Raw genomic sequence first — 122,500 nt, 5'->3', positions numbered from 1 at the left:
CATGCATTATTTGGTGTTTTACGTTGTACACAGAGGATATTTTTGCAGAATTCTGCATGCAGAGTTTCAATTTGGTGTTTGTCCCAATTTGTGAATCCCTGGTTGGTGAGCGGACCCCAGACCTCACAACCATAAAGGGTAATGAGTTCTATAACTGATTCCAGTATTTTTAGCCAGATCCTAATTTGTATGTCAAATTTGATGTTTCTTTTTTGATGGCAATAGAAGGCCCTTCTTGCCTTGTCTCAGCTCGTTCACAGCTTTGTGGAAGTTACCTGTGGCACTGATGTTATAGTTTTTTGTTTGCTCTAGGGCAAAGGTGTCTAGATGGAATTTGTATTTGTGGTCCTGGCAACTGGACCCTTTTAGATCACCATTATTTTTGTCTATCTGAGATTTACTGTCAGGGCCCAGGTCTGACAGAATTTGTGCAGAAGATCTAGGTGCTGCTGTATGCCCTCCTTAGCAACAGATCATCAGCAAACAGTAGACATTTGACTTCAGGTTCTAGTAGTGAGAGGCCATGTGGTGCAGACTTTTCTAGTGCCCTCACCAATTCGTTGATATATATGTTGAACAGGGTGGGGCTTAAACTGCATCTCCGTCTCACCCTATGGCCCTGTGGAAAGAAATGTGTGTGTTTTCTGACAATGTTAACAACCCACTTGTTTGTGTACATGGATTTTATCATGTCATATGTTTTTCCCCCAACATTACTTTCCATCAATTTGTATAGTAGACCCTAATGACAAATTGAGTCAAAGGCTTTTTTGAAATCAACAAAGTATGATAAGACTTTGCCATTGTTTTTTGGTTTGTTTGTTTGTCAATTAGGGTGTGCAGGGTGAATATGTGGTCTGTCGTACGGTAGTTTGCTCAGTACATTTTTTTCACTGAGGAAATGTTTGAGTCTGCTGTTAATAATAATTCAGAGTATTTTCCCAAGGTTGCTGTTGATGCATATCCCATGCTAGTTATTGTGGTCTATTTTGTCTCCACTTTTGTGCATTGGAGTGATCAGTCCTTGGTTCTAAATATTGGGGAAGATACCATAGCTAAGGATGATGTTAGAGAGTTTAAGTATAGCCAATTGGAATTTGTTGTCTGTATATTTTATCATTTCACTGAGGATACCATCAACACCACAGGCCTTTTTGGGTTGGAGGGTTTGTATTTTGTCCTGTAGTTCATTGAATGTAGTTGGAGAATCCAGTGTGTTCTGGTAGTCTTTAATAGTTGATTATAAGATTTGTATTTGATCATGTATATATTTTTGCTGTTTGTTCTTTGTTATAGGGCCAAATGGATTGGTGAAGTGGTTTACCCATACATTTCCATTTTGGATAGATAATTCTTTGTGTTTGTCACACTGTATAATGATAGGAGACTGGCGCAGGAATACAAAATATACATATTTTTATTTCACTACCCAAAATAGTATATGTCATGAACAAGATGGGGACGGAGCCCAAGACAAACACCTATATACAGTTTATAACACAGGGCTGTAACCCAAACAAAGAGCGAGGTGTAAACCTTATGAGGATGAGACCCGTAATAACAACACACGGGATGAGACTCGTAAGAACAAGTGCACACGAACAAGCAAGCCGATACAACAGAGCACAGACCAAGACCAAGGGACATGGAACAATAATCAGCAAGGACAACAGAGGGCACATATATTCACATACTAATCAGGGGGAATGGGAACCAGGTGTGTGTAATGAGACAAGACAGTCCAGGGTTGGTGGTAATGTAACAGTTCAGCGACGCCTAGAAGGTCGGTGACGTAGACCTCCGGAGCTGGTGAATGGAATGAGCAGCAGTACCGGGGGAATAAGTTACCCTGTTGTTTAGTGTTTTCCAATTGTCCCAGAAGTGGTTAGAGTCTATGGATTCTTCAATTACATTGAACTGATTTCTGACGTGCTGTTCCTTCTTTTTCCGTAGTGTATGTCTGTATTGTTTTAGTGATTCACCATAGTGAAGGCGTAGACACAGATTTTCTCGGTCTTTATGTTTTTGGTTGGATCGGTTTCTCAATTTCTTTCTTATGTTTTTGTATTCTTCATCAAACCATTTGTCATTGTTGTAAATTTTCTTCAGTTTTCTGTTTGAAATTTTGGGATTTGATAGGGAAGCTGAGAGGTCAAATATACTGTTTAGTTTTTCTACTGCCAAGTTTACACCTTCACTATTACAGTGAAACATTTTGTCCAGGAAGTTGTCTAAAAGGGATTGAATTTATTTGTTGTTGCCTAATTGCTTTTTTCCACACTACATTCCTTCCATCTATAGCATCTCTTAATATTCTTCAGATACTTTGGATTTGATGCCTCATGATTGAGTATTGCTTTGTTCAAGTAGACAATGATTTTGCTGTGATCTGATAGAGGTGTCAGTGGGCTGACTGAGAATGCTCTGAGAGACTCAGGGTTGAGGTCAGTGTTAAAGCAGTCTATGGTACTACTGCCAAGAGATGAGCTATAGGTGTACCTACCATTGGAGTCCCCTCGAAGCCTACCATTGACTATGTACATACCCAGCGTGTGATAGAGCTGCAGGAGTTATAACACATTTTTGTTGGTTATGTTGTCATAGTTGTGCCTAGGGGTGCTATGGGGGAGGGAATGCTGTCACCTCCGGGCAGGTGTTAGTCGCCCTGTGTGCTGAGGGTGTCAGGTTCTTGTCCGGTTCTTCCTCCTGTTGTCACTCTCTACCTCTGAATCACTTGCTACCTGTTGTTTTCGAACAGCCTCTTCTCCTCTGTATTTCTCTCAAGTGCTGTCCTCTCTTTGTTGTAGTGTCTCTAGTACCAATTTAGTCATTTTCTTCCTTTCCCTTGCTCTGTGAATTGCCTTCATCCCACCCACTCTCTTTGAAAGGATTGTCATCTAGGAATGAGTCACAAGATCGTCATCCTCCGGTTTTTCTTTCTCTTTGTTTCTATCTCTCTCTGGCCCTCACTCGTGAGTCATGAGGAGTGTAAGTAGGGAGGACCTCAGTGTAGCTGATGGATCGTGGGTTTTTCTCACATCCCTCACACACACACACACACACTGAGTGACTCATTGTGAGTAAGACGTTTCAGTGTGACATCGACATGTACCACACTCAACCACACTCACACACAAGGCAGAGACTAGGGTCCTTGCGAACTGTAAGGCATAGCAGGGTCAAATTGGGGAGATGTTTTGACTGCTCAGGGCCAGAGCTGTACACTGACAGCTGTCTCTACAGAAATCACTCCAGACGTGTCTCCCAGTGGGTCTGTGTGTGTGGGTCGGTGGGTTTACATTGTGTAATTATCTTGTGTGTTTTTACTGTTTATTGTGTGTGTGTCTGTACCGTGTGTGTTTGTTTAGTGTGTATGCATGTGTGCGTGCGGTTTGTGTCTTTATACTGTGTCTGTTTTCATACTGTGTGTGTTTGTACAGTGTAGGTGTTTGCACTGCATGTATTGTTTTATAGCTGTGTGTTTGTACAGGTCTCCTCATTATTCATAGTCCTTGGTGTGACCTGATATGAGAGAGAGACTAGTGCCTATCTGACGGCTGACAATCTTCTCTCCTGTCTCTGTTGCTTGCTGATGAACTTTGATAGAACAGGATTTGGGATTTAACCTTCATTCATCACTCATGCAGTAATAACATCGAGTGACAGGCAGCTGGGAATGACTTGACACTCTATCGCTCTCTTTCTCTCTCTTCCGTTCTCTCTCTCTCCCTATCTCTGCTGTCAGGACAGACACTTCAATCACACAGGATCGTCTTAAAGAGATGGTTTGGTATTTTGGCAATGAATCCCTTTATCTACTTCCCTATAGTAAGATGAACTTGTGGATAACATATTTGTGTTCAGTTTGAAGGAAGTTGCCAACTAACGTTAACACAATTGCTTAATAGCGTTATCACAATGATTGGAACAGCTAGCATGGGAACAGTTATAATTCTTGTTAACATTGGCTCGTGAAGCTACCTCCAACTTCCTTCACACTGAATGTGTTCATCTGACTCTTGTAGACAATTAGTACATCATTTATTGGAGATTATATTGCCAAAATCGCAAACAATCCTTTAATAATTATAATTCAAAGTAAACAACCGAAAAAAGATAGCAGCTCTGGATGTGGACAGGTGCTGACTGCTGCTGATAAACACTACTTTTCTACTGTTTGAGTACTGGTACCTCTAATAGAAATAACCCCTATATCAAATCCACAACAGTACCAACACCTTTTTAAACCCACCTCAAGCCCTGACGTACATACTTGTGAAATATTCAGAACTAGCCTTGCATATAGAAAAGACTTCCAATTTTAAAGTTGAAGTCGGAAGATTACATACACCTTAGCCAAATACATTTAAATTCAGTTTTTCACAATTCCTGACATTTAATCCTAAAAAATCTCTGTCTTTATTTTTATTTTAAGAATGTGAAATGTCAGAATAATAGTAGAGAGAATGATTTATTTAAGCTTTTATTTATTTCATCACATTCCCAGTGGGTCAGAAGTTTACATACACTCAATTAGTATTTGGTAGCATTGCCTTTAAATTGTTTAACTTGGGTCAAACATTTTGGGTAGCCTTCCACAAGCTTCCTACAAAAAGTTGGGTAAATTTTGGCCCATTCCTCCTGACAGAGCTGGTGTAACTGAGTCAGGTTTGTAGGCCTCCTTGCTTTCACATGCTTTTTCAGTTCTATAGGATTGAGTTCAGGGCTTTGTGATGGCCACTCCTTGACTTTGTTGTCCTTAAGCCATTTTGCAAGTATGTGTCACACCCTGACCATAGTTTGCTTTGTATGTTTCTATGTTTTGGTTGGTCAGGGTGTGATCTGAGTGGGCATTCTATGTTGGATGTCTTGTTTGTCTATTTCTATGTCTGGCCTGATATGGTTCTCAATCAGAGGCAGGTGTTAGTCATTGTCTCTGATTGGGAACCATATTTAGGTAGCCTGGGTTTCACTGTGTGTTTGTGGGTGATTGTTCTAGTCTTTGTGTTTTGTACCAGATAGGGCTGTTTTTGGTTTTCCACGGTTATTGTTTTTGTTAGTTTATTCATGTCTAGTGTCTTTATTAAAAAACATGAATAACCACCACGCTGCGTTTTGGTCCGCCTCTCCTTCACCTAAGGAAAACCGTTACAGTATGCTTGGGGTAATTGTCCATTTGGAAGACCCATTTGCGACCAAGCTTTAACTTCCTGACTGATGTCTTGAGATGTTGCTTCAATATATCCATGTAATTTTCCTTCCTCATGAGCCATCTATTTTGTGAAGTGCACCAGTCTCTCTTGCAGCAAAGCACCCACACAACATGATGCTGTCACCCCCGTGCTTCACGATTAAGATGTTGTTCTTCGGCTTTCAAGCCTCCCCCTTTTTCCTCCAAACATAGCAATGGTCATTATGGCCAAACAGTTCTATTTTTGTTTCATCAGACCAGAGGACATTTCTCCAAAAAGTACGATCTTTGTCCCCATGTGCAGTTGCAAACTGTTGTCTATCTTTTTTTATGGCGGATTTGGAGCAGTGGCTTCTTTCTTGCTGAGCGGCTTTTCAGGTTGTGTCGATATAGGACTTGTTTTACTGTGGATATAGATACTTTTGTACCTGTTTCCTCCAGCATCTTCACAAGGTCCTTTGTTGTTGTTCTGGGATTGATTTGCACTATTCGCACCAAAGTATGTTCATCTCTAGGAGACAGAACCTGTCTCCTTCCTGAGCGGTATGACAGCTGCGTGGTCCCATGGTGTTTATACTTGCGTACAATTGTTTGTACAAATGAACATGATACCTTCAGGCGTTTGGAAATTGCTCCCAAGGATGAACCAGACTTGTGGAGGTCTACGATTTTTTTTCTGAGGTCTTGGCTGATTTCATTTGATTTTACCATGATATTAAGCACAGAGGCACTGAATTTGAAGATATGCTTTTACAGTTTTTCTCAATTGCTAAAAGACCACTTCTGAAACCTTGCTCCATTTCCTGAAAACATTAAACACAAAACCTCATCTTCAAGCACTATTTACATAACCTCTGACTCCTCTCACAAAATGAAACATTCGCTTCAAAACAGTTTTACCTGTGTTCAAAATCAAACACTGCTCTCAAATCGTAAAACAAAGTGATCAAAATGATATACACTCTCAAGCAGTTTCAGTAAACAATACACCGAAAAATGGAAATCACATTGTTAAAAAAAAAATATTCATATTTTTCCGTCATTGTCTTTTGATGAACAAAAACATGTTCTATCATAGTAGCTCAAAATTGATCAGAAATTACTACTCTGCTTTGCACTTTGCAATTTTGTTTTTTGTTCTTCCTCCTCCTTGTACCCCTATTTTTACAGTACTGTACCCTGCATCTCACAAACTTGTGCTTTGTCTCTGTGATACTGTAATTCTTGTTCTTTGTTGATATGAACCTGCAACCAGGTTATGTGCAGTTACAAAACATATTCATGCAGTACAATACATACAGGGATTAACTTTATAAATGTCTATTGAAACAGCTGCATGTAGTGTAGTACAGTAAATTTACAATTACAAAAATACAGTAGTACACTGTACCTGTTCTCTTCTCTGAATGTCCTTACTATGGTGGACACAGAAAATCAGCTCAAATTGGGTTGTACTCTAAGTCCTGCTGTCAGTCCATGGACAAGAACATGGTCTATAACTGTTGCTCGAATTTCATCAGATCTTTCCACTCTTTGTCTTCCTCTTCCTCTTCGTCCTCCTCTTCATCTTTCTTGCCCTCCTCCTCCTCTTCCTCCTCATCGCCCACCTCACATACGCACTCGTCCTCGTCCTCTCACATAGTTTCTTCTATCCATTCTCAGACTTTCTCCTTCCCACCTTCAACAACCTGTTTGCTCTCTGAACTGACTTATATTGGTTGTGTCGCATCATTTGAAACAGGTTAAATCAATTTTGAGTGGTTGTGTTCAATCAATGACATATGTTCTCTATTTGTATTTGATTGTTGCCACTTGTGCTTACCAGTATGGATGACATGTGCATTAGAGTGCAGGATGTGTTTTGAGAATGAGAATGTGTTTAGAAGTGACATCTGCAAATTGTGTTTTACCATGTGAAATGGTTTAAGGTATTGACAACAGACTGCATAATTAGCTGAATGAGTCCAGGCAACTGAGAACTTTGTTCAGCCAATGGGTTTTAGTTTTTTAGCAATTGAGAAAAACTGTAAATACATCCACAGGCATGCCTCCAATTGACTCAAATGATGTCAATTAGCCTCTAGCTTCTAAAGCCATGACATCATTTTCTGGAATTTTCCAAGCTGTTTAAAGGCACAGGCAACTTACTGTATGTAAACTTCTGACCCACTGGAATTGTGATACAGTGAATTGTACGTCTGTACGTCTGTAAACAGTTGTTGGAAAAATGACTTGTGTCATGCACAAAGTAGATGTCCTAACCGACTTGGCAAAACTATAGTTTGTTAACAAGACATTTGTGGAGTGGTTAAAAATGAGCTTAATGACTCTAAAATAAGTGTATGTAAACTTCCGACATCAACTGTGTGTATTAACCCTAGATGACAGACAGGAGGCGCTGTTTTGTAGCCGCTGCACAGCCATTTTTGTGCATTTTAGCAGAGTTAGTCAAATTTACATTCCAACACCATTCTCAACATGAGAATATACTGAAGTGGGTAAAACAGTATGTAAACACAGTTAAAGTGATCAGTATTCAATGACTGTGTACATAGGCGGCAAGTACCGGGTGGTAGCCAGCTAGTTACAGTGACTAAATTCAGGGTTGGGTACTGGGTGGAGCCTGGCTAGTGGTGACTGTTTAATGGTCTGATGTTCTGGAGCTAAATTCTCTTTTTCAGTCTCTTTTTCCCATCTTTGATGCAACTGTACTGTCTCCGCCTTCTAGATGGTTAGGGGGTGAACGGGCCATGGCTCGAGTAGCTGAGGTCCTTGATAATCTTCTTGACCTTCCTGTGACACCGGGTGCTGTAGAGGGTCTATATGCGGGGCAGGGTGCTAAGGGTGTCAACCTCATCACCGTAAATGCTGCTGCTGAGTGCTTTTTTCCTGCACCATTTCAGGTCTGATGAAGGCCATTTAAGCTGAAACTGTTGTGGTGCAACAGCTTGTAACTGAGTGACAGTGCTACTGTGCTAAGACACAGAGAGTGCTGTAGGGAGGTGGCGAGAGGGAGAGGGGTTAAGGGGTTTATAGCCTGTTGCTATGGTAGCCGGTGGAACAGATCAGCTGTGTGAACTCATCCCCAGCTCTGTGTGTGCGTGTGTGTGTGTGTGTGTGTGTGTGTGTGTGTGTGTGTGTGTGTGTGTGTGTGTGTGTGTGTGGATTGATCCGTTGGAACTGTGGTTAATCAGTGTATAATCATGGTGTATCCATCCCTGTGAGACCTCTCCTCTAATCTCTCTGTATTTCTCTCCTCATCTATCCATCTTCCTCATTACTGTACATCACTATGACCTCTGCACTGTAGATTCATAACAGCTGTTCCAGGCCATAAAATACACACACGCATGCACACACACACACACACACACACACGCACGCACGTGTCTGTGTGTCTGTGTGTGTGTGTGTGTGTTTGTGTGAGGGATATGAGAAAAACCCATGATCCATCAGCTGCACTGAGGTCCTCCCCACTTACACTCCTCAAGACTCACGAGTGAGGGACAGAGAGATATAGAGACAAAGAGAAAGAAAACCGGAGCATTCCTTGATGGAGGTAGAGTGACAGGAGAGCAAGAGAGAGCGAGAGAGAGCGAGAGAGAATGGGGGGGTTCTACTAAGCTATATGGTATCAACATAAAAATAAATGATCAGATGAAACATATTTTGGGCCTTACTGCTATTAGCCCGTACAAACGCATTGAATAACAGATTCACTACATGGAACAACAGACAGTCACAAAAAAATAAATCTAAAGGAAGTTTGTTCTTAAGTGACTGTCCTATATCTGAGCGTTATTAGAAAGATGCCTTAGTTATTTTTTTAACATGTATTTAGACCCTTATTTTTGGCACTAAACAGTCTCCATAAAATCTTCTAATGATGTTTGGACCCGGGGAACCTTCAGACAAGTGTTTCGAGGTCCGTGAAATTTTGTAAGAAGACAGACTTTTGTGATGTCTCAAGGTCTGACACTGCTTTATCTCTCTCACCTTTCACCAGATGTGGAAGTGCTGCAGACAGATGTTTTATTATGCTCATTCAGTTTCCGCATCAGCGCTGGCATCGACTCCAGGGGGGTTAAATAAAGGTCGGGCCGTGGATCAAAAAAACTGTCAGTATCTGGTGTGAACACCATTTGCCTCATGCAGCGCTACACATCTCCTTCGCATAGAGTTGATCAGGCTGTTGATTGTGGCCTGTGAAATGTTGTCCCACTCCTCTTCAATGGCTGTGCGAAGTTGCTGGATATTGAAACTGGAACACGCGGTCATACACGTCGATCCAGAGCATTCCAAACATGCTCAATTGATGACGCGTCTGGTGGGTTTGCAGGCCATGGAAGAACTGAGACATTTTCAGCTTCCGGGAATTGTGTGCAGATCATTGCAACATGGGGCAGTGCATTATCATGCTGAAACATGAAGTGATGATGGCTGATGAATGGCACGACAATGGGCCTCAGCATCTTGTCACGGTATCTCTGTGCATTCAAATTGCCATTGATAAAATGCGGTTGTATTTGTTGTCTGTAGCTTATGCCTGCCCATACCATAATTCCACCGCCACCATAGGGTTTCTGTTCACACCAGTAAACCGTTCGCCCACACGACACCATACAGTACATCTGCCAGTTATTTAACTAGGCAAGTCAGTTAAGAACAAATTCTTCTTTACAAAGATGGCCTACCAGGGAACAGTGGGTTAACTGCCTTGTTCAGGGGCAGAACGACAGATTTTTACCTTGTTCGCTCAGGGATTCAATCCAGCAACCTTTCAGTTACTGGCCCTACGATCTAACCACAAGGGTTCCTGCCCAGTACATTTGAAACCGGGAATCATCCATGAAGAGCACACTTTTCCAGCGTGCCAGTGGCCATCAAAGTTGAAAATTTGGACGCTGAAGCCGGTTACAACGTTGAACTGCAGTCAGGTCAAGAACCTGGTGAGGGTAACGGGCACGTGGATGAGCTTACCTGAGACGGTTTCTGACAGTTTGTGCAGAAAGTATTCGGTTGTGAAAACCCACAGTTTCCTTAGCTGTCCGGGAGGCTCGTCTCGTCTTGTGAGGCTGGTTTGACGTAGTGCCAAATTCTCTAAAACAATGTTGGATGCAGTCTATGGTAGAGAAATTAACATTAAAGTCTCTGTTAACAGCTCTGGTGGACATTCCTGCAGTCAGCATGCCAATTGCACACTCCATTAAAACTTGAGACATCTGTAGGATTGTGTTGTGTGGCAAACTTGCACATTTTAGAGTTGCCTTTTATTGTCCACAGCACAAGGTGCACCTATGTAATGACAATGCTGTCTAATCAGCTTCTTGATATGCCACACCTGTCAGGTGGATGGATTATCTTGGCAAAGGAGAAATCCTCACTAACAGTGATGTAAACAAATTTATGCACAACATTTGAGAGTATTAAGATTTTTGTTCGTATGGACCATTTCTGGAATCTTTTATTTCAGGTTATGAAACATGGGACCAACACTTTAATGTTGTATTTATATTTTGTTCATTATTAAAACTCAGAGAACATTCAGGATGATGATGACTGGGGGAATAATGTGATTTAAAGACTTCAAAAAAGACTCCATATAAAAGAGGGATTGTAATGGAAACCTGATAAATGTTATGCTGTCAGAATATAAAACGGTTGATTTCCTCCAATAGGTTTGAATATTCATGAGACAGGCTCCTCTGTCTAGCCAATGACATGCTTGGATGGTCACTGTGGCGTTCTTCCTTATTTGGGAGGGAAAATATGGCGACGTCGATTGTCTTCTGCTATGGTTATTATGAACCCCCATCTGTAGCATCATTACTGACAGCAGAGAGAGAGAGCGAGAGAGAGAGAGAGAGAGAGAGAGAGAGAGAGAGAGAGAGAAATAGACAGCTGATATGAATACTAATCAACCAACTCTATAACTACCAGTTGATTGTAGTTCACATTTAAGTTGGCCATTTATTGAAGAGAAAATGCATCTGTTGAGATACACTGTGGATATAATTAGATTTCTAATGGCCCAGATCAAGTATCTATAACTTTTATTGAGGGGTACGTCTATAAAATTTTATATAATCCCTCTTCCATCATCAATAGTACATTATGAAAACTATTATTGTTGTTTTCAAATGTTAAGTTCCGTGGTATTTATTATGGATGCTATTCTCGGAACCGCAGACACAGTTTTGCGTTACTGTAATCATTCAATGATGTCAAATCATCTCGATCTCCTCAATCTCCGACAAGTCACTACCAAACTAACTGACAAAGTATAGTAGGAAATACTTGCGTACATCATCAACTTTACCAACTATACAGTAAAACAATAATAGAGTACAATGTCCAGTTTAATTAACCAGTTCTAAACCACTACTAAACTCAAAGCAAAAAAAGAATGTGTTTACCGTAACGTTGTGTATTTTCTAACCAGTGGTTTTGAACGCGAGCAGCTCAAGTGTATCTCTAGAAACATTTTATTTCTGAGGAATCGGTTTGAATGTTCTCTATCTGTGGGTTCAGCTGGGATGGCTATGAATCTTCTGTACTATGTCCGTTCAGAGAAGCTGTCAGCACTGTGGTCTTAAGGCCACGTTGTTATAAATAGTTCAACTGTTCTATGTGCCTTCCCTCTGACGGACACTCAGCACTAGTGGCAAAGATTACAGCAGAAACAAGGAAAGGTAAAAACACAATATAACATAACATGTAATATGGTTATAAGAAGGAAGAAGACGTTACGGTAAAGTCTAAAAAAAGAAAGTGTCATGTTTTTAGCTTAGTCTGGAAGTAGTATTCTCTACAACAACAAAAAACTGGCCCATTGTGTGTGTGTGGTTGTTCTATCCTCTCTCTCCCTCCTCTCAGGTGTCCATGGTGTGTCTGGGGGTTCTGTGAGGCTCTCCCCTCCCCCTTGCCCTCCTCTCTCCTCTTCCCAGTGGCTGGGTGTATCTAAGTTTGGTCTTCCTGCGTCTTTTCTCTGAGCACCAGACCCTCTCACAGTACTCCTCGAGCCGCTGTGTATCTCGATATCCTATAAGCTGGAGGAACTCCTTGTACCACAGCCGAGAGGTAGGGCCTGGAGCTGGAGCGGGGGCTAGGGAGGACCCTGGTAGGGCTCCTGGTAGTCTGGAAGTGGGGTCAGAGTTGGAACCAGTGTGGAGGTCTGGAGGGGAATCTATGGGAACGTGACAGGAGGTTGCTGTGGTCTCCCCTTCTTCCTCTCCTTCCTCCCCTGTCCTGTGTATCAGGGCACTGACCCTCTCCCCTCCCAGCACATGAAGCGTTACCCTCAGTAGGGTGTGGACATAGCCGTGTTCTACCGTCTGACACACGTACATGCCAGCGTCCCCAATCCGCACAATCAGGAACAACAGCCCGTGGGTCGTTATGACTACACTCTCATCACCTCTGACCTGGGGGAGGGAGAGAAGAGGGAGGGGAGGGGAGGTAAGGAGAGATGGAAAAGGAAGGAAGAAAGGAGGAAAGTGGTGTATATGTATATACAGTATGTATATATGTCTGTCTCACCTTCTCTCTGTCTGGACCTCTCTGTATGTACCACAGAACTCTGGCCTGTAGAGAACGAGGGGTACACTCCAGTAGAGTACTGTTATTCTCTACCCCATACACCTGCCTCTCCTCCGCACCCTGGTACTTCTCCCCTACACACACACACACACACAATTCAGCAGTGACCATTCTGTTACCTCAGCAGGCCAAAGGCCATTGGCCAAGGAGTAATTACTTTCTACCCCCCCCCCCCCCCCACACACACACACACACACTCCCAAACACACACACAAACTGACCATCAATCTGCAGCCCATTGCATAGCTGTACAGCGTTGCCATGGCGAACATCCTGTCGTCTGAATCGTCTGCTGAGAGAGAGAGGGGGAGTGGTGGAGGCTGTTAAATGGGCATTTGGGAAAGTGAGATAAGGACATAGTGGCATCAAAGGGAAGAACGGGAAGGGATGATGAGAAAGAAGGAGGGGATTAGGCAGGATAGCGGTGCTAATGATTGCTATGTGATGCCTCTGCACCGCTGTGCACATGTTCATATGTCTGTGTGTGACTGTACATGCCTGTGTGTCTTTGTGTATGAGGTTTGTGTTTCTGTCTCACCTCTTGGTGTAGACCCCAACAGGGTAGTATCGTGAGCAGGTGAGTCCATCCCAGGCACAGTAAGGATCCCTGGCTAGGCAACAGTCGGCACACTCTGACCCGTACAGTTCACATTGATGGAGCCTCACCTGAGCCACACCCACCTCAGAACCCACATAGAGCTGTTGCTATGAAAACAACAACACAGGGACCAAAATTAACAGAGGTACACATTTTTGTAAATATCAACATCATAAAACGCTTTGCCTACTGTCATTACATTTCCGGACATTCGGATAATCAATACACTGTCATCTTGTGGCTAGATGAAGATACTGCAGTTTTAAACAACCATGCTTCAAAACAATGTTAGTAACTATGATTTTAACATGATAAATAATTGTCATACTCGTTTTGCAGATATGATGATCTCAGTTATTGGCACAGGGACCTAGAAAGAAATAACATGAAAACATTTTGATCTTCCATAAACAAATCAAATTGTCGAGTGCCAAGAATGTGTAATTGATGCAATGGCCATCTTTTGCCATATGGTGGCGCTAAATAACAGCAGTACCTTGAACACCTGCAGTTCCTCCAGAAGTACTTCCTCTATGGTGTCTGTGTCTTTGTTGTAGATGCTGATAACCTTCAACACAACAGAGTCGTCTACGGGAGAGAGTATTTAAGTGATGTAAATATCACACCTTCACCAATACAACCACCCAGGACATCCAAATAGTAGAGAGTCAAAGGCTTTGTTTTGGGATGTCAGTGCCTGTCTATCTGGTAGGCCTATCTTACCTTCCTGTAGATTGTGATTGTAATTCTGCATGTGATCAGTGGAGGGAGCTATAACCTTGGTGATACACAGCACTGGATGATCATAGTGTAATGTCAGTATGCATACCTCTGCCTATGTAGAGGACGTGGTAGTGTCCATCCTGGGCCTGGACGCGGTCCACAGCAATCTGGGTTAGTCTCCTCCCTCCTGGCTCCGTCTGCAGTAGGACAGGTTTCTTGTGGAGGGGCAGGACCGGGCTGGACATGACGGGGTGGGAACGCACAAAACGCAGAACCTCATCAGGGAACTCCTTAGAACCTGAGAACCCACCACCGTTCACCTTACTGGCACACTGGAGAGAGAGAAGAAGGGGAAGAGATAGAGAGGGAAAAGGGATAGAGAGGGGAAAAGAGAGAGAGAGGAAGAGAGTAGAAGAGATGGAGAGGGAAAAGGGATAGAGAGGGTAAAAAGAGAGAGAGAGAGAGAGAGAGGAAGAGAGTAGAAGAGATGGAGAGGGAAAAGGGATAGAGAGGGGGAAAAGAGAGAGAGAGGAAGAGAGTGGAAGAGATGGAGAGGGAAAAGGGATAGAGAGGGTAAAAAGAGAGAGAGAGAGGAAGAGAGTAGAAAGAGAGAGGGAAAAGGGATAGAGAGGGGGAAAAGAGAGAGAGAGGAAGAGAGTGGAAGAGATGGAGAGGGAAAGGGATAGAGAGGGGAAAAAAGAGAGAGAGAGGAAGAGAGTGGAAGAGATGGAGAGGGAAAAGGGATAGAGAGGGGGAAAAGAGAGAGAGAGGAAGAGAGTGGAAGAGATGGAGAGGGAAAGGGATAGAGAGGGGGAAAAGAGAGAGAGAGGAAGAGAGTGGAAGAGATGGAGAGGGAAAAGGGATAGAGAGGGAAAAAGAGAGAGAGAGGAGAGAGTAGAAGAGATGGAGAGGAAAAGGGATAGAGAGGGGGAAAAGAGAGAGAGAGGAAGAGAGTGGAAGAGATGGAGAGGGAAAGGGATAGAGAGGGGGAAAAGAGAGAGAGAGAGGAAGAGAGTGGAAGAGATGGAGAGGGAAAAGGGATAGAGAGGGAAAAGAGAGAGAGAGAGAGGAAGAGAGTAGAAGAGATAGAGAGGGAAAGGGATAGAGAGGGGGAAAAGAGAGAGAGAGGAAGAGAGTGGAAGAGATGGGGGAGAAGCAACATATGAATAAGAAAAAAGCATTACACTGTCAATGACTCGAATGGCTACTATTGAAGCTGTATGCTGCAGTATAATGATAGCACTGATGTGACCTGCAGAGACAGCTACAGTTGCTCTGACATTCACAGGAAATGTTGTATAACAACCTGTAACACTCTTTCTCTGCAAAGGGCAGCTGCCACAGACACAGGCATAAGGGGAGTGCTGTGAATCTCCAATGCTGCTGCTGGAATATCACATTTTTGAAAGACATTATTGAAAGTATATTGTTTGGATATACCGTGTGGAGTTTGCTGTAATGGACCAAACTATGCAGTGCATGTATCCTTACTTATCGGGTATGGAGAGCCAATCAGGTAATGTAAAGCCTATTGATAAGTCAGTATATGTTGTAGCTGTAGGTTGTAACTCACAGATCCGGGGCGTGGGTAGGGGACCCGGCCTTTGTATGGGGTCCAGTGGTGCTCTGGTCTCTCCCGGTGTGCAAATTGGCCGTTGAATGCTGCTCGCACAACATCCATGTGGTACACACACACTGCATAGCCCTGGAACACAGCACTGAGGAGGGGAGGGGTGTAGATTGAGAGAGAGAGAGAGAGAGAGAGAAGATATTCAATACAATATATCAGTACTTTAAAAAAAAAAAACACACGGGACTCTCTCAGCAGACCTTGTAGTACTGAAGAGGCCAAATATCTCTGGATTCTTCTCATCCTTGTTCTTCAACACAAATACATCCTCTGAAATGAAACACACATGGGAGAGAGAAAGAGAGAGAGATTTAGGGCTCCATTAAGTGAAAGTACTATAGGTGCATCCCCTTCTCTAGGAAACACACACGAACACACAGCCATACCCAGCTCATCGAAGTGTGTGTCGATGCCGTTGGGTCCAGCCACAGAGCAGATGAGACGAGTCTTTAGGAAGGAGCTCCAACGATTCACTAACATCCTCTGACCTCCCTGGTCATTCTGAAAGGAGGGGATGGAGGAACTGGATTAGAATTGGAAGGAGGTGAAGGAAGGGAGGACATGATACAGTATATAGATATGCTGGCATGCAGGATAGAACAGAGCATTTGTGCAATTCTCACCGCACAGACCCGTCCCACCCGGGTGTAAACAGCCTTGTTAACCCCCTCTGCGTCCATCCCTCTCTCCGTGAAGAAGAAGTAGACCTTGTCATCATCCCTGTCATCGTTATCAGGAATCACCACCGACCCAATGAACTTAGGCTCTAGAGGAAACATGACAGTTTCAGAAAGAGAATGTGACCGCAGCATTACAAAGTTCACTTTGCCTCCAGGAAAATATAACATACTTCTACATTTATGTAGAGCGCTTATACAATATACCATGTGAAAAGGCCCTGTTATTAATATGCAAATACTTGTGTTACTTTAAAAGGATACTTTGCATCACCACCTGGTACGGCAACTGCTCGGCATCTGACCGTAAGTCGCTACAGAGGGTAGTGCGAACGGCCCAGTACATCACTGGGGTCAAGCTTCCTGACATCCAGGACCTATATAACAGGTGGTGTCAGAGGAAAGCCCATACAACTGTCAGAGACTCCAGTCACCCAAGTTATAGAATATTTTCTCTGCTACCGCATGGCAAGAGGTTCTGGAGCGCCAAGTTTAGGACCAAAAGGCTCCTTAACAGCTTCTAACCCCAATCCATTAGACTGCTGAACAATTCAGAAAAATCGCCACCAGACAATTTACATTGACACCCCCCCCTCTTGTATACTGCTGCTCCTCGCTGTTTGTTTGTTACCTATGGATAGTCACTTCGCCCCCACCTACAGATAACCTCAACAAGCCTGTACCCCTGCTCACTGACTCAGTACCGGTGCCCCCTGTATATAGCCTCGTCATTGTTTTTCTTATTGTGTTACTTTTTATTATTACTTTTTATTTTAGTCTACTTGGTAAATTGTTTTTTCTTTTTGAACTGCACTGTTGGTTAAGGGCTTGTAAGTAAGCATTTCACGGTAAAGTCTACACTTGTTGTATTCGGCGCAAGTGGCAAATAATGTTTGATTTGATTTGAGACACATGGTATCCATGAGTTCATCTGACGCTGGGGAAGTAGATAAAGGACCTAATTGTCAAAATCCTAATGTATCCCTTTAGAGGGGATATGCGAGATTCTGGCAATTAAGCTATTTTCTCTACCTACCCAGAGTCAGATGAAGTCGTATGGATACCATTTTTATGTCTCTGTGTGCAGAATGATGGAAGTTAGAGGTAGTTTTGTGAGCCAATGCTAACTAGTGTTAGGCCAGGGTAAAGAATGATTATTCATGGGCACTGCAACTTAAGATATTACTCAAGGTTTAATTATTAGAGCAACCAAACAACTTCAGGGGACAAATTACATGAAGGATAAATTATATGAGCTGAGAGCTGGCACCAAACTCTAAACTAGAGCAACCCCAGCAACCCCTGATCTTTATACCCCAGAGCCCCATCATCTGGTATAAAAATGAAAGTCCTCCAATTATGGTCCCACAGTACTTCCTTTGCAACAGAAACGTAGAGTCTCTCGAAATGCCACATGCAACATAAAACAATATCACTACAACATTTAGATGACATGCAGGCCTGACTAGAATATTAACAGAATGTAACACAACAGCACAGTACGAAATGATCTTCTTTCTTTTTTTAAGCAAATGTGTGTGTTCCTTCAGGTCCATGCTCACTCAATAAGTGAATGATGACTAGTAGGTCAGGTGGCCTGGATGTTGTTGGTAGGCCCATGTTGTAGTGTGCTACCATCGCCGTAGTTCTCTAGGCACCTCTTGTTCCACAGCAGTCATCCCCAGTCACTGGCCAAGCCTGCAATGCCTCGGCCCCACAGGTACACCACCGAATATCTCCTCTTCGATCTCTTCGTTTCCCCAAATGACACCATCCACAGTTAGCTAGTCCACAATGTGCCTGAGTCACCCACAGCCTCAGCAGCACAACATTGGGGGGGAAAGTATGTACATGTACGCAGGCAGAGATGACAGAGAGAGGAAAACGTTTTCTCTGCACGTACGAACTCCTCCTGTCCAGAACTTGTGAGGTAAAGCTAGCTACTATCTAGCCAGCTAGATAACTAACACACAGCGATGGTCATCTAGCTAGCAAAAATAGTATGTGGACAATGGGCAAAACAACGTCCAATATGATACTTTTCAATAAAAACATTGGCAGACAAAATACAGGCACAGAGGTCGTCTCATGTTGCTTGAAGTAGTCACAGTAACCAAGGTTGAAGTCCTGCTGTCATAAGCATTGCTGATTTCACTCACAATGAAACTCTTTAGCACAGAACCACTAACCAGGTCGGGAAACTCCAGTACATCGACAAGCTAGATAGGGAGAAGCTCCGAATCAACTCCAAATGCAGTTAGGAAAGTCCAAAACCCGGGGAGTTCATTAGCTTCCAGTCTTGAAAGAACCACCGTTGTCACCAGATCTAAGGCTGGGGTAAAGAATGGTTATCCATATCCGTGGGCTTCAGATACTCAAATTTAATTACTAGATTAACCAAATGCCTAAAAACATCTTTTCACTATGTCGTTATGGGGTTGTGTGTAGATGGGTGAGATTTTTTTATATTTTTAACTCTTTTGAATTCAGGCTGTAATACAACAAAATGTGAAATAAGTCAAGGGGTATGAATACTTTCTGAAGGGACTGTAAGTGTGGGTGAGTACCAGAGATCAAATAGAAAGTAGTAATGAGAAATGCCTGGACACTGACCATTGAGCTGTTGTCTGTTGTCTCTCTCAGTGCGTGTGTAGCTTTGGTTATTCAGTCGACACAGAGCTGCATCATTTTCCCAGTAGTCTGTATACAGGCCAATATATAGCTCTCCTCCTAACACACACACACACACACACACACACACACACACACACACACACAGAAAAAAAATCATAAAAAAACATAATAAACCAGATGTTTCATCAGTTAACACCGAATTTTCCACACATTAAATTAAATTAAGAACAAAATTACAATCAATTGCAAATTATGTTTGCTAATTTTTTGTTTGGTTATTTATCGCAATCTGAAAATAACGGATTTATAATGAGTTATTTCCACACGGTGGCAGCATTGTGCTAAAACTAAACCTGCCTCTAAGCCAGCGTTTCCCAAACACGTTTTTGCCCTAGTACACAGTTGTTCAAATAATCAAAGCTTGATGATGAGTTCATTATTTGAATCCGCTGGGTAGTGCTAGGGCAAAAGCTGAAGCGTGCACCCCATGGGGCCCCCAGGACCGAGTTTGGGAAACACTGCTCTAAGCACTGTGCAATATACTCAATAACAGCAATTCTACTAGAGTATCAGTCTTCTAATAGGGTTAGGGCTAAGTGTGCCTGAGACAGAGAGTTATTGAGAAAATAATATGTTATGAAACATACAAGAAGGTAGAAAGTGAAACAACAGAAGTGATAATGTCTTGTAGAGTGTGGTCTTCTTACTGTCCAGGGTGGAGGTTACGGGGCTGTTGTGGTCATAGGGACATCTCCCTCTTCCACTCTCTACACTCTGCTCCTCCAGCTCAAACTGTCTGGCCTGGGGACCAAAACGTATCAGTGAGAACACACATACTCATGCTCGCTCGCACATGCACACACACTTCGTAAAATGGCCTGTTTCCGAGTACGTATTGATGTGATCAAATGTAAAAAATATATTAATCATAGTGTCACATATAAACAAGTAAATGAACAGTATATAAAGCAGGGACAATGAAGAGCGTGGGGGGCTTTGACAATGGTGAGGTGTGAGTGTCACGATATGTTCCAACATCTAGCAACCGTTATTAGAAGCACCTCTCAGCAAACAGGGGGGATGTCTCAGGCTGGACACAGTGGCAGTCAGAATTGCTAGTCTCTATTAACTATTGACACCCCTGTGTTACCATTATCAAACAGTAATTCGATAAAGCTGCTTTTTCATCACAGATACAAGTCTTTAGATACTCTGAATGGCAAGGAAGTGACAAGAGTCTTCAGATAATTAGCAGTACGAAACAGGGGTATTTGGTGTAGTGACACATTGACATCCCTGAGCTTGACCTTAGCCATAGCATGTTCCGTTCTTCATTCTGACTGAAGTCTTGTGGGAGACTGGTTTGTTGTCCCTGCTGGTGCTGTTGTCACAGGTCCTCTCAGACAGACAGGGGATGATATAAATTAAACTCATTTACAATCCAGACAAACACATTCCCTCGCTCTCTCAGAGGACACAAACTAACTATCAGTACCAACTTCCTCTTTCTCTTCTCCTCCCCCTCTCTCCTCTCTCCCTTTCTCTCTCAAAGGACACACAAACGTCAATAATGTCACAACTTGTGTCTCTGTGTGTATCTCCTTCAGATGAATAAACAAACTCCCTGTCTCTCACTGAGGAAACATAAATTGACCATTGGGCGTGTTGAGGTTTTTACAGCTCATTCAGGAAAGACTGCCGGTGTCTAAAGAACAGATGACGAGACTGAGCCAAAACAGCAGCATGTCCTTCTATATTTTTGCATATCAACCTTATTTGCAATAACTACAAGGAAAAAAATCCCATCCCTGCTCACCTGTCCTGCGTGTCCCACCCTGATGGTGGCACAGAGAGGGTTAAATGCTCCTGTTCCACAGGCCAACAGGTGTGTTGTGTTAAACTGCTGCAACACCTTGATGTAGTTAGCACACTCTGGCTGTAGGGGAGGGGGGAGAGGGAGACAGAGGGGAGGTTAGGTTAGGTAGGTAACTTGAAGTGTATGGCATGTCTGAATATCTGTACTTGCATTTTAAATTGTAGGCTGATTAGGTATGCGAAAATAGAACATTTTATAGTACAGTATGTCATTATATATATATTTGTTATGAGTATGCTTTAAATGTCAAGATATCATACTAAATTCGGGATTTTATGTGGTACAAATTCCTTTCACGCTATTGAGGAAGATAATTGTCTTTTCAGAACCATGTGTTTAACACAGCTGATAATCAGCTGATAATCATGAGGCTGTGCTGTACCAAAATGCTCAAATGGCGGGAAACAACGCACATGCTCATTAGATGTTGCATTCTCAGTATGGGTGAGCCTAGTATTTTGATATTTATTGTTACGGCATACATTTTTGCAAAACAGTATGTTCTAAATAGTATGTTGTATGAATAGCACACAGTATGTAGTTTCAGTAAGTAGTAGTCAAGACAGATATCGAACACACTGCATATATGTAGGGTAAACTATGACAGATGTGGATGTACATCAGATTCTGTTACCTTCTCTTTACCCTTCATCATACAATCTTCTACCTGTGACTCAGAGCTGGCCCAGTCAATCTGATGAGAGATGACAATAAATAAGACACTAACACATGCATACGGACATTCAAACACACACTCACACATGCACACTTTCTGTCTGAGTGTTCAGCATAACATCCTGTAATTAACGTTTGTTTATGGGTGGACTGAACCACAAAAGGTCTCCATAACCATCATAACCATCCTGAAGTGTCTGAACTACACTCTTAGAATTAAAGCTACCCTGCCTTTAGGGTTCTAAAAACTGCTCAAAAAGGTTCCTCAAGGAACCCTTCTGAAAAGAGTCTTCAAGGAACTCTTTGAGGAAGCTTTATGGGATGGGAGGGGTTCAATTTAGTACCTTTTTAATAATATATTGCAGAGGTGGCAGCTTGGCTTACTGGAGGCGGGGTTTTCAGATAGTTATTTTTGGGCACCCGTTAGAGTAAATGTCATTCTTGTTCATCATGATAAGTTCATACACTGCAAATGTCAATTTTCCGATATAAACAATGCTGATTACATATAGTAATACAGTGGTAACAATTCCAACTTTGGGATTTGCAATAGGCTCTTGAGGAACTCCTTCTCCTCTGTAAGCCTCAGTGAAGCTACACAACTATCAGTGTTCAACCTTAACATGTGATGACAATAGAACAGAACAGATGAACAGGAATGACATTTACTTGAAAGGGTGGCACAAAAAAATCTATCTAAAAGCCAGGCCCCTACTAAGCCATGCCTCCAGTCCAATATTCCTCCAGGAACCCGTTACTACATTAAAGGAAATCTAACTTTTGGTATTTGTTTCATTTGTCCATTGTTGATTTGATTTGAATTATTAGGATCCCCATTAGCCAATGCCAATGGCGACAGCTAACGAAAATTACATTACAGACAAAAAAAGAATTTCCAATTTAGATACATTTAAAAACATGAACGTGTGTGTGTGTGTGTATGTGCTCATCTATCAGTTTCACACACATGTCAGTACATACACACAACAAGTAGGTCACATGGGGGAGAGGCGTTGTGCCGTGAGGTGTTGCTTTATTTGTTCTTTTAAACCAGGTTTGCTGTTCACATGCACTATATAAGACGGAAGAGAGTTCCATGCACTCATGTCTCTGTATAATACTGTATATTTCCATTCATTTGTTCTCAACCTGTGGAGATAAAAAATGTAAAAAATCTCATTGATTTATCAAGACCAGTCCCCATGCTTGTATCAGAGCAGCATGAAACGATGCTGAAATAGTTGACCACAGCGGGTAGACTTTCTTCTTCTTCTTATTATTATTATTTGACCCTGCTGGTCATCTATGAACATTTGAACATCTTTGCCATGTTCTGTTATAATATCCACGGCACAGCCAGAAGAGGCCTGGCCACCCCTCATAGCCTGGTTCCTCTCTAGGTTTCTTCCTAGGTTCTGGCCTTTCTAGGGAGTTTTTCCTAGCCACCATGCTTGTACACCTGCATTGCTTTCTGTTTGAGGTTTTAGGCTGGGTTTCTGTACAGCACTTTGAGATATCAGCTGATGTAAGGGCTTTATAAATACATTTGATTTGATTTGATTTTTACTATTGCTTAAAATACTATTGCTTCTAACTTCTTACTATTGCTTCTAACTTCAATATGCTTTTTCAATAAATAAGACCGACACCACTTTTAACAGCACAGCATTACTCAACACTAGTGAGACTCATGCCACCTACAGCAGGCCTACAATAATTAGATTCAAAGGATTGGAGGATTGTAAATTAATATTTAAGGGGTATTTTCCGTTCTGTGAGAATTTCTAAGGTGCTTTTATATCATTCTAAATGTATTAATAATTTCTTTGTTTATTTAATTGTCAAATAACCTATCCGTTCAACGCTGGGCCAAATGGGGACCACCCTCTGGGACTCCCAATCACAGTCAGATGTGATACAGCCTGGATTCGAACCAGTGACTGTAGTGATGCCTCTTGCACTGAGATGCAGTGACTTAGACCACTTTGCCACTCAGGAGCCATGACTGATATGACCAATATATACATGTATTGTCCTGCTAATAGCCCATCCTAGAAACATTGTTTGCAGACTTCACAGCCTGCTACGCTTGTGAACAGGGTTAGTGTGTTAACAGGGTTAATCATAATAATATTTTTTCCCCCTTCCACATGTTAAAGGATCCAATTGATATTTTTTTCCGATCAATTAGTATACTTAAGAATAACGACAATATTTGTTGGATTATTTGTTCTGTCTTTTCTGGTGGATTAAAGTGAAATTCCAACCAACTTTTTGGCGATTATTTCGTTTACAAATGACTGAAAGTGAGCGAGAAAAAGGCCATTCTTGAACGTGAGGTGAGACATTCTAACTCATTTCTAAATCAAGCCAGTTTGTTATTTATAATTATTTATTTCTGTTTTTAGAGGGAGAGAAACTAAAAGCCTGACATCGGCTCATAAAACCTTTTTTTTTTGTAAGAAATGTTGCTTAATTAATTTGATTAATATTCCAAGAAAGAAGAAAAATGAAACCCTCAGGGTTTCCATTAGGAAAATATGGCGCTGTACAATGTGACCTTCATTTAACTAGGCAAGTTAGTTAAGAATCAATTCTTATTTACAATGACGGCCTACACCGGCCAAAGATGGACGATGCTGGGCCAATTGTGCGCCACCCAAAGGGACTTCCAATCACGGCCTGTTGTGATACAGTCAACCTAACTAAGAAATACATTTGTCGATACAATTCTCCCCCTACCCTCCCTCTTGGTAAGAGTCTATTGTCCTGCAAATAGCCCATAATAGTGCTATACAACGAGACCCGTCAGGACTAGGCTACAGTACTACAGTAAGAGCAAAATAATCCTAACATTTCCACACCTTAATTGTAGTCTAACCAATACCCAAATGGAGATAACATAAAGTGAGCGAGGAAAAAGGCCATTCTTGAACATGGGGTCAGACATTCTTACTAATTTGTAAATAAATTCAGTTTGTTATCTCTCCAGGTCACATCCGGCATGAGCATCAAGCCAGCATCTGTAGGAACGTAGTTTGCAATGTGATGCAGTATCTTAGACCGCTGTGCCACTCGGGAGCATCCAGCACCAAAGTTTTTAATGCTGATCAATTGCCTTGCACAAGGTATCAACATACAGAGAGGTGTTGGCAAGAGTCTATTGTCCTGCTAATAGCTCATAATGGGCATGGTGTCCAGGTCAGGATAACCAAAACATTTCTTTGTTAAAGACTATCAGAAAGAATGTTGGTACTTATTTATTATGATCCAAAGCCAAGAATGAGTGAGTCGCTCAGCTTTATGTAGGTGTCGAGGCTATATGACTGTGCCATCAAATTGATTATTTAGCAGACATCACTTGCTTATATTCAGTCAACACATATATCTTAAGAATATCATGGAATATAATTGAACATTTTCATTTCTCTTAGAATAAAAACCTTAGTGTAACAATGGTTTTAGTTTTAGTTTTGTTTCTACTGACAAGTAGAAACAAAAATAAGTGTATTTTTCCAGGTGCGTATGCAGGACAGAGGAATAGCAATTCTTAAACTATTGTTCTAAATTCAATCACCTTCTTCATCCTCCTCATTCAGTTCATTGAAATGCAATTTTGAAGTTGTGCATAATTATCATTCTATCTGGTTTATGTTGCCCATTCATTGTCAGTTAGAGACACATTAGCACCTTGGGACCCAAAAGCACCATCAGTACTTTAACTTCCCTTGCGCTGGTCTGGAGCAATGAAGGAGTGACACAGGGTACTGTACTAAACAACAAATGACCTCTAAATCCTGCAGCACAATCTCAAAATGTTTAGTTGGCAACCACTGTACTGACCAGCTCAAATAGACAGAAGGGTGCTATATGCTATCATCTCTCGGCATGTCAAGCCCACTCATTATCTCAGCCAATCATGGCTAGTGGGAAGGTTGCATTACTTTTCTTTGGCGAAACCAACTAGGCTTGTAATTGAATTGAATTCGTATTTACATATGGTATGCAAGTTTATTATTAAGGCATGTGATAGTTCACATGTTCGAGGAGGCATTTCTGCCAAAAAAACACATTTTGATAAAGAAAAAGAAGTGTTAAACAAATCAAAATAAATGTTAGATTTTAGATTCTTCAAAGTAGCCACTCTGCTTTTTATGACATCTTTGCACACTCTTGGCATTCTCTCAACCATCTTCATGAGGTAGTCACCTGGAATGCATTTCAATTAATAGGTGTGCCTTGTTAAAAGTTCATTTGTGGAATTTCTTTCCTTCTTAATGCATTTGAGCCAATCAGTTGTGTTGTAACAAGGTAGAGGTGGTATACAGAAGTTAAAAGACCAAGTCCATATTATGGCAAGAACAGCTCAAATAAGCATAGAGAAACGACAGTCCATCCTTACTTTAAGACATGAATGTCATTCAATGCGGAAAATGTCAAGAATTTTCAATGTTTCTTCAAGTGCAGTCGCAAAAACCATCAAGCGCTGTGATGAAATTGGCTCTCGTAAGGACCGCCACAGGAAAGGAAGACCCAGAGGTACCTCTGCCGCTGAGGATAAGTTCATTAGAATTACCATTCTCAGAAATTGCAGCCCAAATAAATGCTTCACAGAGTTCAAGTAACAGACAGATCTCAACATCACCTGTTCAGAGGAGACTGTGTGAATCAGGCCTGCTGCAATATAAAGAAGGACCCTTAAATGAGTAGGTCTGTCCAAACTTTTGACTGGTACTGTTTTAATGTGGGCTATTTCCAGACCTTTCATGGGTAGCTTATCAAAGATAGACATTTTCCTAAAATATTTTGTTGTTAGCTATCAAGCTTTCAAGATATGTACCTTTCAAAATATAGAAATCATCCATGTATGATCCATGTATGATGGTCATCCATGTATGACTATGTCAACAATGGACTAATGAAACACATATCAAAAGATAGTTTGGGGTAGAATTTTCCTTTAATTAATACATTATAGCAGGGGTATTTCACTCTTACTCTATGATGTCTGGAGCCTGCTAGTTTAATTTAATATCTGATAATTAATTGCACACACCTGGTGTCACAGATCTAAATCAGTCCCTGATTAAAGGGGAACGATGAAAAAAAGCAGTGGAACTAGCTTTGAGGTTCAGAGTTGAGTTTGAAGGCATTTTAGGTATGTAACTAATATGTGTGAAATGCTTGATGATGTATGTGATGTAAACAGAGAGGTCTACTTTCTTGGGGACCTAAATAATGACTGGTTTTCATCAAGCTGTCTGCTCAAGAGGAAGTGTCTTACTGTAACCAGTGCCTGTAATCTGGTTCAGGTTATTATTCAACCTACCAGGGTGTTTACAAACACCACAGGAACAAGATCATCAACATGTATCGATCACATTTTTACTAATACTGTAGAACTTTGTTCTAAAGCTGTATCCAAACTGATTGGATGCAGGGATCACAATATAGTGGCTATATCCAGGAAAGCCAAAGTTCCAACAGCTGGAACTAAAATAGTGTATAAGAGATCATACAAAATATTTTGCTGTGACTCTTATGTGGATAATGTAAAAAATATTTGTGGGTCTCATGTGATTAATGAGGAGCATCCAAATGCTGCACTTGCAGATTTTATAAAATTGCTTCTTCCAATTATTGATAAACATGCACCTGTTAAGAAACTGACTGTTATAACTGTTAAGGCTCCATGGATTGATGAGGAGTTGAAAAACTGTATGGTTGAAAAAAATGGGGCAAAAGGAGTGGCTAATAAGACTGGCTGCACATCTGACTGTCTGACTTACTGCAAATTGAGAAATTATGTAACTAAACTCAACAAAAAGTAGAAGAAAATGTATTATGGTGCCAAGATTAATGAAATAAAGAGTGATGGAAAAACCTTTGGAGTACTTTAAATGAAATTATGGGTAAAAAGGAAAATTCAACTCCATCTTTTATCGAATCAGATGACTTATTCATCACAAAACCATATGATATTGCCAATTTTTTTAATGATTTACTTCATTGGCAAAGTGGGCAAACATAGGCAGGAAATGCCAACAACGAACAGTGAGCAATTGTTTTCATGCATAAAAAACTAACAATGAAAGAAAAGCATTGCACGTTTGAATTTTGTAAAGTTAGTGTGGGAGAGGTGGAAAGTTTATTGTTATCGATCAATAATGACAAACCTCCCGCATTGACAACTTAGATGGAAAGCGACTGAGGATGGTAGCTGACTCTATAGCCACTCCTATCTGTCATATTTTTAATCTGAGCCTAGAGGAACATCTTTGTCCTCAGGCCTGGAGAGAAGCCAAAGTAATTATGCTACCCAAGAGCGGTAAAGCCGCCTTTACTGGTTCTAACAGCAGACCTATAAGCTTGCTGCAAGCTCTTAGCAAACTGTTGGAAAAAATTGTGTTTGACCAAATACAATGCTATTTTTCTGTAAACAAATTAACAACAGACTTTCAGCATGCTCATAGAGAAGGGCACTCAACACGTACCTCACTGACACAAATGACTGATGATTGGTTGAAAGAAATTGATAATAAGAAGATTGTGGAAGCGGTACAGTTAGATTTCAGTGCAGCCTTTGATATTATTGATCGTAACATATTGTTGAAAACAACATATGTGCTATGGCTTTTCAACCTCTGCCATATTGTAGATTCAGAGCTATCTATCTAATAGAACTCAACGGGTTTTCTTTAGTGGAAGCTTCTCTAATGCCAAACATGTAAAGTGTGGTGTACCACATGGCAGCTCTCTAGGCCCTCTACTCTTTTCTATTTTTACCAATGACCTGCCACTGGCATTAAACAAAGCATGTCTGTCCATGTATGCTGATGATTCAACCATATACGCATCAGCAACCACAGCTAATGAAGTCACTGAAACCCTTAACAAAGAGTTGCAGTCTGTTTTGGAATGGGTGGCCAATAATAAACTGGTCCTGAACATCTATAAAACTAAGAACATTGTATTTGGTACAAATCATTCCTTATTCAGTTATAGACCTCAGCTGAATCTGGTAATGAATGGTGTGGCTGTTGAACAAGTTGAGGAGACTAAATTACTTGGTGTTACCTTAGATTTAAACTGTCATGGCCAAAACATATAAATTCAATGGTTGTAAAGATGGGGAGAGGTCTGTTCGTAATAAAGAGATGCTCTGCTTTTTTGACACCACACTCCAAAAAGCAAGATCTGCAGGCTCTAGTCTTGTCTAATCTTGATTATTGTCCAGTTGTGTGGTCCACTGCTGCAAGGAAAGACCTAGTTAAACTGCAGCTGGCCCAGAACAGAGTGACACGTTTTTCTCTTAATTGTAATCAGCGGTCTGATATAAATACTATGCATGACAGTCTCTCTTGGCTAAGAGTTGAGGAGAGACTGACTGCATCACTTCTTCTTTTTATAAGAAACATTAATGTGCTGGAAAACCCAAATTGTTTGCAGTCAACTTACACACAGCTCTGACACACACACCTAACCCACCAGACATGCCACCAGGGGTCTTTTCACAGTCCCCAAATTCAAAACAAATTCAAGAAAGCATACAGTATTATATAGAGCCCTTATTGCAAGGAACTTCCATCTCATATTGCTCAAATAAACAGCAAACCTGGTTTAAAAAAACAGACAAAGCAACACATCACGGCACAATGCCTCTCCCCTCTTTGACCTAGATAGTTTGTGTGTATGTATTGATATGTAGGCTACATTTGCCTTTAAAAAATATGTAGTTCTATCCTTGAGCTGTTCTTGTTTATTGATGTTCTGTATTATGTTATGTTTCATATTTTGTGTACTGACCATAGAAAGCCTGTATTGTCTATGGTAGAGTAGGTCAGGGCGTGACTAGGGGTGTTTAGTCTAGTTTATTATTTCTATGTGGGGTTCTAGGTTTATTTGTCTATGTTGGTGTTTGTGTATGATTCCCAATTAGAGGCAGCTGGTAATCGTTGTCTCTAATTGGGGATCATCCTTAGGTTGCATTTTTTCCACCTGTGGGTTATGGGATATTGTTCATGTTTAGTTGCTGGTTAGCACTGTCATCACGGTTTGTTTATTCTTTATTTTGTTTTGTATTTGCTTAAAGTTTCACTTTCATTAAAATATGTGGAACTCCACATACGCTGCGCCTTGGTCCGACCATTATTATTACGAACATCGTGACAGTAGCTGCTGCTTTTGCAACAGCTAATGGGGATCCTAATAAAATACCAAATACGAAGTAGGTTCCTCCAAGATCCCCTCACCTCACCAAAGGTGCACAAATGAACCATTTACTAGCAATGGTTCCTAGAAGAACCACTAATTCTAAGAGTTTAGTAAACATAGTGAATCTTTGTAATTCTAAAGGGTCAAGTTAGGACACAGCTACATGTTTGTGTGGAAAACATCAGCCCCAAATCACTCTTTATCATCATTAAGTATATTATTAAATATATTATCAGTGATACTATGGAATTTCAAGAGAACAGATTAAAACATAATAATAAACATCCCCAAGACCTCATATAACTCAGTAGGAAATGGACAATAATAATCACATTACTTTACACTTAGAAATCTGCATTACAGATATGTTCCATAGTCAGTTGTAACTTATCCTCCTCTGTATGTCATTGTCTAACATAATTAAACAGAACTGAAGTTCATAACACCTCATTATAACACAATTATTTACTACTTCATCCACCTCAGGGAAACAGTCAGATGTGACAGCCAGTCCCACCGACTCTATTGGCCAATAATTATTATTACACGTGTGTATAGTGCTGGAGAAATATTAGTAATACATTATGGAAACAATTTCACGTAGCCTATGAGATGTTAAGGAAAGTTGGGATTAGAGACTGGGCATATGGCAGTATCTCTCTCCTCTCTGTGTCCAGCCGTGCTCTTTATGGAAGGACTCTGTGTCCAAACTTTAGTAACATAATAAAGACACACAAATATATACACTCCGTTTGGGTAACCTACTGACCTGGAGGGGCAAGAGTTCAAATCACCTCCACACACACACGCACATACAGACAGACAGACAGACAGACAGACAGACAGGCCTACCTCTCTGTGTTGGTGGTTAACTCTCTCCAGGCTGAGGGAGTACAGGGTGTTCTTAGCCCCTACATACAGCCTCTCATGGGCCTCGTCCAACATCATGGTCTGGGTTTGCAGGGAGGGACCTGGTCCCTGGAACACCCATGTCCTGTTCAACTCCCATAGCTCTGTACAGACAGACAGACATAGAGAGAGAGAGAGAGAGAGAGAGAGAGAGATAGAGAACATTAGGTGGAAACCGAGATGCAATTTTTAATTAACCTCCTGCCAAATGTACGACCATAGAATTGCACAAACCCACAAAAAATGCCAATCAAAGTTTGACAAACTCCCGTATCTGTAAGGTGAAATATCGCAGTGTGCAATACCATCAGCAACATTTGTGACCTGTTGCCACAAAAAAAGGTAAACCAGTAGGTCAGAAACACAAAACAAATATTTATCTGCCTATTTATTCTAGACACAAACCGGTGAGTGGCACACATACACATTCCATGTCTCAATTGTCTCAAGGCTTAAAAATCCTTCTTTAATTGACCTGTGTCCTCCTTTTCATCTACACTGATTGAAGTGGATTTAACAAGTGACCTCAATAAGGGATCATACTGTACCTTTCACCTGGATTCACCTGGTCAGTTTATGCATTTTTGTGTGTGTTTTTAAAACTTTGTGATGTCCAATTAGTAGTTACAGTCTTGTCCCATAGCTGCAACTCCCGTATGGACTCGGTAGAGGCGAAGGTCACACTGCTCGCTTAACCTGGAAGCCAGCTGCACCAAGGAGGAAACACGTACAACTGCCACACGCGATGGGACAAGGACATCCCAGCCTGCCAATCCTTTCCCTAACAACACTGGGCCAATTGTGCGCTGCCTCATGGGTCTCCTGGTTGCTTACATGTGTGTGTGCTGAATGAATACCCACAAATGAAACCCTCCATAAAACCAATGATGTAAAGACAAGATAAAGACCCTGGGTGATACAGAGCCTGAGGATATGTACCTCTGAGTCTGCATGATCAGGCTACCTGCTGTTGAACTAGAGAAATAGAAAAACTGTCCTTGTCTAATGTAGAAGGTGGCACTGTAAAATGTATCCTTGCCAGGAGAGGGCGCAATCCGATTCTGGGATGCTTCACCTGGGGAAAGTTTATGGGGTCCATACATGTTCCGGGATTGTCTTTCAAATAAAATCCGAAGCCCCATGTTTCTCAGGTAAAGCTTGAAGTTGAATATTACATTTTCATCATCAAAAGATCAATATTTTTGCCTCAACTTTATATCCTTAGGGCTGCCATTCATAACTAATTAGCTTATGTTATTACAAAATTTGTGTGCTATTTTGAATGACGGCACTAGCTAGTTAGCAAACCAAACCGAAACATTAGCGAGCAAGCCTTACGAAAGGTAATTCTGCTGTGAAATGATTGAACAGGCCTCCTAGTCAAGAGACCAACAAAAAAGTGAGTGGAATAACAAAAAAGTGAGTGGAATAACAAATAGACTACCCAGTTAAAAAGTGAGTGGAATAACAAATAGACTACCCAGTTAAAAAGTGAGTGGAATAACAAATAGACTACCCAGTTAAAAAGTGAGTGGAATCATATTGGAGACCCAGCAGATTTCAAAGTAAAAAATAACAGAACTTAGGATGACATTTTGCCAAAGACGATCCTTTCAAATATTTCTGGTTTTGCCGTGGTCTGCGTGCCAACAGTTAACCGAGAGGTGAAATTACATCAGAGAGCCTGTTGTTGCTGCTGCATAGAGCCTCTGTGAGTACTACCAAAGATTATGGTGATGGGAGGACAAGGAGGTTTATTTATTTATATATATATATATATATATATATATTTATAAAATTGTAGGTGGTTGATCAGCTTTAATATTGCAGACATATTGCGGCTTCCATCAATGTAATTGTCTACATCATTTCCAATCCTCCATATCTTTGTTTGTAAATATATATACAGTACCAGTCAAGTTTGGACACATCTACTCATTCAAGGGTTTTTCTTATTTTTTTACTATTTTCTACATTGTAGAATAATTTTGAAGAAATCAAAACTATGAAATTACACATATGGAATCATGTAGTAACCAAAAAAGTTTTAAACAAATCAAAATATATTTGAGATTTGAGATTCTTTAAAGTAGCCACCCTTTGCCTTTATGACAGCTTTGCACATTCCTGGCATTATTTCAACCAGACATGAAGCTCATTCAATACAGAACATTCCAAGAACTTCTAAAGTTTCTTCAAGTGCAGTTGCAAAAACCATCGAGCGCTATGATGAAACTGACTCTCATGAAGACCACCACAGGAAAGGAAGACCCAGAGTTACCTCTGCTGCAGAGGATAAATTCAGCCTCAGACATTGCAGCTCAAATAGAGGCTTGACAGAGTTAAAGACACAGAGTTAACAGACACATCTCAACATCAACTGTTCTGAGGAAACTGCATGAATCAGGCATTCATGGTCTAATTAATGCAAAGAAACCACTACTAAAGAACACCAATAAGAAGAAGAGACGTGCTTGGGCCAAGAAACATGAGCAATGGACATTAGACCGGTGGTATCTGTCCTTTGGTCTGATGAGTCCAAATTTGAAATGATTGGTTCCAACCGCTATGAGACGCAGAGTAGGTGAACAGATGATTTCCGCATCCAACTCATCCCAAACCATTTCAATTTGGATCAGGTCGGGTGATTATTTAACCAGGTAGGGTAGTTGAGAACAAGTTCTCATTTACAACTGCGACCTGGCCAAGATAAAGGCACACTTAACCATGAAGCATGGAGGATGAAGTGTGATGGTGTGGCGGTGCTTTGCTGGTGACACTGTCTGTGATTTATTTAGAATTCAAGGCACACTTAACCATCATGGCTACCACAGCATTCTGCAGCGATCCCATCTGGTTTGTCGATTGTGGGACTATCATTTGTTTTTCAACAGGAAAATGACAACACATCTCCAGGCTGTGTAAGGGCTATTCGACCAAGAAGGAGAGTGATGGGGTGCTGCATCAGATAACCTGGTCTCCACAATCACCCAACCTGAACCCAATTTAAATGGTTTGGGATGAGTTGGACCGCAGAGTGAAGGAAAAGCAACCAACAAGTGCTCAGCCTCCTGAGTGGGAAAGAGGTGCTGTCGTGCTGTGTGGGTGTGTGTGGACCAAGGTAATTGCTTAGTGATGTGAACACTGATGAACTTTAAGCTCCAATATAGGCTAATAATGAATGTAGGCTAACAGCCCCTTGCAGTCACCATGCATTTTAGATATGGTCAGAAAGTTAAAGTTATTATCTCATCTTTCAACAGCATTTACAGTAAAGCAGAGTAATTACAAGCCAGGTGAATCAGAGACAGAACCTAAGGTATTAATGCTAATATATCTAGTACATGGTTCATGTACATTTTGAATTACAGAGTGTCTGACCTAGATAGTGTCTGACCTAGATAAAGATACTGTATATCAGAAAGAACATTAGTAACATTCTAAAGCTTCTCCCAGAAGAGCATTGGTAAGAACTTGGAGTTCTGGGAAAGATGTTGTGATTACTGAAAGGGTTATTTGATCCTCACAGCCCAGCCTATCAGCTGTCCTGAGGGGAAGAATTCCTTTCATCAGACAGGAAGCGGAAGTGTTGTCTTTATCTGACCCTGGGTAGCGGCTGTCCTTGGGCACATATCTAGCATCAGCTTACAGTCTACAAATCCTAACCTTAACTATTTGGGGAATAATGCAAAATGGGCAGTAGGTCAGTAACTAGGGGGAACATCATCCTTCTGCCTTTATCTCTTAGTTATTTATCTTAAAGTGGAAGTAGTGTGTCACTGGACCATGCGTTTGATTAGGATGGGGAAGTTTAATAGTGATTGAACACATGGTTCACACACACACACAAAGGCCCATGCCCGTGCCCACACACACGCTGTTGAAGGAACTGGTCCAAGGTGCAGCGTTGTAAGCGTACATTTTCTCTTTATTAACTCAAAATGACACCGACTAAACAATACACAAACAAACCGTGAAGCTTCATGCTATGTGCCATCAAACAAAGTTAACTTCCCACAAACACAGGTGGGAAAAAGGGTACCTAAGTATGGTTCCCAATCAGAGACAACAATAGACAGCTGTCCCTGATTGAGAACCATATACCCGGCCAAAACATAGAAATTCATAGAAACACAAAACATAGAATGCCCACCCCAACTCACACCCTGACCAATCTAAAATAGAGACATAAAAAGGATCTTCAAGGTCAGGGCGTGACACACACACTGAGTAATCAATTGCATGTGCTCTATTGCTCAGAATTTGCTCTCAATTGATAATTGATCATATTGGAAGAAAAATACAACAAAATAAAGATCTGTGCGGCCCTCTGAATGATTGTCTCAACCCAAAGTGGCCCCTTTACCAAAAATTGTGAGTAACACTGGTCTATGTCATAGAAAAAGCAGGTGTTCTTAATATTTGTTTACTCTGTGTATTTTCTCTCTAATCAAACCCGTAAGGTGTTCCTTCTTATCATGTCTACAGCTCTGGAGCCCAGGTCTGGAGGTGAAGGACCAGAGTCAGAAGCTACCACCCCAGAGAGGGCCACTTCCCCTGGGCCCTGAAGCACAGAATTGAGACAGGGTCTGTAGTGTGTTAGGAAACCCCCTAAAGCTTCTTAGTGTCAGGCAGAGCAGTCTAGCACACAGGTGGTTTATATGATCAAATGAGACCCTCTGTATTCCTCCCTTTCCCAAATTGGAGCTGCCATTTTCTCTTGCACTGAGGAGAGGATAATACTCCTGGCTACCCTCACCATCTCCTCAGACATAACTTCTATGGAGTTATATGTCAAGGTTTAAGTTACTTCAAACACCTACAGGGCTTTCTAAATGCCAGTGTTTCAGGATGGGGATTCTGTTATTTGTTATTTCAGCATCTGTTTTTAGTAGCGTTACATCTAGAGACAGAGAGTGTCTTTATAGTATTAGATATCTTGGTAGAGACAGATAGTTTCAGTTTATTTTTCAGATTTTAGATCCAGTCTCTTGATTGTACTACCATTAGAGATCTATGTGGTACAAGCAGAGTTAAGGTTTGTTTTAAAAGGTATTAGATCTCTAGGTACTATTAGGATTGAGATTAGTCTGGTTGTTCTGGTAGCATCATTGATATCAAACAGTGTGTGTGTGTGTTTTGTGCTATTAGATCTTTATGGTAGAGACAGAGGGGATGTGGCAGTGGTGTTATGCCAGTGCCCATACAAGCTTCCTGTAATTATCTAATCCAGGCAGTTACAGCTCTTAAATGCCTGCACATGTACAAACACACACATGCACGCATGCTAACGCGAGCAGACACACATGCACGCATGCTAACGCGAGCAGACACACATGCACGCATGCTAACGCGAGCAGACACACATGCACGCATGCTAACACGAGCAGACACACATGCACGCATGCTAACGCGAGCAGACACACATGCACGCATGCTAACGCGAGCAGACACACATGCACGCATGCTAACGCGAGCAGACACACATGCACGCATGCTAACGCGAGCAGACACACATGCACGCATGCTAACACGAGCAGACACACATGCACGCATGCTAACGCGAGCAGACACACATGCACGCATGCTAACGCGAGCAGACACACATGCACGCATGCTAACACGAGCAGACACACATGCACGCATGCTAACGCGAGCAGACACACATGCACGCATGCTAACGCGAGCAGACACACATGATGCGAAAACACACGTATGTGGGGCTCACACACACCTCCAGATGAAACACATATGGAATGAGTAATGATTCAGCTGACGCTGACAAGGACAGACAGGTGATGTGGAGCAGGACAGAGCGTGTCCTTCACTGGGAAAGACTAAATATATGTTGTTCTCTAATTCTCTAGTTCTCTAATGTTTCAGATGAACTACACATTTACTCATTGGATGCTTCTCCCATCGATCGGGTACCGTCCTATAAGTATCTGGGGATTTGAATTGACAAACAATTCATGCTCATTAAATAACATGTGGATGAGCTAGTTAAAGAGCTAAAATTTAAAGTGGGCTTCTTTTTTAGAAATAGATTTTGCCTCTCTCTAAATAGCAGGAAGCAGATTATACAGTCAACTTTCCTGCCAGTTAACTATGGGGACACTATTTATCAGATTACTGCAGCCACTACACTTAAACCTTTCGATGCCATCTACCATAGTGCTCTTCACTTTATCACAGGTAACAGTTTTAATACTCACAACTGCATCCTGTATCAAGAGGTTGGCTGGTCCTCATTGAAGTCCCGTAGATAACTTAATTATTCCCTTTTTGTTTGCAAAACTCTACTACACAAGCTTCCAACTTACCTAACCTCCTTGCTAACGTATAACAGAATGAGCTACCAAACCCGCTCGCATGATTGGTAAACTCTTGAGGTCCCTCTGGTCTTTAGGTAAATCCTTTAGTTTTAATGCCTACAAGTGTTGGAAAAACCAAAAAAATTCTTGATTCCCTGGTGCCGCTGGGTCAGTTTAGGACTCTGGTGTTGAATGAATTCATTGAGGATTACAGCTGTTTCGATTGATTGAGGTGGTTTATTTGTTGAAATTGTGGTGTCGAGGTGGTGCCTTGTGGTTATCTTAACTCTTCTTGTTTATTTGTCATGTAAAAAAAAATCCTCCTGTTTGTGAGAAAATGTTTGTACTCGTGGCACCATTGGGAAAATACAAGTTTATATATAAATAAAAATGGATATGATGAAGTTAACACATCACTGGACCAAATCAAAAGTCCTTAATAATGATATTGAAGATAATGATAAGGATGAAGGTGACAATGAAGAGGATACTGAAAATGCGGATAACAACAATTATAATGATGGTGGTGGTGGTGATAATGATGATGATGATTTATGATGATAATGGCATTACAGGAAGTGAGTGAAGTAAATAGGATGATAATTTGATCATGCTGAGACATGCATAGCTAACAAAAGTCAAACAGTGTATAATTATCTAAAGCAGTTACTGCTGTTCTGTCTCTGTAGACACAGTAAGGAGATTTCTACTCCTCTCCTCTCTGTCATCTTCTGCAGCTGGTTGGTGTGTGAGTGTGTTACCGTGTGACTGTGTGCGTCTGTGTAACTCTGTGTGTGTGTTCTCCCCTCTCTCTCACTCTCTCCAGCTAAGTAGTGAACGAGGGAGTGTGTCTTTTGCTAAAACAAAATGAGAGTGAGACTGTGCTCCCATTTCAAATGGAAAACAGGAGAGAAAAAAAGAGACACTCCCTCATGACTAATCCTTTCATCACCCTCCTGTGAAGTGCTGAGAGATTGCAGGGGAGATTTAGAGAAATTAAATCATAATAAACTACTTAAATCCCTACCATGGCATCTTTGTAACTGTATTCCTACTGGAGCAGAGAGCAGAATGTATCAGACTGGGAGGAAACACGTCACGAAAAGGATGCACGCACATCACAGAGGCAGAAGGCCGTGTGTTGTTATGATTCTGGATGGCCAGATAGCTAGCAACAATAACAAGAAGTTGCCATGTGATGAATCGTAGGTGGCTTGTTTCAGCTCGTTGTACCTTTTATTGATACCATGTCTTTGTTATGGTAATATGGCAAACATTCTCTAGTTAGCTAACCAACGACTGTGACAATGTCACGACTTCCACCAAAGTCGGCTCCTCTCCTTGTTCGTGGCGGCGGTCGACGTCACCGGCTTTCTAGCCATCGCCGCTCCATTTTTCATTCATCCATTTGTATTGTCTTGTTTTGCACACCTGGTTTACATTCCCCAATCACACTGCATGTATTTATTCCTCTGTTCCCCCTCATGTCTTTGTGTGATGTTGTTTGTGTGTTACGTGTTTTTTTGTAACGCGCCAAGATGGGGTTTGTTCTCTCCGTGTTATTTCACAAAGCTTGTTTTGAATTGTTAAACATTGATGTTTTGTGACGGTTTTGCCGCGCTTTACACTTTGCCTTGTTGGCTGGAGGTTTTTGACGCAGCTGCGTCCGTCTGTAATCTCTCTCCTGCCGAAATAAAGTGTGTGCGGCTGTTCACAATTCTCTGCTCTCCTGCACCTGACTTCACCACAAGTACGCACACGCCTGACAGACAATGTAACTCTGAGACAACTAGTGCTTATTGTGGATATCTATTTTTTTTCAATAAACATTTGGAGAGTAAATCAAATCAAATAAAATAAAATGTTATTTGTGACATGCACCAAATACATCAGGTACTGTGAAATGCTTACTTACATGCCCCTAACCGACAATGCAGTTCAAAAGTGTTAAGAAAATATTTACTAAATTAACTAATGTAAAAAAATCTAATCAAAAAGTAACACAATAAAATAACAATAACGAGGCTATATACAGGGGGTACATGTAAGGGGTGCGTGACTAGCTGCAGGGAAGTCAGGCGCAGGAGAGCAGAACTGGGTAATAACCGGAGCAGTTTAATATGCAAAACCAACGGCACCCAGAACAACAAAATATGGGTATAAAATAACCCGTCGCGAACCAGTCAGAGTGCACCAGCACTTTACCACAAACAATTTCACACACAGACATGGGGGGAACAGAAGGTTAAATACATGACAAGTAATGAAGGAATGTAAACCAGGTATGTGGGAAAACAAGACAAAACAAATGGAAAATGAAAGGTGGATCGGCGATGGCTAGAAGACCGGTGAAGTCGACCGCCGAACGCCGTCCGAACAAGGAGAGGAAACTACTTTGGCGGAAGTTGTGACAGTACCGGTACCGAGTCAATGTGTGGGGGTACAGGTTAGTCAAAGTAATTTGTACATATACTGTAGATAGGGGTAAAGTGACAATGTATTGATAATAAACAACGAGTAGCAGCAGTGGGTGGCCATTTGATAAATTGTTCAGCAGTCTTACGGTTTGGGGGTAGAAGCTGTTAAGGATCCTTTTGGTCCTAGACTTGGCGCTCCGGTACCGCTTGCAGTGATGGAGCAGAGAAAACAGTCTATGACTTGGGTGACTAGTCTTTGACAATTTTAGGGCCTTCCTCTGACACCGCCTAGTATATAGGTCCCGGATGGCAGGAAGCTTGGCCCCAGTGATGTACTGGGCCATACACACTACGCTCTGTGGAACCTGACGGTCAGATGCTGAGCAGTTTCCATACCAGACAGGGATGCAACCAGTCAGGATGCTCTCAATGGTGCAGCTGTACAACTTTTTGAGGATCTGGGGACCTATACCAAATCTTTTCAGTCTCACGACTGTCTTTGTATGTTTGGACCATGACAGTTTGTTGGTGATGTGGACACCAAGGAACTTGAAACTTCCGACCCACTCCACTACAGCAACGTCACTGTTAATGGGGATTGAAACAGATTTAGTTTTTATTGTCCCATTGGTAGGATCTTAATTGTAGATCGTCCAGTTTATTTTCCAATGCACGTTGGCCAATAGTATGGATAGTGGTGAAGGTTTACTCACTCGCCTACGAATTCTCACAAGGAACCCCGACCTCCGCCCCCTTTTTCTCCATCTTTTCTTCACGCGAATGACAGGGATTTGGTCCTGGTCTCGAGAAAGTAGTGTATCCTTCACGTCAGACTAGTTAAAGAAAATATCTTTGTCCAGTTTAAGGTGAGTAATCGCTGTTCTAATGTCAATAATCATATTTGGTCATAAGAGACGGTAGCAGCAAAATTATGTACGAAATAAGTTTGAAACAAAGCGAAAAAACGAATTAAACTAACAAAATAGCACAGTTGGTTAGGAGCCCGTAAAAATATAGTTTACATGTTGCAAACAGTCCTTTGATTCTATGACAACCCCATCTGTTTTACACAAAAGTTGTTAAACAACCCACCCATCTATAATTCTATTTGTTAGAAAAAAGTTGATGCCTTGCCAGCACTAACCACAGGGTGTCCTACTAATCATTCCAAACAACCCAAAATGAACCCAAAAGTACCCAAAATAACCCCAAACAGGTACCTAAAATAACTGAAAAGTCCTCTAAAGCATCCCAAACGGGTACCCAAAATGAACCCCAAACTCCTCGAAAGCATTGGTGTAAAGTACTTAAGAAATTAAAAATAACTTAAAGTATTTCTCAAGTAGTTTTTTGAGGTATCAATACTTTAATATTTATAATTTTGACAACTTTTACTTTTACTTCACTACATTCCTAAAGACAACAATGTACTTTTCACTCCATACATTTTCCCTGACACCCAAAAGGTGGTGCTTAGCCGGACAGGGAAATGGTCCAATTCACACACTTATCAAGGGATCATCCGTGGTCATCACTACTGCCTTTAATCTGGTGGACTCACTAAACACAAATGCTTCTTTGTATGTCTTGGAGTGTGCCCCTGGCTATTCTTAAATAAAATAAAAACAAGAACATTTTGCAGTTTAGTTTGCTTAATGTAAGCAATTTGAAATAATTTACTTTAACTTCTACTTTTGATATGTAAGTATATTTTTGCAATTACACATACTATGATACTTAAATATATTTAAAACCAAATACTTTTAGACTTTTACTAAAGTAAAATTTTACTGGGTGCCTTTCACTTTTACTTGTCATTTTCTATAAAGGAATATCTACTTTTACTCAAGTATGACAATTGGGTAGTTTTCCACAACTGCCCAAAAGTACCCTTAACATCCCAAAACAGGTACCCAAAAGAACCCCAAAGTACCTAAAAGTACCCCAAACAATCCAAAACAGGTACCCACAAGAACCCCTAAGTACCAAAAGAACCCCAAACATCCCTGAACATGTACCCAAATGATCAGTTTAAATTTTGGGAGGGCTCCCGGACCACCACACATGGGGGAACGATGTCACAGAGTACAATAAGCGCCACATTGAGTAGGACGGGGAGGGGGACAAGGGGGGGGGCTAGGGCAGAAGAGAGGAGCTGGGGAAGAAGAAAGAAGAGAGGGGAAGAGGACATGAGAACGGCAGTGTGGGTAACAGGGGTAGAGGGGTAGATGAAGAGGTGGTGGTGAGTTAAAACAGAGAGTTGGGAAAGCAGAGAAAAACAGTAGGGATGACAACAGAAGAAGGAGAAGAGAAGGTTGGAGAAGCGACCTCTGATCTTTGAATGAGTGTGTACATCTGGAAAGCAGGAGAACCAGATTGCCTGACATAATACTGCCTGTAGAGAACAACAACAGAACAAACACACTTTCATGTGGTTCACCCCAACTCTGTTTTAAGTTTAATGTGAATGGAGTTTGCAGTGCTTTATGGGGTGTCAAACCTTGTTGTAGCCCAAAGGAGAGACAGACATCAGAGTGCTAGTATTTTTTTTAGCCCTGGTCACGTCAGACACAACGAGACATAGTCTCTTAGAGTTTACAGAGAGTCTATAATGATGGAGTTAGATTAAAGCCCAGCGAGTAAAGTAGGACCCCCAGCAAAATTCCTCTCTAGAACCCTAAACCTTATGTGCTCCATGGTGTGTCTGTGGCAATAGTAAAGGCAGAGGTTCATTTAAAGTGAGGAAATGGAGGGCCTGCTAGCTATAGGCAAACAGATTGCAATGTGCTGTCTGATCAAATATGACCATTTCACCTCATTCCCTCTGGTGTTTGTACAGTGGTAAAGGTCAGAGCAGAAGTCACGGTCTCGCCAGTTGTTTCTCCTTCTGGACACGATAGTAATGAGCTACGGAGCACACTCAACATGAAGAGAGAGAGAGGGAGAGAGAGATTGTAATTTAACAGTACATTTGTTGGCCAATATATACATAATTATTAATAATGATTAATTGTAACGGACCTAAAAAGTTACATCCAATATCTCTGCAAACTCCACCAGAGAGAGAGAGAGAGAGAGAGAGAGAGAGAGAGAGAGAGAGAGAGAGAGAGAGGTTGAAACAGAGAAAGAGAGAGAATCCTATAAGATGCTAAAGATACCGCCCCCTGAGGTGATTCAGAACATGGCCCTCTCACATCCTCTCCAGGTGGTTTAAGTACTATATAAATACTTTATAAAGCTGTATTATTTCTGTTTTATCACCAGAGCTGAACCAGTCAGTGGGGAGAATAGTAGTAATTATAAAGTAGGCAGAACAGACTTAATACAGCTCCTCACTTTACACATTATATTTAATGAGAAAAATCACCCTAATTTAAAAGATACAGCATTTCACCTAAAAAACAAAGGACTTCATGCAACACTGGTATTCCCCAACTCATTCATCATCACAAACCCACCTCCAGCTTAAACCGGTTAAGACAGTTAAACATATACAGCAGCTCTCTTCTGTTCTGTTCTAGTCTGGGAGGGCTGGTTTATTTTACCGCTCAGAGGGTGGCTCCCTACTGGTAATTACTACCTGCACATTGCACAGTAGAACATCAACAACTGAACAGAGGAATAAGGGCCAGACATAAGGGTGGAACAGAGCAATGGATGATCAGAAATGATCAGAACGCAAACGGTGGAAAGGTCTAAAATGTGCTATCTCACTAAAATGGCCCAACTTTAAAATGTCTCAGGAAGGGAATAGCTATGTCAAAGTTGAAGCACAGTATATATATACAGTATATATATTATTTCTTAAAGTGTTCAGGTGATGATATCAGATTGTTTAGATAGAGCTAATGTCAGACATTAAGATTAGTGTCAGACACTAAGATAAACTGCTGTCGCTAACATTTTGTAGTGAAAAATGTTCCTCTCAGACAACTCCAACAGTGAGCTGCTAAAAGCTTTCATCGGCCATACTTCACCACTACACTGCTTAAACCACATATACATTAAATATTTCTAACATACTTCCACGCAGTAAAACCTTATAGTAAAGACAGCTGATGTCCTCTCGCCCTATTGTAGAAGGCACTCTGAAGTGGTTTAAAATATGCTTAACACACATACAGTATATATACACTACCATGCAGAAGTTTGGGGTCACCTTAGAAATGTCCTTGTTTTTGAAAGAAAAGCACATTTTTTGTCCACTAAAATAACATCAAATTGATCAGCAATACAGTGTAGACATTGTTCATGTTGTAAATGACTATTGTAGCTGGAAACAGCAGATTTTTTAATGGAATATCTACATAGGCATACAGAGGCCCATTATCAGCAACCATCACTCCTGTGTGCCAATGGCACGTTGTGTTAGCTAATCCAAGTTTATAATTTTAAAAGGCTAATTGATAATTAGAAAACCCTTTTGCAATTATGTTAGCACAGCTGAAAACTGTTGTTCTGATTAAAGAAGCAATACAACTGACATTCTTTAGATTAATTGAGTATCTGGAGCATCCGGATATGTGGGTTCAATTACAGGCTCAAAATGGCCAGAAACAAAGACCTTCCTTCTGAAACCCATCAGTCTATTCTTATTCTGAGAAATGAAGGCTATTCCATATGAGAAATTTCCAAGAAACTGAAGATCTTGTACAAGGCTGTGTACTACTCCTTTCACAGAACAGTGCAGACTATCTCTAACCAGAATAGAAAGAAGAGTGGGAGGCCCCGGTGCACAACTGTATTTGGGGAGTTTCTCCCATTCTTCTCTGCAGATCCTCTCAAACTCTTTCAGGTCTCTCCAAAGATGTTCGATCGGATTCAAGTCCTGGCTCTGGCTGGGCCATTCAAGGACATTCAGAGACTTGTCCAGAAGCCAGTCCTGAGGTGTCTTGGCTGTTGAGTCGTTGTCCTGTTGGAAGGTGAACCTTCCCGAGTCCCAGTCCCTGCCACTGAAAAACATTCCCACAGCATGATGCTGCAACCACAATACTTCACTGTAGGGATGGTGCCAGGTTTCCTCCAGATGTGACGCTTGGCATTCAGTCCAAAGAGTTCAGTCTTGCTTTCATAAGACCAGATAATCTTGTTTCTTATGGTCTGAGAGACTTTAGGTGTCTTTAGGCAAACTCCAAGTGGGCTGTCATGTGCATTTTACTAAGTAGTGGCTTCTGTCTGGCCATTCTACAATAAAGGCCTGATTGGTAGAGTGCTGCGGAGATGGTTGTACTTCTGGAAGGTTCTGCCATCTCCACAGAGGAACTCTAGAGCTCTGTCAGAGCGAGCATCGGGTTCTTGGTCACCACCCTGACCAAGGCCCATCTCCCCCGATGGCACAGTTTGGCTAAGCGCCCAGCTCTAGGAAGAGTCTTTGTGGTTCCAAACTTCTTACATTTAAGAATGATAGAGGCCACTGTGTTCTTGGGGACCTTCAATGCTGCAGAAAGATTTTGGTACCCTTCCCCAGATCTTTGCCTCGACACAAAACTGTCTCGGAGCTCAATTCCTTCGACCTCATGGCTTGGTTTTTGCTCTGACGTGCACCGTCCACTGTGGGACCCTACATAGACAGGTGTGTGCCTTTCCAAATCATGTCCAACCACTGGAATATACTACAGGTGGACTCCAATCAAGTTGTAGAAACATCTCAAGGATGATCAATTGGAACAGGATTCACCTGAGCTCAAATTCGAGTCTCATAGCAAAGGGTCTGAATAGCAATGTAAATAAAATATTTCTGTTTATGCAAAAATGTCTTAAAACGTGTTTTTCTTTGTCATTATGGGGTTTTGTGTGTAGAATGCTGAGGATGTTTTATTATTTAATCCATTTTAGAATAAGACTGAAACGTAACAAAATGTGTAAAAAGTCAAGGGGTCTGAAAACTTTCCGAAGGCACTGTATATATATATATATATATATACAGTTGAAGTCATATGTTTACATACACCTTAGCCAAATACATTTAAACTCAGTTTTTCCACAAATCCTGAATTTAATCCTAGTAAACATTCCCTGTCTTAGGTCAGTTAGGATCACCACTTTATTTTAAGAATGTTTGTTAACATGAAATTTGTGGAATGGTAGAATAACGAGATTTAATGACTCCAGTCTAAGTGTATGTAAACTTCCGACTTCAACTGTATATATGTCACACTATATATATACAAAAGCATATGAGCACATCTTCAAATTAAAGGATTTGGTTGTTTCAGTCACACCCATTGCTGACAGGTGTAGAAATCGAGCATATAGCCATGCAATCTCCATAGACAAACATTGACAGTAAAATGGTCTTACTGATAACCTCAGTGAGTTTCAACAAGGCACCGTCGTAGGATTTCACCTGATCAACAAGTCAGTTCGTCAAATGTCTGACCCGCTAGAGCTTCTCTGACCAACTGTAAGTGCTGTTGTGTTGTGAAATGGAAACATCTAGGAGCAACAATTGCTCAGCTGCGAAGTGGTAGGCCACACAAGCTCAAAGATTGGGACCACTGAGTGCTGAAGTGCGTAACGTGTAAAAAATGTCTGTTCTCGAATGCAACACTCACTACTGAGTTCCAAACTGCCTCTGGAAGCAACGTCAGCACAATAACTGTTCATCAGTTGCTTCATGAAATTAGTTTCCTTGGCTGAGCAGCCACACACAAGCCTAAGATCACCTTGCGCAATGCCAAGAGTCGGCTGGAGTGGTGTAAAGCTCGCCGCAATTAGACTATGCATTCTCTGGAGTGATGAATCATGCTTCACCATCTGGCAGTCCGACGGACAAATCTGGGTTTGGTGGATGCCAGGAGAACACTAACTGCCCGAATGCATAGTACCAACTGTAAAGTTTGGTGGATGAAGAATAATGGTCTGTGGCTGTTTTTCATGGTTCGGGCTAGGCCCCTTAGTTCCAGTGAAGGGACATCTTCACGCTATAACACACACTAACATTCTAGATGGTTCTGTGCTTCCAACTTTGTGGCAACAGTTTGGGGAAGCCTTTCCTGTTTCAGCATGACAATAGCCCGTGCACAAATTGAGGGCAATACAGAAATGGTTTGTCGAGATCGGTGAGGAAGAACTTGACTGGCCTGCACAGAGCCCTGACCTCAACCCCAACGAACATCATTAGGATGATTTGGAATGCCGACTGCCAGCCAGGCCTAATCCTCTAACATCAGTGCCGACCTCACTAATGCTCTTGTGGCAGAACAGAATCAAGTCCCCTCAGCAATGTTCCAATGTCTAGTTGAAAGCCTTCCCAGGAGAGTGGAGGCTGTTATAGCAGCAAAGGGTGGACAAACTCCATACTATTGCCCTTGATTTTGGAATGAGATGTTCGACAAGCAGCTGTCCATATACTTTTGTTAATCTAGTGTATATACTGTGTGCTTTTAACTGTGTGGATGTATGTAATAGGTATTGTCACGTTCTGACCTTTATTTCCTTTGTTTTGTCATTATTTAGTATGGTCAGGGCGTGAGTTGGGGTGCGCAGTCTATGTTTGTTTTTCTATGATTTGGGGATTTCTATGTTTCGGCCTAGTATGGTTCTCAATCAGAGGCAGGTGTCATTAGTTGTCTCTGATTGAGAATCATATTTAGGTAGCCTGGGTTGCACTGTTTGTTTGTGGGTGATTGTCTATGTTGATTGCTTGTTTCAGCGCAGTTCGCATTAGCGTCACGGTTTATTGTTTTTGTATAGGGTTTCAGTGTTCAGTGTTTTCTTTATTAAAATTTATGATGAACACAAACCACGCCGCATTTTGGTCCTCCGATCCATCTCGCCTCTCCTCTTCAGATGAAGAGGAGGACGACCGTGACAGGTATAGTATATGTGGTTTAAGTAGTGTCCTGGTTAAGTATGGGCCATGAGGGCTTTTAGCAACTCACTGTTTGAGTTGTCTGAGGGGAAAATGTTCCACTACAACAGGGCAGAGACAGGAGTTTTTTTAAGTGAACATGTTTGACATTAGCTCTGTCTAAACAATATGACATTATCATCTGGACACTTAATTCCCCATGCAAGGAAAATCGGAGGTTTAAGAAAGAATATGTACCAATGTTACAAAATGATTATGCTTTCTAAATAAATATTAATTTGACAGAGATACTGTTTGAAGTATCCCAATTTTTGTCAAATGTTAAGTCAGTTCTGTGGTCTTCAGCAGAAATACATTTTGGCTATTCAAATCAGACACATTTCACGAAAATATATTTTAGCAGTCTTGCCCGTCTGTCTCTGTATATTATACTTGGTGTCTGTTATTTCTGCGGAATTGGAGCAGACCATTTTCATAATTCTCTGATGGATTGGACATTACTGTGGGGTAGAATAATCATTTTCCCTGTGAACAGAAGATGCAGAGGAGTACCTATCACTTTCAATCCCTGTAACAACTTTTGCTCAGAGTTTTTATGTGATTCCTAAACTCATAATACTTTCTTTAAACACATTCAATGGGGAGAGCCTCTGTACAGGTAGCCATTATGCGGCTGTGGTGACAGTTAGGATTGAACCCAGGTCGGAATGTATGAATCAGATGATCCAATCTGCAATGCCTAGAGAACATGCCAATATGGAGAGCTAACTGCTAGTTAGGATATGTTGGATTCACATTGAAATGACAGGTTTGGCCATGGTTCCCAGTTATAACAAAGACAATGTTATTCACAATTAATAACAACGTGAACATCCTCCAATACTCCAGATTAGTCCAATGTCTGCCAGTCTCGGGTATTTATTTAGCTAATAACCAGATTGACGCTCTATAAAACTGTTGGAATTCTAGTGAAGCTCCTGTTTCAAGCCAAGCGTGAGGACAGATATAGATGGAGATGGTAGAAGAGAGAGATCATGTTTTGGCTCCTTGTCTCCCTCCGCCTCTTCATTTGGCTCGCTGCCTCCACCCCACCATGACTCTGACACATGCCAGCAGTAACAACCTCTCATTAGACATGCAGCATAACGGAATGCTTGTTTTACCCGGGAAGAGTTCATTACAGGGATACAATATGCAGATAATGCAAGTCCGCATATCATTTCAGACATATAATGTATTCTAAGGCTCTGTTAGTGTTTTTATTTTATGAGGATGTCCGTTCTAGTCATTACAATTCTATGGTTAGATCATCCCTCTGGCTGCCATCTTTAGACAATCATACAGATGTGGCGATGGAGCACTAGGATTAAAGGTTTTGATTGGCGGAAAGCCATGCCCAACGAGAGTGTATTAGGCTCTCATAAAGTGAATTTAAGGTCTTTGGAGGAGCTGCATGCAGGGCTTAAGGTCTGTTCTTCTCTGGAAACTGGAGACAGTCTGTGATTGTAACACGATACAAAAGGAGATTTTCTAAGCTGATTATTATGAAAGTCAATTGAGTTTGACGGGAAATATCACCAGTGTTGGAAAATAAGTGATCCTACACGTGTGGTGAAATGTTCAGAGAAGAGTTACAGGAGAGGAGAGAGGATGAGATGAGTGGAATGGAATGGAAGAGAGGAGAGAGATAATGATATGAACCTTTACAGAAACTAAGATGGAATGTCAATGTCAGAGCTCTGAAGGATCCATATAGATGACCTTGGAAGCTCTGACATTCCCAAAATAATTCTGACCTGTAAACGCATTCCTGGAGTGCGTCCATTCGAGAGCATATTTCCACAGATCTAAAGGGCAGATTCTATTGATCTCTATAGTATAGCACCTGTGAACCAGACATAAACTGGGTCCACATCCAGAAAAAACCAACCAGTTAGATTGAATTAGTCCTCTCCTCCACCCTGTTCTCCTGGCTAGCAGATATTATGATAATATTGTGATAGTTCAGCTCCTTAGGGCTACAAACAAAGACTTTAACCACATACCTCTATCTCCCTGATCTGCCTTCAAGGCCTACACACACTAAAGCATTCCCGCTATTCGTGTGTGTGTGTGTGTGTGTGTGTGTGTGTGTGTGTAAATGCAGGCAGAGACCATGAGACACATTAAAGCATAGAGGTTTTTCATTCCATTATGATAGGATAAGCTAGCAGGCTTCTACAGAATGTTTTACCAGCCAGAACACGCTACAGCAGAGAGAGAGAAAAGCAGGATGGAAGAAGTTCAGGGTTGACTGTGATAGTAGCCTCAAGCCTGTTCCAGTGCCCACTATCTCCTCTCTCCTCTCCTCTCTCTCCTTTCCTGTGGTTAAGTGAATGTCAGTCACAGAGACACCTCTCCCTTTGGAGAATGTCTGTCTGTGTCTGTCTGTCTTCCCCCAGGCTAGTAATGACTTGGGTGAAATATGAATGTTTCCACTGGACACAAACTGGTTGAATCAACTTTGTTTCAACATATTGTGACTTTGGATTTGCAAAAAGTCCTCAACCAGTAGTGTTTTTATATAATTTCAAACAGAATTGCAAAGATTGAAATTAGGTTAAACTTAAAGTGAAATACAATGACTTAACCTGACTAACAGGTTGTTACATCAATCTAATTTCACCGTAATCATCAAAACTATGTATATGTTGAAAACTCTCCACACCATAGTGCAATCCAAGCTCATCACAAATATAAGAACCATGGGACTGAACACCTCCCTCTGCAACTGGATCCTGGACTTCCTTAAGGGCAGCCCCCAGGTGGTGAGGGTAGGCAACAACACAACCGCCATGCTGACCCACAGCACTGTGTATCCTCAGGGGTGTGTGCCTAGTGCCCTCCTGTACTCCCAGTTCACCCACGGATGCGTGGTCATGGACACCAAGTTTTCAGATGACACAACAGTGGTAGGGCTGATCACCAACGACAATGAGACAGCCTATAGGGAGGAGGTCAGAGCCCTGGCAGTGTGGTGCCAGGACAACAACCTATTCCTTAACGTGAGCAAGACAAAGGAGGTGATCATTGGATCTATCATTGTCAAACACACCAAAACAGTTGTGAAAAGGGCACAGCAATGCCTATTCCGACTTAGGAGGCTGAAAATAAGTGAGATCTTCAGATCCTCAAAGTTATACAGCTGCGCTATCAAGAGCTGACTGCTTGCATCCCCACTTGGTATGGAAACTGCCTGCCATCCAGGACCTCTATACCAGGTGGTGTCAGAGGAAGGGTAAAAAAATTGTCAGACTCCAGCCACACAAGTCATAGACTTTTCTCTCTGCTACCGCACGGCATGAGAGCTTTGTTTATTATATTCTGAGTGTCCTTTATTTTTTATTTTTTGCAAACTTCAAGTGGGCTGTCATGTGCCTTTTACTGAGGAGAGGCTTCCTTCTGGCCACTCTAGCATAAAGGCCTAATTGGTGGAGTGCTGCAAAGACAGTTGTTCTTCTGGAAGATTCTCCCATCTCCACAGAGGAACTCTGGAGCTCTGTCAGAGTGACCATCAGGTTCTTGGTCACCTTCATGACCAAGGCTCTTCTCGCCCGATTGCTCAGCTTGGCCAGGCAGATAGCCTGGTTCGAAACTTCTTTCATTTCTTTCTTTCTTTCCTGCCGTGTAGTTCTGGGCTGATCCCTCACCTTCCTCATGATCATTGATGCCCCACGAGGTGAGATCTTGCATGGAGCCCCAGACCGAGGGTGATTGACCGTGATCTTGAACTTCCATTTTCTAATAATTGCGTCAACAGTTGTTGCCTTCTCACCAAGCTGCTTGCCTATTGTCCTGTAGCCCATCCCAGCCTTGTGCAGGTCTACAATTTTATCCCTGATGTCCTTACACAGCTGTCTGGTCTTGGCCATTGTGGAGAGGTTTGGAGTCTGTTTGAGTGTGTGGACAGGTGTCTTTTATACAGGTAACGACTTCAAACAGGTGCAGTTAATACAAGTAATGAGTGGAGAACAGGAGGGCTTCTTAAAACCTGTTGAATCTAGGAGGCACTATTTTCATTTTTGGAAAAATAACGTTCCCAAATTAAACGGGCTATTTTGTCAGGACAAGATGCTAGAATATGCATATAATTGACAGCTTAGGATAGAAAACACTCTAAAATTTCCAAAACTGTAAAAATATTGTCTGAGTATAACAGAACTGATATTGCAGGCGAAAGCCTGAGAAATCCAATCCGGAAGGGACTCTTATTTAGAAAGCTCTGCGTTCCTATGCGTCCCTATTGAGCAGTGAATGAGATATCAACCATATTCCTTTTTCTATGGCTTCCCTAATGTGTCTAGTGTCACAATACCTAGTTTCAGGCTTTTATTTTGAAAAATTAACCTGAACGTCAACATTGCATCAGTGATCAGCTGGAGTCTCTCAGAGTGTTTTGTGCGTAAGACAAATGCGGCCATTGTTTCTCTCTTTCCTACTAAGAAGCCACCTGTCCCGGTTGATATATTATCGAATAGATATTTGAAAAACACCTTAAGGATTGATTATAAACAAATTTTGCCATGTTTCTGTCGCTATTATGGAGCTAATTTGGAATATTTATCGCCGTTGTTGTGACTGCAATTTCCGGTCGAATTCTCAGCCAAACGTGAACTAACGGAGGTATTTCGGCTACAAAAATAATATTTTTGGAAAAAAGGAACATTTGCTATCTAACTGGGAGTCTTGTGAGTGAAAACATCCGAAGCTCATTAAAGGTAAACGATTTAATTTGATTGCTTTTCTGATTTTCGTGAACCGGTTGCCTGCTGCTAGCTAGGCATAATGCTATGCTAGGCTATCAATAAACTTACACAAATGCTTGTCTTGCTTTGGCTGTAAAGCATATTTAAAAAAATCTGAGATGACAGGGTGATTAACAAAAAGCTAAGCTGTGTTTCAATATATTTCACTTGTGATTTCATGAATATGAATATTTCTTAGTAATATTTATGTCCGTTGCGTTATGCTAATTAGTGTCAGTTGATGACAGCGCTCCCGGATCCGGGATGGGTAGTTACAAGAGGTGGCTAAAGAAAAACTAACAGGTCTGTGAGAGCCGGAATTCTTACTGGTTGGTAGGTGATCAAATACCTATTGCATGCAATAAAATGCAAATGAATTACTTAAAAATCATATAATGTGATGTTTGTTTTAGTTTCCGTCTCTCACAGTTGAAGTGTACCTATGATAAAAATTACAGACCTTTACATGCTTTGTAAGTTGGAAAACTTGCAAAATCGGCAGTGTATCAAGTACTTGTTCTCCCCACTGTATAGGTGTAAAGTGACTATGCATAGATAATAAACAGTGAGCAGCAGCAGCAGTGTAAAAACAAAGGGTACGGGTGGGGGGTCAATGTAAAAAGTCTGGGTGGCCATTTGATTAATTGTTCAGCAGTCTTATGGCTTGGGGTAGAAGCTTTTAAGGAGCCTTTTTGGTCCTATACTTGGTGCTCTGGTACTGCTTGCCATGAGTCATTGACAATTGTTTGGGCCTTCCTCTGACACCACCTAGTATATAGGTCCTGGATGGCAGGAAAGCTTGGCTCCAGTGACGTACTGGGCCTTATGCACTCCCCTCTGTAGCGCCTTACAGTTAGATGTCGAGCAGTTGCATACCAGGCTGTGGTGCAACCGGTCAGTATGCTTTTTTTTTGAGGATCTGGGGACCCATGCTAAATCTTTTCAGTCTCCTCTTGGTGTGTTTGGATCATGATAGTTTGTTGGTGCTGTGGACACCAGGGAACTTGAAACTCTCGACCCGCTCCACTACAGCCCCATCAATGTGAATGGGGGCCTGTTCGGCCCGCCTTTTCCTGTAGTCCACGATCAGCTCCTTTGTCTTGCTCACTTTGAGGGACAGGTTGTTGTCCTGGCACCACACTGCCAGGTGACCTCCTCCCTACAGGCTGTCTCGTCGTTGTCGGTGCTCAGGCCTACCACGTTTGGTGGTACTTAACAATGGTGTTGGAGTTATTTTTGCCGCCAAGTCGTGGGCGAACAGGGAGTATAGGAGGGGACTAAGCAAGCACCCTGAGGTACCCCAGTGTTTAGGATCAGCATGGCAGATGTGTTGTTGCCTACCCTTACCACCTGGGGGCTGCACATCAGGAAGTCCAGGATCCAGTTGTGAGGGAGGTTTTTAGTCCCAGGGTCCTTAGTTTAGTGATGAGCTTTGTGGGCAATATGGTGTTGAACACTGAGCTGTAGTGAATGAACAGCATTCTCACATAGGTGTTCCTTTTGTCCAGGTGGGAAAGGGCAGTGTGAACTGTGATTGCGTCATCTGTGGGGCGGTATACAAATTCGATTGGATCTAGGGTTTGCGGGATGATGGTTTTGATGTGAGCCATAACCAGCCTTTCAAAGCACTTCATGGCTACCACAGAGTGCTACGGGGCGGTAATCATTTAGGCATGTTACCTTCACTTTCTTGGGCATAGGGACTATAGTGGTCTGCTTGAAACATGTAGGTATTACAGACAGGGAAAGGTTGAAAATGTCAGTGAAGACACTTGCCAGTTGGACGCATGCTTTGAGTACACATCCTGGTAATTCCTCTGGCCCGAGGAATTGTGAATGTTGACCTTGCACACATCGGCTAAGGAGAGCGTGATCACACAGTCGTCTGGAACAGATTGTGCTCTCGTGCAGTGCTTCAGTGTTGCTTGCCTCAAAGCGAGCATAAAAGGTTTTTACCTCGTCTGGTAGGCTTGCGTAACTTGGCAGCTCACGCGTGTGTTTCCCTTTGTAGTCCGTAATAGTTTGCAAGCCCTGACACATCCAACTAGCATCAGAGCCGGTGTAGTAGGGTCCAATGTTAGTCCTGTATTGAAGCTTTGCCTGTTTGACTGAGGGCAGCTCTAGCCTTTAGCTCGGTGCCAATGTTGCCGGTAATCCATGGATTCTGGTTGGAATATGTCCGTACAGTCACTGATTAGTAAAAGATAGTAGCTACCAAAACAATCGGATACCACGAAATTGGGTAGAAAAAGGGGTCAAATTTTTAAAAAATGAGCACTTTCTTGTTTGCTTATGGCCTAATACAGCTGGTTGAGTGTGGTCTTAGGGCCAGCATCGGTTTGTGGTGGTAAATAGACGGCTACGAAAAATATAGATGAGTATTAGCTTTGTAGATAATGTAGTCTACAGCTAATCATGAGGTACTCTACCTCAGGCGGGCAATACCTCAAGACTTCTTTAATATTAGACATTGCACACCAGCTGTTATTGGCAAATAGACACACATCCCCACCCCTTTATGTACTGCGATGCACCGAAAACCTAACCAGCTCTATATTATTCGCGTCGTCGCACAGCCACAACTCGGTAAAAAATAACATAATACATATATTTTCGATCAAAAGAGATGGTAGCAACATTATGTACAAAATAAGTTACAAACAATGTGAAAAAGCAAACATTCAAGGCTTTTTCTTTATATTTACTATTATCTACAGTGTAGAATAATAGTGAGGACATGACAACTATGAAATAACACATATGGAATCATGTAGTAACCAAAAAAGTGTTAAACAAATCAAAATATATTTTATGTTTGAGTTTCTTCAAATAGCCTAACTTTGCCTTGATGACAGCTATGCACACTCTTGGCATTATCTCAGCCAGCTTCATGAGGAAGTCACCTGGAATGCGTTTCAATTAACACGTGTGCCTTGTTAAAAGTTAATTTTGGGAATTTCTTTCCTTAATGCGTTTGAGCCAATCAGTTGTGTTGTGACAAGGGAGGGGGTTATACAGAAGATGGCCCTATTTGGTAAAAGACCAAGTCCATATATGGCAAGAACAGCTCAAATAAGCATAGCGAAACGACAGTCCATGACAAAGGTCAATCAATAATGAAAATGTCAAGAACTTTTACAGTCTCTTCAAGTGCAGTCACAAAAATCATCAAGCGCTATGATAAAACTGGCTCTCATGAGGAACGCCACAGGAATGGAAGACCCAGAGTTACCTCTGTTGCAGAGAATATGTTCAATAGAGTTACCAGCCTCAGAATTTGCAGCCCAAATAAAAGGTTCACAGAGTTCAAGTAACAGACACATCTCAACATCAACTGTTCAGAGGAGACTGCGTGAAATCAGGCATTCATGATCGAATTGCTGTTAATTAAGCCTACCCCCTACTTTTTCGAACATTCTGTTAAAAATCGCGCAACATTTTGGCGTCCTGCTACTCATGCCAGGAATATAGTATATGCATATGATTAGTATGTGTGTATAGAAAACACTCTCACGTTTCTAAAACTGGTTAAATCACGGCTGTGACTATAACAGAACGTCTGTTTCATCCAAAAGCGCAGGAAAATCTGATCACTGAAAGTGGAAAAAAATATCCATGCGCCACTTCAACCCATTGTTAAAGGTGAACCGTATTAAATGAGGCCGAGGTTGCAGTACCTACAGCTTCCACAGGATGTATAGAGTCTTCTCATTTGCTTCGGATTTGATTCTTGGTAGAACCGACCCAAGGGAACCGATTCCCTCCGACCTCCAACTTGATGTATTGGCTGAGTTTTTTCCGGACATTTTTTCCAGACGACCACCTATCGAATTTACATCGCCTCCTGATGATTTTTATCGCTTATTAACGTGTACTAATACCTAAAGTTGCATTAGAAAAGTATTTCGAAGTGTTTTGTGAAAGTTTATCGTCGACTTTTAACTTTAAAAAAATGACGTTACGTTATGAAACGCTATTTTTTTCCGTTTATCACACAGTCTTCATAGATCGATATCTAGGCTATATATGGACCGATTTTAATCGAAAAAAAGACCCAGTATTGATTATGGGACATCAAGGAGTGCCAACAAAGAAGATGGTCAAAGGTAATGAATGTTTTATATTTTATTGTGCGGTTTGTGTAGCGCCGACTATGCTAATTATTTTGTTTACATCCCCTACGGGTCTTTTGGGGTGTTACATGCTATCAGATAATAGCTTCTCATGCTTTCGCCGAAAAGCATTTTAAAAATCTGACTTAGTGCCTGGATTCACAACGAGTGTAGCTTTAATTCAATACCAAGCATGTGTATTTTAATGAACGTTTGCGTTTTAACTAATACTATTAGCGTTTAGCGTAGCGCATTTGCATTTCCAGAGCTCTAGTTGGGACGTCTGCATCTCAAGTAGGAGCAAGAGGTTAAAGAAACCACTACTAAAGGACACCAATAAGAAAATGAGACTTGCTTGGGCCAAGAAACACCAGCAATGGACATTAGACTGGTGGAAATCTGTCCTTGGTCTGATGAGTCCAAATTTGAGATAGGTGAACGGATGATTTCCGCATGAGTGGTTCCCACTGTGATGCATGGAGGATAATAGTAAGACGAGACATGCTTTGGCCAAGAAACAGGAGTAATGGACATTAGATTGGTGGAAATTTGTCCAAATTGGAGATTTTTGGTTCCAACTGCAGTGTCTGTGATTTATTGAGATTTCAAGGTACACTTAACCAGCACAGCTACCACAGCATTCTGCAGCAATACACCATCCCATCTGGTTTGCGCTATCATTTGTTTTTCAACAGGACAATGACCCAACACACCTCCAGGCTGTGTAAGGGCTATTTTACCAAAAAGAAGAGCGATGCAGTGCTCCATCAGATGACCTGGTCTCCACAATCCCCCGACCTCAACCCAATTGAGGAGGTTTGGGATGAGTCGGACCGCAGAGTGAAGAAAAACCAGCCAACAAGTGCTCAACATATGTGAGGACTCCTTTTAAGACTGTTGGAAAAGCATTCCAGGTTAAACTGGTTGAGGGAATGCCAAGAGTGTGCAAAGCTGTCATCAAGGCAAAGGGTGGCTATTTGAAGAATCTCAAATATAAAATATATTTAGATTTGTTTAACACTTTTTTTTATTTACTACATAATTCCATGTGTTATTTCATAGTTTTGATGTCTTCACAATTAATCTACAATGTAGGAAATAGTTCAAATAAATACCTTTTGAATGAGTAGGTGATCTAAAACTTTTGACTGGTAGTGTATATCTCTAAGATGTATATCTCACATCTGCTGTGCGTAACAGTTGCAACAGGTGCAAGCAGATAGTGGATTAGAGGCTGGCGTATCAGGAGTCAATGCATATAAAGGAGGACTATATATAAGAGTATCAAAAACAGACAAATCAAATCCCCTCCCAAAAAATGTGTCACGTGCACATGGTTAGCAGATGTTAATGCGAGTGTAGCGAAATGCTTGTGCTTCTAGTTCCGACAATGCAGTAATAACCAACGAGTAATCTAACCTAACAATTTCCCAACAGCTACCTTTTACACACAAGTGTAAAGGGATGAAGAATATGTACATAAAGATATATGAATGAGTGATGGTACAGAACGGCATAGGCAAGATGCAGTAGATGGTATCAAGTACAGTATATACATATGAGATGAGTAATGTAGGGTATGTAAACATTATATTAAGTGGCATTGTATAAAGTGGCTAGTGATAAATGTCACATATAAAAGGAAAGAGACAACCGTCTGGGCCACATTACAATATCAGAAGCAATAGATTATATGTGACATTTCAATTGTCCATTTTTGATACTCTTATACTATAGTCCTCGTTAATATGCATTGACTCCCCATTCACAAGTCTCTAATCCACTATCTGCTTGTACCTGTTGCGCCTGTTAAGCACAGCAGGTGTGACTTAAGTGCGTGTCTTCTTAATTTGTTTGTACAGCACTGATGAAGGTATGAAACCAAAACATACAGTATGCGCCATTCCTTTTTTGTATTATTTCAAGCATGGATTAAATTAATTCTATTGTTTTTGCATCTTGGCCTCCTTGCGTTATACATTGTCATGGTTTTTAGTGTCAGTACTTTCTATTATATTGTCTGTATTTCCCCAGGTTCTAATCTCAGAGGATGTGAGCCATAATGCTGTGTTGATGGAAAATTAGAAGGAAGTAGATGTTATTGCAGAGTACTGGATCAAAGACCAAACTGTGTGGTGGCCCCCAAATAAATATGACAAAGTGATAAATGATTGGTCCACACACTATCTTAAATGGAAGTCATTCCAGCTTCTGAGGATAAAACTGACATTGGGTAAATGGAAGATACATTATACTTAAAAATGCAACAAGTGAAAACTGCTGGTTGTTAAAAATGACTGTGCAATAGTTTGAAACCTCACCCCACCATTCAGAATCAAAACAGCAATGTGAAGATGTCAATCCCCAAAGCCAGTGAAGTGGAGATCTCCAAGAGAAACAGAAAGATAAGTACATTACAATTATTTGTAATGGTTATGTTTTAACACAATTTGACAGTTTGTGTAAATTCAATTTGCTTGGCATGGATTTCATTCTGTATCTTTTTTTAAATTCTGTATCTTTTTATTCTGTTGTGTTTAGAATCCCACCACCCGCAACTACTTCCTCCAAGTTACAGTACGTAAGTATAGTAGCCTGCAATGCTGATTACTAATCAGCCCCTTGTCCCTAAACCCTAACCACTGAACAACCGTCTTGCCTTTTTATTGACTGGGAGGACATTTTACCGCATTACTTTAACTGATCCTTTCAAATCTACAAGCGTGTGTGAAGGTAGCCTCAACCCAGACAGAATCACTCCCTTTTTCACCATTGTTAGTGTAGTGAAACAAACGTGAAACTGAGCTGACATCCATCTGGATCACCAGGCTAGGGGGTAGGGGCTTGGGAGGTTAACGCCCAAGCCCCTATTCTGTTGTAGAATTTTGGTTTAATGTTTGGTAATGTGTTTAGGTTTACTAATTTAAGTCTTCCACTTAAAAAAAAACCCATGACAAATGTTTGTAGAAAAAGGCTGTATGGTATTTTACACTTGCATGTTTATTTTCAGGGAAAGGTCTACCCAAGCCCTCATCAAAATTTGCCCTGAAGAACCAGAACCTGTGCCACTGCTACCAAGAAGCAAAAGGCTAAAACACAGCACAAGCCACCAAGTAATGACGGTGAGGACCAATCTTCACAATTTAAGCCAACTCCTTACTCTTGATCATTTTGTCTCAGAAAGCTATTCTAATTTTAAAAACAATTGGCATGATGTTGTCCAACCTTTTCTTACAGCAAATTCTCTTTGTCTCTCACATGGCTTAACCCTGGAGCATTAGGGCATGGTCTCTTTCTGACTTCTTAATTGTGCAATCCCCCTCACCAAATCGCTGCAAAGGATCAGACCATTTTCCTGTGACAGACGCAAGTATGAAACTCTCCATTTCAAACTTTGGTTAATAAAAGTTTGGTAAAATTAGATTGTGTTTAGTTTGCCTTACAAATTTATGTAAAAAGATGCTGGACGTTATGTTACACTTGCATGTGTTATTTTTGTAGGCCAACCCAAGCCCCAACTAAAATCTGCTCCGACACACCAGAAAGCCAGTGCCACTAAGAAGCAAAAGGCTGCAAGCCACCAAGTATTGGTGGTGAGGGGAAATGGCAAACCAAAACACCACACAAGCCACCAAGTGTCGGGATAGAGAAATGGCAAACTAAAATGCAGCGCAAGCCACCAAGTGATTATAGTGAGAGGATCCTTCACAACTTAAGCCAACTCCTATTTCTCATTCTTGACTGATGTATTCGGGGAAGGCATTCTAATTTTACCAAGAATTGCCATGATGTCCAATATTTTATTGCAGAAAATTGAGCTTTCATGCTCCAGGGATGGTCATGTGCGAGACTCTGCTTCTGCCTCTTCAGATGAGAGATCCCCCTCACCAAAGCATTGCAAAGGATCAGACCCTTTTCCTACGCCAGAAGCAAGTATGACACATTTCTTTTTAAACCATTTTTAATGATATTGAAATTAAGCTGTTTATACTTGGAAGTGAACAAATGTAAAACTACTTTGTTTCAGACTTTCAAGAGGTGTGTATATCTCCTTTGTGAGATCCGTGACCTCTTAAAGACAGTCGCCCTAGTCCGGTTGAAGAATTCAATTTCAACCTGAACGAAACGGTGGAAGATTTACTAAAGATGGAAGACAAGCTAATGGAGAACGATTTTTGAAAATACATGGTGAGAAATTAAATGTTTCAATGGTATGAATTGAATGACATATTGCCATAAAGTACTGGATGTTAAAATCCTGTACATGTGTAATGCATTAGTGTCCTTTTGTAATATTACATTTATCTCTGATCTGAAATCTGGGGGAAAAGACATCCCGGACTGGGTGAAGAGAGTAATGCACTAGTAAACTGTTACATATTTGTTACAATTTTAAATTAGGTCATGGTGTGTTGCTTGTGAAGAACCTATATTGTGTTCTAGACTGAAACCAGACAAATGGCCTCATGTCAATGATGAATATGAAAGGAAACAAAGGGAAGGGGCCTTTGAGGACTCCAACGTTCGCAGCGTCATTGTAGGTACAGGGGAATCCAAATCATGACATTTTACCACATTTGAATATCTTCTCTAGATAATATTTGTTTCCCCCCTTTACAGCAGATGTGAGTCTTGGCGAATCAAAGACTACAGAGGCAGGAATACTACAGCCGATGTCAACCTGCCTGAAATATACACCCGACCGCAAGGGAGGCAGTGGGAGGGCCAATGAGTAAGGGGATGAAAAGCATGAAAGCCTGTTCCGAAGTCTCTGACAGAAATCCATTTTGGGCTTTTTTTATTTGTTTTTGCATTGTAATCTATTTTGTGATGCAATACATTTTTTATTTCAACCATTCTTGACTTCGACACAGTTTTTACATGGACAAAGGTTTACCCCATGTTGTTCCAAGTTACTGCTCTAATTGTGATACACAGAATGACAATAGCCAACAGTAGTATAAACCCTAAACCTGGAAGATACATTTTGCAGCATGAGTAGAAATGTATCGGGGTGCTTTTCAAGAGCATTCTGGTTGATACAGTTTGTTTTTCCTATTCTTGACTCAGGCTATTATCCTTATTTAATGTAAAGAAGCCCTACATCACAATGGCGACTACTTCTAAACATCTACTTAACACACTTCATGGATTGGTGAACCTGTTACGGGTTTGGGTTCCCGTTTGGGAACGATCCCTTCCGACGTTAACTGGGACGTGGAGCATGGAACGCAAAAATATTCTTAGAAATATTTAACCTCCACACATTAGCAAGTCCAATAGCTCAAATGAAAGATAAACACCTTGTTCATCTAGCCAGCAAGTCAGATTTCTAAAATGTTTTACGGCGAAAACATAGCACATATTTATGTCAAACCACCACCAAAGACACAGCTAATTTGAATTAGCCACGTTGAACAAAATATGCAATCAACAACCGCAGGATTAAAAGAAAAATAATTCACTAACCTTTTGAAAATCTTCATCAGATGACAGTAATAGGACATGTTACACAGTACATTTATGTTTTTTTCAATAATATGCAATTTATATCCATAAATCTCTGTTTACAATGACGCCATGTTCAAAAATGCTACTCAAATGTCCGGAGAAATGATGATATCTGCCAGAGCTAACGTCAGATAACAAGCAATACACATCATAAACTTTGACTAAATATACATGTTCTACATATAGTTAGAAAGATACACTTCTTCTTAATGCAACCGCTGTGTTACATTTATTTTTAACGTTACAGAATTCGTTCACTAGGCTATAATATGAGACGGCGCTCAGAAATTAGCATTAGGTCTCCTATCTCGGAGTCCACAGAAACCCATAATTAACACATAAATATTCCCTTACCTTTGATGTTCTTCGATCAGAAGACGTGGAAGGAGTTATACTTACCAAAAACTGCATTTGGTTTTCAAGTCTGTGTCTTTAGGTTATCAAACACGACAAATTCCGGTCGAAATGCAGGCAAAATTCTAGTGGATGCGCATCAAAACTTCAAAATTACATATATGTCGACTAAACTGGTCAAACTAAGTGCAGAATCGAGCTTTAGCATGTTCTAAACATACAAAACAATCCTTAGCGTGAACAGACAAACCTACATCGTTTGGTGAATCTTGGAACAAAGAGAGCTCCGGACCCGACGTGCGCATGAAAGTGCATGTATTTTCGCGTGACCCGGAGGTTTCAGCCGATTCTCACAATGGCAGGCCCCACTGAAAGGGGACATCGCGCTGAAGAGACTGTTCCCAGATCTGTAGCTGGTTGGGAAGGGTGGGGGCGATGACGTCAAAGTTGTCCCAACTTTTCTGTTGCCAAGAGAGAGTTTGGGAGAATGGCTGCCCTGAGAGTTCTGCTTTACGTAGAGACATAATTTGAACGGTTTTAGAAGCTTTAGAGTTTTCTATTCAATAATTATTATATGCATATATTAGCAATTTTTGACAGATTTTTGTTCTGTTTACTATGGGCACGCAATTCCTCCAAAGGGGGCAGTAGTCAGCCCTATCTTTAACAGGTTTTAATACCCGTTGAATTCATGGTGCGTTTTGGGAAAATCCGATCATAATGTGTTCTTAACCTCACACCAATATTTAAATGTAGTTGATTATTCCTCAAATATAATAATCAACTATAGTACCAAAATAACTGTAGGCTGTCTTTTTGAGTGGGTGAATAAAGGTTGAAATCTCAATGATCAACATCTCAACCAAATATTATCCACATTTACACGTTCAAATGACATGGTGTGCCCAGTGGGTTATTACTGTTATTGCTGTGGCGTTTATGATTGAACACATCAGCAAAGCCCAACACACAGCAAGGGTCTCTGTCAATATACCCGCCTATCATGCTCCACTAACCAAACAACTCTACTCTCTCCCTCCCTGTTCTCCTTTCTCTCTCTTTCTCTCAATTTCTTCACTCGCTCTTCTCTCTTTCCTTCCCTGCCTCCCGGCCTCATCTCTCTCTTCTTAAATTATTCATGAACTTTCTACCTCTCATTTCCTCCTCTCTCCATTCCCTTTCCTTCTCCTGCCTCCATCTATATAATAAGGTAATTCAATGTGAGAATTTATCTAAACCAGTGTGGTGATGAGGGAAAATGTTGCTGTTAAAGACAAGCCATAGCCAGGCACAGTGAGTCCTCATAGCAGGGTGCCATGTGGATATACCACACTGTTCATTCCTGTTCCATGCCTCTACACATATACAATTTATTGACCATAAAAATTCCACACGTACTCTCAACCATGGCCGACACCTTTTTTATGTAGAATTATCTGTGTTACTGTTGCTATAGAATTTAAAATAACTGTGGAGAGAGAAGAGATGTGTTTACTACAAAGTCAGAGCCTCATAATCCCTAAAATATACTATTTAAATAAACAGATGAGAAAAAACACACACACACACACAATGGACACACACATGCAAACACACGCACCAATGCATACACACCACTATACCCTCAGGAGTATTCCCATCTCTCAACCCACCGGTATAACAGTAGAGAAAGCCACATTGTGGAATGCCAACCACTGTGGTCTGAGGAAATAAACAATTCTCTATTCAACAAGAAGAAGAACAAAAAAAACACTCTAACATGCACCCAAGACAGTCAGGGAGAAAACACACACTTCACTGAACAATCTTCACTATGCCATATCTGAGGTTAAAAACTCTGACATTGAGTCATCTTTATACTCATTGACAGTTTCTCACAGCAGAGACTGTGTAGGTCTTAGATAACAGTACATAACAATACTCTACACAGCATCAGTCAAAAGTTTGGACACACTTACTCATTCAAGGGTTTTTCTTTATTTGGACTATTTTCTACATTGTAGAATAATAGTGAAGACATCAAAACTATGAAATAACACATCATGAATCATGTAGTAACTAAAAAAGTGTAAAACAAATAAAAATACATTTCATATTTGGGATTATTTAAAGTAGACACCCTTTGCCTTGATGACAGCATTGCACACTCTTTGCATTCTCTCAACCAGCTTCATGAGGTAGTCACCTGGAATGCATTTAAAACAACAGGTGTGCCTTGTTAAAGGTTCATTTGTGCAATTTCTTTCCTTCTTAATGATTTAGCCAATCAGTTCTGTTGTGACAAGGTAGGGGTGGTATACAGAAGATAGCCCTATTTGGTAAAAGACCACGTCCATATTATGGCAAGAACAGCTCAAATAAGCAAAGAGAAACGAGAGTCCATCATTACTTTTAGACATGAAGGTCAGTCAATGAGGAACATTTCATGATTTTTTAAAGTTACTTCAAGTGCAGTCGCGAAAACCATCAAGCGCTATGATAAAACTGGCTCTCACGAGGACCGCCACAGGAAAGGAAGACACAGAGTTACCTCTGCTGCAGAGGATAAGTTTATTAGAGTTACCAGCCTCAGAAATTGCAGCCCCCAAAAATACTTCACAACAGATACATCTCAACATCAGCTGTTCAGAGTAGACTGCGTGAACCAGGCCTTCATGGTTGAATTGCTGCAAAGAAACCACTACTAAAGGACACCAATAATAAGAAAAGACTTGCTTGGGCCAAGAAACACAAGCAATGAACATTAGACTGGTGGAAATTTCTCCTTTGGTCTGATGAGTCCAAATTTGAGATTTTTGGTTCTAACCGCTGTATCTTTGTGAGATGCGGAGTAGGTGAAAGGATGATCTCTGCATGTGTGGTTCCCATTGTGAAGCATGGAGGAGGAGGTGTGATGGTGTGGCGGTGCTTTGCTGGTGACACTGTCAGTGATTTATTTCAAATTCAAGGCACACTTAACCATCATGGCTACCGTAGCATTCTGCAGTGATATGCCATCCCAACATGTTTGCACATTGTGGGACTATCATTTGTTTTTCAACAGGACAATGACCCAACACACCTCCAGGTTGTGTAAGGGCTATTTGACCAAGAAGGAGAGTGATGGAGTGCTGCATCAGATGCTCTGGCCTCCACAATCACCCGACCTCAACCCAATTGAGAAGGTTTGGGATGAGTTGGACTGCAGAGTGAAATAAAAGCAGCCAACAAGTGCTCAGCATATGTGGGAACTCCTTCAAGACTGTTAGAAAAGCATTCCAGGTGAAACTGGTTGAGAGAAAGCCAAGAGTGTGCAAGGCTGTCATCAAGGCAAAGGGTGGCTACTTTGAAGAATCTCAAATATAAAATATATTTTGATTTGTTTAACAGTTTTATGGTTACTACATGATTCCATATGTGTTATTTCATAGTTTTGATGTCTTCACTATTATTCTATAATGTAGTAAATAGTCAAAATAAAGAAAAGCCCTTCAATGAGTAGGTGTGTCAAAACTTTTGACTGTTACTGTATAGGGGCACACACGAGCAATTGAGGAGAGCATGACCTTATTTCTGCAGGTTGCATCATGTTTTCCAACTCTCTATAATTTGTTCCAATCAATATGCACTATTGATCAGCTCGTCCCCACGGCAAATGGATGTCATGGAGCAATTGGAAAATGACTCTGTCGGAAAGTTCAGGGGTTGTGTAGAGGTGTCTACATGTCATATTTTCACTGACACACCTGTCTGATTCTCAATGTACTATAACGTAGCTGGAACAAGAATGTTTGTTTCCATAAAGCATGCATTGACTAGTTAGGGCTTTAGTGTACATTGCATGGATATGTCATTAATGCTGATGCTTAGCCAATGTCTACACTCACTCCAGTGCCTGATGCCTACCTTTATGGGAGAGTCGTATCCTGGGGTAGACACTCTGGGCTGAGTGTGCTGAGCTCCACAGGAAAACACACATCATCAGAAACACACTCCTCACACACTCCATCCTGATACACATACACACAATCAGTCACACACACAATCAGTCACACACACACACGGTCACTAAGCAGGGAGTAAGCCAATCCAGAGTGAATCAACACTTAAGTCCAAGGGAAGAGTAGGAAATATTCAACCGGGGGAGTCCAGGTTCTATGACCAGGGTCTGTTATATTGAATCAGATATGCAGTATCATCCTCCAACTATCCTCTGTATGAAAAGGCAGTAATCCAGTCTCTGACCACAGGTAACTCACAATCCACTGTGTCCTTCAACTGCACTCCTAAAGCCTGTACTGTTCTGTAGGGACTACTGCAGTCTTGTGTCACTCTTTATGAGGGAAGATCCTATACGACTACTAGTTTCTGAATGAGAGGGTGTGAGGAATGCACCTCTTAAAAGCAACTGTTTCAGGCGAGGGAGAGAGCACTCCAGCTGTTACAGTCACGGCTGCATGACCACTGCTGTTCTCCATCTGTCTGTCCGACTCTGTTTGTCTGTACAGTACCTCTTGTCCTTCTTGTGATAGGAATGTTGTATCTTCTTTCTGTCTGAGCAAATGAAGGAAAACGTATACTGCTGCTAATCCTTCCAAAGTCTTGCCGTAAATTTTGTCCTTCTGTCTAAGGCAGCGCTGCGGTATCCTCAGCTTGTTTTCTTTCAGGATCCAACGGAGGCAGTGTCTTTCTGGCTGCTTGCCCAGGAGACGCAGTAGAGGCAGAGAGGAAAGGGAGACTCGTGCCGGACGTGTGGTCTCTGCTCTGTTCTATGTTCTCTCTCTCTTTCTCGTGTTCTCTCTTTCGTTCTCTCTCTCTCTCCTCACTGAACAGGCAGGGGTTATCCAAACAACTGTTCTTACTAGTGTGAACTGTTTCCACTGCTCAGAACAGAGGATACATACCAGAATGTGTGTGTGTGTCAATCATTCCTTCTCCTGCTCATGGCTGACTTTTGACCCCGGCTAATGAGAAGAAATATCTCTCTAGCATTAGCTACCCACCCCCCCCTCTCTCTGACAGCTGAAGTGCAGTCTGCTGTGTGTCTCTAAGGGTCAGCCTCTCCCCCACACACTCCAAGGAATACTGCCCTTCTCCACTCCGCAGAGCACCACACAGCGCTGCCGTCCACCTCTCTCTTCCTCTCCTCCCTCTCTCCCTGTCCTCCTCCACTCCTTACTCAATCCTCTACCACCCTTTTCCTGCAGCATTAACATGGACCAGAGACTAAGTTTATCCAGCCTTTTAAGTTTCTCCCTTTTATTTTCTCTTCCTTTCTTTTGTCCTCTATGTCCCGTATTTCTCACTCTTCTTTTTATATGATTTTAGTTCCCATTTGGACTAATCTTCCAAGAGTCCTTAACATTAAAATACTATTTATAATACAAACACACTTTCACATATAACACACTATTACAAACATACATAATACACTAGCATAATGACCCAATAAATACTCAATCTAAAAAAATATTGATTCTTCATCTCTACTATAGTCCCACAACATTTCTATATACTATATTTAAATTGTTTTTAAATCATGTTTAAACTTATATATTGAAAGGTTTCTAGTTTGCTCAGTTAATTTATTCCATTTCTTTATTTTCTTGATATAACATTTTCTTGATATAAAAAATTGTACTCTCACTTGCCACTTTCCTTCTCTCCTGCTGTCTCCATTGAATCTCTTGTATTTCCCTTCCTCTCTCATTCCCTACTTTTCTCTCTCCCTTCTTCCCCCTCTTCTCTCTCATCTGTCTGAGCCCGTTATTAGTGTGTACTTTTCTCCAGAAGATCCTGCTGTTAGTCTGTTCTTTCTCCAGTGTGTGTGTGTGTGTGTGTGTGTGTGTGTGTGTGTGTGTGTGTGTGTGCGTGTGTGTGTGTGTGTGCGTGTGTGTGTGTGTGTGTGTGTGTGTGTGTGTGTGTGTGTGTGTGTGTGTGTGTGTATGTGTGTGTGTGTGTGTGTGTGTGTGTGTGTGTGTGTGTGTGTGTGTGTGTGTGTGTGTGTGTGTGTGTGTGTGTGTGTGTGTGTGTGTGTCTGTAACATATATTGTCAACACTCGTTAGTATGTTTATAAAACTGTAACATTGAACAAAGCTATAGCTCTTTGGAGTCCACTTTCCTTCAGGTCTTTTTCTCTCTTTCCATTTTCTTCAAAGAGACATTCATTTCTCTGATTCTGATTATCTTCAGTCACATGGACGGAATAGAATGCCCATCTATTTGAAACGTTCCGGTTATTGTGCTCACTGCATTTTGTACATGTGATGAAAGTTATGTGTGTGTGTGTGTTTGTGTGTTAAGAACAAATTCTTATTTACAATGACGACCTGGCAATAGGCAAAATGCCTCCTGTGGGGCAGGGGGTGGGGATTAAAAGAAGACAAGACGGACAACATACAGTAGACAGAACAGACTTGGCAACAGCACAGATACATCAAATCAAAAATCGAATCAAATTGTATTTGTCACATGCTTTATAAACAACAGGTGTAGGTTAACAGTGAAATGCGTACGGGCCTTTCCCAACAATGCAGAGAGACAAAAATGAGAAACAATAGAAAAGTAATAGCATGCAATAATACAAGTAATAATAAATACACAATCAGTAACAATAACTTGGCTAATTGAGGTAGATATGTAGATGTAGGTAGGGATAAAGTGAATAGTCAACGGGACAGATAATAACCAGGAGCAGCAACGTATGTGATGAGTCAAAAAAAGGGGCTGTGCAGATAGGTATTTGTTGACTATTTAACGATCTGGACTAACTATTTAGCAGTATTATGGCTTGGGGGTAAAAGCTGCTCAGCTGACAGACATTGGGAACAAAGCACAACAAGACAAGAGAGACACCACCGCACTACATGAAGGGAGACCTACGGCAACAACACAACATGGCACAAGCATTAACAAGGGCAGACAACAGCACAAGGGACAAAGTAGGAAGAAACAAAGCACATTATGACGAGAAGGTATATCACAACACTACATAAGTGGAGACCCACTGCAACAATGCAAAACATGGCAGACCACAATAACAGAGACATAGCACTACTGAACAGACAAATCAACGAGGAAGCAACAACAATAGCAGTGCAGACAGACAGAAAACAGACACCACAGTCAGAAGCCTACGTTATTTTTTCACATAACAGCTACAAAATAACAGCATCGAATGTCAGTGAAAATGTCCATGACTGAGTCCTTAAAAGCTGAGAGACAGAAAAACTAATTGTTTTTTGTACATTGTTCCAGTCTCTAGCAGCTGTGTGTATATGTGTGTGTGTGCATCATTATTATCATTAATAATAATGACAACATTATTATTATTATTCTCTAGCTATTATTCTCTAGCTGTTGCCATTTAGACGACATCTGATACTGCTCAGGTTTAGCAGAGTATAAAGTTGTAATATGATGTTTCTCTGATGTTGGAAATATGTTTGTAACCTCATGATTAGTGCTGTTGCGTGACCGTATTACTGCCACACAGGCGGTCATGAGTAATGATGGCAGTCAAATTCCACATGACCGTTTAGTAATGGTAATTAGGCTCTGATGCTGCTGCTGGTCATTAGTAGCCTACCAAATTTGCTAACTGCCTGGTAGTCAGCACTCTATTGTCCCACTAATCCCTCTGACATCAATGCAAATGTAAAAGAAAATCTAATCATACACTTCATGACAGCCCATGAGCTCATGTTGCGCAAGATTTCTATAGGCTATGTAATTGCGGGAGAAAACAGAGTGGTGGTCTCTATTAAAAAGAGGAGGATCCCATCAGCTTTCTATTGGCTAGACCTACTATATATTTTTCTCAACTTTCCTAATATTAAGCACATTGCTTATATTTAAAACTGGAGCATAGTCTACCTGGCTGGCAAGAAAATAAACCACGGGAATAGCATCCTTCATTCGCTATTTAAGTACATAGATGACATGTATTTTTTCCGCTGCCCCTGTTTCAATACAGGTGTATGATAATGGTCCATTCTAAATCAAAACAAACGTCACACATAAATTATTTAGTATATGTAAAGACAAGATTAAATCAAGGATAGTCTGATGGGTGAAAATATTACTTGTGAATTACATATGCTGTTTGGGGTTTTAGGCTGGGTTTCTGTACAGCACTTTGTGACATCAGCTGATGTAAGAAGGGCTTTATAAATACATTTAATTGATTGATTGATATTATCACATGTGAATGATGCCCAGCATAAGAACCAAACCCCCCCCAAAAAAACTTTTTCGAATCATAGTCGCACACCTCATGTAGCCCAGTCCATAGGCCTATATGTTTTAAATAAAGTTTGTATCACAACTAAAGTGGCCAAATAACTTTGTATAACTGGCATATATAAACAGTTTCAAGTTTGGGTAAGGTCATTTTCACCATAAAAATGCACCTTTATAATATAAGCATTACATTCATGATTGCATTTGCTGTCAATTTTGATAATGGTGTTTTCCGTTAACATTCGAGCTTATACCCTACTACCATGTCCGCATGGCTGCGTGTCACGTCTACTACCACTCCTCCCCTCTGGCGTTCGACGTCGCCGGTTTACTAACCACCGGTTCTGGCATTCACCATTACGCGCACCCGCGCTTCATCATTGGGCACACCTGGACTCCATCACTTCACTGATTACCTCCCCTATATCTGTCACTCCCTTAGTTCCATTCCCCAGGCAGTATTGACTATGTGTTTTATTTCTGTATGATAACAGTGTATTTTGTTTTGGTCCGTTTATTATTAAACTCACCACTTGCTTCCCGACACCCAACGTCAACGTTACACTGCGCTTAGAATGTGAAGAAATAGCCTAATAGTGTATCAACATTTTAAGTTAAACGTTACAATCTGTTGCGTCATTTTAATTTAACCGTTATTTAACGAGGCAAGTCAGTTAATAACAAATTCTTAGTTACAATGACGGCCTACCCCGGTCAAACCCAGATGACGCTGGGCCAAGTGTGTGCCGCCTCCAGGACTCCCAATCACAGCCGGATGTGATTCTGTCTGGATTCGAACCAAGGACTGTAGTGACACCTCTTGTGCTGAGATGCAGTGCCTTAGACCGCGGTGCATTCATGTCCCGGATGTGTCTGACCCTTCGGACTGCGCAGCACATTCAGGAAGAAGGGCACAAAGCAGCACTCCGGACCGCAAAAGGCATGGATTTGTTTTAGGTGCATTACGGCCACAAAGGGGATGCCGCCGTGGAATTCGAGGCATTATCAAGTGCTTGTAAAATTGTGAATGAGAGACTATTGGAGTGTGTACAGCCTGCGCAAAAAACTAAGTAGAGCCCATGCTTTTCAAGCGACTATTTACAAATCATAATTAGACTGTCATCATGCAGCCTTACAATGCATTGAAAATCAAAACATATAGCCCAACATTTGTAGAACAACTAAAGTTACATTACTAACTCTAAAATAAGCATATAGGAGTACCTATTTCTTTCTTAACCGCTCAACACAGATTTGCCGCATGTGCGCACTCCCTCAAATCGTTTGGAGAAAATGATTTATATTTTATTCTGCTTTGTTCAGTTGTATTCTTCGTACTATTAAATAATATAAAATAACGAAATTATAAACAAATCTTATCTGCTAAATGAACTAGTGTAGCCCACAGGCATTTGGCATAGCCACATCAGGACTTAACATACAGCAAGGACAACTCAAGAGTAATGCTCTTATTTTCTACTGAAACAAACTATATTTTCTTCATATCATGCTTCTTTAGACTTGTCTAAAATAAAACAAATTGATTAATTGTGAAGGTGTAGGCTATATTACATGGATGTATTATACTTTTTAAAATGGCTCGTAGGCTATGTATGGAAGCCAGGAAATGCTAAATGTGTTTATGATCATTAACGGTCAATTACCGTGAAACCGACAGTTATTTGTTTGACAATCACTGGCTGGCAAAATGTAGTGACCACCACAGCCCTACTCATGACCATCGTTGTCATACTCCTCTAATTATAGCCCTTCACACATAGGTATGTTGATTTCATTACCCATTATGTGCAGGATAAGTGTAAAAGGCAGGAAATAGGACCGCATCTCAAAAGAGACCAATCACTTGCTTCATAAATTAACCAAGAAAGAGGTCTTTAGAGAACAAGAGCGAGAGAGAGAGAAATGGAGGAGCTTAAGCGGTTGACAGATATTGAGTATCCATCAGCATGTGACAGCTTCTTTGGATGTTTACTTTAGGGACAGACAGAGAGGATCATGGTCCATAGAGGCAGCTGTCCTCCTAAAGGTCTGATGACACCACCTCCCACGCTGCACCTGTTAACTGGCAGAACACAATAGAGCTCTCATTACATACACACACAAATCCTAGAGCCAACTAAGTGAAAAATCTGTCGATGTGCCCTTGAGCAACACACTTAACCCTACTTGCTCCTATAAATTGCTCTGGATAAGAGTGTCTGCTAAATTACTCAAATGAAAGTGCATAATGTTCTAAATCATCATCTGTTGTGGAGGAGGTGAGTGGAATGGCCACCAGATTATTGTCCACATTTGAAATCACTTTGCTGTGAATCCTCTTCTTATCATACTCCTCAGTAGTGATCATTCAGATATCTGCCATTCAGATGTCTAACGTTGGCATTCATAGTACACACCCCTTTTCTTCCTCCCTCTTCCTCTACCAGCTGTCTGCAATCGATCTCTCATGAATGATCTCCTCCACGGGGGAGTGAGGAGTCTATGTGATTATACTGTAGGCAGTGTTGTTTTCCAACATTCCTTTATTTATCTAGAATCAGGACTCAGGCAAAAGTTGGCAAGGAGGTGGGTTTGGACATATTTCGATACAGGTTATCTGAAGTCTGGAAATATTTAAAACATCTGATCTTGACATATTTGACTGTTTTCCATTCATGGCCAAACATTTCACTGTTACCCACCTAGCCTGTAACAAAGAAGCTCCACTATGCTTCTTCTTAGACAAACACCTAACCCTTAGAAAAATGTCTGGGAGGGTCAGCGATAGTGTGATTGAGTATTGATGTCAGAGGTTTGTTTTACTATGCCATGTCCAGGAGTTCCTCCCAAGGTTTCCACACAGTCCAAATATTTTCACTCATGTTAATGCTGTGTCAATATCCGCCTCTGTTCAGCAACTCTTCCTGCACACACACATAAAAATGTTGAAACGCACACAGACACGCACACATGCCCACAGACACGCACACATGTACACACACAGACACACACCACAACGCACAGCAGGAACAGAGAGTGTGTAGTGTGAATGGACCATACTCCATGCTCAGAGGTCAGGCAAGGATCAGGGTTGGCCACTACTCTCCTCCAGCAGTGTTCAGAAGCAGAGAGAATCAACTGTTCTACAGAGCCACTAGATACCAGGCCTGTTAAAACACAGGCGCACATCATATGCCTGCAGCATGTCACTCTGCATCCCATTGCTGGCTTGCCTCTAAAGCTAAGCAGAGTTGATCCTGGTCGGTCCCTGGATGAGAGACCAGATGTTGCTGGAAATGGTGTTGGAGGGGCAGTAGTAGGCACTTTTTCTTCTGATCAAAAAAATATCCCAATGTCCCAGGGCACTGATTGGGGACATTGCCCTGTGTAGGGTGCCGTCTTTCGGATGGGACGCTAAACTCTCTGTGGTCACTGAAGATCCCATGGCACTTATCGTAAGAGTAGGGGTGTTAACCCCAATGTTCTCGCTAAATTCCTAATCTGACCCTCATACCATCATGGCCACCTAATCATCCCCAGCTTCAAATTGGCTCATTCATCACCCTGTAACTATTCCCCAGGTCATTGCTGTAAATGTGAACGTGTTCTCAGTCAACTTCCCGGGTTAACTAAAAAATAATTAAGTAAAATGGCTAGGCACACATGCACTGTGTGATTTCTTAGTATTGTGTTGGTGTCTGTCCATGCGCCCATTCTGTATTTGTCCTGTTCTGAAACTGATACCATCAGTTCAGTAGCTCTGGGAGAGGGAGAGTTTTGTTCTTTGAAGTTTTAATTTCCAAAATAAAGGATGGAAACATATCACGCTGCATCTTGGTCTACTCCTTATGACGAACGTGACAGAGAGAAGGAGAAAGAGAGAGCTATAGCACTCTGACTGAAAATCCATTTCCATGTAAAAGGACCAATGACACGAACATGTGAAGGTCATAGGAGCATGTCAAATGAAAGCCAAGAGTCTATATTTTAAGACATATATACCAGTGGAGGCTCCTCAGAGGAGGACAGGGAGGACCTTCCTCCTCAGTGAAATTTCATAAAAATAAAAATAGTGAAATATTTAAAAAGTTATTCTTTTTAGATAAAACTGTATTAGATATATTGATATGTCACCAAATAAGTTTTGCAATGAAGGTCTACAGTAACTTCAACAGCACTGTCTGGGGTAGCACCGTTGTGTAGCCCGAGGACAGCTAGCTTCCGTCCTCCTCTGGCTACATTGACTTCAATACAATACCCAGGAGGCTCGTAGGCCTCACCCCCTTCCATAGACATACATGGTAATTATGACCACTTCCAGAGGACATCCTTCAAGCAATCAAAACTTTTGCAGTATGAACTGACATGTTGTCTGTCTAATCATAGAATTAGGATCAGAGAATGAACCTAGTGAGCTGTATTGGGATTGTGCCACAGAGCATTATAGGGGTTCTATGTGTTGAGAAGCTTGTTGACAATGTTGGATAGAGATTAAGAGTGAAAAGTGACAGATGAGCATTTTTAGGATATTACTCAATTCAAATTAGTTTTTTCAATTCACAGGAGATGGAGGGAGTATAGTATAAATTGTTTTCTTGGTTTTAGAACTTTATTTTGTGTCCAGTTAGTGCAATTTATTTAAATTTGCCTCGCTAAATTCAGTAGCTAGCTAGCTAACGTTACCAGCAAAAGTGTGCAGTTTTCTCCGCCAGAATGGTAGAATGGCCAATGCTGCCGAAAATGTTGTGGACTTTTTGTTGAAGAACCCCTTTAATTCTCTGGGGTACACTGCGAATAACAGTGGGGGTTCACCTCTGCTGAGATCAGTTTAATGAAGAAGGATGAAAATGTGAGGGCGCTCAATACCAACTAGTATCAAAAGTATAGCTGGCCAACAAGGAGCCTTTTATCAAGCTGCCTGTATGGCTGGCCTTGCCTGCTTTTTGGAAAGTCTGAGCTTTGGTCGAAAGGTAGGTACAGTGACCTGAAGAACATTGATCGATCAGCAGGTAGCAGATAAATGCCCACATCAGATTCAAGCTTCTGGGAAAAAATCTGCATCGATCATGACGGAAGCCTGCGACACAAGGAGAAAGTTAGAAGAAACAGAGATGTCCTCAAGCAGTTATCAAAACCCTTGGCGTTTTCTGGCCTGCAAGAAGTTGCTTTTGGAGGACAATACGAGAAGGAAAGTTCCGCTGACAAGGGAAACCACAACGAGCAGATAACAATGCTTTACTTGCTGAACATATACAACTTGACTCATTTGATACCTTCCATCGCATCATCCATTAAAAAAGATTATAGAGAGGTTGACGCAGCACATTTTTCCACATATGCTCAAGTAGACTTTCCACTTTCCTCCGGTATTTATTTAACGAAATTGAAAACACATAATCACTCCGGACAGACACAAGCAAAAACTCTTGATATAAATGTTGCAGCAGCCTAGCCTACACCTAAACATTAGAGATCTGACATGCTGTACGGGATGAAAACTAGACACTTTTTCAGTCTGATCAACTGTAGGCTACTAATAAGAGCAGATGCATACAGCCTATGTGCACTGTCCATTTGGTCTGGGTAAACTAATTGGTAACGTTATGTATTTATAGTCCATTTGTGTGTCAGGTGAAAATGTGAATGTAATCAAATTTGGTTTCATTTCAAATTTGGGCTAGCAAGGCTGCCAATACGTTTTGAATCCAAAATGATTAACTGGAATTAATCAATCAACATAATAATGATGACAGATGTGAGTTCATTTTTTATAAAGCCTACAGTTGGATAGACTGCATGATGCAAACGTTCATAAAGCAAGCTCAGCCCTGTGAGTTCTATTTTCTATCAGTTGTTGTCTCTGCATCTGGGTAGAGGGAATCCCCTTCCTAATCTAGTCTAAATATAACGAATATGAACAAGTATAAGGTTTCTGCAGTTTGACAGGGTTTTCACCTGTCCCATAATTTTTAAAAAACCATGTCACCTGATAAAACCTTTTTACAACTGACTAATCACTGTCATACCTTATAGGGTCCAGAGTTTTCCTGGTTAGGTTCAAAGATAAGGAAAAACTCTGGGCCCCAGGGGGTAAAGATTGCCCCCCTGCTCTGGGACCTATGGTGCCACCAGTCTCTTGCAGTTGTCAGTTATCATCAGGTATGTGGAGGATCAGGGCGTTATTCAGGAATGATTATTGGGCTCAAGTGGGCGAGGTGTGAACTCTGTGTTTAACTTCACGAAGAAACTTGTTCAAACCTACTATGGCACAGCTGTAATGGAATGTTTCCAGCTAAGTCCCCTCCTGTTCACTGATTAAGAGGTGATGACCAGTCAATCCACTCTACTACCATTGTCAACTCTGTACTGACATGAACTGAAGCCACGTCTCACGTGCCCACTCATCCACTGGCACATTGAATGTTTCCTCTTCAAGCACTGTGAGTAGCTCTATCAATCTTCTCTCATTACTCTATGCAGAGTTAATCACATACACAAACACAATTACATTATTTCACATCAATGATTTTACTCCTTGCTTGGACTAACTCATTCTTAGCTCTTTGGTCTAACTGTGTAGTGTGTTGTGTTATTGTTTTTTTGTCTTCTGAACACCTCAACTCTTGCCTCATACCCTCATTCAATCACTGCTGTGATCCCTTCCAAACACTGTGTAAGTAGCCCTCTCATTCCCATTCCCCATAATATTGTACTATAAATGTCTTTATCAATGCTTTAGGTTAAAATAATTCCTTTTTTGAAGATTTTTGAAAAACACTTTGAGATCTCTGTGCGTTCAATGCCGATACGATATTTTCAAATTTCTCTCCCTCATGAGGATGGAGGATAATGAACGTTCACAGAAGTAACAGGTAAAGGTAGACCTTACTAATTAGTTATAGTGTTTTTACTGATAAAATGTATTAAGTGATTAAAATTATTTAATGTACTGTATTGCACTGAACTATACTATTCTGTACTGTACTGAACTGAACTCTACTGTACTAGTGTACTGAACTACACTCTACATTACTGTACGGTACTGAACTCTACTGTTCTGTTCTGTATTGTATTGTACTGTACTGAACTCTACTATTTTATTGAGCTTTACTGTGCTGTACTTTGATGTCCAAACTTGTGAAACATAGACGTCTATGATTGTTTCAGATTTGGTACGGCCCGGACCAACCAAATTTTGTCTTGTTTGGGTGTGGAGCTCATTAAAATAATAGCCAGTGTGTAGAATAATACCCAAATATGCAAAGGAGGATATTGCATATTTATACATTTGTGTAAGTTTTTAGTATACATCACCATGAAGAGAATGCCATTCAAATCCATAATTATGCATTCATGTGTAATACAGATCCGGGACCCATGATGATATTGCTTTACCGCAATTCCATTACCAGGTGTAAATCTACTTCATTTACTATAGTTCAATAACCAAAATATTTTTTTTTCAGTCAATGTGTCATGTCATAGGTAACACCCCATTCTTTCTGCCGGAATCGTTGAGTCTTAAAGGGGAACGGCACCTGTTGAGTTGGTCCTTGTTTTTTGGCTTGCTCCTCAAAAAATGCTGCCGGCCATGACAGAAGCCAAATGCGAGTTAGTTTGGGGTATGGTTTGATATGGGTGTTTGTTGGGTGTGTCCTTGCCACCACCAAGAGAAACACCCATCTGTCAGAACCTTGCCCACAGCTGTTTCCCCCCACTCATTCACAACAAACCAAGGTTGAGTTCAATAACTACAGGCAGATGGTGTCCAGAGGCCAGAGGAAGCTTTAAATAGGTCAGTAGCCTGCAGAGTAATATGATAAGAATGCAATTGCTAAATTTATGTAGATATTCTAAACTAAGTGTTTTTCTAACTTTCAAATGTAGTAACAGGTAGAATAAAGAGCCCATAATATAATACCATAGAAGCAATGTTCTGCTAATATAAAAATGTGCTTTTTCCTTTGCTTTTTCATTGTCATTCCCAGCCGATACAGATACAGATACTGTGCCTGTTGACCTTTGTGACCGACCGTCTAGATTTGGTCTTAAGTAGCAAAATTTCAAATGTTTCTTTTTACATTGGATAAAAAGTCGAGACAAGGAGCTAGAAAATGGTATATCATAAACGGCAGTTGAGGAACAGTGGAAAATAATTCTGCTTTGAAAGTTCATAAACTTGTAACCTCACTCTTTAGAAAATGGCCTTGAATATTTTGGTACACCTACTGGAGAGCTCTTCTTTGTCTACACCCATTCAGCATCGTTCACACCCTCTTAAGCCTTAGCCTCACCCATCCCTTTAAGGATTCACATGTGAGACCATGTGGTGAACACACACTATATCAAGTAAAATCTAAGTTTATTTGTCACATGCTTAGGATACAAAAGGTGTAAACGGTACACTGAAATGGTTACTTGTATAGTAGCAAAATCAAAAACAGAAAGTGTCCAGATATTTCATAAATATTTTACAGTTATTAGATGACGCTTACACTTGTCTAAATTGATGGGTCATGTGAAGGAAATGCTATAACCAACCTCCCAACCACATCTTTCTAAGTGGATGGGTCACTATTGTCTAGATATGTACACATTTTCATGAAATACAATAGATGACTGTAATCCCCCCCCCAGACACACCTGACTAACTTGATGGGTCATGTAATAATCTGGCCGAAGTGGAGTCTTTTGTTTAGCTAGCTAGCTAAACCGGAATGATCTCAACTCATACTACTACCAATACAAACATTGTCATAGTTGTAGTATGAATCTGCAGGTAAGTAAACCTAACAAACTAGGGTCAATGTTAGCTAGCTAACATTAGGCTATAATTGGCCATGCAAATGGATTTCTGAATCTAATAATATTACTACACAGATTGTACACGTAACGTTAGCTAGTGAGCCAGCAAGCTAATGTTTGCTAGCTAACTAACATTATAACTTGTAACTTGCAATAAAAACGACTGATCTATATGACAGACCAATCTAAACTCCTCTCCCGGCATGTCCAGCCCATCCATTATCTCAGCCAATCCTGGCTAGCGGGAGGGTTCCTGTCTTTTTCCGTGGCTAAACCAACTAGGCTCGTAATTTAACAATTATATTCGTATTCACGGATGGAATACAACAATGTTCGATAAGGCATTTCTGCCAAAAAATGCATTTTGAAAAAACATACAGTGGGGAGAACAAGTATTTGATACACTGCCGATTTTGCAGGTTTTCCTACTTACAAAGCATGTAATTCTTACAAAGGTCTGTCATTTTTATCATAAGTACACATCAACTGTGAGAGACGGAATCTAAAACAAAAATCCAGAATATCACATTGTATGATTTTTCATCAAAGCAACTCAAAACTGCCCCCCAGCCATAAGAAGTTTTTAAGGTGTATAGCTCCCTAAATCCCACCCCCTTTCCCCTCTTTTTTACCCCTTTCCCCCCATTCTCCTCTCTTCCCCCACTACATTTTCAGACATCAGATACAACTTCTCAGCAGCTAACCTGGTCAGACATTAGATAAAGCTATGGAAGCTATGTAGCCAGCATGTTTGCTCAGAGCCTGTCCTGTGCCCGTGCTCCCTGGACAGACAGTTTCCCTGTGTACGGTGCCAGTAATTGGAAAGCCAGGCCCAGTCACAGATAGTTCAGTGGAAGGCTGGGCTAGAATGATCTGTGGATGGGACTGTCAAACCTGTATTATCATCCATCATACTGACCACTCTGACATATATAGATCTGTATGTGTGTGTGTGCGTTTGTGTGTATGTGTGAGACACGTGGAAGTGCCCATCCAGCCTCCTGTGTATTGTCATTCATCATGCTAGGCCTGGTGGCGTGTTTTATGGGTGTAAAGATGGTGTGCAGGAGAACGGAAAGGAGAAGTGGATTGAAAAACAATTTGAAAAGCTCTATGACACAGTTGACTTAATGTCTGTGGAGACCACGTCTCTCTCTCTCTCTCTTTCAGACTTCTGAAATTTGCTTTGGTTGAATTTGTTTATAGAGTGGTCCTGTTCTGGTTTGATTTGTGGTGCTATTATACTGACAAATTACGCTCATAAGGGTTGGCATGGCACCGGCCAATGGCTGTCATTACAACAAGCTTCAACACCCCACTCATTTATACGAGTTTATGACAAATGACAAGGCATTGTCGTGCAGTGCAGAGTATTTAGCTATCCTCTGGGTTACACAGAGAGAACGTATTATCTCTATTAAACTCTAACGGAACAGAAGAATGTGAAATTGGATCTGAAAGAGAGAAAGAGCTGTATATGAGGGATGTTGTGAATCACTAAGACCTCTGTGGAGAGCTGTGTGTAGGGTTTGTGTGTGAGTGTGTGTGTTTGTGCGTGTGCGTGTGTGTGTGTGCTAGAATAGTGGTGTATTTAAACCGAATCAGAGAGCTGCCACCCTGCTCCAGGACAGGACCACCATGAACAGAGCTACAGGGGAAACAAGGGAAATGTCCTGCCACTTTCTATCAGCCTCCATGTAGCCACAGTTCCTCTGAAGTGGCATAGAGGCAATAAGACTATCCCCAAACCACAGGCACACAGTCTGCTATGGACAAGCTCACGCAAGCATACACACACACGTACATTCTAACGCAAGCACACACATACTCAAAGACACACACACACACACACAGTATCCCCTTCAGCAGTGATTTGTGAGTAATTGCATCCAGGCGGCTCCTGGTTGTGTCTCTGCTACAAATCACAGACATGCTCCCCATCAACGCCTTTTGATCATGTCAACTGGTTCCTGTGTGGAGGAGCAGGAGTTGGGTTAGGGTCCTGTATAACTCCGTTTAGTCGTCAGCTCCAGAGAATCCTCAGGCTTAGATAAAACTGTGGTCCACCAGGACAAGTGCTTAACCTGTATGAGGTGTTGAAAGAATAGGAGAGGAAAGTGAGAGGGTGTCAGAGAGGTGGGAAGCATTACTTCAGTTTAAGCCATGCTGATGTCTGAATCACTCCCAGAAGTTGAGTGTCTGATAGTATGTGTTAGGGTCTGGAAATGTTGACCCCGTCCTTTAGAGATAACAGTTAATAATCTACTGTATGTGACACCCTGTAAGACTGTTTAACAATACCATGTAGACTGGATTGTGGTGCTGTGTGTGTTTTTATTTTATTTAACCTTTATTTAACTTGGCAAGTCAGTGAAGAACAAATTCTTATTTAGTGACTGCCTACACCGTCCAAACTCAGACGATGCTGGGCCAATTGTGCGTCGCCCTATGGGACTCCAAATCATGGCTGGTTGTGATACAGTCTGGATTCAAACCAGGTTGTCTGTAGTGACTCCTCTATCTGAGATGCAGTGCCTTAGACCACTGCACCACTTAGGAGTGTGTGTGTGTGTGTGTGTGTGTGTGTGTGTGTGTGTGTGTGTGTGTGTGTGTGTGTGTGTGTGTGTGTGTGTGTGTGTGTGTGTGTGTGTGTGTGTGTGTGTGTGTGTGTGTGTGTGTGTTCGCTGACGCTTCTCATTACCTTGTAAAAGCCTGTGTTCAGTTTACATTTCCTTTAACTCTAATTGATAACCTTTGACCTTTTGACTCACTGCAGCGTGACTGACCTGAGTCACCTCTAAACAGAACCACAGACACCACAAGACACTGGACAGAGATGAATCACACATTGATAACCTTTACACCTCGTGACCTTGCGACTGCAGTATAAGGTTATGTATGCACAAAGCATAGTTCTGAGTTATTGGGAATCAACGTTTTCACATCCCACATCTCAGAACTGTTTTGTAGTGAATTATTATTTCATAACCCATTAAGGTCCTCACCTTAAAGTACCTTAAGTGCAGGGTATCAAAATCCGGAGACATTTGTAAATCATATATTTTTAAGGGGGTGCAATCGCAGATAGAACCTTATAGTTCTGAAAGGTCATTTTGCTCTGCCCTTCCTATAGGCAGGAACTCCAACAGGAAGTACCCGTGCTAAGGGCTATTCAAAGCTGGTCTGACCAATCGGAATCCACGATTCAAGATTGTTTTCATCATGCGGACTGGGATATGTTCCAGGTAGTCTCTGAGAATAACATTGACGTATACACGGACACGGTGACTGAGTTCATCAGGAAGTGTATAGGGGATGTTGTTTCCACTGGGACTATTAAAACCTATCCAAACCAGAAATCGTTGATAGATGGCAGCATTCGCGCAAAACTGAATGGGCAAACCACCGCATTTAACCATGGCAAGGTGACTGGAAATATGGTTGAATACAAACAGTGTAGTTATTCCCTCCGTAAGGTAATCAAACAGGCAAAACGTCAGTATAGAGACAAAGTGGAGACACAATTCAACGGCTCAGACGTACCTGTACATAGACCTGGAACACTAGTCACTTTAATAATGTTTATTAACTGCTTTACTCATCTCGTATGTATTTACTGTATTCTATTTTACTCTATTTTAGTTAATGCCACTCCAACATTGCTCGTCCTAATATTTATATATTTCTTAATTACATTATTTTACTTTTAGATATGTGTGTATTGCTGTGAATTGTTAGATATTACTGCACTTCTGGAGATAGCATTTCACTACTCCCACAATAATAATAACATTTGATTTGATTTGAAGAACTTAAGTTATGGCCATTCTTTTTAAAAAGTGGAAAAAATGTCAAAAGAGGACCAGAACCTCTTATATGAATAATCAAGGACTTGGGACTATGAGGTTCTTGAGAGGATTAGAATTTTTCAAGTTCATATCTCAGAACTCTTTTGTGATGTCTTCCTCTTTCATGACCCAGTAAATATATGAATGTACATACACTGATGTTTTGTTGACAACCCAGCATTGTGTGATTGGATTGCAGTTATAATCTTATAGCATCATGTTGAAAGTGTTTTCGCAGATAGAACTTTGAATTATTATTATTTGCATTGTAGATTGAGCAACTCTATGTGAATAACTTATTTTTGACCAAAATGTCAGATAGAACCTTATAGTCCAAATGTCTTGAGCTGCTGGATCTGCTGCAGTTAACGTATTCTACAGGTAATTACTCCTGTATGGACTAACGGGTGCCAGCATCTGTGAGACCTCTAAAATAAGCGGGCCATTTATGCCCACTCGTCTTCATTAGGATTGTTGTTATTTCAAATCAAGTTTTCAGCTAGGTTGAAGACAGACACCATTGTCTGACCAGTTTACAGTAGGGTCTAGCATATCTTTGACTTTGGGACTGTTCAATCGTTTTTTTTTCTTGTGTTTTCTTTATGTCTGTAAAACTCCAGTCATTGTTTTTCTCTGTGTTTGTCTGGCGACTAGGGCTCTGATCAGTAATTAGTCGACAGACCGATGCAGAAAACCACTCCAACAATTATATCAAACATCCAATCTGGCTGTGTGAGTAGAGCTCTGAAAAATCATCTGGTGTTCACTCACAATTATAGTAAATGTGCTGTTTATGCCAAGTGGAAAACTATTTGTCAAAATGGAACACATGTTTTTGGGGGACATGCATACATTGTACGTTTTTATGTCAGTTTGAGGTTCTGTTCTATATTTGACATACTGTATGTATTTGTGCTTTGCCTCGAAATCAGCAGGTAGCCACAATAGAATGTTGTTTCTCTGTCTAGCATAACAACATTTTGCAGACAGAATGACTATGCAAGTTAAAAACAAGATGGAGCTCCGTCTCCCTGTGTATTTTCTGCTGTTACTCAAACTGCAGTGTTCTGTGTACTGTTTTTTTAATCGCTATTTCATTCTAATTCCATTTTAGCACCAGCTTTTAGTTAGCACACCTGTCTCCTGTCTCTTTCCTGCTCTTCCCCGTCTGGTTGGTAGCAGAGCCCAGTAAACTGTTTCTGTAGCAGAGCCCAGTAAACTGTTCCAGTAGCAGAACCCAGTAAACTGTTCCAGTAGCAGAGCCCAGTAAACTGTTCCAGTAGCAGAACCCAGTAAACTGTTCCAGTAGCAGAACCCAGTAAACTGTTCCAGTAGCAGAGCCCAGTAAACTGTTCCAGTAGCAGAGCCCAGTAAACTGTTCCAGTAGCAGAGCCCAGTAAACTGTTTCAGTAGCAGAGCCCAGTAAACTGTTTCAGTAGCAGAGCCTGTCACGCCCTGGTCTTAGTATTTTGTGTTTTCTTTATTTATTTGGTCAGGCCAGGGTGTGACATGGGTTTATTTTGTGTTGTGTTTATGTATGGGGGTTTTTCATAGGTTTTGGGATTGTGGCTTAGTGGGGTTTTCTAGCAAAGTCTATGGTTGCCTGAGGCGGTTCTCAATCAGAGGCAGGTGATTCTCGTTGTCTCTGATTGGGAACCATATTTAGGCAGCCATATTCTTTGAGTGTTTCGTGGGTGATTGTTCCTGTCTCAGTGTTTTGTATTCACCAGATAGGCTGTATAGGTTTTCACGTTCCGTTTGTTGTTTTGTATTGTTCGTATTCATCTTCATTAAAGATGTATATTATCAACCACGCTGCATTTTGGTCCGACTCTCCTTCGACGGAAGAAAACCGTAACAGAATCACCCACCACACCAGGACCAAGCGGCGTAGTGACAGGCAGCGGCAGCAGGAGCTACGAAGTTTGGAATATACGACTTGGGAGGAAATAGACAGGTGGGCGGTCGACCCAGAGAGAGTGCCGGAGCCCGCCTGGGATTCGCTGGAGCAGTGCGAAGAGGGCTATAGGAGAATGGAGTCGAAGAGACAAGCACGGCGGTGCAGAAGGAAGCCCGAGAGTCAGCCCCAAAAATGTATTGGGGGGGGGGGGGCTCAGGGAGAGTGTGGCAGAGTCAGGATTCAAACCTGAGCCAACTCCCCTGTTTATCGTGAGGAGCAGCGATCACAGGACTTCTGGACGTGGGAGGAAATATTGGACGGAAAAGGACCCTGGACACAGCCTGTAGAATATCGACGCCCCAAAGAAGAACTGGAGGCGGCGAAGCGGAAAGGCGCTGGTATGAGGAGGCAGCACGGCGACGTGGATGGAAGCCCGAGATTCAGCCCCAAAAATGTATTGGGGGGGGGGGGGCTCAGGGAGAGTGTGGCAGAGTCAGGGTTCAGACCTGAGCCAACTCCCCCTGTTTATCGTGAGGAGCCAAGGAGGAGACCAGAACCAGAGCCGGTGTTGGAGGTGAGTGAAGCAGAGACTGTGAAGGAGTTAATGGGGAAAGTGGAGGAGAGAGTTATGAGGGAGTTGCTAGGTTGGTGCTTTTATTACGATATTCGCCCGACGGAGCGTGTCGGGGATTTGATGGCACCTGGGTCAGCGCTCCATACTCATCCTGAGGTGCGTGTTAGTCGGCTGGTGAAAATTGTGCCAGCCTCACGCACCAGGCCTCCTGTGCACCTCACTAGCCTTGCACGTCCTGTGCCAGTCCTGCGCTCAGGCTCTCCAGTATGCCTTCACGTTCCGGTCCATCCTGTACCACCTTCACACACCAGTCCTCCGGTGTCAGCTCCCGCACCAGGCTTCCTGTGCGTGTTCTCAGCCCAGTACCACCAGTGCCAGCACCACGCACCAGGCCTTCAGTGCGCCTTGCCTGTTCAGCGCTGCCAGAGCCTTCCTCCTCTCCAGCGCTGCCGGAGTCTCTCGCCTGTCTAGCGCTATCAGAGCCTTCCTCCTCTACAGCGCTGCCGGAGTCTCCCGCCTGTTTAGCACTGCCAGAGCCTTCCTCCTCTCCAGCGCTGCCGGAGTCTCCTGCCTGTTCAGCGCAGCCAGAGCTGCCAGTCTGCATGGAGCAACCAGAGCTGCCAGTCTGCATGGAGCAGCCAGAGCTGCCAGTCTGCATGGAGCAGCCGGAGCTGCCAGTCTGCATGGAGCATCCGGAGCTGCCAGTCTGCATGGAGCAGCCAGAGCTGCCAGTCTGCATGGAGCAGCCAGAGCTGCCAGTCTGCATGGAGCAGCCAGAGCTGCCAGTCTGCATGGAGCTGCCAGAGCTGCCAGTCTGCATGGAGCTGCCAGAGCTGTCAGTCTGCATGGAGCAGCCAGAGCAGCTAGAGCCGTCAGTCAGCCAGGATCCGCCAGTCAGCCATGATTTTCCAGATCTGCCAGTCAGCCATGATCTTCCAGATCCGCCAATCAGCCAGGATCCGCCAGTCAGCCAGGATCTTCCAGATCCGCCAGTCAGCCATGATCTTCCAGAACCACCAGTCAGCCAGGATCTGCCAGAACCACCAGCTAGCCAGGATCTGCCAGAGCCAACTACCTGCCTGGGCTTCCTCTCAGTACTGGGCTTCCTCTCGGTACTAGGCATCCTCTCAGTACTGGGCTTCCTCTCAGTACTGAGCTACCCCTCAGTGCCGAGCTACCCCTCAGTGCCGAGCTACCCCTCAGTCCCGAGCTACCCCTCAGTCCCGAGATACCCCTCAGTCCCGAGCTTCCCCTCAGTCCCGAACTTCTACCTCAGTCCCGAGCTGCCCCTCAGTCCAGTGGGGTCCTTGGTGAGGGTTATTAGGCCAAGGTCGGCGGCGAGGGTCGCCAATCAAAGGACGCGTTACAGGGGGACTAAGACTTGGTTGGAGTGGGGTCCACGTCCCGAGCCGGAGCCGCCACCGTGGACAGACGCCCTCCCGGACCCTCCCCTAAGGGTTTAAGTGTGCGGCCGGGAGTCCGCACTTGGGGGGGGGTTCTGTCACGCCCTGGTCTTAGTATTTTGTGTTTTCTTTCTTTATTTGGTCAGGCCAGGGTGTGACATGGGTTTATTTTGTGTTGTGTTTATGTATGGGGGTTTTTCATAGGTTTTGGGATTGTGGCTTAGTGGGGTGTTCTAGCAAAGTCCATGGTTGCCTGAGGCGGTTCTCAATCAGAGGCAGGTGATTCTCGTTGTCTCTGATTGGGAACCATATTTAGGCAGCCATATTCTTTGAGTGTTTCGTGGGTGATTGTTCCTGTCTCAGTGTTTTGTATTCACCAGATAGGCTGTATAGGTTTTCACGTTCCGTTTGTTGTTTTGTATTGTTCGTATTCATCTTCATTAAAGATGTATATTATCAACCACGCTGCATTTTGGTCCGACTCTCCTTCGACGGAAGAAAACCGTAACAGAGCCCAGTAAACTGTTTCAGTAGCAGAGCCCAGTAAACTGTTTCAGTAGCAGAGCCCAGTAAACTGTTTCAGTAGCAGAGTCCAGTAAACTGTTTCAGTAGCAGAGCCCAGTAAACTGTTCCAGTAGCAGCAGCCAAACAGAATACCAAAAAATAGAGCAGATGACTTGGGGAAGCCAGCCAGATGCTACTTTACACGGTGCTAGGGTCCTAGTGTATAAGTCCGATGATATCACCTTCTCTGAGAGTAAAAACAAGACCACATAAAAAAATACTACTGTTTCTATAGAATTCTGTAGTATACTGTAGAATACTATACTACACACTGTAGTATCCCTCACTACCGTGTATTACTTTCTATAGAATGTTGCAGTATACTGTAGAATACAGTATACAGTAAGTACTACAGTATTATAAACAAAAAAAACACTTTACTAAATACCACAGATATGTCAGCAAAAACACTACATTGTTTATCTATAGTAAATACTGAAGTATTTAAAATGTGTATGTACCCTGCACATTCCCCCATATCCCAATTTGTGCCACATGTGAGCAACCTACATGCCATGTGAGAACCTACATGCCATGTGAGAAACCTACATGCCATGTGAGAAACCTACCTGCCAAGTATTCACCATATATTGTGCTCTCTAATGTTTTAGAAAAAAACAGAAGCTCTGAGCTCTCCATTCAGAACCCATTCCTACCTACCTATCTACCTATTTACAGGTTATGGAACATGTTCCCTTTTAGTATTCTTTTCAGTAGGTTTCCTCAAGGAGAAAGACCTCCACGTTTATGTCAAAGATAATAAAACAACAAAACTTTAGTAATTACTACAGTAATGTCCCTAAAACACTGTAGTAAATACTATGGTATACTACAGTCCACAAAAAAACTACAGTAAATACTACAGTATACCGTACTGCAGTCTGCAAAAACACTACAGTAAATACTATAGTATTATACAGTTTGCAAAAACACAACAGTGATTATACAGTGCTACTCTTTTTTTTACTAAAGCATGTATACTATAGTAAACTGTACATTCTACAGTATACTACAGTGAATTCTACAGTAAAGTCCAAATAATATTATTCCTACCATAGTGTACACTTTGTCGGAGGCTGTCTGTCTACCTCCTCTCTTCTCGCTTTCACTTCTATCGCTCTCCTCTTATTTCTTCCTACAATCACCCCCCCTCTCTCTCTCACCCCCCCTCTCTCTCTCACACACACACACCCCTCTCTCTTAATCTTTGTGTGCTCATAGAAAAGGTCAGACAAATGAAAGTGAGATAGAATAGACAATTTGAAAGTGTGAAATTGGGTAAAGGAGACCAAACCTCATCCGTCATTCTGGCACTCTGTCCAGCCCTAGTGGTTTACTGCCAATGTTATTGCATACTTATACACTGTCACTGCTACTGCCAAGGCTAAAACACAACATCACTGCTACTGCCAAGGCTAAAACACAACATCATTGCTACTGCCAAGGCTAAAACACAACACCACTGCTACTGCCAAAGCTAAAACACAACATCACTGCTACTGCCAAGGCTAAAACACAACATCACTGCTACTACCAAGGCTAAAACACAACATTACTGCTACTGCCAAGGCTAAAACACAACATCACTGCTACTACCAAGGCTAAAACACAACATTACTGCTACTGCCAAGGCTAAAACACAACATTACTGCAAACTGCCAAGGCTAAAACACAACATTACTGCTACTGCCAAGGCTAAAACACAACATTACTGCCCCTGCCAAGGCTAAAACACAACATCACTGCTACTGCCAAAGCTAAAACACAACATCACTGCTACTGCCAAGGCTAAAACACAACATCACTGCTACTGCCAAGGCTAAAACACAACATCATTGCTACTGCCAAGGCTAAAACACAACATCACTGCTACTGCCAAAGTTAAAACACAACATCACTGCTACTGCCAAGGCTAAAACACAACATCACTGCTACTGCCAAGGCTAAAACACAACATCACTGCTACTGCCAAGGCTAAAACACAACATCACTGCTACTACCAAGGCTAAAACACAACATTACTGCTACTGCCAAGGCTAAAACACAACATTACTGCTACTACCAAGGCTAAAACACAACATTACTGCTACTGCCAAGGCTAAAACACAGCTGGCATCTGCATTTGTAGTGGTCCACCTAAGGGTTTAGGTAGTCTGGGTCAATAGGTAGTCGGTGATCAGGTCAACCACCACTGTGCGCGTCCACGCAGTCGTGGGTGAACAGGGAGTACAGGAGGAGACTAAGCACACACCCCTGAGGGGCTCCCGTGTTGAGGGTCAGCATGGTGGATGTGTTGTTGTCTACCCTCACCCTCAGAGATTGCGTCATCTGTGGGGGCGGTATGCAAATTGGAGTGGGTCCTGGGTGTCTGGGAGGATGGTGTTAATGTGTGCAATGACCAGCCTTTCATGGCTACTGATGTGAGTGCTACGGTAAGATAGTCATTTAGACAGGTTGCCTTGGCATTCTTGGGCACAGGGACTATGGTGGTTTTCAATGACAGCTAACAGAAGTTGAGTGATGCAACAGGACAAAAATCCAAAAACAAAGAAGTAAATCAACAACAGAAAATACGCCTTCTGGAGTGGCCCAGTCGGAGTCCTGACCTCAACCCGATTTAAAATGCTGTGGCATGACCTCGAGAGCGGTTCACACCAGACATCCTAAGAATATTGTTGAACTGAAACAGTTTTGATAAGATGAATGGTCCAAAATTCCAAAATTCCTGACCGTTGTGCAGGTCTGATCCGCAACTACAGAAAACATTTGGTTGAGTTTATTGCTGCCAAAGGAGGGTCAACCAGTTATTAAATGCAAGGGTTCACATACTTTTTCCACCCTACACTGTGAATGTGTACATGGTATGTTCAATAAAGACATGAAAACGTGTAATTGTTTGTGTGTTATTAGTTTAGGCAGACTGTGTTTGTCTATTGTTGTGACCTAGATGAAGATCAGATCAAGTTTGATCTAATGTGTTTGTGTGTGTGTGTGATTCATGCCCTCCAGTAGAACCCTAATTCCCCTGAGTGAGAAATAACCCAGTGTCTTCCCACGGTAGCATGTGATAAACGACTGTATCTCTGTACCATTTCGCCTCCGCCACTCAGTCGCTGTAAAGGAGAGGAAGGAGAGAGAGGAGGAGGACTGTATTGGATAGGTCATAGTGACATGAGTATTTTAAATTTCTATTATTTTTGTTATATTTGGACGTTGGGAATTGATTTAGTGATTTCTTACTAAAGTGACTTTCTTAAGGAGAGGTATGTTTCATTGTGAAATGGGAAGTGTATCTCTCTCATTCTGTCCCTCTTGTAAGGTCCTTTGGATATAGCAGTGCTTTGTGAGAGTTGTGGTGGACCCTGGTGGTGAGGGACATGAGGATAGTTGTAACTGATCCATGATGACAAATGTCTGCTCTGCCAGAGGGGGGCAGTCACGTACCACAAAACAGACAGTGATGTTTCAAAGCAAAGGCATGTCAGCTATGTCAAACCGTAATATCATTAACCTGCAGAGATTTCATTTTGTTAAAACATTTTTATCATAGGACTCGATGATGAATCATCGAGCATGAATTATAATTTCAGTGCCTGTAATTTATAATACTTATTAAATGCTGGTGGTAATTGGGCTGTGTGCTGTTAGCTAGGTCTATATCTTTCGTGTATGGAATATCATTGTGTGTTTTTTACAATTTTAAATACTGCAATTGTATTACAACTATTGGCTCATGCTAACAAAAGAGAAAATCTGTAACAACACCCTCAACAACCAAATCTCTTTGAAATAGATGAATATGCCCAAGCCCACCGTGGATGATAGTTCCTAAAGGGGACATCTGCAGTTCAAACAACAACGAAGTGGTAATCCCACCACAGTTTTAATAGAAATCTGAGGGCTGCGGGTGGAGACATTCACATTCATAGACAGCTATGGATGCAAGAACTAAACAAGCGTGAGGGTTCCTAGTGGTTAGAGCGTTGGACTAGTAACCGGAAGGTTGCAAGTTCAAACCCCCGAGCTGACAAGGTACAAATCTGTCGTTCTGCCCCTGAACAGGCAGTTAACCCACTGTTCCTAGGCTGTCATTGAAAATAAGAATTTATTCTTAACTGACTTGCCTAGTTAAATAAAGGTAAAATAAAAAAAGTAATGTTATAACTTTAACCATGGCCGATATTCAATCGCGGAATTGGAAAATGCGCTATTTAAAGGTAATTTCCTATTGAGCTGACATTTACAACATTTACGGTGAATGTTGTCACCGCGAACACAGGAACCTTGACTTTAAAATGTGTATTGTGGACAAAGCCAATCAGATTGAATCCCAGTCCAAGTTTTGAGGCTATACAGTATTTGTTCACAATTACATGATTTACAAACAATTGAGTAAAACAAGTTTATTTTGAGTTATGATGTGGTACAACAGTTGAACTAAGCTCATTAGGCATTTAGAAGTTATATTATTCTAGAATCAATGGGTATATACTGTATCATTAATTTAAAGTGCAACAATTTATGTACCAATTGCAGAGTGCCCATGACTTAGTAGCATTGTGGTAGAGTAACAGTCTGAGATATAACAAATAGCAAGACAGGGTCAGTAAAACCAGGCTTTAGGAATTTATTTTTATTAGAACAGTAGACTACATCATCATCATCATCATCATCATCATGCCAAACACAGTCAATACAGCAGCATCAGTTTACTCCCTCATTTACACTCAGCAGTCCTGCTAGTGGTTGAAGTTGGCTGGAGATGACCGGTACAGAGAACCAGCACCTTTTATACTGAAGAATACCGGTTCTAAAATAGGAACTCTGGTATGGTAAAACTAAAGTCTGAGTACTTCAGTTATGTACTACTTAAGTGTTCTTCAAAGTATGTCAGTACTTCCAGTAATCGATTTTGTGCCTTATATTTCCTACTGAAAATAGAGTATTTACACCTCAGTAACAGGTTAACATGTACTGCCTCTAAGCTAAGAGCATACCATCAGAAACAACATGAAACATTACACAGTTATATAAACAAAGGTACACTAGAATGGCATTCACATGCAATTAGCAGAGTGTCATACTGTTGGACCATAGGATTTACTCTTCAATGTGTATGTTATGTTCACAACTACATTCCAGGTTCACTGTGTCTGTCTCTGTTGAGATATTCCAAAATGAAACACATCCTGAAGTACATAGAAAACATATCTAAAGTACATACTGTAGTGATTCTGCTGAAAATACATAGACGAACAGATACACTATGCTCCTGGAAAAGAACACAATACCTGTATTTTGCTGGAAGAGTATGGTACGCTATGTAGTACATTTGCAGTCTGACATGGTCATATACGGTACATTAGTGGTATGCTAACTATTGTAATAGAAGCCTGCATGTCCCAAGAAACACCAGTGGTCTTTTTTTAATGAATGGAAAGTATTTGCTCTGTTAGTTGGTCCTGTTTGCCAGCATGTACATGTTACATTGCATTCGGAAAGTATTCAGATCCCTTGACTTTTTCAACATTTTGTTACGTAACAGCCTTATTCTAAAATGTATTAATTCGTTTTTTTCCCCTCATCAATCTGCACACAGTACCCCATAATGACAAAGCTACAACAAGGCAGTCAAAGGAATTCTCTGTAGAGCTCCAAGACATGATTGTGTCGAGGCACAGATCTCGGGATGGGTACCAAAATATGTCTGCAGCATTGAAGGTCCCTAAAAACACAGTGGTCTCCATCAATCTTAAATGGAAGAAGTTTGGAACCAGCAAGACTACCTAGAGCTGGCCGTCCGGCCAAACTGAGCAATCGGGAGAGAAGAGCCTTGATCAGGGAGGTGACCATGAACACGATGGTCACTCTGACAGAGTTCCAGAGTTCCTCTGTAGAGATGGGAGAACCTTTCAGAAGGACAACCATCTCTGCAGCACTCCACCAATCAGGCCTTTATGGTAGAGTGGACAGATGGATGCCACTCCTCAGTAAAAGGCATATGACAGCCCGCTTCGAGCTTGTCAAAAGGAACCTAAAGAATCTCTGACCATGAGAAACAAGATTCTCTGGTCTGAAAAAAACAAGATTGAACTATTTGGCCTAAATGCCAAGCGTCACATCTGGAGGAAACCTGGCACCATCATCCCAATGGTGAAGCATGGTGGTGGCAGCATCATGTGGAATGTGTGGGATGTTTGTCAACTGCAGGGACTGGGAGACTAGTCAGGATCGAGGAAAAGATGAACGGAGCAAAGTACAGATAGATCCTTAGTGAAAACCTGCTCCAGAGCGCTCAGACTGGGGCGAAGGTTCACATTCCAACAAGACAATGACCCTAAGCACACAGCCAAGACAACGTAGGAGTGGCTTTCGGACAAGTCTCTGAATGTCCTTGAGTGGCCCAGACAGAGCCCGGACTAACATCTCTGGAGAGACCTGAATATAGCTGTGCAGCGACGCTCCCCATCCAACCTGATAGAGCTTGAGAGGATCTGCAGAGAAGAATGGGAGAAACTCCCCAAATACAGGTATGCCAAGCTTGTAGCAGCATACCCAAGAAGACTCAAGGCTGTAATCGCTGTCAAAGGTGCTTCAACAAAGTACTGCGTAATACCAGTACTTGTTATATTTCAGTTTTTGCTATGTGATTATGGGGTATTGTGTGTAGATTGATGAGGAAAAAACACAATTGAAACAATTTTAGAATATGGCTGTAAAGTAACAGAATGTGGAAGAAGTCAAGGGGTCTGAATACTTTCCGAATGCACCCTACATGTAGGTGTTATCATAAAGTAACAAAAACAGGGTTATAATGATAGAAAACAATACAAATAGATGTTACAAAATGTTTTCTGAAATAGATCAACTTATATCAAATATTTTTTTCACAATGTACATATATATATATATAAATATGTGTGCATTGGAAAACAAGTTTTGTATGCAAATTGAGTAATTTATTCATTTGAACAACATGTGACAGAGTCGATGCAGAGACGTCAAAGTTTTCGTGTTCTATTCTATCCGAATCGAGGACGTTCAGTGTTACAGCGTGATTGAAATTCAAAGGCAATGTTCCCACGTTGGCGGAGACTGCATTCACGGTAAACGCTGCATATGTCATCTCAATCAGGAATGACCTTACATTTCTATCACGCAAACTTTAACGCTTCAGCGACACAGATTGAATAGTTACGCTGGGATGCAGTGGTTTGACTGAAACATAAACTGAAGAAAATATTTCATATGAAGTCAACTTCAACTGTGTAACATATTTTATACAGGGCTCTGAACAAATCAAAAAGATAAACATGAAAACAAAACATGAAAACATTTGTGTCTTGGAAGGGAGAGATTATATATACACTGAACACAATCACTTTCATAATCTGCTAAATTCAATTGTTTATGGTGAAACAGCATCATGTAACAAGAAACCCGCAAACCATTCCCTTTAGTACAAGAATGTATCAAAGCATATTTACATGTCTGATTTAAGTTAGAATAACATCTTTAGTTATAAATCCATGGCTACTGAATTTTCAGTAGCCATGAATTGATTTTCTTGCAGTGCTCGGGCATCCTCCTCTCTCCTCAGAACTCTTCATTTCTCATAGAATCTTCTCAACATCAAACCGTTGTGCTTTACATGACCTGTATATTATAATTGTCCTTGTGATATACACATAAGGTACATCCCTGCTCAATCATGTATGTCAAACACTGTCATCCCTTGTTATAAGATAGTGGCTGTTAATAGAAGATACCCACTAAATCTGGGTGGACAACAACGATGAGCTATACAAAGCCGTGCTACTGCGGAGACAGAGCCATGTTTTCATTAGGTTATTCAATAGTAGAGAGAGCATGTAATTACATGAAGTCCAGTCCTCATGTTGACACTGTCCCTCCATGGTGCTGGGGCCACAGAGGCCAGCTGAGATAATAGAATATAATAGTACTGTATCATCCTGTGTCTCTGTGCCGGGCCACTGTAAACATGGGTGCCCACGCAGCCTACACATCGACCAGGGCGGGATATTGCCTTTGTTTCCAGTTGAGATTCTCTGTACAAAGTCAGTGTGGAATGAGTCTTTATCTCTGTATGGGGCAGAGGAGGCAGGGGAGGAGGTTCGGAGGGTGTTCGTGAACGAGGAAAGGGTATGTGGGTTGGGGGTTGGAGGGTCATGGGATTCAGTGGGTGAGAGATCAGACGCTGCGGGGGGCTCTCTCCAGTTCGTGGGTCCGGCGGTTGCGGCCCTTCTGCCTCTCCTGCAGGTGTTTCCATTTGGCCGCCAGGCCGTGGGCGTGCACGTGGGTGTGAGCGTGTACGAGGCCCTGCTGCTGGTGTAGCTGGTGTAACTGGACCTGTTGGGATAGGTTTGCTTTCTGCCTCCTCTGCTTCCTCTCCCTCTTCCACACCTGCTCACAGAACTCATCCACGCTATTCAGGGTTGGGTGGTTCACTAACGACAGGAAGTCACGGTACCAAAGCTTCTGATTGGGCGATTCCCGGGCTGTGGACGTGTCCCGGGCGGTGGTGTGTGTGGTAGCGGTGTGTGCGGCGTCTTCGTCATCACGATGAATGAGATCGTCGAGACGTTCAGTGTCGATGACCTCCAGGGTGACCTTTAGGAGCGTCTGCATGAAGCCGTGTTCTACTGCCTGGCACACATACACCCCAGAATCCTTCTTGTCCAACGTGCGGATCAGCAAGCCCTGCTCCGTACATACAAAACGATCCTCTGTTTTGATCTGCACAGAAAGGAATAATACAATGATTACTTCACTCGACTTGATTTTACTTTACATACTAAGATAAACAGTATTACATTTGACATCCATTATTTTGAGTATTGTTTTACATAGTCACAGTACAGGATATAGTATCTATAGTAATACAGAAATCGGTATGATATGCTGGAATCAGTATTTCATTAATTTATGGACATCATGATTGAAATGCTATCTGGAGTTCTACAGTATGTCTAAGATTTGTGAAAGCAGGTTTCATACATCTCGTCTTCGGTCGTCGTTGGCTTGTTGGTACTGCCAGTAGGTGAGTGCTCTCTGGGACTTGGCGCTACACTCTAGGAACGTACTGCTGTTTTCCACTCCATACACTGTCTTATCCAACACCGTGGGCTGCCCATTCAGGTTATCTACAGACACACACACACAAATAATAGTGTGAACACTACATGAACTCAGCACCATTATAATGTGAATAGAGGAATACTGCATGATGAGGTTTGTTTGTAAATACATACCTTGATGCTGCAGATCTGAACACTGGGTTAAAGGGTCTCCGTTCCTGATGTCCTGTCTCCTTGTCCTCCTGCAAAAACACATGTCAACAGTGAGTTGGTGAATGTGCATGTGTGTGGTTCTGGATGTGCTGTGCTGGTGGTTGTGAGCCAGGCTGATAAACTAACACCAGTGAGCTTCATACCACTGTAGACCACAGGCGTAGTTATAATTACAGGGTAGCTGAGACTGAGGAATTCAGACCTAATTAATCAATCACTCACTCTAACTGCTACACAGCTTGAATCACACAGTCACACTCAGTCAAAGATACAGAGGGGTTGGATTCCAAACACACACACACACACACACACGTATTGTAAATAATGACGGAACAAACAACGGAATATCCAGAGTGAAAAACAAAACAGATATTTATTAATTGAGAAATAACTAGTCTCTTCTCTCACATATAATCTCTTCCCTACAGGGCAGTTTTCTCAGAGAGTCTAAAAGATGTAGAAATATGAGACCTTCAGGCTAAATCTCAAATCAATAACCCAGTGGAGACTTTATGAGTGGGTGGAAGGCTACAGTGCAGAACTCACACACACACACACACACACACACACACACACACACACACACACACACACACACACACACACACACACACACACACACACACACACACACACACTCCTCCTATACACAGCTAGAATTGTTAACACTTTATTTCACTCTGCGTTCACCCAAACTTTCTGCCTGCAGGTACGACTGACACTGGTTCTCATTGCCAGTAAACACAGTTCAGGTTATTCTTCTGTGTCTCAGTGAGAAATGTGACCTGGCTACCTTCAGGGCTTTCTGGCTCCAACACAAGGCCTGCTCTATTCATCATCAGACCCACCTCTACAGAAACACAGCTAGCTGACATACTGTATATCCTTAATCTGTGGATATGAATAATCCCTCCGATCTGATTTTCTCTTCTTCATAGTGTACCCACTATGTGCAGTCTTTGAATGACAATAACAGTGCTTGAAAGTTAACTATGCAATGAGTGTGTGTGTGTGTGCGTGTGAGCTTACCTCTTGGCCATGGGAAAGTATCGTGAGCACTCGGTCCCATCCCAGGCACAGTAAGGGTCTCTAGCTAGACAGCACTCAGCACAGGCCTTCCCGTACACCTCACAGCGATGCAAAGGCATCTGGGATACACCCAGCTCTGAGCCGAGGTACAACTGTTGCTGTGGAAACAGAGAGAAAATATTCAAAATACCTGATCAAATTGATGCATTATTTATGTATTACGCATAACGGTTTCGACATTTTCTCAGAGCCACGTAGTGTTTTTACAGTAACAGAAAGGCCACATCATATTATTATTGGTGTTCGGCAACTTCTATAGCACAGCAGTACAGTTTCTTCCTTCCTACGTATTAGAAACCAGTTCATTGACATCCTAACAATGGACTTCTGTCTTAGTCAGCATCATGTTAACATCTTATAATGAGTGTCTCTTTTCTCCCTATAAAGCCCCCATGTGTCACCCATGACCTTGACAGGACACATCAAGTCTATATTAGACATACAATGCAATTCTATGAATAGCATAGCTTTCAGTCAGTTAAATTCTTCTTCTATGATAGTGTCCCTCTCCTCTGCAGCTCACTGTGTGAGTTGGCGTGTTGAACACTAGTTGGCGTTGATGAAAGCTGACTACCAGTGAGAAACACTACTCCTTCATTACACATGAATGTAGCTAACTCTGTATATCAGAAAGATGATGTATCCCTATTTAGAGGCTGGATCTGTACACCTGTCATTTACGAAGCAATAACATTTGATTTGTAGCTTCACTAAGGCCATGGTTCTGTAACGTAGGACTGCCTCGTTTGTTTTCCCGTATAAATGTTTATTGTGACATCCATTCCTTGTCTGTCCTGCTCATGTCATGAAGGATATGATCAGTGTTAGTTACCTGCTTTGTAGAGAGTTTCATCACTGTAATAGCAGCTTGTTCCTGGGAGAAAATACATGAACAATTGTACAAACACATAAGCCAATTGTGATACGTTTTGGGTTATCATCGTACCTTAGCTGTATGCATAATAAGTATGTACTAATGTGGTGTACATGTCCTTTTATCTGTATACTATATCAGTGGGTGTAAGCTACCCTGAACACAGTCATCTCCTCCAGTAGAATCTCCTCCAGGTCATGCCAGGACCCTCTGGGGATGGACACCACCTTCAGCACTGTCCCCATATCTACAACACACACAACATACACACATTACATTACTCAGTGTGTGTTTGTGTGTGAGTGCGCACAATTGTGTGTATGTGTGTGTGTGTGTGTACCTGTGCCTATGAACATGACGTCGTACTGTCCGTCCTCAGCCTCCACTCTGTCCACCACTATCTGTGTGAACTGGTAGTCTGTGTCCGTCTTGACTATGATTGGTCGGTTGTTGATGGGGTAGACGGGGTTAAACATCGCCGGGTGACCTCTGGCAAATGTTATGACATCATCAGGCAAGTCCTTTGTCGAATCAAATCCACCAAACGTCTTGCTGGGGCACTGTGGATTCAAATACACAGATTACAATGTGAATCCTTACTTTCATGTCCCATTTCATCTACTAATTTACAATACTGTATATGGTAACACTTCTAAAAGTGCTGTAAATGCTCCCCCACCCAAAGACCCCGTCATGCCCTTACCGTTCCGGGCCGTGGGTATGGTACCCGTCCCTGGAAGGGAACCCACTGGTAGTTAGGGCCGTCTCTGTGGGCATAGGGACCTAGAAACACCCTTCTGATGTCTGCCATGCTGTACAGACACACTGCTGAACCCTTGAAGATGTTGCTGAGGTAGAGAGAGAGAGAAAGAGAGAGAAAGAGAGAGAAAGAGAGAGAAAGAGAGAAAGAGAGAAAGAGAAAGAGAGAAAGAGAGAAAGAGAGAGGTTAGATACACACGTCTCCAGCAAAAATCTTTAACAGGATCCATACACCTCCAATGGGAGTTTAAACAGGTGACTGGCAGGTGTACGTACCTGGATGTAGTGAACACTGCATAGATAAGGGGATTTTTGGGATCCTTAGAGCTCATCAGAAACACATCCTCTGAGAACAAAACAACCTTGAAGTGTTAGCCTCGAGAACAAATCACAATACAGTAGCAGAAATATACTGTAGATGATTTTGTTTCCCCATAACATATCCACACACACTACAGCCCCTCTTCAGGCACACACACCTGACATAGAATACAACACATGCACAGTGGTAGTTAAACACTCACGCAGTTCGTCAAAGTGAGTGTCTATGCCGTTGAGTCCAGGTACAGAACAGACCAGTCTGGCCTTCAGGAACGTGGTCCACTTGTTCACTAGACTCCTGTGGCCTCCAAAGTCATTCTGATAGAGGGAAACATGCCAGAGTCCAGAATGAACCTCTCAAACATTTACTACATCCCGCCTACAAAACAACACTACAATGCTGCATTTTAGAACTATGATTGACACCGAACAGACAACAGAATCTTACAGATTCTTATATTACTTTATCAAAACAGTCTGCGTTTGCGTGTTTGTTTTTCTGCACACGTCGACACAATACAGGCTCCCGGTGTGAGAAAATAAACACATCCACACCCATATCCACAGTGATTTATTACGCTCTATTAACACTGACACGGTGTATAATGAATGGATTGTGTTGAGTGGAGAAGAGCAGATTCCTCACATACTGAGAGATCAGGCTGGGAGGTTGTGCACGCTACTCTGTGGCTGAGGAGACACTAGTCTGTGCCAATACTAGCCATTATCCGAACAGTACCACCATTGTTACATAGTCTCTCTGTCGTGTCTCTGGCTCCAGTGTCATGTAGAGGAGAGACACACCAAACACAACACACCTCGCAGCTAAATATAACCGGAGAGGAGAGAGATACCTGGTTATGAAAGCATCCATTGTGGAAAACACGCCGTCACTCATTTCCTCTGTTAGAGATAGAGGAAGCTGTTTTAGTCTGAGGTGTCTGAGTGTGTTTGTGTGTGTACCTTGCAGAGCTGTCCGATGCGTGCTTGAGTAGCCTTCCCTGCGTGTTCCCCATCCATAGCGTTCTCTCTGAAGAACAGGTAGATCTTGTCATCCTCTTGGTTGTCACTCTCTGGGATCAGATGGACATTCACAAACCTGGGGTCTACACAAAAAATAAAATAATTGAACAAATAATGAAATAGGGAATCCATGACTTCTTCCCCAGTAAAAACCTTAACATACTGTGTCTGCTACCACACCCTCTCTTCAGTCATGTCAATAACACAGAGGATTTAACACTCACTCTCCACTGTCTTCTCTGTTATCTTACTCTGAGAACAACTTTCTGTCTCAGCTTCTGTCTGTTTGTCTTTTTAGTTTCTGTCTTTGAGACACTTTCTGTCTCAAATTAAGATGGTTTTAATCCGGCTCGTCTGCATGCCAACAGACTTTTAGCCAGCTGAGCAATCAAGCAAGGTTACTCATCATGCAAGCATAGTTCAATGAACTGAGAACATCAGAACTGAGAATGTTCTTTATCGCCATCTCACCGTTCAGCCAGCGAGAGTCGTGTTGCTCTGTTCTGATTGGGTGATGCTGTCCCAGCGTACGGAAAATGGCAAAGTCTCTCCCCATGAAGTCAGCTGACGTCCCAGAATATAGTTCACCATCTGAAGGACAGAGGAGGAGGACATTATCAGGTGTGTGTGTGTGTGTCTCATGGCCTTTCATGTACAGGTGTCAAGTGTCTGTATTAGTCTAGTAGGTACATTATGGTGCCTGCAGCCTTAACAATACAGGTAGAATGTGTTGTCACAAGGAACACCTTCATCTACCAGACAACGAACAGAACAAGGAAGAGACTCAGAGGACCAGGTAGCTGGCTGCATGAAAGCAGGGAGGGGAGAGAGAGAGAGGAGGGGAGACACGAGAAAGAGGAGCGAGTGAGAGAAGGAGAGAGAGAAGGAGGGAGACAGGGGTGAGGAGAATGAGGAGAGAGAGAGGAGGAGGGAGACAGGGGTGAGGAGAATGAGGAGAGAGAGAGGAGGAGGGAGAGGGGTGAGAGGAGAAAGGAGAGAGGGAAAAGGAAGGGTGAGAGGAGAAAGAGGAGAGAGCGACAGAGGGGCCATGGGCTGGAAAATGACCATCTTTTGGTTGGGGTGATGTGATGTCATATAGTGGTTCTGGTGATGAACATGTTGAAGAAATGAAGCTGACACACACAGGTTTGCACACACACATCTACCACTCTTACAGGCTTGGAAATTAGAGTGTGTCCACTGTAGAGCACTACAAATGATGAACACTTAACTGCAAGTCTGCCCAATCCTCTTCCCGGAGAGCTACTGTCCTGTAGGTTTTCAGTCCAACCCTAATTTAGCATATCTGATTCAGCTAGTTAAGGTCTTGTTGAGCAGCTAATTAGTAGAATCAGGTGTGTTAAATTATGGTTGGACTGAAAACCCACAGGACAGTAGATCTCCAGGAAGAGGGTTGGGCAGCCCTGCTATACTGCATATAACCAGCCCTGTCATTTATCCACTTCCTCTTAACTGTAAATATGCATAATGAATGAGTGGCGATGAGAGAAGAGGTTTAACTTCCTCTTTATGTGTGTGAAAAGTTCTGGGGTAAATTAGTGCCTTGATAAAGAAAGTTGAGTGTGTGAGTTTGTTTTGGGTCACTCACCAATGAGCATGGATGCTGTGAGCAGCTTGGGGTCATAAGGGCTCTTCCCTCGGCCGTTCTCTATCTGGGGCTCCAGCCTGAACACACTGTCCTGTTTACATAAGAAATAGGTCAAAATAAAGAGCATTTAGAACTCAGATTTTACCGCAAAGTCCGATTGACATCAATGCATGATGTTGGCGTCTTGGAAAAAAACATTGTATCTCCATTTTTGCAGATGTTGATATTTTACATTCTCATAGAGCCGGGCTCTCCAACTCTGTTCCTGGGGAGCTACCATCCTGTAGGTTTTCACTCCAACCCTAATCTAGCACACCTGGTTCTAATAATTAGCTGGTTGATAAGCTGAACCAGGTTAGTTACAACTGGGGTGGGAGCGAAAACCTACAGGAAGTTAACTCCCCAGGAACAGGGTTGGACACCCCTTTCATAGAGTCACTTGAACATGTGGGCCCAGCCGGGCAGTTAAGAGCGGGGACGACTATTCTCAGAGACATTCTCCCTCTCTAATTCTCTGCAGTCTAATGAATAGGAAGAGCCTGACTCACTGACATTACGAAGAGGAGGTATAGAACACACGCAAACACACAGCGTTTCATTTGTAATGAATTGAGGATGTTTTGGACGATGGAATTTTCCACCTCATTTACTGAACGAATAAAAACATTTTTCTTCAGGCCATCAGTGAATCATTCAGAGAATACCGCCACGGTTTATAGTTTTAAATCGAAAGCCAAAACCATAATCACACATTATAGTGTCGAGTTTTTGTTAATACTGTAATCTGGCTGCAGCTCATATAAGGCTTGAATCAGACAGCAAAAAGCATGACATTCCCTCTTCCATGGCTTATGTTGTAAAATTGGTCAGTAAATAGCAGAACACTAGAGCTAGATTACTAGAGTAAGCAGACTGATGGGTGGACAGAAAGATGAATACATGTGTGAATAGTTACAATGCAGGTGGGTATACCTCTAGTTTCTTCCCCACCTCCAGGTAGGCACAGACAGGGTGGAAGGCTCCGGTTCCACATACATACAGATGGGTCTGGTTAAATGGCTGTAACACCTTGATGAAATTAGAGCATTCACTCTGGAGATAGAAAAAGAGAGAGATTTTGTACATATTTTTTAACCTTCATTTAACTAGGCAAATCAGTTAGGATAAAAATTGTATTTACAATGACGGCCTACACCGGCCAGACGCTGGGCCAATTGTGCGCCGCCCTATGGGACTCCTAATCACGGCCGGATGTGATTCAGCCTGGGTTCAAACAAGGGACTTTAGTGACGCCTCTTGCACTGAGATGCAGTGCCTTAGACCGCTGCACCACTGCATATCATGGGTACGCAGGAGATAAACAGACTATTAAAACAACTAACGTACACAGAGAATAAAGCTTTCTGAAGCTGTTGGGGCAAAATCATGTCCTGTTGATTTGGATCAAAACCCAGTCCTGTTGATTTGGATCAAAACCCAGTCCTGCCCATTTGGATCAAAACCCAGTCCTGCCCATTTGGATCAAAACCCAGTCCTGTTGATTTGGATCAAAACCCAGTCCTGCCCATTTGAGTCAAAACCGAGTCTTGCCCATTTGGATCAAAACCCAGTCCTGCCCATTTGGATCAAAACCCAGTCCTGTTGATTTGGATCAAAACCCAGTCCTGTTGATTTTGATCAAAACCCAGTCCTGTTGATTTGGATCAAAACCCTGTCCTGCCCATTTGAATCAAAACCCAGTCCTGCCAATTTGGATCAAAACCCAGTCCTGTTGATTTGGATCAAAACCCAGTCCTGCCCATTTGGATCAAAACCCAGTCCTGCCCATTTGGATCAAAACCCAGTCCTGCCCATTTGGATCAAAACCCAGTCCTGTTGATTTGGATCAAAACCCAGTCCTGCCCATTTGAGTCAAAACCGAGTCTTGCCCATTTGGGTCAAAACCCAGTTTGTCCATTTGAGTCAAAACCCAGTCCTGCCCATTTGGATCAAAACCCAGTCCTGCCCATTTGGATCAAAACCCAGTCCTGTTGATTTGGATCGAAACCCAGTCCTGCCCATTTGAGTCAAAACCCAGTCCTGCCCATTTGGGTCAAAACCCAGTCCTGCCCATTTGGGTCAAAACCCAGTTTGTCCATCAGAAGTAAGCACTCCTATCCAGAGCTGTTCCACTGGACAGAGAAAAGTGTTAGCCCACTCTGGACTTAACACAACATCACATACAGTAGAGCTATGCTGGAAAACAAATGTTTAGGTTGAGGGAATAAAGGGCATCTGAAATCAGAATAAAAGAATAATCATCTATTAATAATAGTCCAAGAATATGCAGGGAACTACTTCAACTACATGTGAATAACAATGTTGGGGAAAGGAACAGCCCTGATTGGTTATACTGTATCAATGCTGTTGTGCTGTTTCTGCTGTTTCAGAGATAATCCAGACTGTTGTGCTGTGTAATAACTCAACAACTCGCTGTTCAGATTCAGGCCAGTAATCTGTAATTCTCAGTATTTCTCTCTTTATTTAATGATCTCTATATCTCTCTCCTATATTTCTCTCTCCATCTCCCCCTCCCCATATACACTGAATGACCTCTCTCCTATCCTGACTCCTGATCAGAAAGGCTCAGGGACATGTGATGAGTATTGAAACAGCTGGGATTTTAGGATGGACATCAACAGTGAGACGTTTTAATGCAGAAACATCCCTGCAACTAGCCTGCAACGCACCAGCAACCTTCCCACAACAATAAAATGTTATGAGCATTACAAACTGTAACCACATCTGAGTTTACTGTTTAGTGTAGTGAGTGTAGTGTGTCTGTCTCCATGCTGTAAAGCCTGTTTCCCGTGATCTGTCAGCTCGTGCCTGAGCAGGCAACAGGCATGACCTCACATGAAAATTAATGTCATCACACTGATGGGAAAAAGAGAAAACAGAACCACAAATAATGCATGACTAAATTGATCTGACTTTATCAACAGGAAGCAGCTCTGTTGATTGGGTATGCCTTTGTTGTCCTCCAAAGAGCTGTCTGACATTTCAGGGTGGTTTAGCTGGTAGTGCAGATGTGCAGATTTAATTAATTTTTCCCTGGCTCTGTGTATCACCCTCCTTTCTTCATAGATGTAGAGTAAATTAGAAATGTCTGCTTCTGTTATTTTCTCTCTCTCATCTCTCTTTCACGGTCTTCCCTGCGGCATGTTCACAAGTGTCTTTGTTCAAGTTCATCAAAGGGCATCTGTAGTCCTGCTACCTCTCTCTCTCTCTCCTTCTCCCCTCTGCCCTCTTTTTCTTCCTCTCCTCCCTGTCTCCTCTGCCCTTCACGCACAAAGACCATCCTTCAGGGCTCCCCGCTCATCCCTTCCAGAATGTTTACAGAAAACACACACACAAAAGACCTGATGGCCCTTCAACCCCATAGAAACTCAGCATAGCTTGACCTTGAGCCTGTGAACTCAGTGAGACAGACGAAGCTATGATTTTATATTGCAGTCAACATATGGCCCCAGGCTGTGTCTGAGAGGGAAGTCAGAAGGAGAGAGATGGAACTGTCTCTCTGAGTCTTTCCACAATGTACTGCTTGCATTCAGACAGGTATACAGGACAAATATACACGACTGAGCTGGTCATGCAAGAAGGAAATATGTAGCATAGAGGTGCTGCTGGTATCGACATCACTCTTCTTAGACTGAGGAAAACACATACCTAAATGATCTTGATATAGCAGTGGGAATATCTAATGCCATATGACTGTGTAGACAGAAACAATGCTCTATTTAACAAATACCCGTCTCTACACAGCCATAGCTGATGTTACAGTAGGACACTGCTCCTGTGTTGAAAGTAGTGACTGTAAGCCCATTGGCTGTCCACTGTTAGCCCCGTATCCCAGTGGTTAGGTCAACGGTTCTATTGTTAGACCAGGGGAGAACCACTGTCCCCTCGCATTGACAATTTCAAGTTGAAGGCCGACTGCAGTACTGCAGGCATTGTTTCCAGAAAACAGGATACCCCATTATAGTGACTGGGAAAATGACAATCTTTGTGGTCAATATTGGTGGCTATATATACAGTATATAAAATAAAAATCAAATCAATCATGGTACCAACAATTGTTTCTATTTCACCACATGTATGTCCTTGAACTGATTACTTTAAAATCACACACAGACAAAGGATAATTTAGTTGCTATTGGTAGTCTGCAGTACCCAGCCTTCACTTAAGATACACTGAGCTAGCCTGCAACGTCACTTCCTAGAGTAGCTCAAACTGCGAATGCAACATTTCCAAAAACAAGTAGCAAGATGGTGACATGTTGATATGGCACTTCCTGATCTTCAAATGTGCCACTGAGCATTCTCATCGGAAACAATGGGGTGACTTCATCAATGGATTTATTGGATGGATTTGTACAGTCTAGTTGGACTCTAGTTGATTAAGTTCATGTAATGTCTCTATCTTGGCAGGGGGATTGTGATCAGATTCCGAGCTTCCTGTCCATGTGTCAACACACAGATGACATAAACCCACTGTAGTGTAAAAAGTAGTACTTCGGGAGGAAGAGATGGTGTAAGATGAGGTAGCTACTCACCATTAGGTCCTTTCCTGCCCATTTACACTCGTCTCTTCTGGAGGTGGAGGCAGGCCACGGGATCTACACAGACACAGAGAGATAAGGATACTTCACTACACAATACACATAGATATAATAATCTTAATCAGCCACTAGCAATCCTAACTTCAACCAGTCCCTAACCCTAAACCCTCGACCAAGCAGCTGTTCAGCTAACAGGCCTTAAATTAGCTGAGGTGGTTCTGCCAGCAACATTACTACAAAATGTACTTTTGTAGGAGGGAGCTCATATTTTATGAGATTTCATTGATGTGTATGTGTCTTCTTGCGGGCCTGTGTATGTTCACATGTGTATATGTGTGTGGTGGGTGTAGTGGAGTCACAATGCGATTTGTTCTCCACTTTGTTTTCGATTACGCATTAGTCATCCAGGTGTGCGTGGAGTGCCTAACATGCCAGTATGAGATCCTGCACGACAGCTCAGATCTGAATGAATCATCAGCCACTTCTCTGTAGAAACCATGGAGAATGATAGAGGCCTCTAGGTGCCAAAAGGCTGTATTAGCATAAGCAGCGCCATTGAGTGCTTCCACCATTTTAATGTAGTCACCTTGGTGGGACTTCCAACTTTATTGGCTTATCCCTCCTGGTGACCCTGTTAGAGTCATGTTCAACCGGGTCATCAGGAGGGATCAGCCAATAGTAAAGAAGAAAATGTAATTCTTAAAAATGGAGATTGCCTCAATAGCACTGCCTATGCTGTCACAGATGTTATAATGGCACAGATTCAAAGATGAGTCCTCTATCTATCTCTATGGTAGAAACAGAGTCGCTGGCTGAAACTGGCTAAGACTGACAGGGGTGAGATAGCTACAGACATAAGATCTTAATTTGATCACCCTGTTGCAGGATCATTTTCCTGAAATGCAGGAAATGTTAAACTTGTAGTGTATTTGAGGTTTAAAAAGGTTTCCACCAAAAAATTTCAGACGTTAGTTTCCCTTACGAAAAGTGTATCAACCCCTAAAAAATTGTTCATTAACTATAATCCACATAATAATTCACATTTCTTTTTGCTGCAGGATTATTTTCCTGCTGTAGCAAACTGGCTCGAATGAAGATCCTACATCTGTATAGTCAGACAGACTACAAGCAGACAGACTATGGTGTATATATGCAAGTGTATTGATTATAATGCGTTATAAGTGTATTGTAACTGTTACCTGTGCCATATCTCTGCTGATGTTGACTAGGTTGAAGGAGAATATGTGGTCCTTGGCTCCCACCACCAGACGACCCTTCTCCTCGTCCAATAGGAACGTGTGGTAGGCAGAGCTATTCACCTGGCCCTCAAACGTCACCAAGTTATTAGACTCCAACATCTCTGGAGAGGAGAACAGAGGGAGGGAGGGAGGGAGGGAGGGAGGGAGGGAGGGAGGGAGGGAGGGAGGGAGGGAGGGAGGGAGGGAGGGAGGGAGGGAGGGAGGGAGGGAGGGAGGGAGGGAGGGACAGAGAGAGAGAGACAGAGAGAGAGAGAGAGAGAGTGAGAGAGAGAGAGAGAGAGAGAGAGAGAGAGAGAGAGAGAGAGAGAGAGAGAGAGAGAGAGAGAGAGAGAGAGAGAGAGAGAGAGAGAGAGAGAGAGAGAGAGCATTAACAATTGGTAACCATATTACTTCCTATAGTTTGAAAAGGGAATTAGTGAAGTCTTAGCATACAGCATCTAATAGAACAGCATCTTATAGAGCACATGTTGACCTGTCTCCTCAGCATATCATAATGTCAGAGGGGAAACATCCCATCCCCACATGAAGACACATCCTACACTCTCCCCATAGCAGAACCCTTTGAAGAAACCTTTTTGGTTCCTGTAAAAAAAAGAATTGTTCCATGGGGTTCTACCTGCAACAAAAAAGGTATCTAATTGGAACCTAAAAGGGTTATCCTATGGGGACAGCTGAATAACCCTTTTGGAACCATTTTCCCTAATAGCGTAGCAGCAGGGACACGATCTCAACTCCAAAAGCCTAGGGAGGTACCAGAAAGAGAGGGTGCTTTGGCTGAGATTTAATTTAAAAAATGTTAGTGTGATCTCTCTTGCCCAATCACACATTCTCCCTCACACCCTCTTCCCCACACTAGTTTGTGTCCAACAAATATGTATTCTATGAATCAGATGCAATGACCAAATTGTGGCAATGACCAAATGGTCTGGCTGGGGGAATTGACCTTGACTGGCCAGCCAAGCAGAACTGGACCACAGAACAAACTCACAGCGGAAGACGGAGACAATTCTCCATACAGAATGACCAGCCTGTCTCAGAGTAGACACTGGCGAAATCACTGCAAACCACAACAACCATGAGGTCATTTAAATTGTTGTATTAAAATGTGCACAACATCTATAACAACCACCATTGAACATTCCCCAAAAGTTCTCATTCTGTTTCCAGCTAATCTAATAACACAATGTACATGTACCAGTAATGTTTTCCCAGCAAACCAGCATTGGTTCAGTGAATGTTCCCGGAACATTCGTTAGATTGCTGCAAATTTTCTCATAACACAAGAACTGTCATGCCCTGGTCGAAGTATTTTGTGTTTATCTTCATGTATTGGGTCAGGCCAGGGTGTGGCATGGGATTTTTGTATTGTGGTGTGTTTTGTCTTGGGGTTTTGGTGTTGGTATTGGGATTGTAGCTTAGTGGGGTATCTAGCAAAGTCTATGGCTGTCTGTAGTGGTTCTCAATCAGAGGCAGGTGTTTATCGTTGTCTCTGATTGGGAACCATATTTAGGCAGCCATATTCTTTGAGTTTGTCGTGGGTGATTGTCCTTAGTGTCCTTGTTCCTGTCTATGTGTTAGGTTACACAAGTATAGGCTGTTTCGGTTTTCATTACGTTTATTGTTTTTGTAGTGTTTGTATTTAGATTCGTGTTACATTTGTTTATTAAATTATGGATCGCAATCTACACGCTGCATTTTGGTCCGATCCTTGTTCCACCTCTTCGTCAGAGGAGGAGATAGAAGAGAACCGTTACAGAATCACCCACCACAATCGGACCAAGCAGCGTGTCAACAGGCAGGAGCAGCCCAAAGAGGAGATGTGCAATAAGGATTTCTGGACATGGGAGGAAATCCTCGACGGGAGAGGACCCTGGGCTAAACCAGGGGAGTGTAGCCGCCCAAAGGTGCAGCAGGAGAAGAGGCAACAGGAGCAGCCCAAAGAGGAGGACAGTATGGACTATACTTCTTGGGAGGAGATATACAGGTGGGCGGTCGACCCAGGGAGAGTGCCGGTGCCCGCCTGGGATTCGATGGAGCAGTGCGCAGAAGGTTATCGGAGAATGGAGTTGGCGAAGCAAGCACGGCGGCGCGGACGGAAGCCCGAGAGTCAGCCCCAAAAATGTATTGGGGGGGGCTCACAGGGAGTATGGCTACGCCAGGTAGGAGACCTGCGCAAACTCCCTGTGCTTACCGGGGGGCTAGAGAGACCGGGCAGGCACCGTGTTATGCAGTGGTGCACACGGTGTCCCCAGTGCGGGTGCATAGCCCGGTGCGGTATATTCCAGCTCCGCGTATCGGCCGGGCTAGAGTGGGCATCAAGCCAGGTAAGGTTGGGCAGGCTCGGTGCTCAAGAGCTCCAGTGCGCCTGCACGGTCCGGTCTATCCAGTACCACCTCCACACACCAGCCCTCCGGGGGCAGCTCCCCGCACCAGGCTTCCTGTGCGTGTCCTCGGTTCAGTACCACCAGTGCCAGCACCACGCATCAGGCCTACAGTGCGCCTCGCCTCTCCAGCGCTGCCGGAGCCTTTCTCCTCTCCTGCGCTGCCGGAGTCTCCCGCCTGTTCAGAGCAGCCAGAGCCTTCCTCCTCTACAGCGCTGCTGGAGTCTCCCGCCTGTTCAGCGCAGCCAGAGCTGTCAGCCTGCATGGAGCAGCCAGAGTTGTCAGTCTGCATGAAGCAGCCAGAGCTGTCGGTCTGCATGGAGCAGTCAGAGCTGTCAGTCTACATGGAGCAGCCAGAGCTGTCAGTCTACATGGAGCAGCCAGAGCTGTCAGTCTGCAAGGAGCTGTCAGTCTGCAAGGAGCTGCCAGTCTGCACGGAGCTGCCAGTCTGCACGGAGCTGTCAGTCTGCAAGGAGCTGTCAGTCTGCACGGAGCTGCCAGTCTGCAAGGAGCTGCCAGTCTGCAAGGAGCTGCCAGTCTGCAAGGAGCTGCCAGTCTGCACGGAGCCGCCAGAGCTGCCAGTCTGTAAGAGGCCGCCAGAGCTGTCAGCCTACATGGAGCAGCCAGAGCCGCCAGTCAGCGTGGAGCAGCCAGATCTTTCAGTCTGCCAGGATCCGCCAGTCAGCCAGACTCTTCCAGATCTGCTAGTCAGCCAGACTCTTCCAGATCCGCCAGTCAGCCAGACTCTTCCAGATCCGCCAGTCAGCCAGACTCTTCCAGATCTGCCAGTCAACCAGACTCTTCCAGATCTGCCAGTCAACCAGACTCTTCCAGATCTGCCAGTCAACCAGACTCTTCCAGATCTGCCAGTCAACCAGACTCTTCCAGATCTGCTAGTCAACCAGACTCTTCCAGATCTGCCAGAACTGCCAGTTGGCCAGGATCTGCCAGTCGGCCAGGATCTGCCAGATCCGCCAGTCAGCCAGACTCTTCCAGATCTGCTAGTCAGCCAGACTCTTCCAGATCCGCCAGTCAGCCAGACTCTTCCAGATCCGCCAGTCAGCCAGACTCTTCCAGATCCGCCAGTCAGCCAGACTCTTCCAGATCCGCCAGTCAGCCAGACTCTTCCAGATCTGCCAGTCAACCAGACTCTTCCAGATCTGCCAGTCAACCAGACTCTTCCAGATCTGCCAGTCAACCAGACTCTTCCAGATCTGCCAGTCAACCAGACTCTTCCAGATCTGCTAGTCAACCAGACTCTTCCAGATCTGCCAGAACTGCCAGTTGGCCAGGATCTGCCAGTCGGCCAGGATCCGCCAGTCGGCCAGGATCCGCCAGTCGGCCAGGATCCGCCAGATCCGCCAGTCAGCCAGGATCTGCCAGTCAGCCAGGATCTGCCAGTCAGCCAGGATCTGCTGAGACCACCAGCCAGCCAGGATCTGGTAGATCTATCTACCTGCCTGAGCTTCCTCTCACTCCTGAGCTTCCTCTCACTCCTGAGCTTCCTCTCACTCCTGAGCTTCCTCTCACTCCTGAGCTTCCTCTCACTCCTGAGCTTTCTCTCACTCCCGAGCTTTCTCTCACTCCCGAGCTGTCCTTCAGTCCCGATCTGCTCCTCAGTCCAGTGGGGTTCTGGGTGAGGACTACTAGGCCATGGTCGGCGGCGAGGGTGGACTATCCAGGGACGCGAGGAGAGGGGACTAAGGTATTGACTGAGTGGGGTCCACCTCCCGCGCCAGAGCCGCCACCATGGACAGACGCCCACCCGGACCCTCCCTATTGTTTTGAGGTGCGTTCGGGAGTCCGCACCTTTGGGGGGGGTTCTGTCACGCCCTGGTCGAAGTATTTTGTGTTTATCTTCATGTATTGGGTCAGGCCAGGGTGTGGCATGGGATTTTTGTATTGTGGTGTGTTTTGTCTTGGGGTTTTGGTGTTGGTATTGGGATTGTAGCTTAGTGGGTATCTAGCAAAGTCTATGGCTGTCTGGAGTGGTTCTCAATCAGAGGCAGGTGTTTATCGTTGTCTCTGATTGGGAACCATATTTAGGCAGCCATATTCTTTGAGTTTGTCGTGGGTGATTGTCCTTAGTGTCCTTGTTCCTGTCTATGTGTTAGGTTACACAAGTATAGGCTGTTTCGGTTTTCGTTACGTTTATTGTTTTTGTAGTGTTTGTATTTAGATTCGTGTTACGTTTGTTTATTAAATTATGGATCACAATCTACACGCTGCATTTTGGTCCGATCCTTGTTCCACCTCTTCATCAGAGGAGGAGATAGAAGAGAGCCGTTACAAGACCTGTCCATTTGTGGTGGTGATTATAGAATGTTTGTATAAAACAATCGCCGTAGGTTGCAAGACCTTTCCTACAAAATAAAACATTTAGGGAAGCTCAGCGTTACACCGTGAATGAAATTTAAAAGCAATGTTCCCGCTTCAGCAGAGAATGCATTCACGGTAAACGCTACATATGTCGGCTCGATCGGATATTACCTTTATATTTATATTGCGGAATCTGTAAAGCTGAATCATTACAGATTGCTTAGAGTCCTTAATCTATTATTTAAGGATCACAGAATATTTCATTAGGTTGTGGGAACAGTCTGGTGAGAACATTGTGGGGACATCACAAAAGATATGTTCCCAAAACACAAAACTGTCCAGTTGTACAGATGAGTCTACAATGTTTTTTTTAGGGTGCAAAAAAATATTCACCTGATGTTACAAAAACATTCCACACAAAAACATTCCACACAAAAACATTCCACACAAAAACATTCCACACAAAAATGTCCACACAATAATATTTCTCTCTGATATGTATCTTGTCATATCCCCACAATGTTCCCACAATGTAAATACATGCGTTAGGACATTTTTAAGAAAATAAAACGTGTTCTGGGAATTTTCTTGCAACATCAGGCAACAGTTTTCTGCAACCTAATAGAACGATTGCAATAATTAGCACAAATGGACAGTTTTTGTGTTTGGAAACTCTTTTGGGAATCACACACAACGTTCCCACAACCTAATGAAATATTCTGGGATTTTTTTAAAGAACAGATTAAATGTGTTCTAGGAACCTTCTTGCAATATCAGGTGAATATTACATAGAAACGTTCCATAATCATCACCACGACTGGACAGTTTTTGTTTTATGAGAAAATGTGCAGTGACCTAACAAATGATCTGATGTTTTAGTCTTCCTGTAGGCTCTGGTGAACCACTTCAAACCACAACAACCATTAGGTCAGTGTCAAAAAACAGCCCAGTATTGTACCATACAATGTTTGCAACCCGAGGGGTGTTATTTTGACCGCCTTTCAAGATGAAACTGTAACCTTTACCTGCTGCCAAAATTGTTTTCTCACACCTAAATCTCTCTCACACTCCATCTCTAACACCACACACACACACACGCACGCACACACACACACACACACACACACACACACACACACACGTACCCACCCACATATGCACACACCATTCCTTCTCACACTCTCTCCTCACCCAATGAACCCACCAACACCCATCGCCCACACCAGCTGACCACCCGTACATTTGTGTGTGGGAGGGAGAGAGGGAAAGAGAGGAGGGAGGAAAAATATAAGGAAAAATATAAAATGATGAAGAGGTATTGTGAATCTTGTGAATAAGCGAAAGTCAGGAGGAGGGAGGGACAGGGAGAGAGGGGAAGAGACAGGGAGAGAGTAAGGGACAGGGAGAGAGTGAGCGACAGGGAGAGAGTGAGGGACAGGGAGAGAGGGGAAGAGACAGGGGAAAGTAAGGGACAGGGAGAGAGTGAGGGACAGGGAGAGAGGGAAGGGGGACATGGAGAGAGAATGAGGGACAGGGAGAGAGAGGGAGGGACAGGGAGAGAGTGAGGGACAGGGAGAGAGAGGGAGGGACATGGAGGGAGAGAGGGAGGGACAGGGAGAGAGGGGAAGAGACAGGGAGAGAGTGAGGGACAGGGAGAGAGGGGAAGAGACAGGGAGAAAGTGAGAGACAGGAGAGAGTGAGGGACAGGGAGAGAAGGGAAGAGACAGGGAGAGAGTGAGGGACAGGGAGAGAATGAGGGACAGGGAGAGAGAGTGAGGGACAGGGAGAGAGTGAGGGACAGGGAGAGAGAGTGAGGGACAGGGAGAGAGGGGAAGAGACAGGGAGAGAGGGAGGGACAGGGAGAGAGGGGAAAGACAGGGAGAGAGTGAGGGACAGGGAGAGAGGGGAAGAGACAGGGAGAGAGTGAGGGACAGTGAGAGAGTGAGGGACAGGGAGAAAGGGGAAGAGACAGGGATAAAGTGAGGGACAGGGAGAGAGTGAGGGACAGGGAGAGAGGGGAAGAGACAGGGAGAGAGTGAGGGACAGGGAGAGAGTGAGGGACAGGGAGAGAGAGGGAGGGACAGGGAGAGAGTGAGGGACAGGGAGAGAGGGGAAAGACAGGGAGAGAGTGAGGGACAGGGAGAGAGGGGAAGAGACAGGGAGAAAGTGAGGGACAGGGAGAGAGTGAGGGACAGGGAGAGAAGGGAAGAGACAGGGAGAGAGTGAGGGAGAGAGTGAGGGACAGGGAGAGAGTGAGGGACAGGGAGAGAGGGAAGAGACAGGGAGAGAGTGAGGGACAGGGAGAGAGTGAGGGACAGGGAGAGAGGGGAAAGAGACAGGGAGAGAGTGAGGGACACAGAGAGAGTGAGGGACAGGGAGAGAGGGGAAGAGACAGGGAGAGAGTTTGGGACAGGGTGAGTGTGTGTGTGTGAGATAAGTGGCAATAATGAAGTAACCACAGCGTAAAGTCTCTGAGGAACTGTTAAGATGAGTGTCTGTAACACCCTGTAATTCTGGGCGCCTTAGTCCCTACACTCTACCATTTATATTTCTCTTCTCTCTCTCTCTCTCTCTCTCTCTCTCTCTCTCTCTCTCTCTCTTTCTCTCTCTCTCTCTCTCTCTCCCTCTCTCTCTCTCTCTCTCTCTCTCTCTCTCTCTCTCCCCACAGACCAATGTGGTTTGATGTAGGCAGTAGTGGCATACTCCCTTCTCACTTATGGCTTGAAAGCTAGGTGGAATATCTGTTTGTTCAAGATCTGTGTCTGATCTTAGAAGCCCATTTCTTCACACAGATGAACTACAAAAACCTAGCTACCATGTATTACCATTGGTCTCATCTATCAGAATACATAAGATGGTTGGACAGCTCTCCAGAGGGTTGGACTCCTGAGCTTGGTAGAACAAGAGTATTTTCCCTGAAATGTTTTCGTCAAGTAGTGTTTTTCCTGAAATAGTGACAGCCATTTGTGAGTGTTCTCTGGAGAAACATTAATAATGTTCATTATGGCCATGTGTTTAATATCACTGTGTGTGGGTAGAGGTATAGCTCGCTAGACTAATGGGAATGTTCTGTTGACGTAGTCCAGGTCACACCACAGTCATACATTACACTGTGTATGTTTTCAGCTTCTGTGTTACACCAATCAATAATCTATAACCAACACGAAACCTCTCTACAACCAATATACAACCCACCTGAAAGCTCTCTACAACCAATATACAACCCACCTGAAAGCTCTCTACAACCAATATACAACCCACCTGAAAGCTCTCTACAACCAATATACAACCCACCTGAAAGCTCTCTACAACCAATATACAACCCACCTGAAAGCTCTCTACAACCAATATACAACCCACCTGAAAGCTCTCTACAACCAATATACAACCCACCTGAAAGCTCTCTACAACCAATATACAACCCACCTGAAAGCTCTCTACAACCAATATACAACCCACCTGAAAGCTCTCTACAACCAATATACAACCCACCTGAAAGCTCTCTACAACCAATATACAACCCACCTGAAAGCTCTCTACAACCAATATACAACCCACCTGAAAGCTCTCTACAATCACTCTACAGCCAGTTGCTAGATTATATTCTAAATGTGGGATTGGGAGTAGATGTATGTTAGTAGATGTATTACTATGTGTGATAACGAAAACTTTAGCTGATGATAGGTTTCAGAGTGCTATATGCTGAATCAGCACCTTATTGTGCAGTTGGTTGTTAGCTGAGGGTGTATTGTTTTGTAATAAATTGAAACGTTTAGTAGTGACTCGGTTCTGTTTGTCACAGGATGTATTTTGTGTTGTTACATATTTGAATATGTACATCAGGAAGTGGAATTCTCAGAAACGATTGAAACTTCAACTATTGGCAGTGCAGTATCTGTATCGTTATCTCTCTCTCTCTCCATCTCTCTGTCTCTCTTTATGTCTCTCTCTCTGGGAATGAATAAATGTGTACATCATGAATGTTTCAGCAGGGAGAATGCCCCCTATCTGAAGTGTGTTTATATGTCAGAACCCCTGGGAGGGAGGAGCGAGAGAGGAGAAGGGAAAGAACATGGGGGAGGAAAAGAGGAGAGAAGTGGACAAAGTAAAAGAAGAGAGAGATGGATATGCATGCAGTTTAAGAAAAAGGCAATGTAAGGGAAAATGTGCAAAGGAAGTAGAAAGACGAGAGACAGAATAAGAGACAGAGGGGGAGAGATAAAGAGAGAGAGAGATAAAGAGAGAGGGGAGAGCGAGAGACCGCCTGCTTCTAGTTAGAAACACATTCCCTCAAGTGCCCTTCATCTGCTCTGTCACAAACACACCCCACTTTTCATTGAAAGCACTCCTCTCCTACACACACCCCAGCATTACCCCCCCACACCCCCACCCCAAGCACACACACACACACACACACACACACACACACACACCTGAACAAACAAAGATACAGAGGTGTGCGTTACTGTAATCCTACTGTATATGCTATCCACTGTGTGAAAAGTAAGCAGCTAATTGCATAGATCCCAGCCTGCTTGTCGTATAAACAGTGGCGTGTCAGACATGTAGAGAGCCAGTCCGGGAATCACCATTTTAACACACACCACACACAGCTCAGGTGAGGGGGTGTGTTTGTGTGGGACTAGTATCCATGAAAACCATTCACCAGAGTATAGTGAGATTATAAAAAAGTGAACAGGGACAACTGCTGACATACAGACACACACATGCACGATTAAGCATATGTGGATCCACACAGCAACTCTTATCTGTATCCTCCTGGTCAGAATCAACTCCTAGACCTACTACTCATTCGCATTCTGCATAGGGGCTCATTTGGAAAGAGAGACGGACAGGTGAACAGATATATGGGAAGTCAGCTGTTAACCTTTCCCACACTCTCCATTCAACTTTCCCCCTCTCTCAGATGCAATATGCTCCACCCTCCCCACTCTATTTTATTTCAATGTGCTCTCCATGGCACCCCTCACCCAAACTATCTATTTTTGCCTCTTTCTCTTTTCTCTCTTTCCATCTCTGCCTTTCCGTTCTCCAGTCACTTCATCCTCCACCTTCCTCCCTCTCTGTCTCACACTCTCAGTTAAGACACAGCTTTATTTTATGTGAGACCTTTATAAATTCATTATTTGATCCTACATTCTCTCTCTCTCTCTCTCTCTCTGTCTCTCTCTGTCTCTCTCTGTCTCTCTCTTTCTTTCTTTGATTCTGGGCTGGAGGGCATAGAGAGAGTTAAGTGCTGTGATAGAAAATATCAGAAGCACATCTAAGCAATAAAACATATGAGCCAGTATTGTATGGTATGGTGCCCTATATCTCAAGGCCTTGTTGTTATTGATCAGCTGACATCCACATGGCTGTGTGTGTTTGCTCAGTAACAGCAGATAAAGCTTCTCCTGATCATATCAACACAGAGACTCCAGGTTATATCTGTCTGAGGGGTGGAGTATAGACAATGAACAGTGAAGTGTTCTACATTTTTTACTTTAACCTTTATTTAACTACACAAGTCAGTTAGGAACAAATTATTATTTACAATGATGGCTTACACCGGCCAAAGCCTTAGACCCGGACAACGCTGGGCCAATTGTGCACAGCCAGATGGGACTCCCAATCACGGCCGGATGTGACACAGCCTAGAATCGAACCAGGGTCTGTAGTGATGCCTCTAGCACTGAGATGCAGTGCCTTAGTGCCTTAAAAATTGTAATATCTTACGTTTCACTGAGTCGTGGCTGAACGATGACACCGATAATATAGAGCTGGCAGGATTTTCCATGCACCGGCAGAACAGAGAAGAAGCTATTTGCCAATGTCATGAGATATTGCTCACCTGAGGTACCTTATGATAAGCTGTAGACCACACTACCTACCAAGAGAGTTCTCATCTATATTATTCGTAGCCGTCCATTTACCATCACAGACAAATGCTGGCACTAATACCGCACTCAACCAACTCTATAAGGCCATTAAACAAACAAGAAAATGCTCATCCAGAACCGGCACTCCTAGTGGCCGGGGACTTTAATGCAGGCAAACTTAAATCAGTTATACCATAAATTTTACCAGCATGTCACATGTGCAACCAGAGGGAAAAAATCTCTGGAACACCTTTACTCCACACACAGAGATGCATACAAACAGATCCAACAGCCCCAACAGATCCACAGATGACACAATCTCAATCACACACCACACCGCCCATTCCCACCTGGACAAAAGGAACACCTATGTGAGAATGCTGTTCATCGACTACAGCTCAGCATTCAACCTCATAGTGCCCATGAAGCTCATCATTAAGCTCAGGACCACGGGACTAAACACCTTCCTCTGCAACTAGATCCTGGACGTCCTGGCGGGCCGCCCCCAGGTGGTAAGGATAGGCAGCAACACGTCTGCCACGCTGATCTTCAACACGGTGGCCCCTCAGGGTTGTGTACTTACTCCCCTCCTGTACTCCCTGTTCACCCACGACTGCGTGGCCAAACACGACAACACCATCATTAATTTTGCTGATGAGACAACAGTTGTAGGCCTGATCACCGACAACGATGAGACAGCCTATAGGGAGGAGGTCCGAGAACTGGCCGTGTGGTGCCAGGACAACAACCTCTCCCACAATGTGAGCAAGACAAAGGAGCTGATCATGGACTACAGGAAAAGGCAGGCCGAACAGGCCCCATTAACTTCAACAGGACTGTAGTTGAGCAGGTCGAGAGTTTCAAGTTCTTTGGTCTCCACATCACCAACAAATTATTATGGTTTAAACACACCAAGACAGTAATGAGGAGGGCACGACATTACCTTTTCCCTATCAGGAGACTGAAAAGATTTGGCATGGGTCCCCAGATCAAAAGTTCTACAGCTGCACAATCGAGAGCATCCTGATCGGTTGCATCACCGCTTGGTATGGAAACTGCTTGGCATCTGACCATAAGGTGCTACAGAGGGTAGTGTGTACGGCCCAGTACATCACTGGGGCCAAGCTTCCTGCCATCCTGGACCTATATAATTGGCTGTGTCAGAGGAAAGCCCATCAAATTCTCAGAGACTCCAGTCACCCAAGTCATAGACTGTTTTCTCTGCTACCACACAGCAAACGGTACCGGAGCACCAAGTCTAGGACCAAAAGGCTCCTTAACAGCTTCTAACCCCAAGCCATAAGACTGCTGAGCAATTAATCAAATTGCCACCAGAATAGTAACATTGACCCCCCCATTTGTTTTGTAAACTGCTGCTACTCGCTGTTTATTATCTAAGCATAGTCACTTCATCCCCACCTACATGTACACTGCTGCTACTCGCTGTTTATTATCTATGCATAGTCACTTCACCCCTACCTACATGTACAAATTATCAACTAACCTGTACCACCGCACACTGACTCGGTACCGGTACCCTCTGTATATAGCCTTGTTATTATTACTTATTATTATTTTTTTACTTTAGTTTATTTGGTCAAATTTTCTGTTGGTTAAGGGCTTGTAAGTAGGCATTTCACGGTAAGGTTTACACTTATTGTATTCGGCGCATGTGACAAATAAAGTTTGATTTGATTCGATTTTTTAATAATACATTTATAATAGCATTAAGGCACCTCAAAGTTTTGTGGTTATATGGCCAATATGCCTTGGCTAATGGCCGTACAAAAGTACACCGCATTGTGTCATGCATAAGAACAGCCCTTAGCTGTGGGGTATTGGCCATATACCACACCCACTCATGCCCTTTACTTAAATATATAACAGGGGATGGCAACTAGTTTTGGCCTCCAGCCAATTTGTTCCTGAGTTTGTAGCTAGTCGGTGCGCCAGAACTTAATTAACCTATTAACAAATAGCCTACTAGCTGCCCAATTCAAAGCACTACACTACATATTTAATACGTGGTTAGTGGGCTAATCAATTCATTGACAATAACATATTAATTTTGATCTGATTACATTGTTAAAACCACCTATGTATTCATGAATATGCCTACTTACTCTATAAAAGTATATTCATCTTACCTTATTTTTCCACTGCCAAACCAGTGTGTCTTGTTTGCAAATCTACTGTCGCTGTGTGCAAATAATTACATCTGAGATGTCGTTATGAATCTAAGCATCGGAATTTTACCACCCCAGACATGTGGCCCGAGTCCGACGCAGAAAGGAGGTAGGCCTCTTTAAGGAGTGCATGGTAAAAGTATTGGAAGAAATAGCTACGTCAACATATATATGGATAACGTAATTGCATAATAATCTGTCAAACAGCTAAACCTATACCTCTTATTTCTTAGTGATCCAACAAAACCCTCTTGCTAATTTGTCTACTCAACTTTCAGCACCAGGCGCTGTCCATATTGATTTTAGAAATAGCAACCCACAGTCAAGTGGTGGCTGCATCTCAAATAATATTTTTTCTAATTTATCTAATTATATCCTACTGTCTTTATCATGGACATATTCCCACTAATATTGTAATTAATCTTCACATGCAAGTTTTACACTTTAAAATGTTTTTTTTTTTAAATTTATGTTTATGAATTACGTTCGTTGGATGAATTAGACCAAGGTGCAGCGTGGTTGGTGAACATCTTACTTTATTTAAACACCGAAAAACAAAACAAACAAAAAAACGAACACAAAGTTCTGCAGGCTACACAGCACCTATACAAAATCAAGATCCCACAAACTAAAGGGGGAAAAAAGGCTGCCTAAGTATGATCCCCAATCAGAGACAACGATAGACAGCTGCCTCTGATTGGGAACCATACCAGGCCAAACAAAGAAATAGGAAAACTAGAATGCCCACCCAAATCACACCTAAACCCAACCAAATAGAGAAATATAAAGGCTCTCTAAGGTCAGGGCGTGAAATAATGCTAAATCATTTGACCGCTGTAGGTTGAGATTCTTGTTTCCTAACTTTAAAGACCATATACCCATCACATCCCACATTATGATAATGAAGTCCCCGTGTGTGTAACTCAAATGTGTGTTTGGGTTTGAATTGGGAAGGTGTAAAACATATCAATGAGAGAAGGAAGGCAATCAATCTTATGGTATAGGCTGAAATTCTCTTCAGTTCATGAGCTATCACTCCTCGTGCCATGAAGGAGAAAATAATTCCAGCATTAAACTTTGATTCATTGATTGAATAAAACTATATCAATGCATTTGCATCATGACGCTCATGTGATGGAAAAGTAAAACCAATTCCGATTCAGATTCACTTTTGTCCTACAAGAGGAAATCATACGACTTCTAACACATCACATAGGCCTAAACAACACATACAGGAAACACAACAGGAAACAAACAATAGGAACAGTCAGGCAGATACCTTTCCTACCCTCCTACCCCACCCCATACCTGCCCACATGGGGAATTGTTTATAATAGTGATAGCCCCTGGGATGAATGTCCTCCATTTAATTGTCTGTTTTCTCTGACCTGATGGTCTGGGGTGGAGATCATGTGGCCTGCTCTGCTCTGTATAGTACATTCGTTCAGTAGGTGAGGGGGATCCAATCAGTTCATTTAGATGTTTTTTCATAGTAGGCTCCTCCACTGATATGTAATAGCCTATAGACTTTATTTTAATGCAA

The 122,500-nt window shown here is 42.4% G+C and overlaps 2 protein-coding genes across 3 annotated transcripts in view; both read right to left on the bottom strand.

The window, feature by feature from the left end:
- Positions 1-10,638: 10,638 nt before the first annotated feature.
- LOC112252443 (semaphorin-3E) lies at positions 10,639-67,015 on the bottom strand. 2 transcript variants are annotated; one of them, XM_024423665.2, is made up of 17 exons: positions 65,917-67,015; positions 30,670-30,830; positions 21,563-21,622; positions 20,869-20,988; positions 19,760-19,853; positions 19,032-19,148; positions 16,365-16,507; positions 16,128-16,242; positions 15,942-16,011; positions 15,685-15,829; positions 14,218-14,443; positions 13,885-13,976; positions 13,717-13,758; positions 13,329-13,495; positions 13,012-13,079; positions 12,731-12,864; positions 10,639-12,615 (listed from the first exon to the last, which is right to left on the bottom strand). In XM_024423665.2, exons 1-17 carry the CDS (start codon positions 66,029-66,031, stop codon positions 12,064-12,066), a joined length of 2,421 nt encoding a protein of 806 aa, XP_024279433.1. In that variant the 5' UTR covers positions 66,032-67,015; the 3' UTR covers positions 10,639-12,063. The 2 variants fall into 2 exon arrangements, with proteins under 2 accessions (XP_024279433.1, XP_024279432.1); XM_024423664.2 differs by having other exon boundaries at positions 13,012-13,082; positions 65,917-67,013.
- A 27,275-nt stretch (positions 67,016-94,290) lies between these two features.
- The window catches only part of LOC112252442 (semaphorin-3ab), a 32,266-nt gene continuing 4,056 nt past the window's right edge, over positions 94,291-122,500 (bottom strand). Inside the window, exons 3-18 of the mRNA XM_024423663.2 lie at positions 108,133-108,293; positions 106,928-106,990; positions 103,305-103,424; positions 102,333-102,423; positions 101,195-101,314; positions 100,664-100,806; positions 99,904-100,018; positions 99,656-99,725; positions 99,324-99,468; positions 98,961-99,180; positions 98,776-98,867; positions 98,579-98,620; positions 97,687-97,844; positions 96,619-96,686; positions 96,365-96,510; positions 94,291-96,103 (exon numbers count right to left, since the gene is read on the bottom strand). Coding sequence (XP_024279431.1) covers positions 95,558-96,103; positions 96,365-96,510; positions 96,619-96,686; positions 97,687-97,844; positions 98,579-98,620; positions 98,776-98,867; positions 98,961-99,180; positions 99,324-99,468; positions 99,656-99,725; positions 99,904-100,018; positions 100,664-100,806; positions 101,195-101,314; positions 102,333-102,423; positions 103,305-103,424; positions 106,928-106,990; positions 108,133-108,293 — 2,300 coding nt within the window. The 3' untranslated portion in view covers positions 94,291-95,557. The remainder of the gene's footprint in view (positions 96,104-96,364; positions 96,511-96,618; positions 96,687-97,686; positions 97,845-98,578; positions 98,621-98,775; positions 98,868-98,960; positions 99,181-99,323; positions 99,469-99,655; positions 99,726-99,903; positions 100,019-100,663; positions 100,807-101,194; positions 101,315-102,332; positions 102,424-103,304; positions 103,425-106,927; positions 106,991-108,132; positions 108,294-122,500) is intronic.

The sequence above is a fragment of the Oncorhynchus tshawytscha genome, linkage group LG06 (genome assembly GCF_018296145.1).
Source record: "Oncorhynchus tshawytscha isolate Ot180627B linkage group LG06, Otsh_v2.0, whole genome shotgun sequence".
Classification (NCBI taxonomy): Eukaryota; Metazoa; Chordata; class Actinopteri; order Salmoniformes; family Salmonidae; genus Oncorhynchus; species Oncorhynchus tshawytscha.
The sequence above is the reverse complement of the archived record's forward strand: the minus strand, read 5'-3'. Positions and strand labels throughout refer to the sequence as shown.

Bases quoted from the DNA above. Each gene is read 5' to 3' on its own strand.
- LOC112252443 (XM_024423664.2), bottom strand. From the start codon at position 66,031: ATGTGTATCAGGATGGAGTGTGTGAGGAGTGTGTTTCTGATGATGTGT. The intron at 15,830-15,941 runs GTCTGCTGAGAG...TCCCCTCCTCAG, and splicing joins GGCCTCTTCAGTACTACAAG to TGCTGTGTTCCAGGGCTATG. The intron at 13,083-13,328 runs GTGAGACAGAAA...TCTCTCTCTCAG, and splicing joins GTTGGGGTCTACACCAAGAG to CAGACGATTCAGACGACAGG.